This window comes from Anser anser, assembly GCF_964211835.1.
Source record: "Anser anser genome assembly, chromosome: 22".
Classification (NCBI taxonomy): domain Eukaryota; kingdom Metazoa; phylum Chordata; class Aves; order Anseriformes; family Anatidae; genus Anser; species Anser anser.
Window position 1 is genome coordinate 1,572,034 of NC_139743.1, and position 144,179 is coordinate 1,716,212.

The window sequence follows — 144,179 nt, forward strand, 5'->3', positions numbered from 1 at the left end:
CTTTATTCAAATTTTACTACATTTAAACCCATACAGGAGCCAAGTCTAAAACGGTCTTATATTTTTTCACTTTTGGGAAGAAAGCCATCACATAGTATACCTCTATGAACATAAGTGGTAATTATCTTTCAATCTTTTGCTGGGAAGTTAAAGTCTCCCATAATTCCCATTATTGTTTACGTGTCTGATAACTGTACAGAGATAATTCACTATTAGACTGGAGCTAAGAGCAAAGAGCAGGCTAGCAAGGCTGTCTATCTTTAGCAGTGATTTGCACAAAACCACTCTTTTGCTGACCCATAACATTTAATTTCTCTATCCTCTGCTTCTTGCTAACACAAAGCACCATCTTATTCCATCCATTTGCCTTGGTTTCCAGCCTTCCTGAGATTTATCAGTACTTGTATGACATTCATGCCTTTGTTTCACCCTTCCTGTGTTGACACTTGTCATAACAGTTTTAGATCCTGAACATGATCATCTCAAAGTTTGCCTGACAGTTAGGTCTTCCTCACATTGTCATAGAGTATCAGGTCTCTACCACTTGAAATAGATTGGATTGGATTAGATTATTGGCACCGTCTCTTGTGCTGGTAGTCCATTATCTTCACAGTCCGTACAACTGGCCATCAGTGAACATGAAGTGGCCTTATCCTGCCCATTTACCTTTCTGGAAATCAGCCACTCTCTCTGCCTAGAACAGGGAATGGATTTTCCTCACCTTTCTTCAAAAGCTCTGAAGTTTTCTGTGATCTTTCCAATTGTATGGTATGATAAGCTTTTGCTGCCACTGAAGGGTAGAAGTCATTATGAATAGTGCCAACAAAACAGAAACATAACAATGAAAACGATATTTTAATTCAGAATAGGTATTTGAAAAGTTCACCTTATCTAGCACAAATGGGGAAAAGAAAAAAAGGAAGGAAAAAAAAAAAAAAAAAGCAGTCCTAAAACATCAAAACTGTGGCCAAAGAATTAGAAGAAACACTATTTTTCCAAAGCTGCAATGTTTTCCATTCATCTGGCTGGGCCAGCAGAGCACTGGAGACCTGGATGCACTGCACTCATGGCTGGTTCCCCTAAATGACCTGCAGGGAGATCTTCTTATCTCTATCCCTCTGTTTCTCCTTTCAATCTCTGTTTTGTCTGTTTGTATCACTAGCTCTCAAATCGCCACTGATATATGCACGTGCAGCACCCAGCACAACCTTGTTTCAGGCTCCAGCGGGACCTTTAGGCATTACCATCCTGTAAACAAATAACAATGATAGTGAGTGTAATTACAATCGTCAAACTATTCCAGCTCCACATCATTAGCCATGCCCTGAGCTAAATAACATTTCAATCAGTTCGATATGTCATCTGTGGCTTTCTTCACTGTCACTTGCAATCCAGCAAACTCCTTCCTTCACGTTTCTAGATTAGACAGAGGGTTCTCAACTGCAGACATCCAATGCCCTGTTCAGGAAGCAGCGAGACCTTTCCTCTTCTCACAGATTTAAGATGATAGCCAAGCATCATGAGACACAGTGCGTATGTCTCCTAGGCCCATCCCATGAGAGCAGGACATTTACCACACATGAGAAGAAGACTTAATGCAGTGGCAAAGCAAAATACTCAGTGTCAAAGCCATGTCGAGATGATCATTAAAGACAGATCAAAATTACCCAATACAGGAGGAAAATCTATCGTTTGTAGAAGATTATGTTCTCTGATTATTAGTTTCAAAATTAGTTTTTCCTTTGGATTTCCTCTGAACTTAAACTTAGTTTGGAATGCCTTTGGTTTTGAATATTTCTGAAATCGTATTACTTCTCCTAAGTAAGTTGCTAGTCTGTTCTATTTACGTGAAATTCAAATAATATTGTGAAGTATCTGCCATCAGTTTTACTGTGTGCCAGGCTGAGTTCCCTGATGAATTTCAAATTTCAGATATGAAACAGTAAAGGTTAAAAAAAAAAAAAATGTTACAAAGGGTACTTCATGCAGTAGCATAAACTTCTGTTTTCTCAAAACTTGTATCAGTTCATCTCACCAGGACCAGCAGGGGAAGCACACTCTGCCTAGGCACTGGCAAAGGGACACAGTGAGACTGTGGGGTCTCTTGCTGGGGCCATTCAAAATTTGACTGTACAAGCCCCTGAGCAATATGACAGGGCTTTAAAAATGGCCCTGCTTGAAGTACGCGGGTGATCTGGAGACCTCTAAGGTGCTTTCCAACAAAAGCTTTTCTATAATTGTATGAAATCACCTGCAATAGATTAACCCTGGTCATTATTCCTATCACAGGAAATAACTGTGACACCTGGGTAACAGGTGAGCTTACTGCGACACCAGGGAGAGCCTTCCTGTACTTAAAGGCAACCTGTAGGAAAGCTGTGGAGGGAGTCTTTATCAGGGCCTGGAGTGACAGGACAAGGAGTAACCGCTTTAAACTGAAAAGTAGCACCCAGAAAGAACGGAGTCACGCAACAGGATTCATTTCCAAAACCACCTCATAGACACCTGGGCCAAAGAGCAGGGCCCTGAGCGGGTATATCACAATGACAGTGTTCATTTCCTTCCCAGTAGCTGGCACGTGCCGTTTTTTGGGATTTCGGGGCTACAGTGAGCTGCTAAGAGGGATGTCTTAGCTCTTGCAGGGCCGTGCTTCCACTAAGGCCAGGACTTTTCTGCATCTTCTACTGCCCTGCAAGCGAGGATGCTTGGGGCACACAGGAAGCTGGGAGCGGACACAGCTGCAGGGATTCCATAAGACACAAGCAAATGCAGCCTTGGCTTGGTGACACTTTCTCTTGATTACTGCTCAACACAAATTACCTCGAGCAAGTCTACTGTGAGGACTAAAGGAAAGAGACGTATGGATGCTGCTAAGCTCTTCTAGCTTGTACCAGGTGGGAAAGATACCTCTGTAGCAGGCGTGAAGAGGATAGCACTAATTAATTAGATGAGAAGTGAAGGAAAGGCACTTAGAGGTAGTGAAAAGCAGTTAATGTGATGATCCGGGGAAGCTTCAGTCTGCTTAAGGAGTAGCAAGAACAAGCCTAAAGTCATAGCCAAATACAAGAAAGAGAGGAGGACACGCAGCATGAGAAGCTCCCGAGAGAAAGGAGCTCTGTTTTGGGTAAAAATCAGTCCCTTTTTCTATCATGGAGACATCCAAGGGCGTAGGACACGTGCACTTCAGGGAACCAAGAGATGCTGTGCATTTCTCTCGTCCCCCTGACACAGCCACTAGGTGACGATGCTTCCAATTCTCTCTAAAGAAACCTTGCTTTCTCAGGCCCAGGTGTCCAGCTGCACACCAAGGACGTCCCTGGCTCCCAGGCACAGTTCCCAGGCCCAAGGCCGAGCTCCCCTCCGAACCCCCATTCCAGCAGACCTTGCTCCTGGCATTGTGGAGCAGCCATTTCATGTCAGCCTTTTCTCCTGGCAGTCAGCTTAGCGCCGTAACCTCTGCCATCGGGGCGCCCGAGAGCCGTGTGAGGTCAGCAGAGAGTCACTGTCAGCCTTTGACCTCACAAAGGTGGGTGGCCATAAGTGCCCTGAGCGTCCAGCTCGCATTGAGTACTGCTGGTGGCACTCGAGGCGTGGAGGTCTGCATGGTGCAGTGGGAGACGCCGATGTCCTGCTGCTGGAACAAGAGGCGCTGATGTGCTGCTGGTGCAGGAGGAGACGTGAAGGTGCTGCTGCTTAGAGGTGCTGAGGAGCGGGCAGCCTCAGCGGGCAGCTGAATCAGAGGGCAGGGAAGCCAAGCAGCTTCCTTCTCTGGGGAAGGGGGCACAGAGAAAGTGATTGGAAATGGGGTACAAGCCCTCAGCCTCTAAAAGCAATCCCTCAGATGTTTAGGCATAGTAAAGTTAGGTATATCTATTTGACTCTAGACCCCAACATGTTTGTTAGTGTTCTGGTTTGTCCACTGCTTTCTTGTGGGGGATTTGAGTTGGCCATTACTGTTTATGTGAATGCTGACTTCGTATCTATGGTGCACTTTATTCTTAAAATGGGAAGTTTCTACCAATTTCCCGTCCAAACTTGCTCATAAGCCAACTGCAGTCATCATTTCAGATGTGTCTCCCAACTTACACATTTCCTATTTCTCCTTGATATTTACTCAAGAAATTCATTTACGTAGAGACAACATATTCTTCTCTCAACTGGCATCTGGCTGGGCAGAATGATGTCCTTTCATTCCCTTCCAGGCAATAGGCAACTTGTTCCTTCTGTCTTGTGAACTCTTCCTCCTAAGTTCAATGTGAATACAAGTGGCAGAACTGTGCCTCATGTCCCAAATGAGTGTCAGGGCTGCCTTGTCCAGTGTATTCATACTGGAGGGAAAAAAAAATGAATAGCCATACACACTATATAACCACTTAACTTTTTCAGTCCTCCTTGTGCTAACAGTGCATGAACGTGAGGTTTTGTTGTCATTTTTGTTTGTTTGTTTGTTTGCTTGCTTTAAACTCCTGACTGCCATATAGCAAACATGACAAAAAAACACCCTTTTTTGAGAATCTCTGAGAATGGCTCTGCTTTGTATTATCACCTGTCACTTCACCTGAACCATTTCAATCACAAGCGATAGCCTTCTGTCAGGCTTGGTAGTACTTCCCAACCTTATGTCCCCTGCAAATCTCAAAGCTCATGTGAGCTCATGTATCCGTAGATAATGTATCAGAAGCTCACAGAAAGTGAAATAGATGTAATTCATCCCCTGTGTAGGGAAGAACTGGTCCTAGAAAGGAAAGCTATTAAATTATCTGGAAACAATTTAGCTCTGATAAATTATTTTGTAAATTACACATTACCCCCTCCTTCCCTGGTCTTAGCTGTTCTTGCTCCAAAACTTTGCATGGTGTTGATGTCAAACTAACAGGCCCACACTTGTCTGGATGACTCTTTACCCTCTTCTGGACAGAGGTGTATTTGTTACTCTCCCATTCTGGGGACTATCCCTGATTTGCACAATTGTTATGCATTTTTCCTACTTGACTTGTTGTTCTGTGTGCCAATGCTGTTAATAGGCTAGGTAGATATCAGCTTTTCATTTTTCACTTGAATCACTATAGATTGTTATTTCACCTCAGATGATGTTGCGCCTAGTGCCCTACCCTCCTTTTCAATGGGAGTCCTGTCACTGCCCTTAACATCACATTGTTGTTGCTGTTAGATGCAGGAAATCAGATTTGCAGCATTTGAGACATCAGTAACTTTTGATCTATATTTGCCTCAAGTGTGCAACTGTCCTAATTTGTTCTCTTTGTTCCCCCTGGTTTCTGTGGCTTAAGTACCACTTACTATTATTGTTTAATTTCCTATGTGAAGGAGGTTTTTGGTCATTCTTACTTTATTTCTGCAGTTTTTAACTTCTGAAACATGCCTTTTCTCATCGCTTTTTTCCTGTTTGAATTTTGAATTTTAACTATGCCTTCTCTGCACTCAAGTCCCAGAGCTGCTTAGTCAGACTCAATTATTCATTTCCTTAGATTTCAAAGTTTGCATTTCTAAGCCTCAAAACCTTCATTCTAAACCTGGTTTTGTCTGTCGTGAAATGTAAAATGAGAAAAGTCAGCTCATGATCACACTTTATTCAAATTTTACTACATTTAAACCCATACAGGAGCCAAGTCTAAAATGGTCTTATATTTTTTCACTTTTGGGAAGAAATCCATCACATAGTATACCTCTATGAACATAAGTGGTAATTATCTTTCAATCTTTTGCTGGGAAGTTAAAGTCTCCCATAATTCCCATTATTGTTTACGTGTCTGATAACTGTACAGAGATAATTCACTATTAGACTGGAGCTAAGAGCAAAGAGCAGGCTAGCAAGGCTGTCTATCTTTAGCAGTGATTTGCACAAAACCACTCTTTTGCTGACCCATAACATTTAATTTCTCTATCCTCTGCTTCTTGCTAACACAAAGCACCATCTTATTCCATCCATTTGCCTTGGTTTCCAGCCTTCCTGAGATTTATCAGTACTTGTATGACATTCATGCCTTTGTTTCACCCTTCCTGTGTTGACACTTGTCATAACAGTTTTAGATCCTGAACATGATCATCTCAAAGTTTGCCTGACAGTTAGGTCTTCCTCACATTGTCATAGAGTATCAGGTCTCTACCACTTGAAATAGATTGGATTGGATTAGATTATTGGCACCGTCTCTTGTGCTGGTAGTCCATTATCTTCACAGTCCGTACAACTGGCCATCAGTGAACATGAAGCGGCCTTATCCTGCCCATTTACCTTTCTGGAAATCAGCCACTCTCTCTGCCTAGAACAGGGAATGGATTTTCCTCACCTATCTTCAAAAGCTCTGAAGTTTTCTGTGATCTTTCCAATTGTATGGTATGATAAGCTTTTGCTGCCACTGAAGGGTAGAAGTCATTATGAATAGTGCCAACAAAACAGAAACATAACAATGAAAACGATATTTTAATTCAGAATAGGTATTTGAAAAGTTCACCTTTTCTAGCACAAATGGGGAAAAGAAAAAAAGGAAGGAAAAAAAAAAAAAAAAAGCAGTCCTAAAACATCAAAACTGTGGCCAAAGAATTAGAAGAAACACTATTTTTCCAAAGCTGCAATGTTTTCCATTCATCTGGCTGGGCCAGCAGAGCACTGGAGACCTGGATGCACTGCACTCATGGCTGGTTCCCCTAAATGACCTGCAGGGAGATCTTCTTATCTCTATCCCTCTGTTTCTCCTTTCAATCTCTGTTTTGTCTGTTTGTATCACTAGCTCTCAAATCGCCACTGATATATGCACGTGCAGCACCCAGCACAACCTTGTTTCAGGCTCCAGCGGGACCTTTAGGCATTACCATCCTGTAAACAAATAACAATGATAGTGAGTGTAATTACAATTGTCAAACTATTCCAGCTCCACATCATTAGCCATGCCCTGAGCTAAATAACATTTTAATCAGTTTGATATGTCATCTGTGGCTTTCTTCACTGTCACTTGCAATCCAGCAAACTCCTTCCTTCACGTTTCTAGATTAGACAGAGGGTTCTCAACTGCAGACATCCAATTCCCTGTTCAGGAAGCAGCGAGACCTTTCCTCTTCTCACAGATTTAAGATGATAGCCAAGCATCATGAGACACAGTGCGTATGTCTCCTAGGCCCATCCCATGAGAGCAGGACATTTACCACACATGAGAAGAAGACTTAATGCAGTGGCAAAGCAAAATACTCAGTGTCAAAGCCATGTCTAGATGATCATTAAAGACAGATCAAAATTACCCAATACAGGAGGAAAATCTATCGTTTGTAGAAGATTATGTTCTCTGATTATTAGTTTCAAAATTAGTTTTTCCTTTGGATTTCCTCTGAACTTAAACTTAGTTTGGAATGCCTTTGGTTTTGAATATTTCTGAAATCGTATTACTTCTCCTAAGTAAGTTGCTAGTCTGTTCTATTTACGTGAAATTCGAATAATATTGTGAAGTATCTGCCATCAGTTTTACTGTGTGCCAGGCTGAGTTCCCTGATGAATTTCAAATTTCAGATATGAAACAGTAAAGGTTAAAAAAAAAAATGTTACAAAGGGTACTTCATGCAGTAGCATAAACTTCTGTTTTCTCAAAACTTGTATCAGTTCATCTCACCAGGACCAGCAGGGGAAGCACACTCTGCCTAGGCACTGGCAAAGGGACACAGTGAGAGTGTAGGGTCTCTTGCTGGGGCCATTCAAAATTTGACTGTACCAGCCCCTGAGCAATATGACAGGGCTTTAAAGATGGCCCTGCTTGAAGTACGCGGGTGATCTGGAGACCTCTAAGGTGCTTTCCAACAAAAGCTTTTCTATAATTGTATGAAATCACCTGCAATAGATTAACCCTGGTCATTATTCCTATCACAGGAAATAACTGTGACACCTGGGTAACAGGTGAGCTTACTGCGACACCAGGGAGAGCCTTCCTGTACTTAAAGGCAACCTGTAGGAAAGCTGGGGAGGGAGTCTTTATCAGGGCCTGGAGCGACAGGACAAGGAGTAACCGCTTTAAACTGAAAAGTAGCACCCAGAAAGAACGGAGTCACGCAACAGGATTCATTTCCAAAACCACCTCATAGACACCTGGGCCAAAGAGCAGGGCCCTGAGCGGGTATATCACAATGACAGTGTTCATTTCCTTCCCAGTAGCTGGCACGTGCCGTTTTTTGGGATTTCGGGGCTACAGTGAGCTGCTAAGAGGGATGTCTTAGCTCTTGCAGGGCAGTGCTTCCACTAAGGCCAGGACTTTTCTGCATCTTCTACTGCCCTGCAAGCGAGGATGCTTGGGGCACACAGGAAGCTGGGAGGGGACACAGCTGCAGGGATTCCATAAGGCACAAGCAAATGCAGCCTTGGCTTGGTGACACTTTCTCTTGATTACTGCTCAACACAAATTACCTCGAGCAAGTCTACTGTGAGGACTAAAGGAAAGAGACGTATGGATGCTGCTAAGCTCTTCTAGCTTGTACCAGGTAGGAAAGATACCTCTGTAGCAGGCGTGAAGAGGATAGCACTAATTAATTAGATGAGAAGCGGAGGAAAGGCACTTAGAGGTAGTGAAAAGCAGTTAATGTGATGTTCCGGGGAAGCTTCAGTCTGCTTAAGGAGTAGCAAGAACAAGCCTAAAGTCATAGCCAAATACAAGAAAGAGAGGAGGACACGCAGCATGAGAAGCTCCCGAGAGAAAGGAGCTCTGTTTTGGGTAAAAATCAGTCCCTTTTTCTATCATGGAGACATCCAAGGGCGTAGGACACGTGCACTTCAGGGAACCAAGAGATGCTGTGCATTTCTCTCGTCCCCCTGACACAGCCACTAGGTGACGATGCTTCCAATTCTCTCTAAAGAAACCTTGCTTTCTCAGGCCCAGGTGTCCAGCTGCACACCAAGGACGTCCCTGGCTCCCAGGCACAGTTCCCAGGCCCAAGGCCGAGCTCCCCTCCGAACCCCCATTCCAGCAGACCTTGCTCCTGGCATTGTGGAGCAGCCATTTCATGTCAGCCTTTTCTCCTGGCAGTCAGCTTACCGCCGTAACCTCTGCCATCGGGGCGCCCGAGAGCCGTGTGAGGTCAGCAGAGAGTCACTGTCAGCCTTTGACCTCACAAAGGTGGGTGGCCATAAGTGCCCTGAGCGTCCAGCTCGCATTGAGTACTGCTGGTGGCACTCGAGGCGTGGAGGTCTGCATGGTGCAGTGGGAGACGCCGATGTCCTGCTGCTGGAACAAGAGGCGCTGATGTGCTGCTGGTGCAGGAGGAGACGTGAAGGTGCTGCTGCTTAGAGGTGCTGAGGAGCGGGCAGCCTCCGTGCCGGTGGCTGAGCATGCTGCTCTTAATTAGTGCTCTACCCTTCCTATCTTTTTACTAAGGTGGGTAGAGAGAAATGCCCATATCTGTTTATTTCCTGGTAAGAAATGTAAGAGCCTTGTATCTGCATATTCACCAGATTCATCCCAGCGCCCTTGGTACTGGCCAATTGTGTTGATCTGTAATAAAGAGCAATTGGTAGCACACCAAGTCTGCATGACCTTGCATCTAACAGAATCGTCCAAATCCCTGTTGTGATCTCTCTCTAGCTGTGGGCTGGCTAAGCTGTCTGTTGGATGGTGAAAATGGGAAATGATTGGGATGGGAAATGATGAGTGGGCCGAGAAATCATTGCTGGGATGGGAAGACTTCCTTGGGGTGGAAAGCCATTGGGCTAGGAACTCAAAGAGATGGGAAATCTTCCCTGGGTTTGAAATCCTTGGGAAGCAAAAGCGTTGGGATGGGAAATCACTCCGGGGATGGGGAAGTATTGTGATGGGAAGTCTTTAATGGGGTGGGTAACATTCACTGGGGAAGGAAGTACTTGGAAAAGTAATCAGAGAGATGGGAATTCTTTGGGATGAGATCTCTTTGGATTAAGAAACGCTTCGTGTCGATGGGAAATATCTCGTATGGCAATCTGTTATCATGTGAAATTGTAAGGATGGGAAATGACCGTTAGGATGCAAAGCTGGTACTGGGACGGGAAATGCTTGGGACGGGGAAGTGTTGGTGTGAAACCGTCCTGGGCATGGCAAATGATGCGTGGGAGGGAAAGCCTGATGGGGATGGAAAAGTCTTGCGATGGGAAGCCTGCTTGGGTCCAAAAGCTGCAGTCCTCACCAAGATGGCGGCGAGGGGCTGGTCAGCCGTTGGGACGGAACGGCCGTTGCCCGCGTTCCCCAACCGACCGCCCCACTCTCCAGCCACCATGGCAGGTAGAGCAGCCGGCTCCCGCTCCTCCCGGGGCTGCGGCCCTGCTGGCGAGCCCAGCGCCCCAGATCTCACCCCAGCGCCCTTTTTCCCACAGAGGGTTTCCCCAGACGGCTTCCGCGGCTTCCGCAGACGCAAAACGCCCCCTTCGTCGTCCCAGCCGTGCCGCCAACGGTGGCTGCCTGGCTGCTGCCCTCCCTCCCCGGAGCGATGGCGCTGCCCTTGCAGCCCCCCCAGGTACCCACCCTCCCCTACGCGCTGCCCCAGGCCACCGTCTGGCACGTGGTGCCGGGGGTCCAGGGGCAGGTGCTGCAGCTCCCCGCCGGGGTGCAGCTGGCACCTGGGGGGCACCTCCCACCCGAGGGGCACCACCTGCAGCTTGGGCAGCTCCCCGCCGTGGGGCAGCTCCCTGCTGTGGGGCAGCTCCCCCACACCGCTCCTCCCTGGGCCCCCGTCTACCAGTGGGGACAGCCCGTGGGGACGGGGACGGTGCTGCCCCAGGATCCCCTCTGGCTGGGGCCCGGGGCCGTGCTCCATGGGGAGCTCCTGCACCCCGCAGGCACCTGCCTGCTGCAGGCCCCTGCCCACCCCGGCCCCCCACCACTCCTCGTCCCGGGGCCTCCGCTGCGGGGGCAGGCGCTCCCCGCGCCCCGCACCCTGACCAGCAGCCGGGGGCAGCTGCCGGAGCCCTGCGACCACGCCGTGGGGCTCAGCGAGGACCAGGGGCCCCCGCTGCCCGGCCCCACTCCCCCCGAGCCTGCCCAGGCTCCAACGACCGCCAGCACCCAGACGGTGACGCCCGACGGTGAGTTTGGGGCTGGCACAGCCGGCCGCTGGGCGCCCCACACCCAGGAGCCATGGGAAAGCTGGCATCGCCCATCCTGGGGGATTTGCTTGCTTTTTCCTCAGCGGCGACAGTTGCAGAGGTGCCTGAGGAGCCCCTGGAGCTGCTTGAGCTGGGCCCCGATGCCTTCGCCGAGGCCTTTCCCCACCTGGCAGGGGACAGCCAGCAGCTGCAGCACCTGCAGGACCAGCTCCCGGCCGACCTGGACATCTCCGGCTTGGAGGAGCTGCTCAGCTGGCTCGATGCCGTGGAGCCCCAGGACGCCTTCCCCGGTGTCCCCAGCAGTCCTGTGCTCAGCCGCTTCCTGTCTGTGCTGCCCGACCTCTGCGAGGACATGGAGGAGCCGAGCACACAGGGACTGGCAGCCACCAGAGCGCTGGGTGAGGTACCCTCAACCCCTGGGGTGCACCCCGAGAAGGTGCAGGGTGGGCGGGCGGTGCAGCCCCCTGCTGTGCCGGCAGCAAGCTCCCCCCTCAAGCCTGCAGCCAGTCCCCAGCTCAGTGCCCTCAGGAGACCCCTGCCCAACCCTCCCTTCACTCTCCCCAAAAGGCCCCCCCACCCTGAATTCCTCACTGCCCTTAGCAGACCCCTGCCCAACCCTCCCTCGCGTCCCCTCAAGAGACCCCCCGACCCTGAATTCCTTAATTCCCTTAGGAGACCCCTGCCCAAGCCTCGCCTGAGTCCCCTCAAGAGCCCCCCCGACCCTGAATTTATTAGAGCCCTTAGGAGACCCCTGCCCAATCCCCCTCTGGGTCCCCTCAAGACCCCCCCGGCCCTGAATTTATTAGTGCCCTTAGGAGGCCCCTGCCCAATCCCCCTCTGAGTCCCCTCAAGAGCCCCCCGCCTGCCCCTGCGCCCACCGGCACCAAGTGGGGGGCCAAGCGCCCCGCGCCCACCAGCACCCCCAGCACAGCGCAGAGCTCCCAGCACAGGAGGCCGGCGACGGAGAAAACCCCCGGCAAGGAGAAGACGACGCTGCTGGGCCAGGGTGGCCAAGGCCCCAAGACGCTGTGCCAGGGGAAGACGGGTGGCCACAGCGCGGTGGCTGGCAGCAGCGGCCAAGCGGGCGGCGGCAGGCAGCAGCCGGCGAGCGACAGCACCAGGGCGCCCAGCAAGAGGGCCCGAAGCCCGGGGGCTGCTGGGGGGCAAGGAGCAGCGGCACCGCCTCCCCGGAGAGCGCTGCTGCTGCTGGAGCCCCCCCCCATTAAGCCCCGTGCCCGTGCCCGTGCCGTGCGGGCCCAGGACAGGCTCCGTCCCCAAGCCATCGGGGACACGACGCTGCAGCGCCAGCACCCGGGGACAAAGACCCCCAGCGAGACTTTGCAGCCGCTGGGGGCCAGGGCGAAGGCGCTGGGGCCAGTGCGCCAGCCGCCCTGTGTGCAGCCGCAGCCCACCTCCAGCGGCCCCAGCAGCATGCCCAGGGCCCCGCCGACGGTGCCAGGCTCCAGCGCTGTGCCCGCTGCCCCCCGGCCCCCAGCTGGCGACAAGGCCCAGGCGGTGCCGGCACCACCAGGCAGCACGGCGCGAGCGTGGAGAGCTCCCGTGCAGCAGGCGCCCAGAGCGCCGTGCCTGCCAGCCGCGGGGGGCCAAGCACAGCGGGAGCCTCTGCCCACGCAGCCGCGCACGCTGCAACGTCCGGCGCAGCCCCGCGTGGACTACGTGCCCTGCGTGGGGCCCTGGGCGGGCGGCGACGCGGCGCCCACGCCGCTGGAGGAGCAGGAGGCGTCGGTGCCCATCACGCCGCAGCAGTGTCCCGAGCGGGAGCGCCTGAAGAAGCTGGCCCAGGAGGAGCGGCAGCGGGCGGCCCACCAGATGAAGATCGGCCCCGTGCAATTCTTCGTGCAGCGGCAGAAGGACCACGCCATAGCCAAGTATTACGGCTACCCGTGACCCTGCGCTCCTCGACGGCCCCCGCAGCACCCGGGCCCGCTCAGCATGCAGGCACAGAGACCTCTGCAGGCGCCTGCTCCAGCTTCAGCCACGCTCCTCAGCCCTTGCCCCTCTCGCTTGCCCTCTCCCTTCTCCAGTGCTGGAGCTAGGCAGTGTTTGCCACTGTCAGGGATGGGCAACTGGGGCAATGGGAAATGCGCGCGTCACGAATGAACGTTGCAATGGGAAGCTGTTGGGATGTTGGCAATAGCTGGGGTGGGAAAGGTTGGGCGTGGGAACTGCTTGTTGGGACACCAAATGGCTGAGATCCCAAACTTCTTTCTTCTTTCGGGTCATTTCTCTTATTTAGTGCCTTCCTTATTAAATTCCTCTAGTGTAGGTGTTCACTCAGCAAGGCCTCTGCCTGCAGCTGTTCTGGCACTGAGATGCCGAGGGGATTTCATGCAGCCCGCTCCCGCTGCCCATGCTCAGTCCGTGCATGGATGTGGGCATGGCCAGCACGGACGGGAGAAAATGGGTGGACGGCTGGGTGGATGGGAGGGTGATGGGAGTTGGGAATTCAGCCTTGGGATCAGACACGGGAGGTTGTTGGGATAGGAATTGATCAGTGGGATGGGAAGTCACGATGGGGATAGGAATTCATTAGAATAGGACAAATTGGTTTCATTTTTATTTATTATTTTATTAATTTTATTTATTTATTTTATTTATTATATTTATTAATTTTATTTATTAAATTTACTTTATTGACTGTGTTGTACAGGATGGCATTTTTTTAGGTTCTCTTCCTTTTCTACCCTATTAAACTCTCTTTATCACAACGCACTGCTTTGTACTTCATTTTTCCTTCCGAGTCGTTCTGGATTCACTCAGGATGGGGGGGACATTAGTGAACGCCTGTGTGCTTCAGATCCAAGGTCACCTTTGCCCTCAACTCAAGATACATATTTGCATCTGTTGTCATGATACAAAATTAACAACAACAAAATAAAAGTTAACTACTTCCGAGCACCAGCTGTACGTTTGCTGGGTCTGCTCTATGCATTTTGAAGACCATTCAATACTATTCAGCACCTTCAGGAGGAAATGTGTGGTTCTAGGGAAATGCATCTTGATCTGATGCAAACCTGCGACGCACCCTGCAGCCCCTGCAACCCCTGTGATTTTACCTGCAGCCCCTCCAAGCCCTGTGATTTTACCTGCAGCCACTCCAACCCTGTGACAGGCCCTACAGCTGGCTCCGGGGACTACCCCGTTGCCGTATCAGTCGCCAATACACACACAAGATGAAGGAATGGATGCAGAAGTCATCTCGTTTAGGCAGGGAAGAAAGTCCTCCGAAGAAGGGGAAGGAGCAAGAGGAAGGCGAGGCAGGCGACCCCAATGTAGGGCCATCCCAGGGAAGAGGAGGCTGTTATAAAATAAAAAAGAGAGAAAAGCAGCAGTAAGCGGGTGATCCCCATCCCTGGGCGAGCTGCGAGACATGGGACAAGATTTCAGCTGTCATGCAGGCGAGCACATTGTCACCTGGCTGCTGCGATGCTGGGATAACAGCTCCGGGAGCCTGGAATCGGAGGGCAGGGAAGCCAAGCAGCTGGGATCCTTCTCTGGGGAAGGGGGCACTGAGAAAGCGATCGGAAACGGGGCACAAGCCTCTGGAGGCGGCGCCTGTCAGGCGTGAAGGAAAGGGATCCCTTCCAGGAAGATGCTGTGGGGTTGCTGAGGGTCGAAGAACAGCAGGTGTTGGCTGCTCCCACCGTGCTGCAGCAGCGGCAAGGGAGAGACGTGGTGGTTTTCCTCAGCTGGGCAGCTGAGCTCCACCTCAACCGCTCTCTCCCTGCCCCTCCTCAAAGGGAAAGGGGAGAAAATAGGATGGAAAGGGCTCAAGGGCTGAGAGAAGGACAGGGAGATCACTCCACAATGATCGTCACGGGCAAAAGAGGCTCAGCAGAGCCTGTTCCAGTCCAGGCCGGGCCTGCTCCTGCGGGGGCTCTCCACAGGCCACGGCCTCCTCCAGGCCACATCCACCTGCTCCACCGGGGGCTCCTCCACGGGCTGCAGCGTGGAGATCTGCTCCGTGTGGGACCCGTGGGCTGCAGGGGGACAGCCTGCTCCACCAGGGGCCTCTCCCCAGGCCGCAGGGGAACTGCTGCTGTGAGCCTGGAGCACCTCCTGCCTCCTGCTGCACTCACCTTGGGGGCTGCAGAGAGGTTTCTCACTCCTCCCTGACCCAGACGCTGCTGTGCAGCAGGTTTCTTTCCCTTTCTTAGGTGGGCTCTCACGCAGGCGCAAACATCATCCGTTTTGTCTCAGTTCTGGGCAGCAGCGGGTCCCTCTGGAGCCTCCTGGAACCGGCCCTTATCTAACATGGGGCAGCTGCTGCATTCTCCTCACAGAGGACACCCCTGCAGCCCCCCGCTACCAGAACCTGTCCTCGTAAACCCAACACAAGACACCGACCGAGCCTCCCTGATTCCCAGCAGGTGGGTCAGGCTGGGAACCCAGGCCAGTGCCCGGCAGACCCTCCTGGGCCTTGAAAAGCAAGCTTTATGGGGACGTAGCACCCAGAAAGAACGGAGTCACACAACAGGATTCATTTCCAAAACCGCCTCGTAGACACCTGGGCCAAAGTGCAGGGCCTTGAGCAGGTATATCACAATGACAGAGTTCATTTCCTTCCCAGTAGCTGGCATGTGCCGTTTTTTGGGATTTCGGGGCTACAGTGAGCTGCTAAGAGGGATGTCTTAGCTCTTGCAGGGCAGTGCTTCCACTAAGGCCAGGACTTTTCTGCATCTTCTACTGCCCTGCAAGCGAGGATGCTTGGGGCACACAGGAAGCTGGGAGCGGACACAGCTGCAGGGATTCCATAAGACACAAGCAAATGCAGCCTTGGCTTGGTGACACTTTCTCTTGATTACTGCTCAACACAAATTACCTCGAGCAAGTCTACTGTGAGGACTAAAGGAAAGAGACGTATGGATGCTGCTAAGCTCTTCTAGCTTGTACCAGGTGGGAAAGATACCTCTGTAGCAGGTGTGAAGAGGATAGCACTAATTAATTAGATGAGAAGTGAAGGAAAGGCACTTAGAGGTAGTGAAAAGCAGTTAATGTGATGTTCCGGGGAAGCTTCAGTCTGCTTAAGGAGTAGCAAGAACAAGCCTAAAGTCATAGCCAAATACAAGAAAGAGAGGAGGACACGCAGCATGAGAAGCTCCCGAGAGAAAGGAGCTCTGTTTTGGGTAAAAATCAGTCCCTTTTTCTATCATGGAGACATCCAAGGGCGTAGGACACGTGCACTTCAGGGAACCAAGAGATGCTGTGCATTTCTCTCGTCCCCCTGACACAGCCACTAGGTGACGATGCTTCCAATTCTCTCTAAAGAAACCTTGCTTTCTCAGGCCCAGGTGTCCAGCTGCACACCAAGGACGTCCCTGGCTCCCAGGCACAGTTCCCAGGCCCAAGGCCGAGCTCCCCTCCGAACCCCCATTCCAGCAGACCTTGCTCCTGGCATTGTGGAGCAGCCATTTCATGTCAGCCTTTTCTCCTGGCAGTCAGCTTAGCGCCGTAACCTCTGCCATCGGGGCGCCCGAGAGCCGTGTGAGGTCAGCAGAGAGTCACTGTCAGCCTTTGACCTCACAAAGGTGGGTGGCCATAAGTGCCCTGAGCGTCCAGCTCGCATTGAGTACTGCTGGTGGCACTTGAGGCGTGGAGGTCTGCATGGTGCAGTGGGAGACGCCGATGTCCTGCTGCTGGAACAAGAGGCGCTGATGTGCTGCTGGTGCAGGAGGAGACCTGAAGGTGCTGCTGCTTAGAGGTGCTGAGGAGCGGGCAGCCTCAGCGGGCAGCTGAATCAGAGGGCAGGGAAGCCAAGCAGCTTCCTTCTCTGGGGAAGGGGGCACAGAGAAAGTGATTGGAAATGGGGTACAAGCCCTCAGCCTCTAAAAGCAATCCCTCAGATGTTTAGGCATAGTAAAGTTAGGTATATCTATTTGACTCTAGACCCCAACATGTTTGTTAGTGTTCTGGTTTGTCCACTGCTTTCTTGTGGGGGATTTGAGTTGGCCATTACTGTTTATGTGAATGCTGACTTCGTATCTATGGTGCACTTTATTTTTAAAATGGGAAGTTTCTACCAATTTCCCGTCCAAACTTGCTCATAAGCCAACTGCAGTCATCATTTCAGATGTGTCTCCCAACTTACACATTTCCTATTTCTCCTTGATATTTACTCAAGAAATTCATTTACGTAGAGACAACATATTCTTCTCTCAACTTGCCTCTGGCTGGGCAGAATGATGTCCTTTCATTCCCTTCCAGGCAATAGGCAACTTGTTCCTTCTGTCTTGTGAACTCTTCCTCCTAAGTTCAATGTGAATACAAGTGGCAGAACTGTGCCTCATGTCCCAAATGACTGTCAGGGCTGCCTTGTCCAGTGTATTCATACTGGAGGGAAAAAAAAATGAATAGCCATACACACTATATAACCACTTAACTTTTTCAGTCCTCCTTGTGCTAACAGTGCATGAACGTGAGGTTTTGTTGTCATTTTTGTTTGTTTGTTTGTTTGCTTGCTTTAAACTCCTGACTACCATATAGCAAACATGACAAAAAAACACCCTTTTTTGAGAATCTCTGAGAATGGCTCTGCTTTGTATTATCACCTGTCACTTCACCTGAACCATTTCAATCACAAGCGATAGCCTTCTGTCAGGCTTGGTAGTACTTCCCAACCTTATGTCCCCTGCAAATCTCAAAGCTCATGTGAGCTCATGTATCCGTAGATAATGTATCAGAAGCTCACAGAAAGTGAAATAGATGGAGTTCATCCCCTGTGTAGGGAAGAACTGGTCCTACAAAGGAAAGCTACTAAATTGTCTGGAAACAATTTAGCTCTGATAAATTATCTTGTCAATTACACATTACCCCCTACTTCCCTGGTCTTATCTGTTCTTGCTACAAAACTTTGCACGGTGTTGATGTCAAACTAACAGGCCCACACTTGTCTGGATGACTCTTTACCCTCTTCTGGACAGAAGTATATTTATTACTCTCCCATTCTGGGGACTATCCCCGATTTGCACAATTGTTATGCATTTTTCCTACTTGACTTGTTGTTCTGCGTGCCAATGCTGTTAACAGGCTAGGTAGATATCAGCTTTTCATTTTTCACTTGAATCACTATAGATTTTTATTTCACCCCAGATGATGTTGCGCCTAGTGCCCTACCCTCCTTTTCAATGGGAGTCCTGTCACTGCCCTTAACATCACATTGTTGTTGCTGTTAGATGCAGGAAATCAGATTTGCAGCATTTGAGACATCAGTAACTTTTGACCTATTTTTGCCTCGAGTGTGCAACTGTCCTAATTTGTTCTCTTTCTTCCCCCTGGTTTCTGTGGCTTAAGTACCACTTACTATTATTGTTTAATTTCCTATGTGAAGGAGGTTTTTGGTCATTCTTACTTTATTTCTGCAGTTTTTAACCTCTGAAACATACCTTTTCTCATCGCTTTTTTCCTCTTTGAATTTTGAATTTTAACTATGCCTTCTCTGCACTCAAGTCCCAGAGCTGCTTAGTCAGACTCAATTATTCATTTCCTTAGATTTCAAGGTTTGCATTTCTAAGCCTCAGAACCTTCATTCTAAACCTGGTTTTGTCTGTCTTGAAATGTAAAATGAGAAAAGTCAGCTCATGATCACACTTTATTCAAATTTTACTACATTTAAACCCATACAGGAGCCAAGTCTAAAACGGTCTTGTATTTTTTCACTTTTGGGAAGAAAGCCATCACATAGTATACCTCTATGAACATAAGTGGTAATTATCTTTCAATCTTTTGCTGGGAAGTTAAGGTCTCCCATAATTCCCATTATTGTTTACGTGTCTGATAACTGTACAGAGATAATTCACTATTAGACTGGAGCTAAGAGCAAAGAGCGGGCTAGCAAGGCTGTCTATCTTTAGCAGTGATTTGCACAAAACCACTCTTTTGCTGACCCATAACATTTAATTTCTCTATCCTCTGCTTCTTGCTAACACAAAGCACCATCTTATTCCGTCCATTTGCCTTGGTTTCCAGCCTTCCTGAGATTTATCGGTCCTTGTATGACATTCATGCCTTTGTTTCACCCTTCCTGTGTTAACACTTGTCATAACAGTTTTAGATCCTGAACATGATCATCTTAAAGTTTGCCTGACAGTTAGGTCTTCCTCACATTGTCATAGAGTATCAGGTCTCCACCACTTGAAATAGATCGTATTGGATTAGATTATTGGCACCGTCTCTTGTGCTGGTAGTCCATTATCTTCACAGTCCATACAACCGGCCATCAGTGAACATGAAGCGGCCTTATCCTGCCCATTTACCTTTCTGGAAATCAGCCACTCTCTCTGCCTAGAGCAGGGAATGGATTTTCCTCACCTTTCTTCAAAAGCTCTGAAGTTTTCTGTGATCTTTCCAATTTTATGGTATGATAAGCTTTTGCTTCCACCGAAGGGTAGAAGTCATTATGAATAGTGCCAACAAAACAGAAACATAACAATGAAAACGATATTTTAATTCAGAATAGGTATTTGAAAAGTTCACCTTTTCTAGCACAAATGGGGAAAAGAAAAAAAAAAAAAAAAAAGCAGTCCTAAAACATCAAAACTGTGGCCAAAGTATTAGAAGAAACACTATTTTTCCAAAGCTGCAATGTTTTCCATTCATCTGGCTGGGCCAGCAGAGCACTGGAGACCTGGATGCACTGCACTCATGGCTGGTTCCCCTAAATGACCTGCAGGGAGATCTTCTTATCTCTATCCCTCTGTTTCTCCTTTCAATCTCTGTTTTGTCTGTTTGTATCACTAGCTCTCAAATCGCCACTGATATATGCACGTGCAGCACCCAGCACAACCTTGTTTCAGGCTCCAGCGGGACCTTTAGGCATTACCATCCTGTAAACAAATAACAATGATAGTGAGTGTAATTACAATCGTCAGACTATTCCAGCTCCACATCATTAGCCATGCCCTGAGCTAAATAACATTTTAATCAGTTCGATATGTCATCTGTGGCTTTCTTCACTGTCACTTGCAATCCAGCAAACTCCTTCCTTCACGTTTCTAGATTAGACAGAGGGTTCTCAACTGCAGACATCCAATTCCCTGTTCAGGAAGCAGCGAGACCTTTCCTCTTCTCACAGATTTAAGATGATAGCCAAGCATCATGAGACACAGTGCGTATGTCTCCTAGGCCCATCCCATGAGAGCAGGACATTTACCACACATGAGAAGAAGACTTAATGCAGTGGCAAAGCAAAATACTCAGTGTCAAAGCCATGTCGAGATGATCATTAAAGACAGATCAAAATTACCCAATGCAGGAGGAAAATCTATCGTTTGTAGAAGATTATGTTCTCTGATTATTAGTTTCAAAATTAGTTTTTCCTTTGGATTTCCTCTGAACTTAAACTTAGTTTGGAATGCCTTTGGTTTTGAATATTTCTAAAATTGTATTACTTCTCCTAAGTAAGTTGCTAGTCTGTTCTATTTACGTGAAATTCGAATAATATTGTGAAGTATCTGCCATCAGTTTTACTGTGTGCCAGGCTGAGTTCCCTGATGAATTTCAAATTTCAGATATGAAACGGTAAAGGTTAAAAAAAAAAAATGTTACAAAGGGTACTTCATGCGGTAGCATAAACTTCTGTTTTCTCAAAACTTGTATCAGTTCATCTCACCAGGACCAGCAGGGGAAGCACACTCTGCCTAGGCACTGGCAAAGGCACACAGTGAGACTGTGGGGTCTCTTGCTGGGGTCATTCAAAATTTGACTGTACAAGCCCCTGAGCAATATGACAGGGCTTTAAAAATGGCCCTGCTTGAAGTACGCGGGTGATCTGGAGACCTCTAAGGTGCTTTCCAACAAAAGCTTTTCTATACTTGTATGAAATCACCTGCAATAGATTAACCCTTGTCGTTATTCCTACCACAGGAAATAACTGTGACCCCTGGATAACAGGTGAGCTTACTGCGACACCAGGGAGAGCCTTCCTGTACTGAAAGGCAACCTGTAGGAAAGCTGTGGAGGGAGTCTTTATCAGGGCCTGGAGCGACAGGACAAGGAGTAACCGCTTTAAACTGAAAAGTTAGATTTAGAATATATATTAGGAACAAATTCTCTACTGATAGTACCTCACATCCTGTGCATCTGCCAACTTCTGCATTTTCATTCTTCCATTTTTTTCCAGCTGGAAGCATCCATAGTTGTCAACTGAATTGGTTTTGAGGAGTAGGAAAGACAGCATTGCTGGATTTCTGCTCTCTCCTAGATCCTATCATACCACATCATGACAGTTGTCTTTGTTTTATGTTCTTTTATGCCTGGATGTTTCTCATTTTTATGAGTGTGGGGTTTTCTTTTTCTTTCTTTCTTTCTTTCTTTCTTTCTTTCTTTCTTTCTTTCTTTCTTTCTTCTTTCTTTCTTTCTTTCTTTTTCTTTCTGTCTGTCTGTCTGTCTGTCTGTCTGTCTTGTCTCTTTCTGTCCAGCACTGATTTTATTGCTACTTGTGCATATCCAGACTGTACAGCTTTCTCCATTCCCTCTGTTTCTTCCCTGTGTCTTGCCCCTCTTCCCTGCAACTGAACAGCATTGCCTTGATCAATGAAGTGGCAACATGCGGCTTACACAGTAAACTGCTGAAATTACAGCTATAGCCATGGAGCACAGCTGCAGATCAACAGAAGACCACCAATAACTCACATTTCTAAACTGCTTGTCACAATTCTTCAGTATGCAGGCTGTGATGCTGCCAAGAGCGATCTCACCTCTTAAGCACCCATCCATTTCTTCTCTTCCCAGACTCTCAAGGTATCCTGGTCAAACCACACCCCTTGCCCCATCTGTCTGTCCCACATTCCTTTTCCCTCATCTTTTTTTTTTTTTTTTTTCAGCATAGTATCTCCATAGAAGCTGCTGCTCCCCAACTCCGAGTTGACTAGGGCTGAACTATTGAAAAAGAAAAGAAAAGCTATAAATTATAGTGAGAGATGGTGAATACCTAATGATCTCTTAAAAGCAGGAATTTAAGGGAATAAGTAATTGATAAATGGAGTTAAGATCAGTAGGAAAAAATCCGCTGTTGCAATCAGTAGAGTTAAGAAGTTTTTCAAGTACATTAGAAACAAAACTTAGAGTAATGACACAGATCCAATACGGGATGAGTATTGCTTCAGTGAGAAATGATGAAAAAAAAAAAAACCAACATCACGTACATGTGTATGTGTTGTTGTGTATTTGGAAAAAAAACAGGTTAATGAAAACTGCATGCTCAATTAGACGATTTTTTTTGTTGTCATTGGTAGGGAATTGTGTGCTTTATAACACAATATGTGTTATATGTTTTTTATATATGTTTTAATAAATAGACTTTATTAGATAACTCATTTTGAATGTATAGCCTAGATGTTAGAAGAATTAACAACATGCAATATTATTGTAAAAATTAACAACATGTGGTATCTAAATAATATTTAGAGATGTAAAGGTGTTTGGCATTTCAAAGTCTACTTCTCCAATGAAAAATGTGTTAGAGCTTCTCTTGGATGTAATGTAACCTGTTCATTTCCTGCCCACCTCAGCAGGACAGGGGATAAAATCGGGGGAAAAAAAAGGAACGAGAAAGCTCATGGGCTTTGATAAAGACAGGGATATTGCTTATCAATGATTGTTGTGGAAAAATCTCTCTTAACTTGAGGAAATTAATTTCATGCCAATTAATTTGTATAAATTTAATTACTAGTTCAGGTGTTGGGAAGCAAAAGGACAAACATCAAACCACATAGGGGTAACAAACACTTCTCCTCCTCTTCTGGGCTCAACTTCACTCCAAGCGCCTGTCTTCCACCTGCTGATCTCGCTCAGTCCATTCACTGGGGAAATGGGCAGCACAGGAGGAGGCTGTGGTTAATATGCAGCAGTTCTTCTCTGCCTATCCTTTCTTCTCGTTTCTACTTTGCTCCAGTGTGGGTCCTCCACAGGCTGCAGACCCTGTCAGGAATATTCATCTGTTCTGGCATGGATCCTCCACAGGTTTCAAAGAATATCTGCTCCACCATGGAGCATCTACTTCTCCTCCTCCTATGACTTTGATGTTCCCTCTGTTGTTCCTCATTCTTTTTGTTCTCTCCAGCTCTCTCCATCCAATATTTTCTGTGCATTCTTAGAGGCAACACACCTTGGCTTATTGTCTGAGTTTGGCCTATGGTGCATCTGTTGCTGTGTCCAGCACAGTGCAGCCCCTGACCTTGCTACCAAAACCTTGCCACAAATCTCAATACACCTGTTAAAAGAGACCCTCCTGTTTGTTGCCCTTCTTTGGACACTCTCGAACAGTTTTATATCTTTTTCTCATACTGTGGTGCCCAAAACTGCACACAGTACTCACAGTACGTGGAATAGCAACAGAGACTGCCTGTAATTCCCTGCAGAAGCTCTGTTGCTACCACTGTCCGGAAATCATCACTATCACAGACAGGAGTAGCATTCCCTCCTCCCACAGTTGGTTCTTTTTCCCCCAGACTTAGACACCATCCACAAAAGCAAAAACAAAACAAAACAAACAAACAAACAAACAAACAAACAAACAAAAAAGAGTCAAAAGCCCTCAGGAAGGCAGTGGTGCAGACTGTGGAGAGCCTGGGTTCAAATCCTTCTTCTGCGAGGCTCTGAACCTATACCCCACCACAAGCTGTCCGCTAACGTATGGCAGGGCAAGGAGGAAGAAAGAACATTTCTCCTGCACTTTCCATTTATTGTTGGCTGACAATTCTGTAGAGTTATAAAGCCTCAATCAGTGCGATACAGGGTTCTTCTCACATTGTCTCACTGTGCCCTAAGGGGAACAGCTCTAATTTAATAGATGCTTCACCAGAAAATCATGAGTCATCTGCAGTTTTGAAGTTTTCTGGGATCAAGTCCCTTCAGACAGTTGAGGAATTTGCTCTATCACCTATGAAAACTGGTGCTCTAATAAGCTAGTGAGTGAACAAGAGAGAAATCCTCTGCTAGATGACTTGACAAATTTGGTCTGAAAACAGTGTTGAGGCAGAACAATGCACGATTTTTGCCTTGGATGCACAGAGAGATTGGGGGTAGTAGAATTCTTTTATTCTTCATTGATATAAACATTTTCAAAACAGGTGTTTGCTCAACCTTGCTTCCACTGTGTGCATGGGAGGCAGATAACTGAAAGTGGGGAGTGTTGCTTGAAACCTGCAAGTGGCTGAGGTCCAGTGGGGTTGGAGGCTTTCTTACTCCTTTTGGAAATGCAAAGCAACCTTGCGCCTACCCTGCACTTGCAGAAGGATCACGACAGCCCAAAGCACAGAGGCTTTGTAATTACTGCATAGGGATTGGGAGCAGGGGGCTGCAGGCGTGGCCTCTGTGAGAACAGTGCGGAAGCTGCCCGTGTCAGATCAGAGCCAGCTCCAGCCAACTCCAGAAGGGCCACGACGCTTGCCAGAGCTGAGCCTATAAGCGATGTTGTTTGCACCTCCGGGAGAGCAGATTTAAGAAGGGGGAAATACTGCTGTGCAACAGAAGCTGGAAGAGCAAGGAGAGAGAACCAGCCCTGCAGCCCCCAAGGTGAGTGCAGCAGGAGGCAGGAGGTGCTCCAGGCTCACAGCAGCAGTTCCCCTGCGGCCTGGGGAGAGGCCCCTGGTGGAGCAGGCTGTCCCCCTGCAGCCCACGGGTCCCACACGGAGCAGATCTCCATGCTGCAGCCCTTGGAGGAGCCCCCGGTGGAGCAGGTGGATGTGGCCTGGAGGAGGCCGCGGCCTGTGGAGAGCCCCCGCAGGAGCAGGCCCCAGGCCAGAGCTGCAGCCATGGAGAGGAGCCCACGCAGGAGCAGGGGGTCTGGGGGGAGCTGCCACCCGTGGGGGACCCAGGTTGGAGCAGTTTGCTCCTGACGGACGGACCCTGTGGTACAGACCCATATCGGAACAGTTCCTCAAGAATGGTGGCCTGTAAGCAGCCCCCGCAGGCTCATTTCGGGAAGGACGGCATCCCGTGGGAGGGACCCCGCGTGGAACAGGGGCAGAGAGGGACCGTGGAGGAGCAGCAGGTGATGAAGTGTTAGGGATGTTGTGTTAGGTGATAGTGTTAGGGACTGACCACAGCCCACATCCCCCATTCCCCTGCAACACTCGGCAGGAGGAGGTAGAGCAGGGTGGATAGGAGGTAAAAGGGGTTTTAAGTTTGCTTTTAATTTTTCACTATTGTAGTCTGCTAGTGATAGGCAACAAATTATATTAATCTCCCTGTGCTGCGTGTGTTTTGTCCAGGACGATAATTGTTGAGTGATCTCCCTGTCCTTATCACAATTCCTTGAGCCCTTTTCATCATATTTTTTCCCCCTTTTCCTTTGAGGAGGGGGAGTGAGAGAGTGGCTATGGTGGAGTTCAGCTGCCCAGCACTTAAAACTACCAAGCAACAGTCCTACTATCCACCGACCAGCGTCCTTATTCAAGCCTGTTGCAGCTATGTATGCTGCTCTGCTCTGTCTGGGATGTGGACCTAGCCATGGTATCTGGGGCCAGCTCATATGGACTAGAGCCTTACAATCTGCAGGAATTCCCCTTCAGTGGGAACTTGCATCACATAAAGACGGTTCTCCATGGTGGAAGACAAAGCCTGTAGGAATTATTAGAAGTCGACATCCTCCATCGCTCTGACCCCCGAGATTTGGACATAATTTCCAAAATGAGCAAAAGGGATCTGTGTCTGCCCTGATACGAAGGAAATCACTGCCCCTGGAAATCTAGTCACTATGCTTTGGTGACTTCATCAGCGTTTTTGTTCTGCTTTGTATGCATCAAATGGAAAAGAGCTACCCCAGGAACACTGTGCTTTGGTGGCAGAGATCTGCTTGCAGCTGAGGACATTACTTATGTTTGTGTGTGAAAATCACACTTCCCTGCTAAAGTACATAATATTGGGCCACATGCTTTCTAGCATATCACCTGTCAGGGAAGCAAACCCAGGAAAAGCACTAATACAGCCCTATGTGTCCCTCATGGCTGTAAGCACAGCCACAAGCACAACCATGCTAACACACAGGAAATCTGTGCATGATCCCCAGAATTCACAGATGCAACGTGCATTTCTGTGCACGTGCCCTGACACCAGCTGGCAGCAGGAGGTCAGCTCCCAGCCTCAGCTCACTCTCTGTTCCTTGGGTTTGCTTTAATGCCTCCTTTGAGACACTGCCTCAGCGCAGTGAGTTTGTGAATGTGACATATCATTCAATATTATCCACCATGAGCCACTCTGTTCCTATAGCAACTGCCTCCTTAGCCCAGTTCCTGGGTCTCTTCAGGTCTGTTTGATATTCACCTTGACACCTTTGGTGGAGGCCTTGAAGGAACACACAAAGTGTGAAAACACCTTGTACTTATTAGGCCAAGGTAATTCCTCCCCACATGGATGGGCACATATCATCTCCAAGAAAGGGGCTCCCACCTCCATGACTCCCGTCCATCCTCCACCTCTCTATGTCCTTGCATGAATAACGACCTGCACAGCTTAACCTGGACAGGAGCCTGAAATCCACAACGAGAAACGCTCTGATCTGGGCTCCTTCCAAAAGGGCCACGCAGATATAACTAGAAGAATGCGTAAAACGTTGACCCTAGCTGACGTAATTTCTTTTGGTTGATCTGATGCAAACCTGTGATGCACCCTGCAGCCCCTGCAACACTTGTGATTTTAACTGCAGCCCCTGCAACTGCTGTAATTTTAACTGCAGCCCCTCCAACAACTGTGATTTTACCTGCAGCCCCTGCAACCCCTGTGATTTTACCTGCAGCCCCTCCAACAACTGTGATTTTACTTGCAGCCCCTCCAACCCTTGTGATGTTCCCTGCAGCCACTCCAACCCTGGGACAGGCCCTACAGCTGGCTCCGGGGACTACCCCGTTGCCGTATCAGTCGCCAATACACACAAGATGAAGGAATGGATGCAGAAGTCATCTCGTTTAGGCAGGGAAGAAAGTCCTCCGAAGAAGGGGAAGGAGCAATAGGAAGGCGAGGCAGGCGACCCCAATGTAGGGCCATCCCAGGGAAGAGGAGGCTGTTATAAAATAGAAAAGAGAGAAAAGCAGCAGTAGGCAGGTGATCCCCATCCCTGGGCGAGCTGCGAGACATGGGACAAGATTTCAGCTGTCATGCAGGCGAGCACATTGTCACCTGGCTGCTGCGATGCTGGGATAACAGCTCCGGGAGCCTGGAATCGGAGGGCAGGGAAGCCAAGCAGCTGGGATCCTTCTCTGGGGAAGGGGGCACTGAGAAAGCGATCGGAAACGGGGCACAAGCCTCTGGAGGCGGCGCCTGTCAGGCGTGAAGGAAAGGGATCCCTTCCAGGAAGATGCTGTGGGGTTGCTGAGGGTCGAAGAACAGCAGGTGTGGTGTTTTTCCTCAGCTGGGCAGCTGAGCTCCACCTCAACCGCTCTCTCCCTGCCCCTCCTCAAACGGAAAGGGGAGAAAATAGGATGGAAAGGGCTCAAGGGCTGAGAGAAGGACAGGGAGATCACTCCACAATGATCGTCACGGGCAAAAGAGGCTCAGCAGAGCCTGTTCCAGTCCAGGCCGGGCCTGCTCCTGCGGGGGCTCTCCACAGGCCGCGGCCTCCTCCAGGCCACATCCACCTGCTCCACCGGGGGCTCCTCCACGGGCTGCAGCGTGGAGATCTGCTCCGTGTGGGACCCGTGGGCTGCAGGGGGACAGCCTGCTCCACCAGGGGCCTCTCCCCAGGCCGCAGGGGAACTGCTGCTGTGAGCCTGGAGCACCTCCTGCCTCCTGCTGCACTCACCTTGGGGGCTGCAGAGAGGTTTCTCACTCCTCCCTGACCCAGACGCTGCTGTGCAGCAGGTTTCTTTCCCTTTCTTAGGTGGGCTCTCACACAGGCGCAAAACATCATCCTTTTTGTCTCAGTTCTGGGCAGCAGCGGGTCCCTCTGGAGCCTCCTGGAACCGGCCCTTATCTAACATGGGGCAGCTGCTGCATTCTCCTCACAGAGGACACCCCTGCAGCCCCCCGCTACCAGAACCTGTCCTCGTAAACCCAACACAAGACACCGACCGAGCCTCCCTGATTCCCAGCAGGTGGGTCAGGCTGGGAACCCAGGCCAGTGCCCGGCAGACCCTCCTGGGCCTTGAAAAGCAAGCTTTATGGGCACGTAGCACCCAGAAAGAACGGAGTCACACAACAGGATTCATTTCCAAAACCGCCTCGTAGACACCTGGGCCAAAGAGCAGGGCCTTGAGCGGGTATATCACAATGACAGAGTTCATTTCCTTCCCAGTAGCTGGCATGTGCCGTTTTTTGGGATTTCGGGGCTACAGTGTGCTGCTAAGAGGGATGTCTTAGCTCTTGCAGGGCAGTGCTTCCACTAAGGCCAGGACTTTTCTGCATCTTCTACTGCCCTGCAAGCGAGGATGCTTGGGGCACACAGAAAACTGGGAGGGGACACAGCTGCAGGGATTCCATAAGACGCAAGCAAATGCAGCCTTGGCTTGGTGACACTTCCTGTTGATTACTGCTCAGCACAAATTACCTCGAGCAAGTCTACTGTGAGGACTAAAGGAAAGAGACGTATGGATGCTGCTAAGCTCTTCTAGATTGTACCAGGTAGGAAAGATACCTCTGTAGCAGGCGTGAAGAGGATAGCACTAATTAATTAGATGAGAAGTGGAGGAAAGGCACGTAGAGGTAGTGAAAATCAGTTAACGTGATGATCCGGGGAAGCTTCAGTCTGCTTAAGGAGTAGCAAGAACAAGCCTAAAGTCATAGCCAAATACAAGAAAGAGAGGAGGACACGCAGCATGAGAAGCTCCCGAGAGAAAGGAGCTCTGTTTTGGGTAAAAATCAGTCCCTTTTTCTATCATGGAGACATCCAAGGGCGTAGGACACGTGCACTTCAGGGAACCAAGAGATGCTGTGCATTTCTCTCGTCCCCCTGACACAGCCACTAGGTGACGATGCTTCCAATTCTCTCTAAAGAAACCTTGCTTTCTCAGGCCCAGGTGTCCAGCTGCACACCAAGGACGTCCCTGGCTCCCAGGCACAGTTCCCAGGCCCAAGGCCGAGCTCCCCTCCGAACCCCCATTCCAGCAGACCTTGCTCCTGGCATGGTGGAGCAGCCACTTCATGTCAGCCTTTTCTCCTGGCAGTCAGCTTACCGCCGTAACCTCTGCCATCGGGGCGCCCGAGAGCCGTGTGAGGTCAGCAGAGAGTCACTGTCAGCCTTTGACCTCACAAAGGTGGGTGGCCATAAGTGCCCTGAGCGTCCAGCTCGCATTGAGTACTGCTGGTGGCACTCGAGGCGTGGAGGTCTGCATGGTGCAATGGGAGACGCCGATGTCCTGCTGCTGGAACAAGAGACGCTGATGTGCTGCTGGTGCAGGAGGAGACCTGAAGGTGCTGCTGCTTAGAGGTGCTGAGGAGCGGGCAGCCTCAGCGGGCAGCTGAGTCAGAGGGCAGTGAAGCCAAGCAGCTTCCTTCTCTGGGGAAGGGGGCACAGAGAAAGTGATTGGAAATGGGGTACAAGCCCTCAGCCTCTAAAAGCAATCCCTCAGATGCTGAGGTATAATAAAGTTAGGTATATCTGTTTGACTCTAGACCCCAACATGTTTGTTAGTGTTCTGGTTTGTCCACTGCTTTCTTGTGGGGGATTTGAGTTGGCCATTACTGCTTAGGTGAATGCTGACTTCATAGCTATGGTGCACTTCATTCTTAAAATGGGAAGTTTCTACCAATTTCCTGTCCAAACTTGCTCATAAGAGGTTTTCTTGTCATTTTGTTTGTTTGTTTGTTTTAAACTCCTGACTGCCATATAGCAAACATGACAAAAAATCACCCTTTTTTGAGAATCTCTGAGAATGGCTCTGCTTCGTATTATCACATATCACTTCACCTGAACCATTTCAATCACAAGCGATAGCCTTCAGTCAGGCTTGGTAGTACTTCCCAACCTTATGTCACCTGCAAATCTCAAAGCTCATGTTTAATTTTTAATCTTCAGCTACCGTGTCCATACCGAACATATCTAACTTTGAAGTCAGCTCTGCCCTGAATAGGAGGTTGGGTTTTCAGAGGTCCCTTCCAGCCTACATTTCTCCATGAGTCTTTGCCTCCTTAGCAGCTGCAGTTTCAGAACTGTCTCTGAGAATTACCATAGGTAACCACTCCTTTGCTGGTAATTCCCTCTTCAGTGTGAACAATTGCAAATTCCCTTTATTCTCTTGCAGCCCCAAAGCCGAAATCCGTAGATAATGTATCAGAAGCTCACAGAAAGTGAAATAGATGGAGTTCATCCCCTCTGTAGGGAAGAACTGGTCCTACAAAGGGAAGCTACTAAATTATCTGGAAACAATTTAGCTCTGATAAATTATCTTGTAAATTACACATTACCCCCTACTTCCCTGGTCTTATCTGTTCTTGCTACAAAACTTTGCACAATGTTGATGTCAAACTAACAGGCCCACACTTGTCTGGATGACTCTTTACCCTCTTCTGGACAGAAGTATATTTGTTACTCTCCCATTCTGGGGACTATCCCCGATTTGCACAATTGTTATGCATTTTTCCTACTTGACTTGTTGTTCTGCGTGCCAATGCTGTTAACAGGCTAGGTAGATATCAGCTTTTCATTTTTCACTTGAATCACTATAGATTTTTATTTCACCCCAGATGATGTTGCGCCTAGTGCCCTACCCTCCTTTTCAATGGGAGTCCTGTCACTGCCCTTAACATCACATTGTTGTTGCTGTTAGATGCAGGAAATCAGATTTGCAGCATTTGAGACATCAGTAACTTTTGATCTATTTTTGCCTCAAGTGTGCAACTGTCCTAATTTGTTCTCTTTGTTCCCCCTGGTTTCTGTGGCTTAAGTACCACTTACTATTATTGTTTAATTTCCTATGTGAAGGAGGTTTTTGGTCATTCTTACTTTATTTCTGCAGTTTTTAACCTCTGAAACATACCTTTTCTCATCGCTTTTTTCCTCTTTGAATTTTGAATTTTAACTATGCCTTCTCTGCACTCAAGTCCCAGAGCTGCTTAGTCAGACTCAATTATTCATTTCCTTAGATTTCAAGGTTTGCATTTCTAAGCCTCAGAACCTTCATTCTAAACCTGGTTTTGTCTGTCTTGAAATGTAAAATGAGAAAAGTCAGCTCATGATCACACTTTATTCAAATTTTACTACATTTAAACCCATACAGGAGCCAAGTCTAAAACGGTCTTGTATTTTTTCACTTTTGGGAAGAAAGCCATCACATAGTATACCTGTATGAACATAAGTGGTAATTATCTTTCAATCTTTTGCTGGGAAGTTAAAGTCTCCCATAATTCCCATTATTGTTTACGTGTCTGATAACTGTACAGAGATAATTCACTATTAGACTGGAGCTAAGAGCAAAGAGCGGGCTAGCAAGGCTGTCTATCTTTAGCAGTGATTTGCACAAAACCACTCTTTTGCTGACCCATAACATTTAATTTCTCCATCCTCTGCTTCTTGCTAACACAAAGCACCATCTTATTCCATCCATTTGCCTTGGTTTCCAGCCTTCCTGAGATTTATCGGTCCTTGTATGACATTCATGCCTTTGTTTCACCCTTCCAGTGTTGACACTTGTCATAACAGTTTTAGATCCTGAACATGATCATCTCAAAGTTTGCCTGACAGTTAGGTCTTCCTCACATTGTCATAGAGTATCAGGTCTCCACCACTTGAAATAGATCGTATTGGATTAGATTATTGGCACCGTCTCTTGTGCTGGTAGTCCATTATCTTCACAGTCCATACAACTGGTAATCAGTGAACATGAAGCGGCCTTATCCTGCCCGTTTACCTTTCTGGAAATCAGCCACTCTCTCTGCCTAGAGAAGGGAATGGATTTTCCTCACCTTTCTTCAAAAGCTCTGAAGTTTTCTGTGATCTTTCCAATTTTATGGTATGATAAGCTTTTGCTTCCACCGAAGGGTAGAAGTCATTATGAATAGTGCCAACAAAACAGAAACATAACAATGAAAACGATATTTTAATTCAGAATAGGTATTTGAAAAGTTCACCTTTTCTAGCACAAATGGGGAAAAAAAAAAAAAAAAAAAGCAGTCCTAAAACATCAAAGCTGTGGCCAAAGAATTAGAAGAAACACTATTTTTCCAAAGCTGCAATGTTTTCCATTCATCTGGCTGGGCCAGCAGAGCACTGGAGACCTGGATGCACTGCACTCATGGCTGGTTACCCTAAATGACCTGCAGGGAGATCTTCTTATCTCTATCCCTCTGTTTCTCCTTTCAATCTCTGTTTTGTCTGTTTGTATCACTAGCTCTCAAATCGCCACTGATATATGCACGTGCAGCACCCAGCACAACCTTGTTTCAGGCTCCAGCGGGACCTTTAGGCATTACCATCCTGTAAACAAATAACAATGATAGTGAGTGTAATTACAATCGTCAAACTATTCCAGCTCCACATCATTAGCCATGCCCTGAGCTAAATAACATTTCAATCAGTTCGATATGTCATCTGTGGCTTTCTTCACTGTCACTTGCAATCCAGCAAACTCCTTCCTTCACGTTTCTAGATTAGACAGAGGGTTCTCAACTGCAGACATCCAATGCCCTGTTCAGGAAGCAGCGAGACCTTTCCTCTTCTCACAGATTTAAGATGATAGCCAAGCATCATGAGACACAGTGCGTATGTCTCCTAGGCCCATCCCATGAGAGCAGGACATTTACCACACATGAGAAGAAGACTTAATGCAGTGGCAAAGCAAAATACTCAGTGTCAAAGCCATGTCGAGATGATCATTAAAGACAGATCAAAATTACCCAATGCAGGAGGAAAATCTATCGTTTGTAGAAGATTATGTTCTCTGATTATTAGTTTCAAAATTAGTTTTTCCTTTGGATTTCCTCTGAACTTAAACTTTTGGAATGCCTTTGGTTTTGAATATTTCTAAAATTGTATTACTTCTCCTAAGTAAGTTGCTAGTCTGTTCTATTTACATGAAATTCAAATAATATTGTGAAGTATCTGCCATCAGTTTTACTGTGTGCCAGGCTGAGTTCCCTGATGAATTTCAAATTTCAGATATGAAACGGTAAAGGTTAAAAAAAAAAAATGTTACAAAGGGTACTTCATGCGGTAGCATAAACTTCTGTTTTCTCAAAACTTGTATCAGTTCATCTCACCAGGACCAGCAGGGGAAGCACACTCTGCCTAGGCACTGGCAAAGGCACACAGTGAGACTGTAGGGTCTCTTGCTGGGGTCATTCAAAATTTGACTGTACAAGCCCCTGAGCAATATGACAGGGCTTTAAAAATGGCCCTGCTTGAAGTACGGGGGTGATCTGGAGACCTCTAAGGTGCTTTCCAACAAAAGCTTTTCTATAATTGTATGAAATCACCTGCAATAGATTAACCCTTGTCATTATTCCCATCACAGGAAATAACTGTGACCCCTGGGTAACAGGTGAGCTTACTGCGACACCAGGGAGAGCCTTCCTGTACTGAAAGGCAACCTGTAGGAAAGCTGTGGAGGGAGTCTTTATCAGGGCCTGGAGCGACAGGACAAGGAGTAACCGCTTTAAACTGAAAAGTTAGATTTAGAATATATATTAGGAACAAATTCTCTACTGAGAGTACCTCACATCCTGTGCATCTGCCAACTTCTGCATTTTATGGTTGCCTCCCCTACTTAAGAGAGGATATTGGAGTGCTGTGTGAAACACTCAGATCTTACAGGAACAAAACAATACCTTACCTTTAGCGTTCAAATACGTGCCCAGTACGTTCAGCTAAAACAACTTCTAACCTACAGCGTTTGGTCGAAAGTTCCAATTTCTGTCTCAGTTTCATGTACACCAAATTTTCAAGCAGGATTTCTGGGCCAGTGTCGTCTGTCTGTGATAGACTGCTTTGCTAGATCATCATTCACTGCTCCCTCTGCCAGGCACAGGCCTTTCTCTCTTAATCCCTTGTAAGAAAACTTGCAGAGGTATATGGGGTAGCAGTCAGCAGTGTAAAAGAATAAGAGACATACTGCCTTCGCACATATATATACAACACAATATCAAAGATCTCATCAAGGTCCACCAAGGAAAGGAAGCAATGCAGGAGAAAGAAGACAGGACAACAGGGGGAATGGAGAGCATAAGGGAGGAGGCAGCCAGTGGCCTTAAAAACAAAGCATAAAAATAACTTCCAGTAGTGGGACATAGTGAATTGGAGCTCTAAGGTCTGCATCTAGAGATGTCTTTTATCTTTATCATGCAGTTGTGGAGATGGGTCCTCTGGTTTTGGTCATGTTTTTTCACATTCTGCAATTATCTCCCAAGAACCACCCCCTGTTGGGCAGAAAGGTAGAGGTGCGCTCCAGAAACACAGCGATGGCAAGGAGTCCTCCACTTCATTCTTCCATTTTTTTCCAGCTGGAAGCATCCATAGTTGTCAACTGAATTGGTTTTGAGGAGTAGGAAAGACAGCATTGCTGGATTTCTGCTTTCTCCTAGATCCTATCATACCACAGCATGACAGTTGTCTTTGTTTTATGTCCTTTTATGCCTGGATGTTTCTCATTTTTATGAGTGCGGGGTTTTCTATTTTTCTTTCTTTCTCTTCTTTCTTTCTTTCTTTCTTTCTTTCTTTCTTTCTTTCTTTCTTTCTTTCTTTCTTTCTTTCTTTCTTTTTTTTTCTTTCTCTTTCTTTCTCTTTCTTTCTTCCTGTCTGTCTTTCTGTCTGTCTGTCTGTCTGTCTGTCTTGTCTCTTTCTGTCCAGCACTGATTTTATTGCTACTTGTGCTTATCCAGACTGTACAGCTTTCTCCATTCCCTCTGTTTCTTCCCTGTGTCTTGCCCCTCTTCCCTGCAACTGAACAGCATTGCCTTGATCAATGAAGTGGCAACATGCGGCTTACACAGTAAACTGCTGAAATTACAGCTATAGCCATGGAGCACAGCTGCAGATCAACAGAAGACCACCAATAACTCACATTTCTAAACTGCTTGTCACAATTCTTCAGTATGCAGGCTGTGATGCTGCCAAGAGCGATCTCACCTCTTAAGCACCCATCCATTTCTTCTCTTCCCAGACTCTCAAGGTATCCTGGTCAAACCACCCCCCTTGCCCCCTCTGTCTGTCCCACATTCCTTTTCCCTCATCTTTTTTTTTTTTTTTTTTCAGCATAGTATCTCCATAGAAGCTGCTGCTCCCCAACTCCGAGTTGACTAGGGCTGAACTATTGAAAAAGAAAAGAAAAGCTATAAATTATAGTGAGAGATGGTGAATACCTAACGATCTCTTAAAAGCAGGAATTTAAGGGAATAAGTAATTGATAAATGGAGTTAAGATCACTAGGAAAAAATCCACTGTTGCAATCAGTAGAGTTAAGAAGTTTTTCAAGTACATTAGAAACAAAACTTAGAGTAATGACACAGATCCAATACGGGATGGGTATTGCTTCAGTGAGAAATGATGAAAAAAAAAAAACCAACATCACGTACATGTGTATGTGTTGTTGTGTATTTGGAAAAAAAACAGGTTAATGAAAACTGCATGCTCAATTAGACGATTTTTTTTGTTGTCATTGGTAGGGAATTGTGTGCTTTATAACACAATATGTGTTATATGTTTTTTATATATGTTTTAATAAATAGACTTTATTAGATAACTCATTTTGAATGTATAGCCTAGATGTTAGAAGAATTAACAACATGCAATATTATTGTAAAAATTAACAACATGTGGTATCTAAATAATATTTAGAGATGTAAAGGTGTTTGGCATTTCAAAGTCTACTTCTCCAATGAAAAATGTGTTAGAGCTTCTGTTGGATGTAACGTAGCCTGCTCACTTCCTGCCCACCTCAGCAGGACAGGGGATAAAATCGGGGAAAAAAAAAGGAACAAGAAAGATCATGGGCTTTGATAAAGGCAGGGATATTGCTTATCAATGATTGTTGTGGGAAAATCTCTCTTAACTTGAGGAAATTAATTTAATGCCAATTAATTTGTATAAATTTACTAGTTCAGGTGTTGGGAAGCAAAAGGACAAACATCAAACCACATAGGGGTAACAAACACTTCTCCTCCTCTACTGGGCTCAACTTCACTCCAAGCGCCTGTTTTCCACCTGCTGATCTCGCTCAGTCCATTCACTGGGGAAATGGGCAGCACAGGAGGAGGCTGTGGTTAATGTGCAGCAGTTCTTCTCTGCCTATCCTTTCTTCTCGTTTCTACTTTGCTCCAGTGTGGGTCCTCCACAGGCTGCAGTCCCTGTCAGGAATATTCATCTGTTCTGGCATGGATCCTCCACAGGTTTCAAAGAATATCTGCTCCACCATGGAGCATCTACTTCTCCTCCTCCTATGACCTTGATGTTCCCTCTGTTGTTCCTCATTCTTTTTGTTCTCTCCAGCTCTCTCCATCCAATATTTTCTGTGCATTCTCAGAGGCAACACACCTTGGCTTGTTGTCTGAGTTTGGCCTATGGTGCATCTGTTGCTGTGTCCAGCACAGTGCAGCCCCTGACCTTGCTACCAAAACCTTGCCACAAATCTCAATACACCTGTTAAAAGAGACCCTCCTGTTTGTTGCCCTTCTTTGGACACTCTCTAACAGTTTTATATCTTTTTCTCATGCTGTGGTGCCCAAAACTGCACACAGTACTCACAGTACGTGGAATAGCAACAGAGACTGCCTGTAATTTTCTCTTCCCTGCAGAAGCTCTGTTGCTACCACTGTCCGGAAATCATCACTATCACAGACAGGAGTAGCATTCCCTCCTCCCACAGTTGGTTCTTTTTCCCCCAGTCTTAGACACCATCCACAAAAGCAAAAACAAAACAAAACAAACAAACAAACAAACAAAAAAGAGTCAAAAGCCCTCAGGAAGGCAGTGGTGCAGACTGTGGAGAGCCTGGGTTCAAATCCTTCTTCTGCGAGGCTCTGAACCTATACCCCACCACAAGCTGTCCGCTAACGTATGGCAGGGCAAGGAGGAAGAAAGAACATTCCTCCTGCACTTTCCATTTATTGTTGGCTGACAATTCTGTAGAGTTATAAAGCCTCAACCAGTGCGATACAGGGTTCTTCTCACATTGTCTCACTGTACCCTAAGGGGAACAGCTCTAATTTAATAGAAGCTTCACCAGAAAATCATGAGTCATCTGCAGTTTTGAAGTTTTCTGGGATCAAGTCCCTTCAGACAGTTGAGGAATTTGCTCTATCGCCTATGAAAACTGGTGCTCTAATAAGCTAGTGAGTGAACAAGAGAGAAATCCTCTGCTAGATGACTTGACAAATTTGGTCTGAAAACAGTGTTGAGGCAGAACAATCCACGATTTTTGCCTTGGATGCACAGAGAGATTGGGGGTAGTAGAATTCTTTTATTCTTCATTGATATAAACATTTTCAAACCAGGTGTTTGCTCAACCTTGCTTCCACTGTGTGCATGGGAGGCAGATAACTGAAAGTGGGGAGTGTTGCTTGAAACCTGCAAGTGGCTGAGGTCCAGTGGGGTTGGAGGCTTTCTTACTCCTTTTGGAAATGCAAAGCAACCTTGCGCCTACCCTGCACTTGCAGAAGGATCACGACAGCCCAAAGCACAGAGGCTTTGTAATTACTGCATAGGGATTGGGAGCAGGGGGCTGCAGGCGTGGCCTCTGTGAGAACAGTGCGGAAGCTGCCCCATGTTAGATCAGAGCCAGCTCCAGCCAACTCCAGAAGGGCCACGACGCTTGCCAGAGCTGAGCCTATAAGCGATGTTGTTTGCACCTCCGGGAGAGCAGATTTAAGAAGGGGGAAATACTGCTGTGCAACAGAAGCTGGAAGAGCAAGGAGAGAGAACCAGCCCTGCAGCCCCCAAGGTGAGTGCAGCAGGAGGCAGGAGGTGCTCCAGGCTCACAGCAGCAGTTCCCCTGCGGCCTGGGGAGAGGCCCCTGGTGGAGCAGGCTGTCCCCCTGCAGCCCACGGGTCCCACACGGAGCAGATCTCCACGCTGCAGCCCGTGGAGGAGCCCCCGGTGGAGCAGGTGGATGTGGCCTGGAGGAGGCCGCGGCCTGTGGAGAGCCCCCGCAGGAGCAGGCCCCAGGCCAGAGCTGCAGCCATGGAGAGGAGCCCACGCAGGAGCAGGGGGCCTGGGGGGAGCTGCCACCCGTGGGGGACCCAGGTTGGAGCAGTTTGCTCCTGACAGACGGACCCTGTGGTACAGACCCATATCGGAACAGTTCCTCAAGAATGGTGGCCTGTAAGCAGCCCCCGCAGGCTCATTTCGGGAAGGACGGCATCCCGTGGGAGGGACCCCGCGTGGAACAGGGGCAGAGAGGGACCGTGGAGGAGCAGCAGGTGATGAAGTGTTAGGGACTGACCACAGCCCACATCCCCCATTCCCCTGCAACACTCGGCAGGAGGAGGTAGAGCAGGGTGGATAGGAGGTAAAAGGGGTTTTAAGTTTGCTTTTAATTTTTCACTATTGTAGTCTGCTAGTGATAGGCAACAAATTATATTAATCTCCCTGTGCTGCATGTGTTTTGTCCAGGACGATAATTGTTGAGTGATCTCCCTGTCCTTATCACAATTCCTTGAGCCCTTTTCATCATATTTTTTTCCCCTTTTCCTTTGAGGAGGGGGAGTGAGAGAGTGGCTATGGTGGAGTTCAGCTGCCCAGCAGCTTAAAACTACCAAGCAACAGTCCTACTATCCACCGACCAGCGTCCTTATTCAAGCCTGTTGCAGCTGTGTATGCTGCTCTGCTCTGTCTGGGATGTGGACCTACCCATGGTATCTGGGGCCAGCTCATATGGACTAGAGCCTTACAATCTGCAGGAATTCCCCTTCAGTGGGAACTTGCATCACATAAAGACGGTTCTCCATGGTGGAAGACAAAGCCTGTAGGAATTATTAGAAGTCGACATCCTCCATCGCTCTGACCCCCGAGATTTGGACATAATTTCCAAAATGAGCAAAAGGGATCTGTGTCTGCCCTGATACGAAGGAAATCACTGCCCCTGGAAATCTAGTCACTATGCTTTGGTGACTTCATCAGCGTTTTTGTTCTGCTTTGTATGCATCAAATGGAAAAGAGCTACCCCAGGAACACTGTGCTTTGGTGGCAGAGATCTGGTTGCAGCTGAGGACATTACTTATGTTTGTGTGTGAAAATCACACTTCCCTGCTAAAGTACATAATATTGGGCCACATGCTTTCTAGCATATCACCTGTCAGGGAAGCAAAGCCAGGAAAAGCACTAATACAGCCCTATGTGTCCCTCATGGCTATAAGCACAGCCACAAGCACAAGCATGCTAACACACAGGAAATCTGTGCATGATCCCCAGAATTCACAGATGCAACGTGCATTTCTGTGCACGTGCCCTGACACCAGCTGGCAGCAGGAGGTCAGCTCCCAGCCTCAGCTCACTCTCTGTTCCTTGGGTTTGCTTTAATGCCTCCTTTGAGACACTGCCTCAGCGCAGTGAGTTTGTGAATGTGACATATCATTCAATATTATCCACCATGAGCCACTCTGTTCCCATAGCAACTGCCTCCTTAGCCCAGTTCCTGGGTCTCTTCTGGTCTGTTTGATATTCACCTTGACACCTTTGGTGGAGGCCTTGAAGGAACACACAAAGTGTGAAAACACGTTGTACTTATTAGGCCAAGGTAATTCCTCCCCACATGGATGGGCACATATCATCTCCAAGAAAGGGGCTCCCACCTCCACGACTCCTGTCCATCCTCCACCTCTCTATGTCCTTGCATGAATAACGACCTGCACAGCTTAACCTGGACAGGAGCCTGAAGTCCACAACGGGAAACGCTCTGATCTGGGCTCCTTCCAAAAGGGCCACGCAGATATAACTAGAAGAATGCGTAAAACTTTGACCCTAGCTGACGTAATTTCTTTTAGTTGATCTGATGCAAACCTGTGATGCACCCTGCAGCCCCTGCAACACTTGTGATTTTACCTGCAGCCCCTGCAACTGCTGTAATTTTAACTGCAGCCCCTCCAACCCCTGTGATTTTACCTGCAGCCCCTGCAACCCCTGTGATTTTACCTGCAGCCCCTCCAACAACTGTGATTTTACTTGCAGCCCCTCCAACCCTTGTGATGTTCCCTGCAGCCACTCCAACCCTGTGACAGGCCCTACAGCTGGCTCCGGGGACTACCCCGTTGCCGTATCAGTCGCCAATACACACAAGATGAAGGAATGGATGCAGAAGTCATCTCGTTTAGGCAGGGAAGAAAGTCCTCCGAAGAAGGGGAAGGAGCAATAGGAAGGCGAGGCAGGCGACCCCAATGTAGGGCCATCCCAGGGAAGAGGAGGCTGTTATAAAATAGAAAAGAGAGAAAAGCATCAGTAGGCAGGTGATCCCCATCCCTGGGCGAGCTGCGAGACATGGGACAAGATTTCAGCTGTCATGCAGGCGAGCACATTGTCACCTGGCTGCTGCGATGCTGGGATAACAGCTCCGGGAGCCTGGAATCGGAGGGCAGGGAAGCCAAGCAGCTGGGATCCTTCTCTGGGGAAGGGGGCACTGAGAAAGCGATCAGAAACGGGGCACAAGCCTCTGGAGGCGGCGCCTGTCAGGCGTGAAGGAAAGGGATCCCTTCCAGGAAGATGCTGTGGGGTTGCTGAGGGTCGAAGAACAGCAGGTGTGGTGTTTTTCCTCAGCTGGGCAGCTGAGCTCCACCTCAACCGCTCTCTCCCTGCCCCTCCTCAAACGGAAAGGGGAGAAAATAGGATGGAAAGGGCTCAAGGGCTGAGAGAAGGACAGGGAGATCACTCCACAATGATCGTCACGGGCAAAAGAGGCTCAGCAGAGCCTGTTCCAGTCCAGCCCAGGCCTGCTCCTGCGGGGGCTCTCCACAGGCCGCGGCCTCCTCCAGGCCACATCCACCTGCTCCAGCGGGGGCTCCTCCACGGGCTGCAGCGTGGAGATCTGCTCCATGTGGGACCCGTGGGCTGCAGGGGGACAGCCTGCTCCACCAGGGGCCTCTCCCCAGGCCGCAGGGGAACTGCTGCTGTGAGCCTGGAGCACCTCCTGCCTCCTGCTGCACTCACCTTGGGGGCTGCAGAGAGGTTTCTCACTCCTCCCTGACCCAGACGCTGCTGTGCAGCAGGTTTCTTTCCCTTTCTTAGGTGGGCTCTCACACAGGCGCAAACATCATCCGTTTTGTCTCAGTTCTGGGCAGCAGCGGGTCCCTCTGGAGCCTCCTGGAACCGGCCCTTATCTAACATGGGGCAGCTGCTGCATTCTCCTCACAGAGGACACCCCTGCAGCCCCCCGCTACCAGAACCTGTCCTCGTAAACGCAACACAAGACACCGACCGAGCCTCCCTGATTCCCAGCAGGTGGGTCAGGCTGGGAACCCAGGCCAGTGCCTGGCAGACCCTCCTGGGCCTTGAAAAGCAAGCTTTATGGGGACGTAGCACCCAGAAAGAACGGAGTCACACAACAGGATTCATTTCCAAAACCGTCTCACAGACACCTGGGCCAAAGTGCAGGGCCTTGAGCAGGTATATCACAATGACAGAGTTCATTTCCTTCCCAGTAGCTGGCATGTGCCGTTTTTTGGGATTTCGGGGCTACAGTGAGCTGCTAAGAGGGATGTCTTAGCTCTTGCAGGGCCGTGCTTCCACTAAGGCCAGGACTTTTCTGCATCTTCTACTGCCCTGCAAGCGAGGATGCTTGGGGCACACAGGAAGCTGGGAGCGGACACAGCTGCAGGGATTCCATAAGACACAAGCAAATGCAGCCTTGGCTTGGTGACACTTTCTCTTGATTACTGCTCAACACAAATTACCTCGAGCAAGTCTACTGTGAGGACTAAAGGAAAGAGACGTATGGATGCTGCTAAGCTCTTCTAGCTTGTACCAGGTAGGAAAGATACCTCCGTAGCAGGCGTGAAGAGGATAGCACTAATTAATTAGATGAGAAGCGGAGGAAAGGCACTTAGAGGTAGTGAAAAGCAGTTAATGTGATGTTCCGGGGAAGCTTCAGTCTGCTTAAGGAGTAGCAAGAACAAGCCTAAAGTCATAGCCAAATACAAGAAAGAGAGGAGGACACGCAGCATGAGAAGCTCCCGAGAGAAAGGAGCTCTGTTTTGGGTAAAAATCAGTCCCTTTTTCTATCATGGAGACATCCAAGGGCGTAGGACACGTGCACATTTCTCTCGTCCCCCTGACACAGCCACTAGGTGACGATGCTTCCAATTCTCTCTAAAGAAACCTTGCTTTCTCAGGCCCAGGTGTCCAGCTGCACACCAAGGACGTCCCTGGCTCCCAGGCACAGTTCCCAGGCCCAAGGCCGAGCTCCCCTCCGAACCCCCATTCCAGCAGACCTTGCTCCTGGCATTGTGGAGCAGCCATTTCATGTCAGCCTTTTCTCCTGGCAGTCAGCTTAGCGCCGTAACCTCTGCCATCGGGGCGCCCGAGAGCCGTGTGAGGTCAGCAGAGAGTCACTGTCAGCCTTTGACCTCACAGAGGTGGGTGGCCATAAGTGCCCTGAGCGTCCAGCTCACATTGAGTACTGCTGGTGGCACTCGAGGCGTGGAGGTCTGCATGGTGCAATGGGAGACGCCGATGTCCTGCTGCTGGAACAAGAGGCGCTGATGTGCTGCTGGTGCAGGAGGAGACCTGAAGGTGCTGCTGCTTAGAGGTGCTGAGGAGCGGGCAGCCTCCGTGCCGGTGGCTGAGCATGCTGCTCTTAATTAGTGCTCTACCCTTCCTATCTTTTTACTAAGGTGGGTAGAGAGAAATGCCCATATCTGTTTATTTCCTGGTAAGAAATGTAAGAGTCTTGTATCTGCATATTCACCAGATTCATCCCAGCGCCCTTGGTTCTGGCGATCTGTGTTGATCTGTAATAAAGAGCAATCGGTAGCACACCAAGTCTCCGTGACCTTGCATCTAACAGAATCGTCCAAATCCTTGTTGTGATCTCTCTACAGCTGTGGGCTGGCTAAGCTGTCTGTTGGATGGTGAAAATGGGAAATGATTGGGATGGGAAATGATGAGTGGGCCGAGAAATCATTGCTGGGATGGGAAGACTTCCTTGGGGTGGAAAGCCATTGGGCTAGGAACTCAAAGAGATGGGAAATCTTCCCTGGGTTTGAAATCATTGGGAAGCAAAAGCGTCGGGATGGGAAATCACTCCGGGGATGGGGAAGTATTGGGATGGGAAGTCTTTAATGGGGCGGGTAACATTCACTGGGGAAGGAAGTACTTGGAAAAGTAATCAGAGAGATGGGAATTCTTTGGGATGAGATCTCTTTGGATTAAGAAACGCTTCGTGTCGATGGGAAATATCTCGTATGGGAATCTGTTATCATGTGAAATTGTAAGGATGGGAAATGACCGTTAGGATGCAAAGCTGGTACTGGGACGGGAAATGCTTGGGACGGGGAAGTGTTGGTGTGAAACCGTCCTGGGCATGGCAAATGATGCGTGGGAGGGAAAGCCTGATGGGGATGGAAAAGTCTTGCGACGGGAAGCCTGCTTGGGTCCAAAACCTGCAGTCCTCACCAAGATGGCGGTGAGGGGCTGGTCAGCCGTTGGGACGGAACCGCCGTTGCCCGCGTTCCCCAACCGACCGCCCCACTCTCCAGCCACCATGGCAGGTACAGCAGCTGGCTCCCGCTCCTCCCGGGGCTGCGGCCCTGCTGGCGAGCCCAGCGCCCCAGATCTCACCCCAGCGCCCTTTTTCCCACAGAGGGTTTCCCCAGACGGCTTCCGCGGCTTCCGCAGACGCAAAACTCCCCCTTCGTCGTCCCAGCCGTGCCGCCAACGGTGGCTGCCTGGCTGCTGCCCTCCCTCCCCGGAGCGATGGCGCTGCCCTTGCAGCCCCCGCAGGTACCCACCCTCCCCTACGCGCTGCCCCAGGCCACCGTCTGGCACGTGGTGCCGGGGGTCCAGGGGCAGGTGCTGCAGCTCCCCGCCGGGGTGCAGCTGGCACCTGGGGGGCACCTCCCACCCAAGGGGCACCACCTGCAGCTTGGGCAGCTCCCCACCGTGGGGCAGCTCCCTGCTGTGGGGCAGCTCCCCCACACCGCTCCTCCCTGGGCCCCCGTCTACCAGTGGGGACAGCCCGTGGGGACGGGGACGGTGCTGCCCCAGGATCCCCTCTGGCTGGGGCCCGGGGCCGTGCTCCATGGGGAGCTCCTGCACCCCGCAGGCACCTGCCTGCTGCAGGCCCCTGCCCACCCCGGCCCCCCACCCCTCCTCGTCCCGGGGCCTCCGCTGCGGGGGCAGGCGCTCCCCGCGCCCCGCACCCTGACCAGCAGCCGGGGGCAGCTGCCGGAGCCCTGCGACCACGCCGTGGGGCTCAGCAAGGACCAGGGGCCCCCGCTGCCCGGCCCCACTCCCCCCGAGCCTGCCCAGGCTCCAACGACCGCCAGCACCCAGACGGTGACGCCCGACGGTGAGTTTGGGGCTGGCACAGCCGGCCGCTGGGCGCCCCACACCCAGGAGCCATGGGAAAGCTGGCATCGCCCATCCTGGGGGATTTGCTTGCTTTTTCCTCAGCGGCGACAGTTGCAGAAGTGCCTGAGGAGCCCCTGGAGCTGCTTGAGCTGGGCCCCGATGCCTTCGCCGAGGCCTTTCCCCACCTGGCAGGGGACAGCCAGCAGCTGCAGCACCTGCAGGACCAGCTCCCGGCCGACCTGGACATCTCCGGCTTGGAGGAGCTGCTCAGCTGGCTCGATGCCGTGGAGCCCCAGGACGCCTTCCCCGGTGTCCCCAGCAGTCCTGTGCTCAGCCGCTTCCTGTCTGAGCTGCCCGACCTCTGCGAGGACATGGAGGAGCCGAGCACACAGGGACTGGCAGCCACCAGAGCGCTGGGTGAGGTACCCTCAACCCCTGGGGTGCACCCCGAGAAGGTGCAGGGTGGGCGGGCGGTGCAGCCCCCTGCTGTGCCGGCAGCGAGCTCCCCCCTCAAGCCTGCAGCCAGTCCCCAGCTCAGTGCCCTCAGGAGACCCCTGCCCAACCCTCCCTTCACTCTCCCCAAAAGGCCCCCCCACCCTGAATTCCCCACTGCCCTTAGCAGACCCCTGCCCAACCCTCCCTCGCGTCCCCTCAAGAGACCCCCCGACCCTGAATTCCTTAATTCCCTTAGGAGACCCCTGCCCAAGCCTCGCCTGAGTCCCCTCAAGAGCCCCCCCGACCCTGAATTTATTAGTGCCCTTAGGAGACCCCTGCCCAATCCCCCTCTGGGTCCCCTCAAGAGCCCCCCCGGCCCTGAATTTATTAGTGCCCTTAGGAGGCCCCTGCCCAATCCCCCTCTGAGTCCCCTCAAGAGCCCCCCGCCTGCCCCTGCGCCCACCGGCACCAAGTGGGGGGCCAAGCGCCCCGCGCCCACCAGCACCCCCAGCACAGCGCAGAGCTCCCAGCACAGGAGGCCGGCGACGGAGAAAACCCCCGGCAAGGAGAAGACGACGCTGCTGGGCCAGGGTGGCCAAGGCCCCAAGACGCTGTGCCAGGGGAAGACGGGTGGCCACAGCGCGGTGGCTGGCAGCAGCGGCCAAGCGGGCGGCGGCAGGCAGCAGCCAGCGAGCGACAGCACCAGGGCGCCCAGCAAGAGGGCCTGAAGCCCGGGGGCTGCTGGGGGGCAAGGAGCAGCGGCACCGCCTCCCCGGAGAGCGCTGCTGCTGCTGGAGCCCCCCCCCATTAAGCCCCGTGCCCGTGCCCGTGCCGTGCGGGCCCAGGACAGGCTCCGTCCCCAAGCCATCGGGGACAAGACGCTGCAGCGCCAGCACCCGGGGACAAAGACCCCCAGCGAGACTTTGCAGCCGCTGGGGGCCAGGGCGAAGGCGCTGGGGCCAGTGCGCCAGCCGCCCTGTGTGCAGCCGCAGCCCACCTCCAGCGGCCCCAGCAGCATGCCCAGGGCCCCGCCGACGGTGCCAGGCTCCAGCGCTGTGCCCGCTGCCCCCCGGCCCCCAGCTGGCGACAAGGCCCAGGCGGTGCCGGCACCACCAGGCAGCACGGCGCGAGCGTGGAGAGCTCCCCTGCAGCAGGCGCCCAGAGCGCCGTGCCTGCCAGCCGCGGGGGGCCAAGCGCAGCGGGAGCCTCTGCCCACGCAGCCGCGCACGCTGCAGCGTCCGGCGCAGCCCCGCGTGGACTACGTGCCCTGCGTGGGGCCCTGGGCGGGCGGCGACGCGGCGCCCACGCCGCTGGAGGAGCAGGAGGCGTCGGTGCCCATCACGCCGCAGCAGCGTCCCGAGCGGGAGCGCCTGAAGAAGCTGGCCCAGGAGGAGCGGCAGCGGGCGGCCCACCAGATGAAGATCGGCCCCGTGCAATTCTTCGTGCAGCGGCAGAAGGACCACGCCATAGCCAAGTATTACGGCTACCCGTGACCCTGCGCTCCTCGACGGCCCCCGCAGCACCCGGGCCCGCTCAGCATGCAGGCACAGAGACCTCTGCAGGCGCCTGCTCCAGCTTCAGCCACGCTCCTCAGCCCTTGCCCCTCTCGCTTGCCCTCTCCCTTCTCCAGTGCTGGAGCTAGGCAGTGTTTGCCACTGTCAGGGATGGGCAACTGGGGCAATGGGAAATGCGCGCGTCACGAATGAACGTTGCAATGGGAAGCTGTTGGGATGTTGGCAATAGCTGGGGTGGGAAAGGTTGGGCGTGGGAACTGCTTGTTGGGACACCAAATGGCTGAGATCCCAAACTTCTTTCTTCTTTCGGGTCATTTCTCTTATTTAGTGCCTTCCTTATTAAATTCCTCTAGTGTAGGTGTTCACTCAGCAAGGCCTCTGCCTGCAGCTGTTCTGGCACTGGGATGCCGAGGGGATTTCATGCAGCCCGCTCCCGCTGCCCATGCTCAGTCCGTGCATGGATGTGGGCATGGCCAGCACGGACGGGAGAAAATGGGTGGACGGCTGGGTGGATTGGAGGGTGATGGGAGTTGGGAATTCAGCCTTGGGATCAGACACGGGAGGTTGTTGGGATAGGAAATGACCAGTGGGATGGGAAGTCACGATGGGGATAGGAATTCATTAGAATAGGAAAAATTGGTTTCATTTTTATTTATTATTTTATTAATTTTATTTATTTATTTTATTTATTATATTTATTAATTTTATTTATTAAATTTACTTTATTGACTGTGTCGTACAGGATGGCATTTTTTTAGGTCCTCTTCCTTTTCTACCCTATTAAACTCTCTTTATCACAACGCACTGCTTTGTACTTCATTTTTCCTTCCGAGTCGTTCTGGATTCACTCAGGATGGGGGGGACATTAGTGAACGCCTGTGTGCTTCAGATCCAAGGTCACCTTTGCCCTCAACTCAAGATACATATTTGCATCTGTTGTCATGATACAAAATTAACAACAACAAAATAAAAGTTAACTACTTCCGAGCACCAGCTGTACGTTTGCTGGGTCTGCTCTATGCATTTTGAAGACCATTCAATACTATTCAGCACCTTCAGGAGAAAATGTGTGGTTCTAGGGAAATGCATCTTGATATGATGCAAACCTGCGACGCACCCTGCAGCCCCTGCAACCCCTGTGATTTTACCTGCAGCCCCTGCAACCCCTGTGATTTTGCCTGCAGCCACTCCAACCCCTGTGATTTGTCTGCAGCCACTCCAAACCTGTGACAGGCCCTACAGCTGGCTCCGGGGACTACCCCGTTGCCGTATCAGTCGCCAATACACACAAGATGAAGGAATGGATGCAGAAGTCATCTCGTTTAGGCAGGGAAGAAAGTCCTCCGAAGAAGGGGAAGGAGCAATAGGAAGGCGAGGCAGGTGACCCCAATGTAGGGCCATCCCAGGGAAGAGGAGGCTGTTATAAAATAGAAAAGAGAGAAAAGCAGCAGTAAGCAGGTGATCCCCATCCCTGGGCGAGCTGCGAGACATGGGACAAGATTTCAGCTGTCATGCAGGCGAGCACATTGTCACCTGGCTGCTGCGATGCTGGGATAACAGCTCCGGGAGCCTGGAATCGGAGGGCAGGGAAGCCAAGCAGCTGGGATCCTTCTCTGGGGAAGGGGGCACTGAGAAAGCGATCGGAAACGGGGCACAAGCCTCTGGAGGCGGCGCCTGTCAGGCGTGAAGGAAAGGGATCCCTTCCAGGAAGATGCTGTGGGGTTGCTGAGGGTCGAAGAACAGCAGGTGTTGGCTGCTCCCACCGTGCTGCAGCAGCGGCAAGGGAGAGCTGTTTGATGTTTCTCATTTTTATGAGTGTGGGGTTTTCTCTTTCTTTCTTTTTCTTTCTTTCTTTCTTTCTTTCTTTCTTTTTCTTTCTTTCTTTCTTTCTTTCTTTCTTTCTTTCTTTCTTTCTTTCTTTCTAACTTTCTTTCTTTCTTTCTTTTTCTTTCTTTCTTTCTTTCTTTCCTTTCTTTCTTTCTTTCTTTCTCTTTCTTTCTGTTTCTTTCTCTTTCTTTCTTCCTGTCTGTCTTTCTCTCTTCTCTCTTTCTGTCCAGCACTGATTTTATTGCTACTTGTGCATATCCAGACTGTACAGTTTTCTCCATTCCCTCTTTTTCTTCCCTGTGTCTTGCCCCTCTTTCCTGCAACTGAACAGCATTGCCTTGATCAATGAAGTGGCAACATGCGGCTTACACAGTAAACTGCTGAAATTACAGCTATAGCCATGGAGCACAGCTGCAGATCAACAGAAGACCAATAACTCACATTTCTAAACTGCTTGTCACAATTCTTCAGTATGTAGGCTGTGATGCTGCCAAGAGCGATCTCACCTCTTAAGCACCCATCCATTTCTTCTCTTCCCAGACCCTCAAGGTATCCTGGTCAAACCACCCCCCTTGCCCCATCTGTCTGTCCCACATTCCTTTTCCCTCAGGGCCAATCTTTTTTTTTTTTTTTTTCAGCATACTATCTCCATAGAAGCTGCTGCTCCCCAACTCCAAGTTGACTAGGGCTGAACTATTGAAAAAGAAAAGAAAAGCTATAAATTATAGTGAGAGATGGTGAATACCTAACGATCTCTTAAAAGCAGGAATTTAAGGGAATAAGTAATTGATAAATGGAGTTAAGATCAGTAGGAAAAAATCCGCTGTTGCAATCAATAGATTTAAGAAGTTTTTCAAGTACATTAGAAACAAAACTTAGAGTAATGACACAGATGCAATACGGGATGGGTATTGCTTCAGTGAGAAACGATGAAAAAAAAAAACCACCAACATCACGTACATGTGTATGTGTTGTTGTGTATTTGGAAAAAAAACAGGTTAATGAAAACTGCATGCTCAATTAGATTATTTTTTTGTTGTCGTTGGTAGGGAATTGTGTGCTTTATAACACAATATGTGTTATATTTTTTTATATATGTTTTAATAAATAGACTTTATTAGATAACTGATTTTGAATGTATAGCCTAGATGTTAGAAAAATTAACAACATGCAATATTACTTGTAAAAATTAACAACATGTGGTATCTAAATAATATTTAGAGATGTAAAGGTGTTTGGCATTTCAAAGTCTACTTCTCCAATGAAAAATGTGTTAGAGCTTCTGTTGGATGTAATGTAGCCTGCTCGCTTCCTGCCCACCTCAGCAGGACAGGGGATAAAATCGGGGAAAAAAAAGGAACGAGAAAGCTCATGGGCTTTGATAAAGGCAGGGATATTGCTTATCAATGATTGTTGTGGAAAAATCTCTCTTAACTTGAGGAAATTAATTTCATGCCAATTAATTTGTATAAATTTAATTACTAGTTCAGGTGTTGGGAAGCAAAAGGACAAACATCAAACCACATAGGGGTAACACTTTTCCTCCTCTTCTGGGCTCAACTTCACTCCAAGCACCTGTCTTCCACCTGCTGATCTCGCTCAGTCCATTCACTGGGGAAATGGGCAGCACAGGAGGAGGCTGTGGTTAATGTGCAGCAGTTCTTCTCTGCCTATCCTTTCTTCTCGTTTCTACTTTGCTCCAGTGCGGGTCCTCCACAGGCTGCAGTCCCTGTCAGGAATATTCATCTGTTCTGGCATGGATCCTCCACAGGTTTCAAAGAATATCTGCTCCACCATGGAGCATCTACTTCTCCTCCTCCTATGACCTTGATGTTCCCTCTGTTGTTCCTCATTCTTTTTGTTCTCTCCAGCTCTCTCCATCCAATATTTTCTGTGCATTCTTAGAGGCAACACACCTTGGCTTATTGTCTGAGTTTGGCCTATGGTGCATCTGTTGCTGTGTCCAGCACAGTGCAGCCCCTGACCTTGCTACCAAAACCTTGCCACAAATCTCAATACACCTGTTAAAAGAGACCCTCCTGTTTGTTGCCCTTCTTTGGACACTCTCGAACAGTTTTATATCTTTTTCTCATACTGTGGTGCCCAAAACTGCACACAGTACTCACAGTACATGGAATAACAACAGAGACTGCCTCTAATTTTCTCTTCTCTGCAGAAGCTCTGTTGCTACCACATGTCAGAAATCACAGACACTAGTAGCATTCCCTCCTCCCACGGTTGGTTCTTTTTCCCCCAGACTTAGACACCATCCACAAAAGCAAAAACAAAACAAAACAAACAAACAAACAAACAAACAAACAAACAAACAAACAAAAAACAGTCAAAAGCCCTCAGGAAGGCAGTGGTGCAGACTGTGGAGAGCCTGGGTTCAAATCCTTCTTCTGCGAGGCTCTGAACCTATACCCCACCACAAGCTGTCCGCTAACGTATGGCAGGGCAAGGAGGAAGAAAGAACATTTCTCCTGCACTTTCCATTTATTGTTGGCTGACAATTCTGTAGAGTTACAAAGCCTCAATCAGTGCGATACAGGGTTCTTCTCACATTGTCTCACTGTGCCCTAAGGGGAACAGCTCTAATTTAATAGATGCTTCACCAGAAAATCATGAGTCATCTGCAGTTTTGAAGTTTTCTGGGATCAAGTCCCTTCAGACAGTTGAGGAATTTGCTCTATCGCCTATGAAAACTGGTGCTCTAATAAGCTAGTGAGTGAACAAGAGAGAAATCCTCTGCTAGATGACTTGACAAATTTGGTCTGAAAACAGTGTTGAGGCAGAACAATGCACGATTTTTGCCTTGGATGCACAGAGAGATTGGGGGTAGTAGAATTCTTTTATTCTTCATTAATATAAACATTTTCAAACCAGGTGTTTGCTCAACCTTGCTTCCACTGTGTGCATGGGAGGGAGATAATTGAAAGTGGGGAGTGTTGCTTGAAACCTGCAAGTGGCTGAGGTCCAGTGGGGTTGGAGGCTTTCTTACTCCTTTTGGAAATGCAAAGCAACCTTGCGCCTACCCTGCACTTGCAGAAGGATCACGACAGCCCAAAGCACAGAGGCTTTGTAATTACTGCATAGGGATTGGGAGCAGGGGGCTGCAGGCGTGGCCTCTGTGAGAACAGTGCGGAAGCTGCCCCATGTTAGATCAGAGCCAGCTCCAGCCAACTCCAGAAGGGCCACGACGCTTGCCAGAGCTGAGCCTATAAGCGATGTTGTTTGCACCTCCGGGAGAGCAGATTTAAGAAGGGGGAAATACTGCTGTGCAACAGAAGCTGGAAGAGCAAGGAGAGAGAACCAGCCCTGCAGCCCCCAAGGTGAGTGCAGCAGGAGGCAGGAGGTGCTCCAGGCTCACAGCAGCAGTTCCCCTGCGGCCTGGGGAGAGGCCCCTGGTGGAGCAGGCTGTCCCCCTGCAGCCCACGGGTCCCACACGGAGCAGATCTCCACGCTGCAGCCCGTGGAGGAGCCCCCGGTGGAGCAGGTGGATGTGGCCTGGAGGAGGCCGCGGCCTGTGGAGAGCCCCCGCAGGAGCAGGCCCCAGGCCAGAGCTGCAGCCATGGAGAGGAGCCCACGCAGGAGCAGGGGGTCTGGGGGGAGCTGCCACCCGTGGGGGACCCAGGTTGGAGCAGTTTGCTCCTGACGGACGGACCCTGTGGTACAGACCCATATCGGAACAGTTCCTCAAGAATGGTGGCCTGTAAGCAGCCCCCGCAGGCTCATTTCGGGAAGGACGGCATCCCGTGGGAGGGACCCCGCGTGGAACAGGGGCAGAGAGGGACCGTGGAGGAGCAGCAGGTGATGAAGTGTTAGGGATGTTGTGTTAGGTGATAGTGTTAGGGACTGACCACAGCCCACATTCCCCATTCCCCTGCAACACTCGGCAGGAGGAGGTAGAGCAGGGTGGATAGGAGGTAAAAGGGGCTTTAAGTTTGCTTTTAATTTTTCACTATTGTAGTCTGCTAGTGATAGGCAACAAATTATATTAATCTCCCTGTGCTGCATCTGTTTTGTCCAGGACGATAATTGTTGAGTGATCTCCCTGTCCTTATCACAATTCCTTGAGCCCTTTTCATCATATTTTTTTCCCCTTTTCCTTTGAGGAGGGGGAGTGAGAGAGTGGCTATGGTGGAGTTCAGCTGCCCAGCAGCTTAAAACTACCAAGCAACAGTCCTACTATCCACCGACCAGCATCCTTATTCAAGCCTGTTGCAGCTATGTATGCTGCTCTGCTCTGTCTGGGATGTGGACCTACCCGTGGTATCTGGGGCCAGCTCATATGGACTAGACCCTTACAATCTGCAGGAATTCCCCTTCAGTGGGAACTTGCATCACATAAAGACGGTTCTCCATGGTGGAAGACAAAGCCTGTAGGAATTATTAGAAGTCGACATCCTCCATCGCTCTGACCCCCGAGATTTGGACATAATTTCCAAAATGAGCAAAAGGGATCTGTGTCTGCCCTGATACGAAGGAAATCACTGCCCCTGGAAATCTAGTCACTATGCTTTGGTGACTTCATCGGAGTTTTTGTTCTGCTTTGTATGCATCAAATGGAAAAGAGCTACCCCAGGAACACTGTGCTTTGGTGGCAGAGAGCTGGTTGCAGCTGAGGACATTACTTATGTTTGTGTGTGAAAATCACACTTCCCTGCTAAAGTACATAATATTGGGCCACGTGCTTTCTAGCATATCACCTGTCAGGGAAGCAAAGCCAGGAAAAGCACTAATACGGCCCTGTGTGCCCCTCACAGCTGTAAGCACAGCCACAAGCACAACCATGCTAACACACAGGAAATCTGTGCATGATCCCCAGAATTCACAGATGCAACGTGCATTTCTGTGCACGTGCCCTGACACCAGCTGGCAGCAGGAGGTCAGCTCCCAGCCTCAGCTCACTCTCTGTTCCTTGGGTTTGCTTTAATGCCTCCTTTGAGACACTGCCTCAGCGCAGTGAGTTTGTGAATGTGACATATCATTCAATATTATCCACCATGAGCCACTCTGTTCCCATAGCAACTGCCTCCTTAGCCCAGTTCCTGGGTCTCTTCAGGTCTGTTTGATATTCACCTTGACACCTTTGGTGGAGGCCTTGAAGGAACACACAAAGTGTGAAAACACCTTGTACTTATTAGGCCAAGGTAATTCCTCCCCACATGGATGGGCACATATCATCTCCAAGAAAGGGGCTCCCACCTCCACGACTCCCGTCCATCCTCCAACTCTCTATATCCTTGCATGAATAACGACCTGCACAGCTTAACCTGGACAGGAGCCTGAAGTCCACAACGAGAAATGCTCTGATCTGGGCTCCTTCCAAAAGGGCCAGGCAGATATAACTGGAAGAATGTGTAAAACGTTGACCCTAGCTGACGTAATTTCTTTTGGTTGATCTGATGCAAACCTGTGATGCACCCTGCAGCCCCTGCAACACTTGTGATTTTACCTGCAGCCCCTGCAACTGCTGTAATTTTAACTGCAGCCCCTCCAACAACTGTGATTTTACCTGCAGCCCCTGCAAGCCCTGTGATTTTACCTGCAGCCCCTGCAACCCCTGTGATTTTACCTGCAGCCCCTCCAACAACTGTGATTTTACTTGCAGCCCCTCCAACCCTTGTGATGTTCCCTGCAGCCACTCCAACCCTGGGACAGGCCCTACAGCTGTCTCCGGGGACTACCCCGTTGCCGTATCAGTCGCCAATACACACAAGATGAAGGAATGGATGCAGAAGTCATCTCGTTTAGGCAGGGAAGAAAGTCCTCCGAAGAAGGGGAAGGAGCAATAGGAAGGCGAGGCAGGCGACCCCAATGTAGGGCCATCCCAGGGAAGAGGAGGCTGTTATAAAATAGAAAAGAGAGAAAAGCAGCAGTAGGCAGGTGATCCCCATCCCTGGGCGAGCTGCGAGACATGGGACAAGATTTCAGCTGTCATGCAGGCGAGCACATTGTCACCTGGCTGCTGCGATGCTGGGATAACAGCTCCGGGAGCCTGGAATCGGAGGGCAGGGAAGCCAAGCAGCTGGGATCCTTCTCTGGGGAAGGGGGCACTGAGAAAGCGATCGGAAACGGGGCACAAGCCTCTGGAGGCGGCGCCTGTCAGGCGTGAAGGAAAGGGATCCCTTCCAGGAAGATGCTGTGGGGTTGCTGAGGGTCGAAGAACAGCAGGTGTGGTGTTTTTCCTCAGCTGGGCAGCTGAGCTCCACCTCAACCGCTCTCTCCCTGCCCCTCCTCAAAGGGAAAGGGGAGAAAATAGGATGGAAAGGGCTCAAGGGCTGAGAGAAGGACAGGGAGATCACTCCACAATGATCGTCACGGGCAAAAGAGGCTCAGCAGAGCCTGTTCCAGTCCAGGCCGGGCCTGCTCCTGCGGGGGCTCTCCACAGGCCGCGGCCTCCTCCAGGCCACATCCACCTGCTCCAGCGGGGGCTCCTCCACGGGCTGCAGCGTGGAGATCTGCTCCGTGTGGGACCCGTGGGCTGCAGGGGGACAGCCTGCTCCACCAGGGGCCTCTCCCCAGGCCGCAGGGGAACTGCTGCTGTGAGCCTGGAGCACCTCCTGCCTCCTGCTGCACTCACCTTGGGGGCTGCAGAGAGGTTTCTCACTCCTCCCTGACCCAGACGCTGCTGTGCAGCAGGTTTCTTTCCCTTTCTTAGGTGGGCTCTCACACAGGCGCAAACATCATCCGTTTTGTCTCAGTTCTGGGCAGCAGCGGGTCCCTCTGGAGCCTCCTGGAACCGGCCCTAATCTAACATGGGGCAGCTGCTGCATTCTCCTCACAGAGGACACCCCTGCAGCCCCCCGCTACCAGAACCTGTCCTCGTAAACGCAACACAAGACACCGACCGAGCCTCCCTGATTCCCAGCAGGTGGGTCAGGCTGGGAACCCAGGCCAGTGCCCGGCAGACCCTCCTGGGCCTTGAAAAGCAAGCTTTATGGGCACGTAGCACCCAGAAAGAACGGAGTCACACAACAGGATTCATTTCCAAAACCGCCTCGTAGACACCTGGGCCAAAGAGCAGGGCCTTGAGCGGGTATATCACAATGACAGAGTTCATTTCCTTCCCAGTAGCTGGCATGTGCCGTTTTTTGGGATTTCGGGGCTACAGCGTGCTGCTAAGAGGGATGTCTTAGCTCTTGCAGGGCAGTGCTTCCACTAAGGCCAGGACTTTTCTGCATCTTCTACTGCCCTGCAAGCGAGGATGCTTGGGGCACACAGGAAGCTGGGAGGGGACACAGCTGCAGGGATTCCATAAGACACAAGCAAATGCAGCCTTGGCTTGGTGACACTTTCTCTTGATTACTGCTCAACACAAATTACCTCGAGCAAGTAACTGTGACGACTAAAGGAAAGAGACGTATGGATGCTGCTAAGCTCTTCTAGCTTGTACCAGGTAGGAAAGATACCTCTGTAGCAGGCGTGAAGAGGATAGCACTAATTAATTAGATGAGAAGTGGAGGAAAGGCACGTAGAGGTAGTGAAAATCAGTTAACGTGATGATCCGGGGAAGCTTCAGTCTGCTTAAGGAGTAGCAAGAACAAGCCTAAAGTCATAGCCAAATACAAGAAAGAGAGGAGGACACGCAGCATGAGAAGCTCCCGAGAGAAAGGAGCTCTGTTTTGGGTAAAAATCAGTCCCTTTTTCTATCATGGAGACATCCAAGGGCGTAGGACACGTGCACTTCAGGGAACCAAGAGATGCTGTGCATTTCTCTCGTCCCCCTGACACAGCCACTAGGTGACGATGCTTCCAATTCTCTCTAAAGAAACCTTGCTTTCTCAGGCCCAGGTGTCCAGCTGCACACCAAGGACGTCCCTGGCTCCCAGGCACAGTTCCCAGGCCCAAGGCCGAGCTCCCCTCCGAACCCCATTCCAGCAGACCTTGCTCCTGGCGTTGTGGAGCAGCCATTTCATGTCAGCCTTTTCTCCTGGCAGTCAGCTTAGCGCCGTAACCTCTGCCATCGGGGCGCCCGAGAGCCGTGTGAGGTCAGCAGAGAGTCACTGTCAGCCTTTGACCTCACAAAGGTGGGTGGCCATAAGTGCCCTGAGCGTCCAGCTCGCATTGAGTACTGCTGGTGGCACTCGAGGCGTGGAGGTCTGCATGGTGCAATGGGAGACGCCGATGTCCTGCTGCTGGAACAAGAGACGCTGATGTGCTGCTGGTGCAGGAGGAGACCTGAAGGTGCCGCTGCTTACAGGTGCTGAGGAGCGGGCAGCCTCAGCGGGCAGCTGAATCAGAGGGCAGTGAAGCCAAGCAGCTTCCTTCTCTGGGGAAGGGGGCACAGAGAAAGTGATTGGAAATGGGGTACAAGCCCTCAGCCTCTAAAAGCAATCCCTCAGATGCTGAGGTATAATAAAGTTAGGTATATCTATTTGACTCTAGACCCCAACATGTTTGTTAGTGTTCTGGTTTGTCCACTGCTTTCTTGTGGGGGATTTGAGTTGGCCATTACTGCTTAGGTGAATGCTGACTTCATAGCTATGGTGCACTTCATTCTTAAAATGGGAAGTTTCTACCAATTTCCTGTCCAAACTTGCTCATAAGCCAACTGCAGTCATCATTTCAGATGTGTCTCCCAACTTACACATTTCCTATTTCTCCTTGATATTTACTCAAGAAATTCATTTACGTAGAGACAACATATTCTTCTCTCAACTGGCCTCTGGCTGGGCAGAATGATGTCCTTTCATTCCCTTCCAGACAATAGGCAACTTGTTCCTTCTGTCTTGTGAACTCTTCCTCTGAAGTTCAATGTGAATACAAGTGGCAGAACTGTGCCTCATGTCTCAAATGAGTGTCAGGGCTGCCTTGTCCAGTGTATTCATACTGGAGGGGAAAAAAAATGAATAGCCATACACACTATATAACCACTTAACTTTTTCAGTCCTCCTTGTGCTAACAGTGCATGAACGTGAGGTTTTGTTGTCATTTTGTTTGTTTGTTTGTTTGTTTGTTTTAAACTCCTGACTACCATATAGCAAACATGACAAAAAATCACCCTTTTTTGAGAATCTCTGAGAATGGCTCTGCTTTGTATTATCACCTGTCACTTCACCTGAACCATTTCAATCACAAGCGATAGCCTTCTGTCAGGCTTGGTAGTACTTCCCAACCTTATGTCACCTGCAAATCTCAAAGCTCCTGTGTAATTTTTAATCTTCAGCCACCATGTCCATACCGAACATATCTAACTTTGAAGTCAGCTCTGCCCTGAATAGGAGGTTGGGTTTTCAGAGGTCCCTTCCAGCCTACATTTCTCCATGAGTCTTTGCCTCCTTAGCAGCTGCAGTTTCAGAACTGTCTCTGAGAATTACCATAGGTAACCACGCCTTTGCTGGTAATTCCCTCTTCAGTGTGAACAATTGCAAATTCCCTTTATTCACTTGCAGCCCCAAAGCCCAAATCCGTAGATAATGTATCAGAAGCTCACAGAAAGTGAAATAGATGGAGTTCATCCCCTGTGTAGGGAAGAACTGGTCCTACAAAGGAAAGCTACTAAATTGTCTGGAAACAATTTAGCTCTGATAAATTATCTTGTCAATTACACATTACCCCCTACTTCCCTGGTCTTATCTGTTCTTGCTACAAAACTTTGCACGGTGTTGATGTCAAACTAACAGGCCCACACTTGTCTGGATGACTATTTACCTTCTTCTGGACAGAAGTATATTTGTTACTCTCCCATTCTGGGGACTATCCCCGATTTGCACAATTGTTATGCATTTTTCCTACTTGACTTGTTGTTCTGCGTGCCAATGCTGTTAATAGGCTAGGTAGATATCAGCTTTTCATTTTTCACTTGAATCACTATAGATTTTTGTTTCACCCCAGATGATGTTGCGCCTAGTGCCCTACCCTCCTTTTCAATGGGAGTCCTGTCACTGCCCTTAACATCACATTGTTGTTGCTGTTAGATGCAGGAAATCAGATTTGCAGCATTTCAGACATCAGTAACTTTTGACCTATTTTTGCCTCGGTGTGCAACTGTCCTAATTTGTTCTCTTTCTTCCCCCTGGTTTCTGTGGCTTAAGTACCACTTACTATTATTGTTTAATTTCCTATGTGAAGGAGGTTTTTGGTCATTCTTACTTTATTTCTGCAGTTTTTAACCTCTGAAACATACCTTTTCTCATCGCTTTTTTCCTCTTTGAATTTTGAATTTTAACTATGCCTTCTCTGCACTCAAGTCCCAGAGCTGCTTAGTCAGACTCAATTATTCATTTCCTTAGATTTCAAGGTTTGCATTTCTAAGCCTCAAAACCTTCATTCTAAACCTGGTTTTGTCTGTCTTGAAATGTAAAATGAGAAAAGTCAGCTCATGATCACACTTTATTCAAATTTTACTACATTTAAACCCATACAGGAGCCAAGTCTAAAACGGTCTTGTATTTTTTCACTTTTGGGAAGAAAGCCATCACATAGTATACCTGTATGAACATAAGTGGTAATTATCTTTCAATCTTTTGCTGGGAAGTTAAAGTCTCCCATAATTCCCATTATTGTTTACGTGTCTGATAACTGTACAGAGATAATTCACTATTAGACTGGAGCTAAGAGCAAAGAGCGGGCTAGCAAGGCTGTCTATCTTTAGCAGTGATTTGCACAAAACCACTCTTTTGCTGACCCATAACATTTAATTTCTCTATCCTCTGCTTCTTGCTAACACAAAGCACCATCTTATTCCGTCCATTTGCCTTGGTTTCCAGCCTTCCTGAGATTTATCGGTCCTTGTATGACATTCATGCCTTTGTTTCACCCTTCCTGTGTTGACACTTGTCATAACAGTTTTAGATCCTGAACATGATCATCTCAAAGTTTGCCTGACAGTTAGGTCTTCCTCACATTGTCATAGAGTATCAGGTCTCCACCACTTGAAATAGATTGGATTGGATTAGATTATTGGCACCGTCTCTTGTGCTGGTAGTCCATTATCTTCACAGTCCATACAACCGGCCATCAGTGAACATGAAGCGGCCTTATCCTGCCCATTTACCTTTCTGGAAATCAGCCACTCTCTCTGCCTAGAGCAGGGAATGGATTTTCCTCACCTTTCTTCAAAAGCTCTGAAGTTTTCTGTGATCTTTCCAATTTTATGGTATGATAAGCTTTTGCTTCCACCGAAGGGTAGAAGTCATTATGAATAGTGCCAACAAAACAGAAACATAACAATGAAAACGATATTTTAATTCAGAATAGGTATTTGAAAAGTTCACCTTTTCTAGCACAAATGGGGAAAAGAAAAAAAAAAAAAAAAAGCAGTCCTAAAACATCAAAACTGTGGCCAAAGAATTAGAAGAAACACTATTTTTCCAAAGCTGCAATGTTTTCCATTCATCTGGCTGGGCCAGCAGAGCACTGGAGACCTGGATGCACTGCACTCATGGCTGGTTACCCTAAATGACCTGCAGGGAGATCTTCTTATCTCTATCCCTCTGTTTCTCCTTTCAATCTCTGTTTTGTCTGTTTGTATCACTAGCTCTCAAATCGCCACTGATATATGCACGTGCTGCACCCAGCACAACCTTGTTTCAGGCTCCAGCGGGACCTTTAGGCATTAGCATCCTGTAAACAAATAACAATGATAGTGAGTGTAATTACAATCGTCAAACTATTCCAGCTCCACATCATTAGCCATGCCCTGAGCTAAATAACATTTCAATCAGTTCGATATGTCATCTGTGGCTTTCTTCACTGTCACTTGCAATCCAGCAAACTCCTTCCTTCACGTTTCTAGATTAGACAGAGGGTTCTCAACTGCAGACATCCAATTCCCTGTTCAGGAAGCAGCGAGACCTTTCCTCTTCTCACAGATTTAAGATGATAGCCAAGCATCATGAGACACAGTGCGTATGTCTCCTAGGCCCATCCCATGAGAGCAGGACATTTACCACACATGAGAAGAAGACTTAATGCAGTGGCAAAGCAAAATACTCAGTGTCAAAGCCATGTCGAGATGATCATTAAAGACAGATCAAAATTACCCAATGCAGGAGGAAAATCTATCGTTTGTAGAAGATTATGTTCTCTGATTATTAGTTTCAAAATTAGTTTTTCCTTTGGATTTCCTCTGAACTTAAACTTAGTTTGGAATGCCTTTGGTTTTGAATATTTCTGAAATCGTATTACTTCTCCTAAGTAAGTTGCTAGTCTGTTCTATTTACGTGAAATTCGAATAATATTGTGAAGTATCTGCCATCAGTTTTACTGTGTGCCAGGCTGAGTTCCCTGATGAATTTCAAATTTCAGATATGAAACGGTAAAGGTTAAAAAAAAAAATGTTACAAAGGGTACTTCATGCGGTAGCATAAACTTCTGTTTTCTCAAAACTTGTATCAGTTCATCTCACCAGGACCAGCAGGGGAAGCACACTCTGCCTAGGCACTGGCAAAGGCACACAGTGAGACTGTGGGGTCTCTTGCTGGGGTCATTCAAAATTTGACTGTACAAGCCCCTGAGCAATATGACAGGGCTTTAAAAATGGCCCTGCTTGAAGTACGCGGGTGATCTGGAGACCTCTAAGGTGCTTTCCAACAAAAGCTTTTCTATACTTGTATGAAATCACCTGCAATAGATTAACCCTTGTCGTTATTCCTACCACAGGAAATAACTGTGACACCTGGGTAACAGGTGAGCTTACTGCGACACCAGGGAGAGCCTTCCTGTACTGAAAGGCAACCTGTAGGAAAGCTGTGGAGGGAGTCTTTATCAGGGCCTGGAGCGACAGGACAAGGAGTAACCGCTTTAAACTGAAAAGTTAGATTTAGAATATATATTAGGAACAAATTCTCTACTGATAGTACCTCACATCCTGTGCATCTGCCAACTTCTGCATTTTCATTCTTCCATTTTTTTCCAGCTGGAAGCATCCATAGTTGTCAACTGAATTGGTTTTGAGGAGTAGGAAAGACAGCATTGCTGGATTTCTGCTCTCTCCTAGATCCTATCATACCACATCATGACAGTTGTCTTTGTTTTATGTTCTTTTATGCCTGGATGTTTCTCATTTTTATGAGTGTGGGGTTTTCTTTTTCTTTCTTTCTTTCTTTCTTTCTTTCTTTCTTTCTTTCTTTCTTTCTTTCTTCTTTCTTTCTTTCTTTTTCTTTCTGTCTGTCTGTCTGTCTGTCTGTCTTGTCTCTTTCTGTCCAGCACTGATTTTATTGCTACTTGTGCATATCCAGACTGTACAGCTTTCTCCATTCCCTCTGTTTCTTCCCTGTGTCTTGCCCCTCTTCCCTGCAACTGAACAGCATTGCCTTGATCAATGAAGTGGCAACATGCGGCTTACACAGTAAACTGCTGAAATTACAGCTATAGCCATGGAGCACAGCTGCAGATCAACAGAAGACCACCAATAACTCACATTTCTAAACTGCTTGTCACAATTCTTCAGTATGCAGGCTGTGATGCTGCCAAGAGCGATCTCACCTCTTAAGCACCCATCCATTTCTTCTCTTCCCAGACTCTCAAGGTATCCTGGTCAAACCACACCCCTTGCCCCATCTGTCTGTCCCACATTCCTTTTCCCTCATCTTTTTTTTTTTTTTTTTTCAGCATAGTATCTCCATAGAAGCTGCTGCTCCCCAACTCCGAGTTGACTAGGGCTGAACTATTGAAAAAGAAAAGAAAAGCTATAAATTATAGTGAGAGATGGTGAATACCTAATGATCTCTTAAAAGCAGGAATTTAAGGGAATAAGTAATTGATAAATGGAGTTAAGATCAGTAGGAAAAAATCCGCTGTTGCAATCAGTAGAGTTAAGAAGTTTTTCAAGTACATTAGAAACAAAACTTAGAGTAATGACACAGATCCAATACGGGATGAGTATTGCTTCAGTGAGAAATGATGAAAAAAAAAAAAACCAACATCACGTACATGTGTATGTGTTGTTGTGTATTTGGAAAAAAAACAGGTTAATGAAAACTGCATGCTCAATTAGACGATTTTTTTTGTTGTCATTGGTAGGGAATTGTGTGCTTTATAACACAATATGTGTTATATGTTTTTTATATATGTTTTAATAAATAGACTTTATTAGATAACTCATTTTGAATGTATAGCCTAGATGTTAGAAGAATTAACAACATGCAATATTATTGTAAAAATTAACAACATGTGGTATCTAAATAATATTTAGAGATGTAAAGGTGTTTGGCATTTCAAAGTCTACTTCTCCAATGAAAAATGTGTTAGAGCTTCTGTTGGATGTAATGTAACCTGCTCGCTTCCTGCCCACCTCAGCAGGACAGGGGATAAAATCGGGGAAAAAAAAGGAACGAGAAAGCTCATGGGCTTTGATAAAGACAGGGATATTGCTTATCAATGATTGTTGTGGAAAAATCTCTCTTAACTTGAGGAAATTAATTTCATGCCAATTAATTTGTATAAATTTAATTACTAGTTCAGGTGTTGGGAAGCAAAAGGACAAACATCAAACCACATAGGGGTAACAAACACTTCTCCTCTTCTGGGCTCAACTTCACTCCAAGCACCTGTCTTCCACCTGCTGATCTCGCTCAGTCCATTCACTGGGGAAATGGGCAGCACAGGAGGAGGCTGTGGCTAATATGCAGCAGTTCTTCTCTGCCTATCCTTTCTTCTCGTTTCTACTTTGCTCCAGTGTGGGTCCTCCACAGGCTGCAGTCCCTGTCAGGAATATTCATCTGTTCTGGCATGGATCCTCCACAGGTTTCAAAGAATATCTGCTCCACCATGGAGCATCTACTTCTCCTCCTCCTATGACTTTGATGTTCCCTCTGTTGTTCCTCATTCTTTTTGTTCTCTCCAGCTCTCTCCATCCAATATTTTCTGTGCATTCTTAGAGGCAACACACCTTGGCTTATTGTCTGAGTTTGGCCTATGGTGCATCTGTTGCTGTGTCCAGCACAGTGCAGCCCCTGACCTTGCTACCAAAACCTTGCCACAAATCTCAATACACCTGTTAAAAGAGACCCTCCTGTTTGTTGCCCTTCTTTGGACACTCTCGAACAGTTTTATATCTTTTTCTCATACTGTGGTGCCCAAAACTGCACACAGTACTCACAGTACGTGGAATAGCAACAGAGACTGCCTGTAATTTTCTCTTCCCTGCAGAAGCTCTGTTGCTACCACTGTCCGGAAATCATCACTATCACAGACAGGAGTAGCATTCCCTCCTCCCACAGTTGGTTCTTTTTCCCCCAGACTTAGACACCATCCACAAAAGCAAAAACAAAACAAAACAAACAAACAAACAAACAAACAAACAAACAAACAAAAAAGAGTCAAAAGCCCTCAGGAAGGCAGTGGTGCAGACTGTGGAGAGCCTGGGTTCAAATCCTTCTTCTGCGAGGCTCTGAACCTATACCCCACCACAAGCTGTCCGCTAACGTATGGCAGGGCAAGGAGGAAGAAAGAACATTTCTCCTGCACTTTCCATTTATTGTTGGCTGACAATTCTGTAGAGTTATAAAGCCTCAATCAGTGCGATACAGGGTTCTTCTCACATTGTCTCACTGTGCCCTAAGGGGAACAGCTCTAATTTAATAGATGCTTCACCAGAAAATCATGAGTCATCTGCAGTTTTGAAGTTTTCTGGGATCAAGTCCCTTCAGACAGTTGAGGAATTTGCTCTATCACCTATGAAAACTGGTGCTCTAATAAGCTAGTGAGTGAACAAGAGAGAAATCCTCTGCTAGATGACTTGACAAATTTGGTCTGAAAACAGTGTTGAGGCAGAACAATGCACGATTTTTGCCTTGGATGCACAGAGAGATTGGGGGTAGTAGAATTCTTTTATTCTTCATTGATATAAACATTTTCAAAACAGGTGTTTGCTCAACCTTGCTTCCACTGTGTGCATGGGAGGCAGATAACTGAAAGTGGGGAGTGTTGCTTGAAACCTGCAAGTGGCTGAGGTCCAGTGGGGTTGGAGGCTTTCTTACTCCTTTTGGAAATGCAAAGCAACCTTGCGCCTACCCTGCACTTGCAGAAGGATCACGACAGCCCAAAGCACAGAGGCTTTGTAATTACTGCATAGGGATTGGGAGCAGGGGGCTGCAGGCGTGGCCTCTGTGAGAACAGTGCGGAAGCTGCCCGTGTCAGATCAGAGCCAGCTCCAGCCAACTCCAGAAGGGCCACGGCGCTTGCCAGAGCTGAGCCTATAAGCGATGCTGTTTGCACCTCCGGGAGAGCAGATTTAAGAAGGGGGAAATACTGCTGTGCAACAGAAGCTGGAAGAGCAAGGAGAGAGAACCAGCCCTGCAGCCCCCAAGGTGAGTGCAGCAGGAGGCAGGAGGTGCTCCAGGCTCACAGCAGCAGTTCCCCTGCGGCCTGGGGAGAGGCCCCTGGTGGAGCAGGCTGTCCCCCTGCAGCCCACGGGTCCCACACGGAGCAGATCTCCACGCTGCAGCCCGTGGAGGAGCCCCCGCTGGAGCAGGTGGATGTGGCCTGGAGGAGGCCGCGGCCTGTGGAGAGCCCCCGCAGGAGCAGGCCCCAGGCCAGAGCTGCAGCCATGGAGAGGAGCCCACGCAGGAGCAGGGGGCCTGGGGGGAGCTGCCACCCGTGGGGGACCCAGGTTGGAGCAGTTTGCTCCTGACGGACGGACCCTGTGGTACAGACCCATATCGGAACAGTTCCTCAAGAATGGTGGCCTGTAAGCAGCCCCCGCAGGCTCATATCGGGAAGGACGGCATCCCGTGGGAGGGACCCCGCGTGGAACAGGGGCAGAGAGGGACCGTGGAGGAGCAGCAGGTGATGAAGTGTTAGGGATGTTGTGTTAGGTGATAGTGTTAGGGACTGACCACAGCCCACATCCCCCATTCCCCTGCAACACTCGGCAGGAGGAGGTAGAGCAGGGTGGATAGGAGGTAAAAGGGGTTTTAAGTTTGCTTTTAATTTTTCACTATTGTAGTCTGCTAGTGATAGGCAACAAATTATATTGATCTCCCTGTGCTGCGTGTGTTTTGTCCAGGACGATAATTGTTGAGTGATCTCCCTGTCCTTATCACAATTCCTTGAGCCCTTTTCATCATATTTTTTCCCCCTTTTCCTTTGAGGAGGGGGAGTGAGAGAGTGGCTATGGTGGAGTTCAGCTGCCCAGCAGCTTAAAACTACCAAGCAACAGTCCTACTATCCACCGACCAGCGTCCTTATTCAAGCCTGTTGCAGCTATGTATGCTGCTCTGCTCTGTCTGGGATGTGGACCTAGCCATGGTATCTGGGGCCAGCTCATATGGACTAGAGCCTTACAATCTGCAGGAATTCCCCTTCAGTGGGAACTTGCATCACATAAAGACGGTTCTCCATGGTGGAAGACAAAGCCTGTAGGAATTATTAGAAGTCGACATCCTCCATCGCTCTGACTCCCGAGATTTGGACATAATTTCCAAAATGAGCAAAAGGGATCTGTGTCTGCCCTGATACGAAGGAAATCACTGCCCCTGGAAATCTAGTCACTATGCTTTGGTGACTTCATCAGCGTTTTTGTTCTGCTTTGTATGCATCAAATGGAAAAGAGCTACCCCAGGAACACTGTGCTTTGGTGGCAGAGATCTGGTTGCAGCTGAGGACATTACTTATGTTTGTGTGTGAAAATCACACTTTCCTGCTAAAGTACATAATATTGGGCCACATGCTTTCTAGCATATCACCTGTCAGGGAAGCAAACCCAGGAAAAGCACTAATACAGCCCTATGTGTCCCTCATGGCTGTAAGCACAGCCACAAGCACAACCATGCTAACACACAGGAAATCTGTGCATGATCCCCAGAATTCACAGATGCAACGTGCATTTCTGTGCACGTGCCCTGACACCAGCTGGCAGCAGGAGGTCAGCTCCCAGCCTCAGCTCACTCTCTGTTCCTTGGGTTTGCTTTAATGCCTCCTTTGAGACACTGCCTCAGCGCAGTGAGTTTGTGAATGTGACATATCATTCAATATTATCCACCATGAGCCACTCTGTTCCTATAGCAACTGCCTCCTTAGCCCAGTTCCTGGGTCTCTTCTGGTCTGTTTGATATTCACCTTGACACCTTTGGTGGAGGCCTTGAAGGAACACACAAAGTGTGAAAACACCTTGTACTTATTAGGCCAAGGTAATTCCTCCCCACATGGATGGGCACATATCATCTCCAAGAAAGGGGCTCCCACCTCCACGACTCCCGTCCATCCTCCACCTCTCTATGTCCTTGCATGAATAACGACCTGCACCGCTTAACCTGGACAGGAGCCTGAAGTCCACAACGGGAAACGCTCTGATCTGGGCTCCTTCCAAAAGGGCCACGCAGATATAACTAGAAGAATGCGTAAAACGTTGACCCTAGCTGACGTAATTTCTTTTGGTTGATCTGATGCAAACCTGTGATGCACCCAGCAGGCCCTGCAACCCCTGTGATTTTACCTGCAGCCCCTGCAACCCTTGTGATTTTACCTGCAGACCCTCCAACAACTGTGATTTTACCTGCAGCCCCTGCAACCCCTGTGATTTTACCTGCAGCCCCTGCAACCCCTGTGATTTTACCTGCAGCCCCTCCAACAACTGTGATTTTACTTGCAGCCCCTCCAACCCTTGTGATGTTCCCTGTAGCCACTCCAACCCTGTGACAGGCCCTACAGCTGGCTCCGGGGACTACCCCGTTGCCGTATCAGTCGCCAATACACACAAGATGAAGGAATGGATGCAGAAGTCATCTCGTTTAGGCAGGGAAGAAAGTCCTCCGAAGAAGGGGAAGGAGCAATAGGAAGGCGAGGCAGGCGACCCCAATGTAGGGCCATCCCAGGGAAGAGGAGGCTGTTATAAAATAGAAAAGAGAGAAAAGCAGCAGTAGGCAGGTGATCCCCATCCCTGGGCGAGCTGCGAGAGATGGGACAAGATTTCAGCTGTCATGCAGGCGAGCACATTGTCACCTGGCTGCTGCGATGCTGGGATAACAGCTCCGGGAGCCTGGAATCGGAGGGCAGGGAAGCCAAGCAGCTGGGATCCTTCTCTGGGGAAGGGGGCACTGAGAAAGCGATCAGAAACGGGGCACAAGCCTCTGGAGGCGGCGCCTGTCAGGCGTGAAGGAAAGGGATCCCTTCCAGGAAGATGCTGTGGGGTTGCTGAGGGTCGAAGAACAGCAGGTGTGGTGTTTTTCCTCAGCTGGGCAGCTGAGCTCCACCTCAGCCGCTCTCTCCCTGCCCCTCCTCAAAGGGAAAGGGGAGAAAATAGGATGGAAGGGGCTCAAGGGCTGAGAGAAGGACAGGGAGATCACTCCACAATGATCGTCACGGGCAAAAGAGGCTCAGCAGAGCCTGTTCCAGTCCAGGCCGGGCCTGCTCCTGCGGGGGCTCTCCATAGGCCGCGGCCTCCTCCAGGCCACATCCACCTGCTCCAGCGGGGGCTCCTCCACGGGCTGCAGCGTGGAGATCTGCTCCGTGTGGGACCCGTGGGCTGCAGGGGGACAGCCTGCTCCACCAGGGGCCTCTCCCCAGGCCGCAGGGGAACTGCTGCTGTGAGCCTGGAGCACCTCCTGCCTCCTGCTGCACTCACCTTGGGGGCTGCAGAGAGGTTTCTCACTCCTCCCTGACCCAGACGCTGCTGTGCAGCAGGTTTCTTTCCCTTTCTTAGGTGGGCTCTCACGCAGGCGCAAACATCATCCTTTTTGTCTCAGTTCTGGGCAGCAGCGGGTCCCTCTGGAGCCTCCTGGAACCGGCCCTTAACTAACATGGGGCAGCTGCTGCATTCTCCTCACAGAGGACACCCCTGCAGCCCCCCGCTACCAGAACCTGTCCTCGTAAACCCAACACAAGACACCGACCGAGCCTCCCTGATTCCCAGCAGGTGGGTCAGGCTGGGAACCCAGGCCAGTGCCCGGCAGACCCTCCTGGGCCTTGAAAAGCAAGCTTTATGGGGACGTAGCACCCAGAAAGAACGGAGTCACACAACAGGATTCATTTCCAAAACCGCCTCGTAGACACCTGGGCCAAAGAGCAGGGCCTTGAGCGGGTATATCACAATGACAGAGTTCATTTCCTTCCCAGTAGCTGGCATGTGCCGTTTTTTGGGATTTCGGGGCTACAGCGTGCTGCTAAGAGGGATGTCTTAGCTCTTGCAGGGCAGTGCTTCCACTAAGGCCAGGACTTTTCTGCATCTTCTACTGCCCTGCAAGCGAGGATGCTTGGGGCACACAGGAAGCTGGGAGGGGACACAGCTGCAGGGATTCCATAAGGCACAAGCAAATGCAGCCTTGGCTTGGTGACACTTCCTGTTGATTACTGCTCAACACAAATTACCTCGAGCAAGTCTACTGTGAGGACTAAAGGAAAGAGACGTATGGATGCTGCTAAGCTCTTCTAGCTTGTACCAGGTAGGAAAGATACCTCTGTAGCAGGCGTGAAGAGGATAGCACTAATTAATTAGATGAGAAGTGAAGGAAAGGCACGTAGAGGTAGTGAAAATCAGTTAACGTGATGATCCGGGGAAGCTTCAGTCTGCTTAAGGAGTAGCAAGAACAAGCCTAAAGTCATAGCCAAATACAAGAAAGAGAGGAGGACACGCAGCATGAGAAGCTCCCGAGAGAAAGGAGCTCTGTTTTGGGTAAAAATCAGTCCCTTTTTCTATCATGGAGACATCCAAGGGCGTAGGACACGTGCACTTCAGGGAACCAAGAGATGCTGTGCATTTCTCTCGTCCCCCTGACACAGCCACTAGGTGACGATGCTTCCAATTCTCTCTAAAGAAACCTTGCTTTCTCAGGCCCAGGTGTCCAGCTGCACACCAAGGACGTCCCTGGCTCCCAGGCACAGTTCCCAGGCCCAAGGCCGAGCTCCCCTCCGAACCCCCATTCCAGCAGACCTTGCTCCTGGCATGGTGGAGCAGCCATTTCATGTCAGCCTTTTCTCCTGGCAGTCAGCTTAGCGCCGTAACCTCTGCCATCGGGGCGCCCGAGAGCCGTGTGAGGTCAGCAGAGAGTCACTGTCAGCCTTTGACCTCACAAAAGTGGGTGGCCATAAGTGCCCTGAGCGTCCAGCTCGCATTGAGTACTGCTGGTGGCACTCGAGGCGTGGAGGTCTGCATGGTGCAATGGGAGACGCCGATGTCCTGCTGCTGGAACAAGAGGTGCTGATGTGCTGCTGGTGCAGGAGGAGACGTGAAGGTGCCGCTGCTTACAGGTGCTGAGGAGCGGGCAGCCTCAGCGGGCAGCTGAATCAGAGGGCAGTGAAGCCAAGCAGCTTCCTTCTCTGGGGAAGGGGGCACAGAGAAAGTGATTGGAAATGGGGTACAAGCCCTCAGCCTCTAAAAGCAATCCCTCAGATGCTGAGGTATAATAAAGTTAGGTATATCTGTTTGACTCTAGACCCCAACATGTTTGTTAGTGTTCTGGTTTGTCCACTGCTTTCTTGTGGGGGATTTGAGTTGGCCATTACTGCTTAGGTGAATGCTGACTTCATAGCTATGGTGCACTTCATTCTTAAAATGGGAAGTTTCTACCAATTTCCCGTCCAAACTTGCTCATAAGCCAACTGCAGTCATCATTTCAGATGTGTCTCCCAACTTACACATTTCCTATTTCTCCTTGATATTTACTCAAGAAATTCATTTACGTAGAGACAACATATTCTTCTCTCAACTGGCCTCTGGCTGGGCAGAATGATGTCCTTTCATTCCCTTCCAGACAATAGGCAACTTGTTCCTTCTGTCTTGTGAACTCTTCCTCTGAAGTTCAATGTGAATACAAGTGGCAGAACTGTGCCTCATGTCTCAAATGAGTGTCAGGGCTGCCTTGTCCAGTGTATTCATACTGGAGGGGAAAAAAAATGAATAGCCATACACACTATATAACCACTTAACTTTTTCAGTCCTCCTTGTGCTAACAGTGCATGAACGTGAGGTTTTGTTGTCATTTTGTTTGTTTGTTTGTTTGTTTGTTTTAAACTCCTGACTACCATATAGCAAACATGACAAAAAATCACCCTTTTTTGAGAATCTCTGAGAATGGCTCTGCTTTGTATTATCACCTGTCACTTCACCTGAACCATTTCAATCACAAGCGATAGCCTTCTGTCAGGCTTGGTAGTACTTCCCAACCTTATGTCACCTGCAAATCTCAAAGCTCCTGTGTAATTTTTAATGTTCAGCCACCATGTCCATACCGAACATATCTAACTTTGAAGTCAGCTCTGCCCTGAATAGGAGGTTGGGTTTTCAGAGGTCCCTTCCAGCCTACATTTCTCCATGAGTCTTTGCCTCCTTAGCAGCTGCAGTTTCAGAACTGTCTCTGAGAATTACCATAGGTAACCACGCCTTTGCTGGTAATTCCCTCTTCAGTGTGAACAATTGCAAATTCCCTTTATTCACTTGCAGCCCCAAAGCCCAAATTTGTAGATAATGTATCAGAAGCTCACAGAAAGTGAAATAGATGGAGTTCATCCCCTGTGTAGGGAAGAACTGGTCCTACAAAGGAAAGCTACTAAATTGTCTGGAAACAATTTAGCTCTGATAAATTATCTTGTAAATTACACATTACCCCCTACTTCCCTGGTCTTATCTGTTCTTGCTACAAACCTTTGCACGGTGTTGATGTCAAACTAACAGGCCCACACTTGTCTGGATGACTCTTTACCCTCTTCTGGACAGAAGTATATTTGTTACTCTCCCATTCTGGGGACTATCCCCGATTTGCACAATTGTTATGCATTTTTCCTACTTGACTTGTTGTTCTGCGTGCCAATGCTGTTAACAGGCTAGGTAGATATCAGCTTTTCATTTTTCACTTGAATCACTATAGATTTTTGTTTCACCCCAGATGATGTTGCGCCTAGTGCCCTACCCTCCTTTTCAATGGGAGTCCTGTCACTGCCCTTAACATCACATTGTTGTTGCTGTTAGATGCAGGAAATCAGATTTGCAGCATTTGAGACATCAGTAACTTTTGACCTATTTTTGCCTCGAGTGTGCAACTGTCCTAATTTGTTCTCTTTCTTCCCCCTGGTTTCTGTGGCTTAAGTACCACTTACTATTATTGTTTAATTTCCTATGTGAAGGAGGTTTTTGGTCATTCTTACTTTATTTCTGCAGTTTTTAACCTCTGAAACATACCTTTTCTCATCGCTTTTTTCCTCTTTGAATTTTGAATTTTAACTATGCCTTCTCTGCACTCAAGTCCCAGAGCTGCTTAGTCAGACTCAATTATTCATTTCCTTAGATTTCAAGGTTTGCATTTCTAAGCCTCAGAACCTTCATTCTAAACCTGGTTTTGTCTGTCTTGAAATGTAAAATGAGAAAAGTCAGCTCATGATCACACTTTATTCAAATTTTACTACATTTAAACCCATACAGGAGCCAAGTCTAAAACGGTCTTGTATTTTTTCACTTTTGGGAAGAAAGCCATCACATAGTATACCTGTATGAACATAAGTGGTAATTATCTTTCAATCTTTTGCTGGGAAGTTAAAGTCTCCCATAATTCCCATTATTGTTTACGTGTCTGATAACTGTACAGAGATAATTCACTATTAGACTGGAGCTAAGAGCAAAGAGCGGGCTAGCAAGGCTGTCTATCTTTAGCAGTGATTTGCACAAAACCACTCTTTTGCTGACCCATAACATTTAATTTCTCTATCCTCTGCTTCTTGCTAACACAAAGCACCATCTTATTCCGTCCATTTGCCTTGGTTTCCAGCCTTCCTGAGATTTATCGGTCCTTGTATGACATTCATGCCTTTGTTTCACCCTTCCTGTGTTGACACTTGTCATAACAGTTTTAGATCCTGAACATGATCATCTCAAAGTTTGCCTGACAGTTAGGTCTTCCTCACATTGTCATAGAGTATCAGGTCTCTACCACTTGAAATAGATTGGATTGGATTAGATTATTGGCACCGTCTCTTGTGCTGGTAGTCCATTATCTTCACAGTCCGTACAACTGGCCATCAGTGAACATGAAGTGGCCTTATCCTGCCCATTTACCTTTCTGGAAATCAGCCACTCTCTCTGCCTAGAACAGGGAATGGATTTTCCTCACCTATCTTCAAAAGCTCTGAAGTTTTCTGTGATCTTTCCAATTGTATGGTATGATAAGCTTTTGCTGCCACTGAAGGGTAGAAGTCATTATGAATAGTGCCAACAAAACAGAAACATAACAATGAAAACGATATTTTAATTCAGAATAGGTATTTGAAAAGTTCACCTTTTCTAGCACAAATGGGGAAAAGAAAAAAAGGAAGGAAAAAAAAAAAAAAAGCAGTCCTAAAACATCAAAACTGTGGCCAAAGTATTAGAAGAAACACTATTTTTCCAAAGCTGCAATGTTTTCCATTCATCTGGCTGGGCCAGCAGAGCACTGGAGACCTGGATGCACTGTACTCATGGCTGGTTCCCCTAAATGACCTGCAGGGAGATCTTCTTATCTCTATCCCTCTGTTTCTCCTTTCAATCTCTGTTTTGTCTGTTTCTATCACTAGCTCTCAAATCGCCACTGATATATGCACGTGCAGCACCCAGCACAACCTTGTTTCAGGCTCCAGCGGGACCTTTAGGCATTAGCATCCTGTAAACAAATAACAATGATAGTGAGTGTAATTACAATCGTCAAACTATTCCAGCTCCACATCATTAGCCATGCCCTGAGCTAAATAACATTTTAATCAGTTTGATATGTCATCTGTGGCTTTCTTCACTGTCACTTGCAATCCAGCAAACTCCTTCCTTCACGTTTCTAGATTAGACAGAGGGTTCTCAACTGCAGACATCCAATTCCCTGTTCAGGAAGCAGCGAGACCTTTCCTCTTCTCACAGATTTAAGATGATAGCCAAGCATCATGAGACACAGTGCGTATGTCTCCTAGGCCCATCCCATGAGAGCAGGACATTTACCACACATGAGAAGAAGACTTAATGCAGTGGCAAAGCAAAATACTCAGTGTCAAAGCCATGTCTAGATGATCATTAAAGACAGATCAAAATTACCCAATACAGGAGGAAAATCTATCGTTTGTAGAAGATTATGTTCTCTGATTATTAGTTTCTAAATTAGTTTTTCCTTTGGATTTGCTCTGAACTTAAACTTAGTTTGGAATGCCTTTGGTTTTGAATATTTCTGAAATCGTATTACTTCTCCTAAGTAAGTTGCTAGTCTGTTCTATTTACGTGAAATTCGAATAATATTGTGAAGTATCTGCCATCAGTTTTACTGTGTGCCAGGCTGAGTTCCCTGATGAATTTCAAATTTCAGATATGAAACAGTAAAGGTTAAAAAAAAAAATGTTACAAAGGGTACTTCATGCAGTAGCATAAACTTCTGTTTTCTCAAAACTTGTATCAGTTCATCTCACCAGGACCAGCAGGGGAAGCACACTCTGCCTAGGCACTGGCAAAGGGACACAGTGAGAGTGTAGGGTCTCTTGCTGGGGCCATTCAAAATTTGACTGTACAAGCCCCTGAGCAATATGACAGGGCTTTAAAAATGGCCCTGCTTGAAGTACGCGGGTGATCTGGAGACCTCTAAGGTGCTTTCCAACAAAAGCTTTTCTATAATTGTATGAAATCACCTGCAATAGATTAACCCTGGTCATTATTCCTATCACAGGAAATAACTGTGACACCTGGGTAACAGGTGAGCTTACTGCGACACCAGGGAGAGCCTTCCTGTACTTAAAGGCAACCTGTAGGAAAGCTGGGGAGGGAGTCTTTATCAGGGCCTGGAGCGACAGGACAAGGAGTAACCGCTTTAAACTGAAAAGTAGCACCCAGAAAGAACGGAGTCACGCAACAGGATTCATTTCCAAAACCACCTCATAGACACCTGGGCCAAAGAGCAGGGCCTTGAGCGGGTATATCACAATGACAGAGTTCATTTCCTTCCCAGTAGCTGGCACGTGCCGTTTTTTGGGATTTCGGGGCTACAGTGAGCTGCTAAGAGGGATGTCTTAGCTCTTGCAGGGCAGTGCTTCCACTAAGGCCAGGACTTTTCTGCATCTTCTACTGCCCTGCAAGCGAGGATGCTTGGGGCACACAGGAAGCTGGGAGGGGACACAGCTGCAGGGATTCCATAAGGCACAAGCAAATGCAGCCTTGGCTTGGTGACACTTTCTCTTGATTACTGCTCAACACAAATTACCTCGAGCAAGTCTACTGTGAGGACTAAAGGAAAGAGACGTATGGATGCTGCTAAGCTCTTCTAGCTTGTACCAGGTGGGAAAGATACCTCTGTAGCAGGCGTGAAGAGGATAGCACTAATTAATTAGATGAGAAGCGGAGGAAAGGCACTTAGAGGTAGTGAAAAGCAGTTAATGTGATGTTCCGGGGAAGCTTCAGTCTGCTTAAGGAGTAGCAAGAACAAGCCTAAAGTCATAGCCAAATACAAGAAAGAGAGGAGGACACGCAGCATGAGAAGCTCCCGAGAGAAAGGAGCTCTGTTTTGGGTAAAAATCAGTCCCTTTTTCTATCATGGAGACATCCAAGGGCGTAGGACACGTGCACTTCAGGGAACCAAGAGATGCTGTGCATTTCTCTCGTCCCCCTGACACAGCCACTAGGTGACGATGCTTCCAATTCTCTCTAAAGAAACCTTGCTTTCTCAGGCCCAGGTGTCCAGCTGCACACCAAGGACGTCCCTGGCTCCCAGGCACAGTTCCCAGGCCGAAGGCCGAGCTCCCCTCCGAACCCCCATTCCAGCAGACCTTGCTCCTGGCATGGTGGAGCAGCCATTTCATGTCAGCCTTTTCTCCTGGCAGTCAGCTTAGCGCCGTAACCTCTGCCATCGGGGCGCCCGAGAGCCGTGTGAGGTCAGCAGAGAGTCACTGTCAGCCTTTGACCTCACAAAAGTGGGTGGCCATAAGTGCCCTGAGCGTCCAGCTCGCATTGAGTACTGCTGGTGGCACTCGAGGCGTGGAGGTCTGCATGGTGCAATGGGAGACGCCGATGTCCTGCTGCTGGAACAAGAGACGCTGATGTGCTGCTGGTGCAGGAGGAGACCTGAAGGTGCCGCTGCTTACAGGTGCTGAGGAGCGGGCAGCCTCAGCGGGCAGCTGAATCAGAGGGCAGTGAAGCCAAGCAGCTTCCTTCTCTGGGGAAGGGGGCACAGAGAAAGTGATTGGAAATGGGGTACAAGCCCTCAGCCTCTAAAAGCAATCCCTCAGATGCTGAGGTATAATAAAGTTAGGTATATCTGTTTGACTCTAGACCCCAACATGTTTGTTAGTGTTCTGGTTTGTCCACTGCTTTCTTGTGGGGGATTTGAGTTGGCCATTACTGCTTAGGTGAATGCTGACTTCATAGCTATGGTGCACTTCATTCTTAAAATGGGAAGTTTCTACCAATTTCCTGTCCAAACTTGCTCATAAGCCAACTGCAGTCATCATTTCAGATGTGTCTCCCAACTTACACATTTCCTATTTCTCCTTGATATTTACTCAAGAAATTCATTTACGTAGAGACAACATATTCTTCTCTCAACTGGCCTCTGGCTGGGCAGAATGATGTCCTTTCATTCCCTTCCAGACAATAGGCAACTTGTTCCTTCTGTCTTGTGAACTCTTCCTCTGAAGTTCAATGTGAATACAAGTGGCAGAACTGTGCCTCATGTCTCAAATGAGTGTCAGGGCTGCCTTGTCCAGTGTATTCATACTGGAGGGGAAAAAAAATGAATAGCCATACACACTATATAACCACTTAACTTTTTCAGTCCTCCTTGTGCTAACAGTGCATGAACGTGAGGTTTTGTTGTCATTTTGTTTGTTTGTTTGTTTGTTTGTTTTAAACTCCTGACTACCATATAGCAAACATGACAAAAAATCACCCTTTTTTGAGAATCTCTGAGAATGGCTCTGCTTTGTATTATCACCTGTCACTTCACCTGAACCATTTCAATCACAAGCGATAGCCTTCTGTCAGGCTTGGTAGTACTTCCCAACCTTATGTCACCTGCAAATCTCAAAGCTCCTGTGTAATTTTTAATCTTCAGCCACCATGTCCATACCGAACATATCTAACTTTGAAGTCAGCTCTGCCCTGAATAGGAGGTTGGGTTTTCAGAGGTCCCTTCCAGCCTACATTTCTCCATGAGTCTTTGCCTCCTTAGCAGCTGCAGTTTCAGAACTGTCTCTGAGAATTACCATAGGTAACCACGCCTTTGCTGGTAATTCCCTCTTCAGTGTGAACAATTGCAAATTCCCTTTATTCACTTGCAGCCCCAAAGCCCAAATTTGTAGATAATGTATCAGAAGCTCACAGAAAGTGAAATAGATGGAGTTCATCCCCTGTGTAGGGAAGAACTGGTCCTACAAAGGAAAGCTACTAAATTGTCTGGAAACAATTTAGCTCTGATAAATTATCTTGTAAATTACACATTACCCCCTACTTCCCTGGTCTTATCTGTTCTTGCTACAAACCTTTGCACGGTGTTGATGTCAAACTAACAGGCCCACACTTGTCTGGATGACTCTTTACCCTCTTCTGGACAGAAGTATATTTGTTACTCTCCCATTCTGGGGACTATCCCCGATTTGCACAATTGTTATGCATTTTTCCTACTTGACTTGTTGTTCTGCGTGCCAATGCTGTTAACAGGCTAGGTAGATATCAGCTTTTCATTTTTCACTTGAATCACTATAGATTTTTGTTTCACCCCAGATGATGTTGCGCCTAGTGCCCTACCCTCCTTTTCAATGGGAGTCCTGTCACTGCCCTTAACATCACATTGTTGTTGCTGTTAGATGCAGGAAATCAGATTTGCAGCATTTGAGACATCAGTAACTTTTGACCTATTTTTGCCTCGAGTGTGCAACTGTCCTAATTTGTTCTCTTTCTTCCCCCTGGTTTCTGTGGCTTAAGTACCACTTACTATTATTGTTTAATTTCCTATGTGAAGGAGGTTTTTGGTCATTCTTACTTTATTTCTGCAGTTTTTAACCTCTGAAACATACCTTTTCTCATCGCTTTTTTCCTCTTTGAATTTTGAATTTTAACTATGCCTTCTCTGCACTCAAGTCCCAGAGCTGCTTAGTCAGACTCAATTATTCATTTCCTTAGATTTCAAGGTTTGCATTTCTAAGCCTCAGAACCTTCATTCTAAACCTGGTTTTGTCTGTCTTGAAATGTAAAATGAGAAAAGTCAGCTCATGATCACACTTTATTCAAATTTTACTACATTTAAACCCATACAGGAGCCAAGTCTAAAACGGTCTTGTATTTTTTCACTTTTGGGAAGAAAGCCATCACATAGTATACCTGTATGAACATAAGTGGTAATTATCTTTCAATCTTTTGCTGGGAAGTTAAAGTCTCCCATAATTCCCATTATTGTTTACGTGTCTGATAACTGTACAGAGATAATTCACTATTAGACTGGAGCTAAGAGCAAAGAGCGGGCTAGCAAGGCTGTCTATCTTTAGCAGTGATTTGCACAAAACCACTCTTTTGCTGACCCATAACATTTAATTTCTCTATCCTCTGCTTCTTGCTAACACAAAGCACCATCTTATTCCGTCCATTTGCCTTGGTTTCCAGCCTTCCTGAGATTTATCGGTCCTTGTATGACATTCATGCCTTTGTTTCACCCTTCCTGTGTTGACACTTGTCATAACAGTTTTAGATCCTGAACATGATCATCTCAAAGTTTGCCTGACAGTTAGGTCTTCCTCACATTGTCATAGAGTATCAGGTCTCTACCACTTGAAATAGATTGGATTGGATTAGATTATTGGCACCGTCTCTTGTGCTGGTAGTCCATTATCTTCACAGTCCGTACAACTGGCCATCAGTGAACATGAAGTGGCCTTATCCTGCCCATTTACCTTTCTGGAAATCAGCCACTCTCTCTGCCTAGAACAGGGAATGGATTTTCCTCACCTATCTTCAAAAGCTCTGAAGTTTTCTGTGATCTTTCCAATTGTATGGTATGATAAGCTTTTGCTGCCACTGAAGGGTAGAAGTCATTATGAATAGTGCCAACAAAACAGAAACATAACAATGAAAACGATATTTTAATTCAGAATAGGTATTTGAAAAGTTCACCTTTTCTAGCACAAATGGGGAAAAGAAAAAAAGGAAGGAAAAAAAAAAAAAAAGCAGTCCTAAAACATCAAAACTGTGGCCAAAGTATTAGAAGAAACACTATTTTTCCAAAGCTGCAATGTTTTCCATTCATCTGGCTGGGCCAGCAGAGCACTGGAGACCTGGATGCACTGTACTCATGGCTGGTTCCCCTAAATGACCTGCAGGGAGATCTTCTTATCTCTATCCCTCTGTTTCTCCTTTCAATCTCTGTTTTGTCTGTTTCTATCACTAGCTCTCAAATCGCCACTGATATATGCACGTGCAGCACCCAGCACAACCTTGTTTCAGGCTCCAGCGGGACCTTTAGGCATTAGCATCCTGTAAACAAATAACAATGATAGTGAGTGTAATTACAATCGTCAAACTATTCCAGCTCCACATCATTAGCCATGCCCTGAGCTAAATAACATTTTAATCAGTTTGATATGTCATCTGTGGCTTTCTTCACTGTCACTTGCAATCCAGCAAACTCCTTCCTTCACGTTTCTAGATTAGACAGAGGGTTCTCAACTGCAGACATCCAATTCCCTGTTCAGGAAGCAGCGAGACCTTTCCTCTTCTCACAGATTTAAGATGATAGCCAAGCATCATGAGACACAGTGCGTATGTCTCCTAGGCCCATCCCATGAGAGCAGGACATTTACCACACATGAGAAGAAGACTTAATGCAGTGGCAAAGCAAAATACTCAGTGTCAAAGCCATGTCTAGATGATCATTAAAGACAGATCAAAATTACCCAATACAGGAGGAAAATCTATCGTTTGTAGAAGATTATGTTCTCTGATTATTAGTTTCTAAATTAGTTTTTCCTTTGGATTTGCTCTGAACTTAAACTTAGTTTGGAATGCCTTTGGTTTTGAATATTTCTGAAATCGTATTACTTCTCCTAAGTAAGTTGCTAGTCTGTTCTATTTACGTGAAATTCGAATAATATTGTGAAGTATCTGCCATCAGTTTTACTGTGTGCCAGGCTGAGTTCCCTGATGAATTTCAAATTTCAGATATGAAACAGTAAAGGTTAAAAAAAAAAATGTTACAAAGGGTACTTCATGCAGTAGCATAAACTTCTGTTTTCTCAAAACTTGTATCAGTTCATCTCACCAGGACCAGCAGGGGAAGCACACTCTGCCTAGGCACTGGCAAAGGGACACAGTGAGAGTGTAGGGTCTCTTGCTGGGGCCATTCAAAATTTGACTGTACAAGCCCCTGAGCAATATGACAGGGCTTTAAAAATGGCCCTGCTTGAAGTACGCGGGTGATCTGGAGACCTCTAAGGTGCTTTCCAACAAAAGCTTTTCTATACTTGTATGAAATCACCTGCAATAGATTAACCCTGGTCATTATTCCTATCACAGGAAATAACTGTGACACCTGGGTAACAGGTGAGCTTACTGCGACACCAGGGAGAGCCTTCCTGTACTTAAAGGCAACCTGTAGGAAAGCTGGGGAGGGAGTCTTTATCAGGGCCTGGAGCGACAGGACAAGGAGTAACCGCTTTAAACTGAAAAGTAGCACCCAGAAAGAACGGAGTCACGCAACAGGATTCATTTCCAAAACCACCTCATAGACACCTGGGCCAAAGAGCAGGGCCTTGAGCGGGTATATCACAATGACAGAGTTCATTTCCTTCCCAGTAGCTGGCACGTGCCGTTTTTTGGGATTTCGGGGCTACAGTGAGCTGCTAAGAGGGATGTCTTAGCTCTTGCAGGGCAGTGCTTCCACTAAGGCCAGGACTTTTCTGCATCTTCTACTGCCCTGCAAGCGAGGATGCTTGGGGCACACAGGAAGCTGGGAGGGGACACAGCTGCAGGGATTCCATAAGGCACAAGCAAATGCAGCCTTGGCTTGGTGACACTTTCTCTTGATTACTGCTCAACACAAATTACCTCGAGCAAGTCTACTGTGAGGACTAAAGGAAAGAGACGTATGGATGCTGCTAAGCTCTTCTAGCTTGTACCAGGTAGGAAAGATACCTCTGTAGCAGGCGTGAAGAGGATAGCACTAATTAATTAGATGAGAAGCGGAGGAAAGGCACTTAGAGGTAGTGAAAAGCAGTTAATGTGATGTTCCGGGGAAGCTTCAGTCTGCTTAAGGAGTAGCAAGAACAAGCCTAAAGTCATAGCCAAATACAAGAAAGAGAGGAGGACACGCAGCATGAGAAGCTCCCGAGAGAAAGGAGCTCTGTTTTGGGTAAAAATCAGTCCCTTTTTCTATCATGGAGACATCCAAGGGCGTAGGACACGTGCACTTCAGGGAACCAAGAGATGCTGTGCATTTCTCTCGTCCCCCTGACACAGCCACTAGGTGACGATGCTTCCAATTCTCTCTAAAGAAACCTTGCTTTCTCAGGCCCAGGTGTCCAGCTGCACACCAAGGACGTCCCTGGCTCCCAGGCACAGTTCCCAGGCCCAAGGCCGAGCTCCCCTCCGAACCCCCATTCCAGCAGACCTTGCTCCTGGCATGGTGGAGCAGCCATTTCATGTCAGCCTTTTCTCCTGGCAGTCAGCTTAGCGCCGTAACCTCTGCCATCGGGGCGCCCGAGAGCCGTGTGAGGTCAGCAGAGAGTCACTGTCAGCCTTTGACCTCACAAAGGTGGGTGGCCATAAGTGCCCTGAGCGTCCAGCTCGCATTGAGTACTGCTGGTGGCACTCGAGGCGTGGAGGTCTGCATGGTGCAATGGGAGACGCCGATGTCCTGCTGCTGGAACAAGAGGCGCTGATGTGCTGCTGGTGCAGGAGGAGACCTGAAGGTGCTGCTTCTTAGAGGTGCTGAGGAGCGGGCAGCCTCAGCGGGCAGCTGAATCAGAGGGCAGGGAAGCCAAGCAGCTTCCTTCTCTGGGGAAGGGGGCACAGAGAAAGTGATTGGAAATGGGGTACAAGCCTTCAGCCTCTAAAAGCAATCCCTCAGATGTTTAGGCATAGTAAAGTTAGGTATATCTATTTGACTCTAGACCCCAACATGTTTGTTAGTGTTCTGGTTTGTCCACTGCTTTCTTGTGGGGGATTTGAGTTGGCCATTACTGTTTTGGTGATGCTGACTTCATATCTATGGTGCACTTTATTCTTAAAATGGGAAGTTTCTACCAATTTCCCGTCCAAACTTGCTCATAAGCCAACTGCAGTCATCATTTCAGATGTGTCTCCCAACTTACACATTTCCTATTTCTCCTTGATATTTACTCAAGAAATTCATTTACGTAGAGACAACATATTCTTCTCTCAACTGGCCTCTGGCTGGGAAGAATGATGTCCTTTCATTCCCTTCCAGGCAATAGGCAACTTGTTCCTTCTGTCTTGTGAACTCTTCCTCCTAAGTTCAATGTGAATACAAGTGGCAGAACTGTGCCTCATGTCCCAAATGAGTGTCAGGGCTGCCTTGTCCAGTGTATTCATACTGGAGGGAAAAAAAAATGAATAGCCATACACACTATATAACCACTTAACTTTTTCAGTCCTCCTTGTGCTAACAGTGCATGAACGTGAGGTTTTGTTGTCATTTTTGTTTGTTTGTTTGCTTGCTTGCTTTAAACTCCTGACTACCATATAGCAAACATGACAAAAAAACACCCTTTTTTGAGAATCTCTGAGAATGGCTCTGCTTTGTATTATCACCTGTCACTTCACCTGAACCATTTCAATCACAAGCGATATCCTTCTGTCAGGCTTGGTAGTACTTCCCAACCTTATGTCCCCTGCAAATCTCAAAGCTCATGTGAGCTCATGTATCCGTAGATAATGTATCAGAAGCTCACAGAAAGTGAAATAGATGTAATTCATCCCCTGTGTAGGGAAGAACTGGTCCTAGAAAGGAAAGCTATTAAATTATCTGGAAACAATTTAGCTCTGATAAATTATTTTGTAAATTACACATTACCCCCTCCTTCCCTGGTCTTAGCTGTTCTTGCTACAAAACTTTGCACGGTGTTGATGTCAAACTAACAGGCCCACACTTGTCTGGATGACTCTTTACCCTCTTCTGGACAGAGGTGTATTTGTTACTCTCCCATTCTGGGGACTATCCCTGATTTGCACAATTGTTATGCATTTTTCCTACTTGACTTGTTGTTCTGTGTGCCAATGCTGTTAATAGGCTAGGTAGATATCAGCTTTTCATTTTTCACTTGAATCACTATAGATTGTTATTTCACCCCAGATGATGTTGCGCCTAGTGCCCTACCCTCCTTTTCAATGGGAGTCCTGTCACTGCCCTTAATATCACATTGTTGTTGCTGTTAGATGCAGGAAATAAGATTTGCAGCATTTGAGACATCAGTAACTTTTGATCTATTTTTGCCTCAAGCGTGCAACTGTCCTAATTTGTTCTCTTTGTTCCCCCTGGTTTCTGTGGCTTAAGTACCACTTACTATTATTGTTTAATTTCCTATGTGAAGGAGGTTTTTGGTCATTCTTACTTTATTTCTGCAGTTTTTAACCTCTGAAACATGCCTTTTCTCATCGCTTTTTTCCTGTTTGAATTTTGAATTTTAACTATGCCTTCTCTGCACTCAAGTCCCAGAGCTGCTTAGTCAGACTCAATTATTCATTTCCTTAGATTTCAAAGTTTGCATTTCTAAGCCTCAAAACCTTCATTCTAAACCTGGTTTTGTCTGTCGTGAAATGTAAAATGAGAAAAGTCAGCACATGATCACACTTTATTCAAATTTTACTACATTTAAACCCATACAGGAGCCAAGCCAAAAACGGTCTTATATTTTTTCACTTTTGGGTAGAAATCCATCACATAGTATACCTCTATGAACATAAGTGGTAATTATCTTTCAATCTTTTGCTGGGAAGTTAAAGTCTCCCATAATTCCCATTATTGTTTACGTGTCTGATAACTGTACAGAGATAATTCACTATTAGACTGGAGCTAAGAGCAAAGAGCAGGCTAGCAAGGCTGTCTATCTTTAGCAGTGATTTGCACAAAACCACTCTTTTGCTGACCCATAACATTTAATTTCTCCATCCTCTGCTTCTTGCTAACACAAAGCACCATCTTATTCCATCCATTTGCCTTGGTTTCCAGCCTTCCTGAGATTTATCAGTACTTGTATGACATTCATGCCTTTGTTTCACCCTTCCTGTGTTGACACTTGTCATAACAGTTTTAGATCCTGAACATGATCATCTCAAAGTTTGCCTGACAGTTAGGTCTTCCTCACATTGTCATAGAGTATCAGGTCTCTACCACTTGAAATAGATTGGATTGGATTAGATTATTGGCACCGTCTCTTGTGCTGGTAGTCCATTATCTTCACAGTCCGTACAACCGGCCATCAGTGAACATGAAGCGGCCTTATCCTGCCCATTTACCTTTCTGGAAATCAGCCACTCTCTCTGCCTAGAGCAGGGAATGGATTTTCCTCACCTTTCTTCAAAAGCTCTGAAGTTTTCTGTGATCTTTCCAATTTTATGGTATGATAAGCTTTTGCTTCCACCGAAGGGTAGAAGTCATTATGAATAGTGCCAACAAAACAGAAACATAACAATGAAAACGACATTTTAATTCAGAATAGGTATTTGAAAAGTTCACCTTTTCTAGCACAAATGGGGAAAAAAAAAAAAAAAAGCAGTCCTAAAACATCAAAACTGTGGCCAAAGTATTAGAAGAAACACTATTTTTCCAAAGCTGCAATGTTTTCCATTCATCTGGCTGGGCCAGCAGAGCACTGGAGACCTGGATGCACTGCACTCATGGCTGGTTACCCTAAATGACCTGCAGGGAGATCTTCTTATCTCTATCCCTCTGTTTCTCCTTTCAATCTCTGTTTTGTCTGTTTGTATCACTAGCTCTCAAATCGCCACTGATATATGCACGTGCAGCACCCAGCACAACCTTGTTTCAGGCTCCAGCGGGACCTTTAGGCATTACCATCCTGTAAACAAATAACAATGATAGTGAGTGTAATTACAATCGTCAAACTATTCCAGCTCCACATCATTAGCCATGCCCTGAGCTAAATAACATTTTAATCAGTTCGATATGTCATCTGTGGCTTTCTTCACTGTCACTTGCAATCCAGCAAACTCCTTCCTTCACGTTTCTAGATTAGACAGAGGGTTCTCAACTGCAGACATCCAATGCCCTGTTCAGGAAGCAGCGAGACCTTTCCTCTTCTCACAGATTTAAGATGATAGCCAAGCATCATGAGACACAGTGCGTATGTCTCCTAGGCCCATCCCATGAGAGCAGGACATTTACCACACATGAGAAGAAGACTTAATGCAGTGGCAAAGCAAAATACTCAGTGTCAAAGCCATGTCGAGATGATCATTAAAGACAGATCAAAATTACCCAATGCAGGAGGAAAATCTATCGTTTGTAGAAGATTATGTTCTCTGATTATTAGTTTCAAAATTAGTTTTTCCTTTGGATTTCCTGTGAACTTAAACTTAGTTTGGAATGCCTTTGGTTTTGAATATTTCTAAAATTGTATTACTTCTCCTAAGTAAGTTGCTAGTCTGTTCTATTTACGTGAAATTCAAATAATATTGTGAAGTATCTGCCATCAGTTTTACTGTGTGCCAGGCTGAGTTCCCTGATGAATTTCAAATTTCAGATATGAAACGGTAAAGGTTAAAAAAAAAAATAATGTTACAAAGGGTACTTCATGCGGTAGCATAAACTTCTGTTTTCTCAAAACTTGTATCAGTTCATCTCACCAGGACCAGCAGGGGAAGCACACTCTGCCTAGGCACTGGCAAAGGCACACAGTGAGACTGTGGGGTCTCTTGCTGGGGTCATTCAAAATTTGACTGTACAAGCCCCTGAGCAATATGACAGGGCTTTAAAAATGGCCCTGCTTGAAGTACGCGGGTGATCTGGAGACCTCTAAGGTGCTTTCCAACAAAAGCTTTTCTATAATTGTATGAAATCACCTGCAATAGATTAACCCTTGTCATTATTCCCATCACAGGAAATAACTGTGACACCTGGGTAACAGGTGAGCTTACTGCGACACCAGGGAGAGCCTTCCTGTACTGAAAGGCAACCTGTAGGAAAGCTGGGGAGGGAGTCTTTATCAGGGCCTGGAGCGACAGGACAAGGAGTAACCGCTTTAAACTGAAAAGTTAGATTTAGAATATATATTAGGAACAAATTCTCTACTGATAGTACCTCACATCCTGTGCATCTGCCAACTTCCGCATTTTATGGTTGCCTCCCCTACTTAAGAGAGGATATTGGAGTGCTGTGTGAAACACTCAGATCTTACAGGAACAAAACAATACCTTACCTTTAGCGTTCAAATATGTGCCCAGTACGTTCAGCTAAAACAACTTCTAACCTACAGCGTTTGGTCGAAAGTTCCAATTTCTGTCTCAGTTTCATGTACACCAAATTTTCAAGCAGGATTTCTGGGCCAGTGTCGTCTGTCTGTGATAGACTGCTTTGCTAGATCATCATTCACTGCTCCCTCTGCCAGGCACAGGCCTTTCTCTCTTAATCCCTTGTAAGAAAACTTGCAGAGGTATATGGGGTAGCAGTCAGCAGTGTAAAAGAATAAGAGACATACTGCCTTCGCACATATATATACAACACAATATCAAAGATCTCATCAAGGTCCACCAAGGAAAGGAAGCAATGCAGGAGAAAGAAGACAGGACAACAGGGGGAATGGAGAGCATAAGGGAGGAGGCAGCCAGTGGCCTTAAAAACAAAGCATAAAAATAACTTCCAGTAGTGGGACATAGTGAATTGGAGCTCTAAGGTCTGCATCTAGAGATGTCTTTTATCTTTATCATGCAGTTGTGGAGATGGGTCCTCTGGTTTTGGTCATGTTTTTTCACATTCTGCAATTATCTCCCAAGAACCACCCCCTGTTGGGCAGAAAGGTAGAGGTGCGCTCCAGAAACACAGCGATGGCAAGGAGTCCTCCACTTCATTCTTCCATTTTTTTCCAGCTGGAAGCATCCATAGTTGTCAACTGAATTGGTTTTGAGGAGTAGGAAAGACAGCATTGCTGGATTTCTGCTTTCTCCTAGATCCTATCATACCACATCATGACAGTTGTCTTTGTTTTATGTCCTTTTATGCCTGGATGTTTCTCATTTTTATGAGTTGTGGGGTTTTCTATTTTTCTTTCTTTCTCTTCTTTCTTTCTTTCTTTCTTTCTTTCTTTCTTTCTTTCTTGCTTGCTTTCTTTCTTGCTTTCTCTTTCTTTCTTCCTGTCTGTCTTTCTGTCTGTCTGTCTGTCTTGTCTCTTTCTGTCCAGCACTGATTTTATTGCTACTTGTGCATATCCAGACTGTACAGCTTTCTCCATTCCCTCTGTTTCTCCCTGTGTCTTGCCCCTCTTCCCTGCAACTGAACAGCATTGCCTTGATCAATGAAGTGGCAACATGCGGCTTACACAGCAAACTGCTGAAATTACAGCTATAGCCATGGAGCACAGCTGCAGATCAACAGAAGACCACCAATAACTCACATTTCTAAACTGCTTGTCACAATTCTTCAGTATGCAGGCTGTGATGCTGCCAAGAGCGATCTCACCTCTTAAGCACCCATCCATTTCTTCTCTTCCCAGACCCTCAAGGTATCCTGGTCAAACCACCCCCCTTGCCCCATCTGTCTGTCCCACATTCCTTTTCCCTCATCTTTTTTTTTTTTTTTTCAGCATAGTATCTCCATAGAAGCTGCTGCTCCCCAATTCCGAGTTGACTAGGGCTGAACTGTTGAAAAAGAAAAGAAAAGCTATAAATTATAGTGAGAGATGGTGAATACCTAACGATCTCTTAAAAGCAGGAATTTAAGGGAATAAGTAATTGATAAATGGAGTTAAGATCAGTAGGAAAAAATCCACTGTTGCAATCAGTAGAGTTAAGAAGTTTTTCAAGTACATTAGAAACAAAACTTAGAGTAATGACACAGATCCAATACGGGATGGGTATTGCTTCAGTGAGAAATGATGAAAAAAAAAAAACCAACATCACGTACATGTGTATGTGTTGTTGTGTATTTGGAAAAAAAACAGGTTAATGAAAACTGCATGCTCAATTAGACGATTTTTTTTGTTGTCATTGGAAGGGAATTGTGTGCTTTATAACACAATATGTGTTATATGTTTTTTATATATGTTTTAATAAATAGACTTTATTAGATAACTCATTTTGAATGTATAGCCTAGATGTTAGAAGAATTAACAACATGCAATATTACTTGTAAAGATTAACAACATGTGGTATCTAAATAATATTTAGAGATGTAAAGGTGTTTGGCATTTCAAAGTCTACTTCTCCAATGAAAAATGTGTTAGAGCTTCTCTTGGATGTAATGTAACCTGCTCACTTCCTGCCCACCTCAGCAGGACAGGGGATAAAATCGGGGGAAAAAAAAGGAACGAGAAAGCTCATGGGCTTTGATAAAGACAGGGATATTGCTTATCAATGATTGTTGTGGAAAAATCTCTCTTAACTTGAGGAAATTAATTTAATGCCCATTAATTTGTATAAATTTAATTACTAGTTCAGGTGTTGGGAAGCAAAAGGACAAACATCAAACCACATAGGGGTAACAAATACTTCTCCTCCTCTTCTAGGCTCAACTTCACTCCAAGCACCTGTCTTCCACCTGCTGATCTCGCTCAGTCCATTCACTGGGGAAATGGGCAGCACAGGAGGAGGCTGTAGTTAATACGCAGCAGTTCTTCTCTGCCTATCCTTTCTTCTCGTTTCTACTTTGCTCCAGTGTGGGTCCTCCACAGGCTGCAGACCCTGTCAGGAATATTCATCTGTTCTGGCATGGATCCTCCACAGGTTTCAAAGAATATCTGCTCCACCATGGAGCATCTACTTCTCCTCCTCCTATGACCTTGATGTTCCCTCTGTTGTTCCTCATTCTTTTTGTTCTCTCCAGCTCTCTCCATCCAATATTTTCTGTGCATTCTTAGAGGCAACACACCTTGGCTTGTTGTCTGAGTTTGGCCTATGGTGCATCTGTTGCTGTGTCCAGCACAGTGCAGCCCCTGACCTTGCTACCAAAACCTTGCCACAAATCTCAATACACCTGTTAAAAGAGACCCTCCTGTTTGTTGCCCTTCTTTGGACACTCTCGAACAGTTTTATATCTTTTTCTCATACTGTGGTGCCCAAAACTGCACACAGTACTCACAGTACGTGGAATAGCAACAGAGACTGCCTGTAATTTTCTCTTCCCTGCAGAAGCTCTGTTGCTACCACTGTCCGGAAATCATCACTATCACAGACAGGAGTAGCATTCCCTCCTCCCACAGTTGGTTCTTTTTCCCCCAGACTTAGACACCATCCACAAAAGCAAAAACAAAACAAAACAAACAAACAAACAAACAAAAAAGAGTCAAAAGCCCTCAGGAAGGCAGTGGTGCAGACTGTGGAGAGCCTGGGTTCAAATCCTTCTTCTGCGAGGCTCTGAACCTATACCCCACCACAAGCTGTCCGCTAACGTATGGCAGGGCAAGGAGGAAGAAAGAACATTTCTCCTGCACTTTCCATTTATTGTTGGCTGACAATTCTGTAGAGTTATAAAGCCTCAATCAGTGCGATACAGGGTTCTTCTCACATTGTCTCACTGTGCCCTAAGGGGAACAGCTCTAATTTAATAGATGCTTCACCAGAAAATCATGAGTCATCTGCAGTTTTGAAGTTTTCTGGGATCAAGTCCCTTCAGACAGTTGAGGAATTTGCTCTATCACCTATGAAAACTGGTGCTCTAATAAGCTAGTGAGTGAACAAGAGAGAAATCCTCTGCTAGATGACTTGACAAATTTGGTCTGAAAACAGTGTTGAGGCAGAACAATGCACGATTTTTGCCTTGGATGCACAGAGAGATTGGGGGTAGTAGAATTCTTTTATTCTTCATTGATATAAACATTTTCAAAACAGGTGTTTGCTCAACCTTGCTTCCACTGTGTGCATGGGAGGGAGATAACTGAAAGTGGGGAGTGTTGCTTGAAACCTGCAAGTGGCTGAGGTCCAGTGGGGTTGGAGGCTTTCTTACTCCTTTTGGAAACGCAAAGCAACCTTGCGCCTACCCTGCACTTGCAGAAGGATCACGACAGCCCAAAGCACAGAGGCTTTGTAATTACTGCATAGGGATTGGGAGCAGGGGGCTGCAGGCGTGGCCTCTGTGAGAACAGTGCGGAAGCTGCCCGTGTCAGATCAGAGCCAGCTCCAGCCAACTCCAGAAGGGCCACGACGCTTGCCAGAGCTGAGCCTATAAGCGATGTTGTTTGCACCTCCGGGAGAGCAGATTTAAGAAGGGGGAAATACTGCTGTGCAACAGAAGCTGGAAGAGCAAGGAGAGAGAACCAGCCCTGCAGCCCCCAAGGTGAGTGCAGCAGGAGGCAGGAGGTGCTCCAGGCTCACAGCAGCAGTTCCCCTGCGGCCTGGGGAGAGGCCCCTGGTGGAGCAGGCTGTCCCCCTGCAGCCCACGGGTCCCACACGGAGCAGATCTCCACGCTGCAGCCCGTGGAGGAGCCCCCGCTGGAGCAGGTGGATGTGGCCTGGAGGAGGCCGCGGCCTGTGGAGAGCCCCCGCAGGAGCAGGCCCCAGGCCAGAGCTGCAGCCATGGAGAGGAGCCCACGCAGGAGCAGGGGGTCTGGGGGGAGCTGCCACCCGTGGGGGACCCAGGTTGGAGCAGTTTGCTCCTGACGGACGGACCCTGTGGTACAGACCCATATCGGAACAGTTCCTCAAGAATGGTGGCCTGTAAGCAGCCCCCGCAGGCTCATTTCGGGAAGGACGGCATCCCATGGGAGGGACCCCACGTGGAACAGGGGCAGAGAGGGACCGTGGAGGAGCAGCAGGTGATGAAGTGTTAGGGATGTTGTGTTAGGTGATAGTGTTAGGGACTGACCACAGCCCACATCCCCCATTCCCCTGCAACACTCGGCAGGAGGAGGTAGAGCAGGGTGGATAGGAGGTAAAAGGGGTTTTAAGTTTGCTTTTAATTTTTCACTATTGTAGTCTGCTAGTGATAGGCAACAAATTATATTAATCTCCCTGTGCTGCGTGTGTTTTGTCCAGGACGATAATTGTTGAGTGATCTCCCTGTCCTTATCACAATTCCTTGAGCCCTTTTCATCATATTTTTTCCCCCTTTTCCTTTGAGGAGGGGGAGTGAGAGAGTGGCTATGGTGGAGTTCAGCTGCCCAGCAGCTTAAAACTACCAAGCAACAGTCCTACTATCCACCGACCAGCGTCCTTATTCAAGCCTGTTGCAGCTATGTATGCTGCTCTGCTCTGTCTGGGATGTGGACCTAGCCATGGTATCTGGGGCCAGCTCATATGGACTAGAGCCTTACAATCTGCAGGAATTCCCCTTCAGTGGGAACTTGCATCACATAAAGACGGTTCTCCATGGTGGAAGACAAAGCCTGTAGGAATTATTAGAAGTCGACATCCTCCATCGCTCTGACCCCCGAGATTTGGACATAATTTCCAAAATGAGCAAAAGGGATCTGTGTCTGCCCTGATACGAAGGAAATCACTGCCCCTGGAAATCTAGTCACTATGCTTTGGTGACTTCATCAGCGTTTTTGTTCTGCTTTGTATGCATCAAATGGAAAAGAGCTACCCCAGGAACACTGTGCTTTGGTGGCAGAGATCTGCTTGCAGCTGAGGACATTACTTATGTTTGTGTGTGAAAATCACACTTTCCTGCTAAAGTACATAATATTGGGCCACATGCTTTCTAGCATATCACCTGTCAGGGAAGCAAACCCAGGAAAAGCACTAATACAGCCCTATGTGTCCCTCATGGCTGTAAGCACAGCCACAAGCACAACCATGCTAACACACAGGAAATCTGTGCATGATCCCCAGAATTCACAGATGCAACGTGCATTTCTGTGCACGTGCCCTGACACCAGCTGGCAGCAGGAGGTCAGCTCCCAGCCTCAGCTCACTCTCTGTTCCTTGGGTTTGCTTTAATGCCTCCTTTGAGACACTGCCTCAGCGCAGTGAGTTTGTGAATGTGACATATCATTCAATATTATCCACCATGAGCCACTCTGTTCCTATAGCAACTGCCTCCTTAGCCCAGTTCCTGGGTCTCTTCAGGTCTGTTTGATATTCACCTTGACACCTTTGGTGGAGGCCTTGAAGGAACACACAAAGTGTGAAAACACCTTGTACTTATTAGGCCAAGGTAATTCCTCCCCACATGGATGGGCACATATCATCTCCAAGAAAGGGGCTCCCACCTCCACGACTCCCGTCCATCCTCCACCTCTCTATGTCCTTGCATGAATAACGACCTGCACCGCTTAACCTGGACAGGAGCCTGAAGTCCACAACGGGAAACGCTCTGATCTGGGCTCCTTCCAAAAGGGCCACGCAGATATAACTAGAAGAATGCGTAAAACGTTGACCCTAGCTGACGTAATTTCTTTTGGTTGAACTGATGCAAACCTGTGATGCACCCTGCAGCCCCTGCAACACTTGTGATTTTACCTGCAGCCCCTGCAACTGCTGTAATTTTAACTGCAGCCCCTCCAACAACTGTGATTTTACCTGCAGCCCCTGCAACCCCTGTGATTTTACCTGCAGCCCCTGCAACCCCTGTGATTTTACCTGCAGCCCCTCCAACAACTGTGATTTTACTTGCAGCCCCTCCAACCCTTGTGATGTTCCCTGTAGCCACTCCAACCCTGTGACAGGCCCTACAGCTGGCTCCGGGGACTACCCCGTTGCCGTATCAGTCGCCAATACACACAAGATGAAGGAATGGATGCAGAAGTCATCTCATTTAGGCAGGGAAGAAAGTCCTCCTAAGACGGGGAAGGAGCAATAGGCAGGCGAGGCAGGCGACCCCAATGTAGGGCCATCGAAGGGAAGAGGAGGCTGTTATAAAATAGAAAAGAGAGAAAAGCATCAGCAGGCAGGTGATCCCCATCCCTGGGCGAGCTGCGAGACATGGGACAAGATTTCAGCTGTCATGCAGGCGAGCACATTGTCACCTGGCTGCTGCGATGCTGGGATAACAGCTCCGGGAGCCTGGAATCGGAGGGCAGGGAAGCCAAGCAGCTGGGATCCTTCTCTGGGGAAGGGGGCACTGAGAAAGCGATCAGAAACGGGGCACAAGCCTCTGGAGGCGGCGCCTGTCAGGCGTGAAGGAAAGGGATCCCTTCCAGGAAGATGCTGTGGGGTTGCTGAGGGTCGAAGAACAGCAGGTGTGGTGTTTTTCCTCAGCTGGGCAGCTGAGCTCCACCTCAACCGCTCTCTCCCTGCCCCTCCTCAAACGGAAAGGGGAGAAAATAGGATGGAAGGGGCTCAAGGGCTGAGAGAAGGACAGGGAGATCACTCCACAATGATCGTCACGGGCAAAAGAGGCTCAGCAGAGCCTGTTCCAGTCCAGCCCGGGCCTGCTCCTGCGGGGGCTCTCCACAGGCCGCGGCCTCCTCCAGGCCACATCCACCTGCTCCAGCGGGGGCTCCTCCACGGGCTGCAGCGTGGAGATCTGCTCCGTGTGGGACCCGTGGGCTGCAGGGGGACAGCCTGCTCCACCAGGGGCCTCTCCCCAGGCCGCAGGGGAACTGCTGCTGTGAGCCTGGAGCACCTCCTGCCTCCTGCTGCACTCACCTTGGGGGCTGCAGAGAGGTTTCTCACTCCTCCCTGACCCAGACGCAAGTAACTGTGATGACTAAAGGAAAGAGACGTATGGATGCTGCTAAGCTCTTCTAGATTGTACCAGGTAGGAAAGATACCTCTGTAGCAGGCATGAAGAGGATAGCACTAATTAATTAGATGAGAAGTGGAGGAAAGGCACGTAGAGGTAGTGAAAATCAGTTAACGTGATGTTCCCAGGAAGCTTCAGTCTGCTTAAGGAGTAGCAAGAACAAGCCTAAAGTCATAGCCAAATACAAGAAAGAGAGGAGGACACGCAGCATGAGAAGCTCCCGAGAGAAAGGAGCTCTGTTTTGGGTAAAAATCAGTCCCTTTTTCTATCATGGAGACATCCAAGGGCGTAGGACACGTGCACTTCAGGGAACCAAGAGATGCTGTGCATTTCTCTCGTCCCCCTGACACAGCCACTAGGTGACGATGCTTCCAATTCTCTCTAAAGAAACCTTGCTTTCTCAGGCCCAGGTGTCCAGCTGCACACCAAGGACGTCCCTGGCTCCCAGGCACAGTTCCCAGGCCCAAGGCCGAGCTCCCCTCCGAACCCCATTCCAGCAGACCTTGCTCCTGGCATGGTGGAGCAGCCACTTCATGTCAGCCTTTTCTCCTGGCAGTCAGCTTACCGCCGTAACCTCTGCCATCGGGGCGCCCGAGAGCCGTGTGAGGTCAGCAGAGAGTCACTGTCAGCCTTTGACCTCACAAAGGTGGGTGGCCATAAGTGCCCTGAGTGTCCAGCTCGCATTGAGTACTGCTGGTGGCACTCGAGGCGTGGAGGTCTGCATGGTGCAATGGGAGACGCCGATGTCCTGCTGCTGGAACAAGAGGCGCTGATGTGCTGCTGGTGCAGGAGGAGACCTGAAGGTGCTGCTGCTTACAGGTGCTGAGGAGCGGGCAGCCTCAGCGGGCAGCTGAATCAGAGGGCAGTGAAGCCAAGCAGCTTCCTTCTCTGGGGAAGGGGGCACAGAGAAAGTGATTGGAAATGGGGTACAAGCCCTCAGCCTCTAAAAGCAATCCCTCAGATGCTGAGGTATAATAAAGTTAGGTATATCTGTTTGACTCTAGACCCCAACATGTTTGTTAGTGTTCTGGTTTGTCCACTGCTTTCTTGTGGGGGATTTGAGTTGGCCATTACTGCTTAGGTGAATGCTGACTTCATAGCTATGGTGCACTTCATTCTTAAAATGGGAAGTTTCTACCAATTTCCTGTCCAAACTTGCTCATAAGCCAACTGCAGTCATCATTTCAGATGTCTCCCAACTTACACATTTCCTATTTCTCCTTGATATTTACTCAAGAAATTCATTTACGTAGAGACAACATATTCTTCTCTCAACTGGCCTCTGGCTGGGCAGAATGATGTCCTTTCATTCCCTTCCAGACAATAGGCAACTTGTTCCTTCTGTCTTGTGAACTCTTCCTCCTAAGTTCAATGTGAATACAAGTGGCAGAACTGTGCCTCATGTCTCAAATGAGTGTCAGGGCTGCCTTGTCCAGTGTATTCATACTGGAGGGGAAAAAAAATGAATAGCCATACACACTATATAACCACTTAACTTTTTCAGTCCTCCTTGTGCTAACAGCGCATGAACGTGAGGTTTTGTTGTCATTTTGTTTGTTTGTTTGTTTGTTTTAAACTCCTGACTACCATATAGCAAACATGACAAAAAATCACCCTTTTTTGAGAATCTCTGAGAATGGCTCTGCTTTGTATTATCACCTGTCACTTCACCTGAACCATTTCAATCACAAGCGATAGCCTTCTGTCAGGCTTGGTAGTACTTCCCAACCTTATGTCACCTGCAAATCTCAAAGCTCCTGTGTAATTTTTAATCTTCAGCCACCATGTCCATACCGAACATATCTAACTTTGAAGTCAGCTCTGCCCTGAATAGGAGGTTGGGTTTTCAGAGGTCCCTTCCAGCCTACATTTCTCCATGAGTCTTTGCCTCCTTAGCAGCTGCAGTTTCAGAACTGTCTCTGAGAATTACCATAGGTAACCACGCCTTTGCTGGTAATTCCCTCTTCAGTGTGAACAATTGCAAATTCCCTTTATTCACTTGCAGCCCCAAAGCCCAAATCCGTAGATAATGTATCAGAAGCTCACAGAAAGTGAAATAGATGGAGTTCATCCCCTGTGTAGGGAAGAACTGGTCCTACAAAGGAAAGCTACTAAATTGTCTGGAAACAATTTAGCTCTGATAAATTATCTTGTCAATTACACATTACCCCCTACTTCCCTGGTCTTATCTGTTCTTGCTACAAAACTTTGCACGGTGTTGATGTCAAACTAACAGGCCCACACTTGTCTGGATGACTCTTTACCCTCTTCTGGACAGAAGTATATTTGTTACTCTCCCATTCTGGGGACTATCCCCGATTTGCACAATTGTTATGCATTTTTCCTACTTGACTTGTTGTTCTGCGTGCCAATGCTGTTAACAGGCTAGGTAGATATCAGCTTTTCATTTTTCACTTGAATCACTATAGATTTTTGTTTCACCCCAGATGATGTTGCGCCTAGTGCCCTACCCTCCTTTTCAATGGGAGTCCTGTCACTGCCCTTAACATCACATTGTTGTTGCTGTTAGATGCAGGAAATCAGATTTGCAGCATTTGAGACATCAGTAACTTTTGACCTATTTTTGCCTCGAGTGTGCAACTGTCCTAATTTGTTCTCTTTCTTCCCCCTGGTTTCTGTGGCTTAAGTACCACTTACTATTATTGTTTAATTTCCTATGTGAAGGAGGTTTTTGGTCATTCTTACTTTATTTCTGCAGTTTTTAACCTCTGAAACATACCTTTTCTCATCGCTTTTTTCCTCTTTGAATTTTGAATTTTAACTATGCCTTCTCTGCACTCAAGTCCCAGAGCTGCTTAGTCAGACTCAATTATTCATTTCCTTAGATTTCAAGGTTTGCATTTCTAAGCCTCAGAACCTTCATTCTAAACCTGGTTTTGTCTGTCTTGAAATGTAAAATGAGAAAAGTCAGCTCATGATCACACTTTATTCAAATTTTACTACATTTAAACCCATACAGGAGCCAAGTCTAAAACGGTCTTGTATTTTTTCACTTTTGGGAAGAAAGCCATCACATAGTATACCTGTATGAACATAAGTGGTAATTATCTTTCAATCTTTTGCTGGGAAGTTAAAGTCTCCCATAATTCCCATTATTGTTTACGTGTCTGATAACTGTACAGAGATAATTCACTATTAGACTGGAGCTAAGAGCAAAGAGCGGGCTAGCAAGGCTGTCTATCTTTAGCAGTGATTTGCACAAAACCACTCTTTTGCTGACCCATAACATTTAATTTCTCTATCCTCTGCTTCTTGCTAACACAAAGCACCATCTTATTCCATCCATTTGCCTTGGTTTCCAGCCTTCCTGAGATTTATCAGTACTTGTATGACATTCATGCCTTTGTTTCACCCTTCCTGTGTTGACACTTGTCATAACAGTTTTAGATCCTGAACATGATCATCTCAAAGTTTGCCTGACAGTTAGGTCTTCCTCACATTGTCATAGAGTATCAGGTCTCCACCACTTGAAATAGATCGTATTGGATTAGATTATTGGCACCGTCTCTTGTGCTGGTAGTCCATTATCTTCACAGTCCATACAACCGGCCATCAGTGAACATGAAGCGGCCTTATCCTGCCCATTTACCTTTCTGGAAATCAGCCACTCTCTCTGCCTAGAGCAGGGAATGGATTTTCCTCACCTTTCTTCAAAAGCTCTGAAGTTTTCTGTGATCTTTCCAATTTTATGGTATGATAAGCTTTTGCTTCCACCGAAGGGTAGAAGTCATTATGAATAGTGCCAACAAAACAGAAACATAACAATGAAAACGATATTTTAATTCAGAATAGGTATTTGAAAAGTTCACCTTTTCTAGCACAAATGGGGAAAAGAAAAAAAGGAAGGAAAAAAAAAAAAAAAAGCAGTCCTAAAACATCAAAACTGTGGCCAAAGTATTAGAAGAAACACTATTTTTCCAAAGCTGCAATGTTTTCCATTCATCTGGCTGGGCCAGCAGAGCACTGGAGACCTGGATGCACTGTACTCATGGCTGGTTACCCTAAATGACCTGCAGGGAGATCTTCTTATCTCTATCCCTCTGTTTCTCCTTTCAATCTCTGTTTTGTCTGTTTGTATCACTAGCTCTCAAATCGCCACTGATATATGCACGTGCAGCACCCAGCACAACCTTGTTTCAGGCTCCAGCGGGACCTTTAGGCATTACCATCCTGTAAACAAATAACAATGATAGTGAGTGTAATTACAATCGTCAAACTATTCCAGCTCCACATCATTAGCCATGCCCTGAGCTAAATAACATTTTAATCAGTTTGATATGTCATCTGTGGCTTTCTTCACTGTCACTTGCAATCCAGCAAACTCCTTCCTTCACGTTTCTAGATTAGACAGAGGGTTCTCAACTGCAGACATCCAATTCCCTGTTCAGGAAGCAGCGAGACCTTTCCTCTTCTCACAGATTTAAGATGATAGCCAAGCATCATGAGACACAGTGCGTATGTCTCCTAGGCCCATCCCATGAGAGCAGGACATTTACCACACATGAGAAGAAGACTTAATGCAGTGGCAAAGCAAAATACTCAGTGTCAAAGCCATGTCGAGATGATCATTAAAGACAGATCAAAATTACCCAATGCAGGAGGAAAATCTATCGTTTGTAGAAGATTATGTTCTCTGATTATTAGTTTCAAAATTAGTTTTTCCTTTGGATTTCCTCTGAACTTAAACTTAGTTTGGAATGCCTTTGGTTTTGAATATTTCTAAAATTGTATTACTTCTCCTAAGTTGCTAGTCTGTTCTATTTACGTGAAATTCAAATAATATTGTGAAGTATCTGCCATCAGTTTTACTGTGTGCCAGGCTGAGTTCCCTGATGAATTTCAAATTTCAGATATGAAACGGTAAAGGTTAAAAAAAAAAAATGTTACAAAGGGTACTTCATGCGGTAGCATAAACTTCTGTTTTCTCAAAACTTGTATCAGTTCATCTCACCAGGACCAGCAGGGGAAGCACACTCTGCCTAGGCACTGGCAAAGGCACACAGTGAGACTGTGGGGTCTCTTGCTGGGGTCATTCAAAATTTGACTGTACAAGCCCCTGAGCAATATGACAGGGCTTTAAAAATGGCCCTGCTTGAAGTACGCGGGTGATCTGGAGACCTCTAAGGTGCTTTCCAACAAAAGCTTTTCTATACTTGTATGAAATCACCTGCAATAGATTAACCCTTGTCGTTATTCCTACCACAGGAAATAACTGTGACCCCTGGATAACAGGTGAGCTTACTGCGACACCAGGGAGAGCCTTCCTGTACTGAAAGGCAACCTGTAGGAAAGCTGTGGAGGGAGTCTTTATCAGGGCCTGGAGCGACAGGACAAGGAGTAACCGCTTTAAACTGAAAAGTTAGATTTAGAATATATATTAGGAACAAATTCTCTACTGATAGTACCTCACATCCTGTGCATCTGCCAACTTCTGCATTTTCATTCTTCCATTTTTTTCCAGCTGGAAGCATCCATAGTTGTCAACTGAATTGGTTTTGAGGAGTAGGAAAGACAGCATTGCTGGATTTCTGCTCTCTCCTAGATCCTATCATACCACATCATGACAGTTGTCTTTGTTTTATGTTCTTTTATGCCTGGATGTTTCTCATTTTTATGAGTGTGGGGTTTTCTTTTTCTTTCTTTCTTTCTTTCTTTCTTTCTTTCTTTCTTTCTTTCTTTCTTTCTTTCTTCTTTCTTTCTTTCTTTCTTTCTTTTTCTTTCTGTCTGTCTGTCTGTCTGTCTGTCTTGTCTCTTTCTGTCCAGCACTGATTTTATTGCTACTTGTGCATATCCAGACTGTACAGCTTTCTCCATTCCCTCTGTTTCTTCCCTGTGTCTTGCCCCTCTTCCCTGCAACTGAACAGCATTGCCTTGATCAATGAAGTGGCAACATGCGGCTTACACAGCAAACTGCTGAAATTACAGCTATAGCCATGGAGCACAGCTGCAGATCAACAGAAGACCACCAATAACTCACATTTCTAAACTGCTTGTCACAATTCTTCAGTATGCAGGCTGTGATGCTGCCAAGAGCGATCTCACCTCTTAAGCACCCATCCATTTCTTCTCTTCCCAGACTCTCAAGGTATCCTGGTCAAACCACACCCCTTGCCCCATCTGTCTGTCCCACATTCCTTTTCCCTCATCTTTTTTTTTTTTTTTTTTCAGCATAGTATCTCCATAGAAGCTGCTGCTCCCCAATTCCGAGTTGACTAGGGCTGAACTATTGAAAAAGAAAAGAAAAGCTATAAATTATAGTGAGAGATGGTGAATACCTAATGATCTCTTAAAAGCAGGAATTTAAGGGAATAAGTAATTGATAAATGGAGTTAAGATCAGTAGGAAAAAATCCGCTGTTGCAATCAGTAGAGTTAAGAAGTTTTTCAAGTACATTAGAAACAAAACTTAGAGTAATGACACAGATCCAATACGGGATGAGTATTGCTTCAGTGAGAAATGATGAAAAAAAAAAAACCAACATCACGTACATGTGTATGTGTTGTTGTGTATTTGGAAAAAAAACAGGTTAATGAAAACTGCATGCTCAATTAGACGATTTTTTTTGTTGTCATTGGTAGGGAATTGTGTGCTTTATAACACAATATGTGTTATATGTTTTTTATATATGTTTTAATAAATAGACTTTATTAGATAACTCATTTTGAATGTATAGCCTAGATGTTAGAAGAATTAACAACATGCAATATTATTGTAAAAATTAACAACATGTGGTATCTAAATAATATTTAGAGATGTAAAGGTGTTTGGCATTTCAAAGTCTACTTCTCCAATGAAAAATGTGTTAGAGCTTCTCTTGGATGTAATGTAACCTGCTCACTTCCTGCCCACCTCAGCAGGACAGGGGATAAAATCGGGGAAAAAAAAGGAACGAGAAAGCTCATGGGCTTTGATAAAGACAGGGATATTGCTTATCAATGATTGTTGTGGAAAAATCTCTCTTAACTTGAGGAAATTAATTTCATGCCAATTAATTTGTATAAATTTAATTACTAGTTCAGGTGTTGGGAAGCAAAAGGACAAACATCAAACCACATAGGGGTAACAAACACTTCTCCTCCTCTTCTGGGCTCAACTTCACTCCCAGCACCTGTCTTCCACCTGCTGATCTCGCTCAGTCCATTCACTGGGGAAATGGGCAGCACAGGAGGAGGCTGTGGTTAATATGCAGCAGTTCTTCTCTGCCTATCCTTTCTTCTCGTTTCTACTTTGCTCCAGTGTGGGTCCTCCACAGGCTGCAGACCCTGTCAGGAATATTCATCTGTTCTGGCATGGATCCTCCACAGGTTTCAAAGAATATCTGCTCCACCATGGAGCATCTACTTCTCCTCCTCCTATGACTTTGATGTTCCCTCTGTTGTTCCTCATTCTTTTTGTTCTCTCCAGCTCTCTCCATCCAATATTTTCTGTGCATTCTTAGAGGCAACACACCTTGGCTTATTGTCTGAGTTTGGCCTATGGTGCATCTGTTGCTGTGTCCAGCACAGTGCAGCCCCTGACCTTGCTACCAAAACCTTGCCACAAATCTCAATACACCTGTTAAAAGAGACCCTCCTGTTTGTTGCCCTTCTTTGGACACTCTCGAACAGTTTTATATCTTTTTCTCATACTGTGGTGCCCAAAACTGCACACAGTACTCACAGTACGTGGAATAGCAACAGAGACTGCCTGTAATTCCCTGCAGAAGCTCTGTTGCTACCACTGTCCGGAAATCATCACTATCACAGACAGGAGTAGCATTCCCTCCTCCCACAGTTGGTTCTTTTTCCCCCAGACTTAGACACCATCCACAAAAGCAAAAACAAAACAAAACAAACAAACAAACAAACAAAAAAGAGTCAAAAGCCCTCAGGAAGGCAGTGGTGCAGACTGTGGAGAGCCTGGGTTCAAATCCTTCTTCTGCGAGGCTCTGAACCTATACCCCACCACAAGCTGTCCGCTAACGTATGGCAGGGCAAGGAGGAAGAAAGAACATTTCTCCTGCACTTTCCATTTATTGTTGGCTGACAATTCTGTAGAGTTATAAAGCCTCAATCAGTGCGATACAGGGTTCTTCTCACATTGTCTCACTGTGCCCTAAGGGGAACAGCTCTAATTTAATAGATGCTTCACCAGAAAATCATGAGTCATCTGCAGTTTTGAAGTTTTCTGGGATCAAGTCCCTTCAGACAGTTGAGGAATTTGCTCTATCACCTATGAAAACTGGTGCTCTAATAAGCTAGTGAGTGAACAAGAGAGAAATCCTCTGCTAGATGACTTGACAAATTTGGTCTGAAAACAGTGTTGAGGCAGAACAATGCACGATTTTTGCCTTGGATGCACAGAGAGATTGGGGGTAGTAGAATTCTTTTATTCTTCATTGATATAAACATTTTCAAAACAGGTGTTTGCTCAACCTTGCTTCCACTGTGTGCATGGGAGGGAGATAACTGAAAGTGGGGAGTGTTGCTTGAAACCTGCAAGTGGCTGAGGTCCAGTGGGGTTGGAGGCTTTCTTACTCCTTTTGGAAACGCAAAGCAACCTTGCGCCTACCCTGCACTTGCAGAAGGATCACGACAGCCCAAAGCACAGAGGCTTTGTAATTACTGCATAGGGATTGGGAGCAGGGGGCTGCAGGCGTGGCCTCTGTGAGAACAGTGCGGAAGCTGCCCGTGTCAGATCAGAGCCAGCTCCAGCCAACTCCAGAAGGGCCACGACGCTTGCCAGAGCTGAGCCTATAAGCGATGTTGTTTGCACCTGCGGGAGAGCAGATTTAAGAAGGGGGAAATACTGCTGTGCAACAGAAGCTGGAAGAGCAAGGAGAGAGAACCAGCCCTGCAGCCCCCAAGGTGAGTGCAGCAGGAGGCAGGAGGTGCTCCAGGCTCACAGCAGCAGTTCCCCTGCGGCCTGGGGAGAGGCCCCTGGTGGAGCAGGCTGTCCCCCTGCAGCCCACGGGTCCCACACGGAGCAGATCTCCACGCTGCAGCCCGTGGAGGAGCCCCCGGTGGAGCAGGTGGATGTGGCCTGGAGGAGGCCGCGGCCTGTGGAGAGCCCCCGCAGGAGCAGGCCCCAGGCCAGAGCTGCAGCCATGGAGAGGAGCCCACGCAGGAGCAGGGGGCCTGGGGGGAGCTGCCACCCGTGGGGGACCCAGGTTGGAGCAGTTTGCTCCTGACGGACGGACCCTGTGGTACAGACCCATATCGGAACAGTTCCTCAAGAATGGTGGCCTGTAAGCAGCCCCCGCAGGCTCATATCGGGAAGGACGGCATCCCGTGGGAGGGACCCCGCGTGGAACAGGGGCAGAGAGGGACCGTGGAGGAGCAGCAGGTGATGAAGTGTTAGGGATGTTGTGTTAGGTGATAGTGTTAGGGACTGACCACAGCCCACATTCCCCATTCCCCTGCAACACTCGGCAGGAGGAGGTAGAGCAGGGTGGATAGGAGGTAAAAGGGGTTTTAAGTTTGCTTTTAATTCTTCACTATTGTAGTCTGCTAGTGATAGGCAACAAATTATATTAATCTCCCTGTGCTGCGTGTGTTTTGTCCAGGACGATAATTGTTGAGTGATCTCCCTGTCCTTATCACAATTCCTTGAGCCCTTTTCATCATATTTTTTCCCCCTTTTCCTTTGAGGAGGGGGAGTGAGAGAGTGGCTATGGTGGAGTTCAGCTGCCCAGCACTTAAAACTACCAAGCAACAGTCCTACTATCCACCGACCAGCGTCCTTATTCAAGCCTGTTGCAGCTATGTATGCTGCTCTGCTCTGTCTGGGATGTGGACCTAGCCATGGTATCTGGGGCCAGCTCATATGGACTAGAGCCTTACAATCTGCAGGAATTCCCCTTCAGTGGGAACTTGCATCACATAAAGACGGTTCTCCATGGTGGAAGACAAAGCCTATAGGAATTATTAGAAGTCGACATCCTCCATCGCTCTGACCCCCGAGATTTGGACATAATTTCCAAAATGAGCAAAAGGGATCTGTGTCTGCCCTGATACGAAGGAAGTCACTGCCCCTGGAAATCTAGTCACTATGCTTTGGTGACTTCATCAGCGTTTTTGTTCTGCTTTGTATGCATCAAATGGAAAAGAGCTACCCCAGGAACACTGTGCTTTGGTGGCAGAGATCTGCTTGCAGCTGAGGACATTACTTATGTTTGTGTGTGAAAATCACACTTTCCTGCTAAAGTACATAATATTGGGCCACATGCTTTCTAGCATATCACCTGTCAGGGAAGCAAACCCAGGAAAAGCACTAATACAGCCCTATGTGTCCCTCATGGCTATAAGCACAGCCACAAGCACAAGCATGCTAACACACAGGAAATCTGTGCATGATCCCCAGAATTCACAGATGCAACGTGCGTTTCTGTGCACGTGCCCTGACACCAGCTGGCAGCAGGAGGTCAGCTCCCAGCCTCAGCTCACTCTCTGTTCCTTGGGTTTGCTTTAATGCCTCCTTTGAGACACTGCCTCAGCGCAGTGAGTTTGTGAATGTGACATATCATTCAATATTATCCACCATGAGCCACTCTGTTCCTATAGCAACTGCCTCCTTAGCCCAGTTCCTGGGTCTCTTCAGGTCTGTTTGATATTCACCTTGACACCTTTGGTGGAGGCCTTGAAGGAACACACAAAGTGTGAAAACACCTTGTACTTATTAGGCCAAGGTAATTCCTCCCCACATGGATGGGCACATATCATCTCCAAGAAAGGGGCTCCCACCTCCACGACTCCCGTCCATCCTCCACCTCTCTATGTCCTTGCATGTATAACGACCTGCACAGCTTAACCTGGACAGGAGCCTGAAGTCCACAACGGGAAACGCTCTGATCTGGGCTCCTTCCAAAAGGGCCACGCAGATATAACTAGAAGAATGCGTAAAACGTTGACCCTAGCTGACGTAATTTCTTTTGGTTGATCTGATGCAAATCTGTGATGCACCCTGCAGCCCCTGCAACACTTGTGATTTTACCTGCAGCCCCTGCAACTGCTGTAATTTTAACTGCAGCCCCTCCAACAACTGTGATTTTACCTGCAGCCCCTGCAACCCCTGTGATTTTACCTGCAGCCCCTGCAACCCCTGTGATTTTACCTGCAGCCCCTGCAACCCCTGTGATTTTACCTGCAGCCCCTCCAACAACTGTGATTTTACTTGCAGCCCCTCCAACCCTTGTGATGTTCCCTGCAGCCACTCCAACCCTGTGACAGGCCCTACAGCTGGCTCCGGGGACTACCCCGTTGCCGTATCAGTCGCCAATACACACAAGATGAAGGAATGGATGCAGAAGTCATCTCGTTTAGGCAGGGAAGAAAGTCCTCCTAAGACGGGGAAGGAGCAATAGGCAGGCGAGGCAGGTGACCCCAATGTAGGGCCATCGAAGGGAAGAGGAGGCTGTTATAAAATAGAAAAGAGAGAAAAGCATCAGCAGGCAGGTGATCCCCATCCCTGGGCGAGCTGCGAGACATGGGACAAGATTTCAGCTGTCATGCAGGCGAGCACATTGTCACCTGGCTGCTGCGATGCTGGGATAACAGCTCCGGGAGCCTGGAATCGGAGGGCAGGGAAGCCAAGCAGCTGGGATCCTTCTCTGGGGAAGGGGGCACTGAGAAAGCGATCGGAAACGGGGCACAAGCCTCTGGAGGCGGCGCCTGTCAGGCGTGAAGGAAAGGGATCCCTTCCAGGAAGATGCTGTGGGGTTGCTGAGGGTCGAAGAACAGCAGGTGTGGTGTTTTTCCTCAGCTGGGCAGCTGAGCTCCACCTCAACCGCTCTCTCCCTGCCCCTCCTCAAACGGAAAGGGGAGAAAATAGGATGGAAGGGGCTCAAGGGCTGAGAGAAGGACAGGGAGATCACTCCACAATGATCGTCACGGGCAAAAGAGGCTCAGCAGAGCCTGTTCCAGTCCAGGCCGGGCCTGCTCCTGCGGGGGCTCTCCACAGGCCGCGGCCTCCTCCAGGCCACATCCACCTGCTCCAGCGGGGGCTCCTCCACGGGCTGCAGCATGGAGATCTGCTCCGTGTGGGACCCGTGGGCTGCAGGGGGACAGCCTGCTCCACCAGGGGCCTCTCCCCAGGCCGCAGGGGAACTGCTGCTGTGAGCCTGGAGCACCTCCTGCCTCCTGCTGCACTCACCTTGGGGGCTGCAGGGAGGTTTCTCACTCCTCCCTGACCCAGACGCTGCTGTGCAGCAGCTTTCTTTCCCTTTCTTATGTGGGCTCTCACGCCGGCGCAAACATCATCCTTTTTGTCTCAGTTCTGGGCAGCAGCGGGTCCCTCTGGAGCCTCCTGGAACCGGCCCTTATCTAACATGGGGCAGCTGCTGCATTCTCGTCACAGAGGACACCCCTGCAGCCCCCCGCTACCAGAACCTGTCCTCGTAAACCCAACACAAGACACCGACCGAGCCTCCCTGATTCCCAGCAGGTGGGTCAGGCTGGGAACCCAGGCCAGTGCCCGGCAGACCCTCCTGGGCCTTGAAAAGCAAGCTTTATGGGGACGTAGCACCCAGAAAGAACGGAGTCACACAACAGGATTCATTTCCAAAACCGCCTCGTAGACTCCTGGGCCAAAGAGCAGGGCCTTGAGCAGGTATATCACAATGACAGAGTTCATTTCCTTCCCAGTAGCTGGCACGTGCCGTTTTTTGGGATTTCGGGGCTACAGTGAGCTGCTAAGAGGGATGTCTTAGCTCTTGCAGGGCAGTGCTTCCACTAAGGCCAGGACTTTTCTGCATCTTCTACTGCCCTGCAAGCGAGGATGCTTGGGGCACACAGGAAGCTGGGAGGGGACACAGCTGCAGGGATTCCATAAGACACAAGCAAATGCAGCCTTGGCTTGGTGACACTTCCTGTTGATTACTGCTCAACACAAATTACCTCGAGCAAGTAACTGTGATGACTAAAGGAAAGAGACGTATGGATGCTGCTAAGCTCTTCTACATTGTACCAGGTAGGAAAGATACCTCTGTAGCAGGCGTGAAGAGGATAGCACTAATTAATTAGATGAGAAGCGGAGGAAAGGCACGTAGAGGTAGTGAAAATCAGTTAACGTGATGATCCGGGGAAGCTTCAGTCTGCTTAAGGAGTAGCAAGAACAAGCCTAAAGTCATAGCCAAATACAAGAAAGAGAGGAGGACACGCAGCATGAGAAGCTCCCGAGAGAAAGGAGCTCTGTTTTGGGTAAAAATCAGTCCCTTTTTCTATCATGGAGACATCCAAGGGCGTAGGACACGTGCACTTCAGGGAACCAAGAGATGCTGTGCATTTCTCTCGTCCCCCTGACACAGCCACTAGGTGACGATGCTTCCAATTCTCTCTAAAGAAACCTTGCTTTCTCAGGCCCAGGTGTCCAGCTGCACACCAAGGACGTCCCTGGCTCCCAGGCACAGTTCCCAGGCCCAAGGCCGAGCTCCCCTCCGAACCCCATTCCAGCAGACCTTGCTCCTGGCATTGTGGAGCAGCCATTTCATGTCAGCCTTTTCTCCTGGCAGTCAGCTTAGCGCCGTAACCTCTGCCATCGGGGCGCCCGAGAGCCGTGTGAGGTCAGCAGAGAGTCACTGTCAGCCTTTGACCTCACAAAGGTGGGTGGCCATAAGTGCCCTGAGCGTCCAGCTCGCATTGAGTACTGCTGGTGGCACTCGAGGCGTGGAGGTCTGCATGGTGCAATGGGAGACGCCGATGTCCTGCTGCTGGAACAAGAGACGCTGATGTGCTGCTGGTGCAGGAGGAGACGTGAAGGTGCTGCTGCTTAGAGGTGCTGAGGAGCGGGCAGCCTCCGTGCCGGTGGCTGAGCATGCTGCTCTTAATTAGTGCTCTACCCTTCCTATCTTTTTACTAAGGTGGGTAGAGAGAAATGCCCATATCTGTTTATTTCCTGGTAAGAAATGTAAGAGCCTTGTATCTGCATATTCACCAGATTCATCCCAGCGCCCTTGGTACTGGCGATCTGTGTTGATCTGTAATAAAGAGCAATCGGTAGCACACCAAGTCTCCGTGACCTTGCATCTAACAGAATCGTCCAAATCCCTGTTGTGATCTCTCTACAGCTGTGGGCTGGCTAAGCTGTCTGTTGGATGGTGAAAATGGGAAATGATTGGGATGGGAAATGATGAGTGGGCCGAGAAATCATTGCTGGGATGGGAAGACTTCCTTGGGGTGGAAAGCCATTGGGCTAGGAAATCAAAGAGATGGGAAATCTTCCCTGGGTTTGAAATCCTTGGGAAGCAAAAGCGTCGGGATGGGAAATCACTCCGGGGATGGGGAAGTATTGGGATGGGAAGTCTTTAATGGGGCGGGTAACATTCACTGGGGAAGGAAGTACTTGGAAAAGTAATCAGAGAGATGGGAATTCTTTGGGATGAGATCTCTTTGGATTAAGAAACGCTTCGTGTCGATGGGAAATATCTTGTATGGGAATCTGTTATCATGTGAAATTGTAAGGATGGGAAATGACCGTTAGGATGAAAAGCTGGTACTGGGACGGGAAATGCTTGGGACGGGGAAGTGTTGGTGTGAAACCGTCCTGGGCATGGCAAATGATGCGTGGGAGGGAAAGCCTGATGGGGATGGAAAAGTCTTGCGACGGGAAGCCTGCTTGGGTCCAAAACCTGCAGTCCTCACCAAGATGGCGGTGAGGGGCTGGTCAGCCGTTGGGACGGAACCGCCGTTGCCCGCGTTCCCCAACCGACCGCCCCACTCTCCAACCACCATGGCAGGTACAGCAGCCGGCTCCCGCTCCTCCCGGGGCTGCGGCCCTGCTGGCGAGCCCAGCGCCCCAGATCTCACCCCAGCGCCCTTTTTCCCACAGAGGGTTTCCCCAGACGGCTTCCGCGGCTTCCGCAGACGCAAAACTCCCCCTTCGTCGTCCCAGCCGTGCCGCCAACGGTGGCTGCGTGGCTGCTGCCCTCCCTCCCCGGAGCGATGGCGCTGCCCTTGCAGCCCCTGCAGGTACCCACCCTCCCCTACGCGCTGCCCCAGGCCACCGTCTGGCACGTGGTGCCGGGGGTCCAGGGGCAGGTGCTGCAGCTCCCCGCTGGGGTGCAGCTGGCACCTGGGGGGCACCTCCCACCCGAGGGGCACCACCTGCAGCTTGGGCAGCTCCCCGCCGTGGGGCAGCTCCCTGCTGTGGGGCAGCTCCCCCACACCGCTCCTCCCTGGGCCCCCGTCTACCAGTGGGGACAGCCCGTGGGGACGGGGACGGTGCTGCCCCAGGATCCCCTCTGGCTGGGGCCTGGGGCCATGCTCCATGGGGAGCTCCTGCACCCCGCAGGCACCTGCCTGCTGCAGGCCCCTGCCCACCCCGGCCCCCCACCCCTCCTCGTCCCGGGGCCTCCGCTGCGGGGGCAGGCGCTCCCCGCGCCCCGCACCGTGACCAGCACGGTGGGAAAAAAAAAAAAAAAAAAAAAAAAAGCAGTCCTAAAACATCAAAACTGTGGCCAAAGAATTAGAAGAAACACTATTTTTCCAAAGCTGCAGTGTTTTCCATTCATCTGGCTGGGCCAGCAGAGCACTGGAGACCTGGATGCACTGCACTCATGGCTGGTTCCCCTAAATGACCTGCAGGGAGATCTTCTTATCTCTATCCCTCTGTTTCTCCTTTCAATCTCTGTTTTGTCTGTTTGTATCACTAGCTCTCAAATCGCCACTGATATATGCACGTGCAGCACCCAGCACAACCTTGTTTCAGGCTCCAGCGGGACCTTTAGGCATTACCATCCTGTAAACAAATAACAATGATAGTGAGTGTAATTACAATCGTCAAACTATTCCAGCTCCACATCATTAGCCATGCCCTGAGCTAAATAACATTTTAATCAGTTTGATATGTCATCTGTGGCTTTCTTCACTGTCACTTGCAATCCAGCAAACTCCTTCCTTCACGTTTCTAGATTAGACAGAGGGTTCTCAACTGCAGACATCCAATTCCCTGTTCAGGAAGCAGCGAGACCTTTCCTCTTCTCACAGATTTAAGATGATAGCCAAGCATCATGAGACACAGTGCGTATATCTCCTAGGCCCATCCCATGAGAGCAGGACATTTACCACACATGAGAAGAAGACTTAATGCAGTGGCAAAGCAAAATACTCAGTGTCAAAGCCATGTCTAGATGATCATTAAAGACAGATCAAAATTACCCAATACAGGAGGAAAATCTATCGTTTGTAGAAGATTATGTTCTCTGATTATTAGTTTCTAAATTAGTTTTTCCTTTGGATTTCCTCTGAACTTAGAATGCCTTTGGTTTTGAATATTTCTGAAATCGTATTACTTCTCCTAAGTAAGTTGCTAGTCTGTTCTATTTACGTGAAATTCGAATAATATTGTGAAGTATCTGCCATCAGTTTTACTGTGTGCCAGGCTGAGTTCCCTGATGAATTTCAAATTTCAGATATGAAACAGTAAAGGTTAAAAAAAAAAATGTTACAGAGGGTACTTCATGCAGTAGCATAAACTTCTGTTTTCTCAAAACTTGTATAAGTTCATCTCACCAGGACCAGCAGGGGAAGCACACTCTGCCTAGGCACTGGCAAAGGGACACAGTGAGAGTGTAGGGTCTCTTGCTGGGGCCATTCAAAATTTGACTGTACAAGCCCCTGAGCAATATGACAGGGCTTTAAAAATGGCCCTGCTTGAAGTACGCGGGTGATCTGGAGACCTCTAAGGTGCTTTCCAACAAAAGCTTTTCTATAATTGTATGAAATCACCTGCAATAGATTAACCCTGGTCATTATTCCTATCACAGGAAATAACTGTGACACCTGGGTAACAGGTGAGCTTACTGCGACACCAGGGAGAGCCTTCCTGTACTTAAAGGCAACCTGTAGGAAAGCTGGGGAGGGAGTCTTTATCAGGGCCTGGAGTGACAGGACAAGGAGTAACCGCTTTAAACTGAAAAGTAGCACCCAGAAAGAACGGAGTCACGCAACAGGATTCATTTCCAAAACCACCTCATAGACACCTGGGCCAAAGAGCAGGGCCTTGAGCGGGTATATCACAATGACAGAGTTCATTTCCTTCCCAGTAGCTGGCACGTGCCGTTTTTTGGGATTTCGGGGCTACAGCGAGCTGCTAAGAGGGATGTCTTAGCTCTTGCAGGGCAGTGCTTCCACTAAGGCCAGGACTTTTCTGCATCTTCTACTGCCCTGCAAGCGAGGATGCTTGGGGCACACAGGAAGCTGGGAGGGGACACAGCTGCAGGGATTCCATAAGGCACAAGCAAATGCAGCCTTGGCTTGGTGACACTTTCTCTTGATTACTGCTCAACACAAATTACCTCGAGCAAGTCTACTGTGAGGACTAAAGGAAAGAGACGTATGGATGCTGCTAAGCTCTTCTAGCTTGTACCAGGTAGGAAAGATACCTCTGTAGCAGGCGTGAAGAGGATAGCACTAATTAATTAGATGAGAAGCGGAGGAAAGGCACTTAGAGGTAGTGAAAAGCAGTTAATGTGATGTTCCGGGGAAGCTTCAGTCTGCTTAAGGAGTAGCAAGAACAAGCCTAAAGTCATAGCCAAATACAAGAAAGAGAGGAGGACACGCAGCATGAGAAGCTCCCGAGAGAAAGGAGCTCTGTTTTGCGTAAAAATCAGTCCCTTTTTCTATCATGGAGACATCCAAGGGCGTAGGACACGTGCACTTCAGGGAACCAAGAGATGCTGTGCATTTCTCTCGTCCCCCTGACACAGCCACTAGGTGACGATGCTTCCAATTCTCTCTAAAGAAACCTTGCTTTCTCAGGCCCAGGTGTCCAGCTGCACACCAAGGACGTCCCTGGCTCCCAGGCACAGTTCCCAGGCCCAAGGCCGAGCTCCCCTCCGAACCCCATTCCAGCAGACCTTGCTCCTGGCGTTGTGGAGCAGCCATTTCATGTCAGCCTTTTCTCCTGGCAGTCAGCTTAGCGCCGTAACCTCTGCCATCGGGGCGCCCGAGAGCCGTGTGAGGTCAGCAGAGAGTCACTGTCAGCCTTTGACCTCACAAAGGTGGGTGGCCATAAGTGCCCTGAGCGTCCAGCTCGCATTGAGTACTGCTGGTGGCACTCGAGGCGTGGAGGTCTGCATGGTGCAATGGGAGACGCCGATGTCCTGCTGCTGGAACAAGAGACGCTGATGTGCTGCTGGTGCAGGAGGAGACGTGAAGGTGCTGCTGCTTAGAGGTGCTGAGGAGCGGGCAGCCTCCGTGCCGGTGGCTGAGCATGCTACTCTTAATTAGTGCTCTACCCTTCCTATCTTTTTACTAAGGTGGGTAGAGAGAAATGCCCATATCTGTTTATTTCCTGGTAAGAAATGTAAGAGCCTTGTATCTGCATATTCACCAGATTCATCCCAGCGCCCTTGGTACTGGCCAATTGTGTTGATCTGTAATAAAGAGCAATTGGTAGCACACCAAGTCTGCGTGACCTTGCATCTAACAGAATCGTCCAAATCCCTGTTGTGAGCTCTCTCTAGCTGTGGGCTGGCTAAGCTGTCTGTTGGATGGTGAAAATGGGAAATGATTGGGATGGGAAATGATGAGTGGGCCGAGAAATCATTGCTGGGATGGGAAGACTTCCTTGGGGTGGAAAGCCATTGGGCTAGGAAATCAAAGAGATGGGAAATCTTCCCTGGGTTTGAAATCCTTGGGAAGCAAAAGCGTCGGGATGGGAAATCACTCCGGGGATGGGGAAGTATTGTGATGGGAAGTCTTTAATGGGGTGGGTAACATTCACTGGGGAAGGAAGTACTTGGAAAAGTAATCAGAGAGATGGGAATTCTTTGGGATGAGATCTCTTTGGATTAAGAAACGCTTCGTGTCGATGGGAAATATCTCGTATGGGAATCTGTTATCATGTGAAATTGTAAGGATGGGAAATGACCGTTAGGATGCAAAGCTGGTACTGGGACGGGAAATGCTTGGGACGGGGAAGTGTTGGTGTGAAACCGTCCTGGGCATGGCAAATGATGCGTGGGAGGGAAAGCCTGATGGGGATGGAAAAGTCTTGCGATGGGAAGCCTGCTTGGGTCCAAAAGCTGCAGTCCTCACCAAGATGGCGGCGAGGGGCTGGTCAGCCGTTGGGACGGAACGGCCGTTGCCCGCGTTCCCCAACCGACCGCCCCACTCTCCAGCCACCATGGCAGGTACAGCAGCCGGCTCCCGCTCCTCCCGGGGCTGCGGCCCTGCTGGCGAGCCCAGCGCCCCAGATCTCACCCCAGCGCCCTTTTTCCCACAGAGGGTTTCCCCAGACGGCTTCCGCGGCTTCCGCAGACGCAAAACTCCCCCTTCGTCGTCCCAGCCGTGCCGCCAACGGTGGCTGCCTGGCTGCTGCCCTCCCTCCCCGGAGCGATGGCGCTGCCCTTGCAGCCCCCCCAGGTACCCACCCTCCCCTACGCGCTGCCCCAGGCCACCGTCTGGCACGTGGTGCCGGGGGTCCAGGGGCAGGTGCTGCAGCTCCCCGCCGGGGTGCAGCTGGCACCTGGGGGGCACCTCCCACCCGAGGGGCACCACCTGCAGCTTGGGCAGCTCCCCGCCGTGGGGCAGCTCCCTGCTGTGGGGCAGCTCCCCCACACCGCTCCTCCCTGGGCCCCCGTCTACCAGTGGGGACAGCCCGTGGGGACGGGGACGGTGCTGCCCCAGGATCCCCTCTGGCTGGGGCCCGGGGCCGTGCTCCATGGGGAGCTCCTGCACCCCGCAGGCACCTGCCTGCTGCAGGCCCCTGCCCACCCCGGCCCCCCACCCCTCCTCGTCCCGGGGCCTCCGCTGCGGGGGCAGGCGCTCCCCGCGCCCCGCACCCTGACCAGCAGCCGGGGGCAGCTGCCGGAGCCCTGCGACCACGCCGTGGGGCTCAGCGAGGACCAGGGGCCCCCGCTGCCCGGCCCCACTCCCCCCGAGCCTGCCCAGGCTCCAACGACCGCCAGCACCCAGACGGTGACGCCCGACGGTGAGTTTGGGGCTGGCACAGCCGGCCGCTGGGCGCCCCACACCCAGGAGCCATGGGAAAGCTGGCATCGCCCATCCTGGGGGATTTGCTTGCTTTTTCCTCAGCGGCGACAGTTGCAGAGGTGCCTGAGGAGCCCCTGGAGCTGCTTGAGCTGGGCCCCGATGCCTTCGCCGAGGCCTTTCCCCAGCTGGCAGGGGACAGCCAGCAGCTGCAGCACCTGCAGGACCAGCTCCCGGCCGACCTGGACATCTCCGGCTTGGAGGAGCTGCTCAGCTGGCTCGATGCCGTGGAGCCCCAGGACGCCTTCCCCGGTGTCCCCAGCAGTCCTGTGCTCAGCCGCTTCCTGTCTGAGCTGCCCGACCTCTGCGAGGACATGGAGGAGCCGAGCACACAGGGACTGGCAGCCACCAGAGCGCTGGGTGAGGTACCCTCAACCCCTGGGGTGCACCCCGAGAAGGTGCAGGGTGGGCGGGCGGTGCAGCCCCCTGCTGTGCCGGCAGCGAGCTCCCCCCTCAAGCCTGCAGCCAGTCCCCAGCTCAGTGCCCTCAGGAGACCCCTGCCCAACCCTCCCTTCACTCTCCCCAAAAGGCCCCCCCACCCTGAATTCCCCACTGCCCTTAGCAGACCCCTGCCCAACCCTCCCTCGCGTCCCCTCAAGAGACCCCCCGACCCTGAATTCCTTAATTCCCTTAGGAGACCCCTGCCCAAGCCTCGCCTGAGTCCCCTCAAGAGCCCCCCCGACCCTGAATTTATTAGTGCCCTTAGGAGACCCCTGCCCAATCCCCCTCTGGGTCTCCTCAAGAGCCCCCCCGACCCTGAATTTATTAGTGCCCTTAGGAGGCCCCTGCCCAATCCCCCTCTGAGTCCCCTCAAGAGCCCCCCGCCTGCCCCTGCGCCCACCGGCACCAAGTGGGGGGCCAAGCGCCCCGCGCCCACCAGCACCCCCAGCACAGCACAGAGCTCCCAGCACAGGAGGCCGGCGACGGAGAAAACCCCCGGCAAGGAGAAGACGACGCTGCTGGGCCAGGGTGGCCAAGGCCCCAAGACGCTGTGCCAGGGGAAGACGGGTGGCCACAGCGCGGTGGCTGGCAGCAGCGGCCAAGCGGGCGGCGGCAGGCAGCAGCCGGCGAGCGACAGCACCAGGGCGCCCAGCAAGAGGGCCCGAAGCCCGGGGGCTGCTGGGGGGCAAGGAGCAGCGGCACCGCCTCCCCGGAGAGCGCTGCTGCTGCTGGAGCCCCCCCCCATTAAGCCCCGTGCCCGTGCCCGTGCCGTGCGGGCCCAGGACAGGCTCCGTCCCCAAGCCATCGGGGACACGACGCTGCAGCGCCAGCACCCGGGGACAAAGACCCCCAGCGAGACTTTGCAGCCGCTGGGGGCCAGGGCGAAGGCGCTGGGGCCAGTGCGCCAGCCGCCCTGTGTGCAGCCGCAGCCCACCTCCAGCGGCCCCAGCAGCATGCCCAGGGCCCCGCCGACGGTGCCAGGCTCCAGCGCTGTGCCCGCTGCCCCCCGGCCCCCAGCTGGCGACAAGGCCCAGGCGGTGCCGGCACCACCAGGCAGCACGGCGCGAGCGTGGAGAGCTCCCCTGCAGCAGGCGCCCAGAGCGCCGTGCCTGCCAGCCGCGGGGGGCCAAGCGCAGCGGGAGCCTCTGCCCACGCAGCCGCGCACGCTGCAACGTCCGGCGCAGCCCCGCGTGGACTACGTGCCCTGCGTGGGGCCCTGGGCGGGCGGCGACGCGGCGCCCACGCCGCTGGAGGAGCAGGAGGCGTCGGTGCCCATCACGCCGCAGCAGTGTCCCGAGCGGGAGCGCCTGAAGAAGCTGGCCCAGGAGGAGCGGCAGCGGGCGGCCCACCAGATGAAGATCGGCCCCGTGCAATTCTTCGTGCAGCGGCAGAAGGACCACGCCATAGCCAAGTATTACGGCTACCCGTGACCCTGCGCTCCTCGACGGCCCCCGCAGCACCCGGGCCCGCTCAGCATGCAGGCACAGAGACCTCTGCAGGCGCCTGCTCCAGCTTCAGCCACGCTCCTCAGCCCTTGCCCCTCTCGCTTGCCCTCTCCCTTCTCCAGTGCTGGAGCTAGGCAGTGTTTGCCACTGTCAGGGATGGGCAACTGGGGCAATGGGAAATGCGCGCGTCACGAATGAACGTTGCAATGGGAAGCTGTTGGGATGTTGGCAATAGCTGGGGTGGGAAAGGTTGGGCGTGGGAACTGCTTGTTGGGACACCAAATGGCTGAGATCCCAAACTTCTTTCTTCTTTCGGGTCATTTCTCTTATTTAGTGCCTTCCTTATTAAATTCCTCTAGTGTAGGTGTTCACTCAGCAAGGCCTCTGCCTGCAGCTGTTCTGGCACTGGGATGCCGAGGGGATTTCATGCAGCCCGCTCCCGCTGCCCATGCTCAGTCCGTGCATGGATGTGGGCATGGCCAGCACGGACGGGAGAAAATGGGTGGACGGCTGGGTGGATGGGAGGGTGATGGGAGTTGGGAATTCAGCCTTGGGATCAGACACGGGAGGTTGTTGGGATAGGAATTGATCAGTGGGATGGGAAGTCACGATGGGGATAGGAATTCATTAGAATAGGACAAATTGGTTTCATTTTTATTTATTATTTTATTAATTTTATTTATTTATTTCATTTATTATATTTATTAATTTTATTTATTAAATTTACTTTATTGACTGTGTTGTACAGGATGGCATTTTTTTAGGTTCGCTTCCTTTTCTACCCTATTAAACTCTCTTTATCACAATGCACTCCTTTGTACTTCATTTTTCCTTCCGAGTCGTTCTGGATTCACTCAGGATGGGGGGACATTAGTGAATGCCTGTGTGCTTCAGATCCAAGGTCACCTTTGCCCTCAACTCAAGATACATATTTGCATCTGTTGTCATGATACAAAATTAACAACAACAAAATAAAAGTTAACTACTTCCGAGCACCAGCTGTACGTTTGCTGGGTCTGCTCTATGCATTTTGAAGACCATTCAATACTATTCAGCACCTTCAGGAGGAAATGTGTGGTTCTAGGGAAATGCATCTTGATCTGATGCAAACCTGCGACGCACCCTGCAGCCCCTGCAACCCCTGTGATTTTACCTGCAGCCCCTCCAAGCCCTGTGATTTTACCTGCAGCCACTCCAACCCTGTGACAGGCCCTACAGCTGGCTCCGGGGACTACCCCGTTGCCGTATCAGTCGCCAATACACACACAAGATGAAGGAATGGATGCAGAAGTCATCTCGTTTAGGCAGGGAAGAAAGTCCTCCGAAGAAGGGGAAGGAGCAAGAGGAAGGCGAGGCAGGCGACCCCAATGTAGGGCCATCCCAGGGAAGAGGAGGCTGTTATAAAATAAAAAAGAGAGAAAAGCAGCAGTAAGCGGGTGATCCCCATCCCTGGGCGAGCTGCGAGACATGGGACAAGATTTCAGCTGTCATGCAGGCGAGCACATTGTCACCTGGCTGCTGCGATGCTGGGATAACAGCTCCGGGAGCCTGGAATCGGAGGGCAGGGAAGCCAAGCAGCTGGGATCCTTCTCTGGGGAAGGGGGCACTGAGAAAGCGATCGGAAACGGGGCACAAGCCTCTGGAGGCGGCGCCTGTCAGGCGTGAAGGAAAGGGATCCCTTCCAGGAAGATGCTGTGGGGTTGCTGAGGGTCGAAGAACAGCAGGTGTTGGCTGCTCCCACCGTGCTGCAGCAGCGGCAAGGGAGAGACGTGGTGGTTTTCCTCAGCTGGGCAGCTGAGCTCCACCTCAACCGCTCTCTCCCTGCCCCTCCTCAAAGGGAAAGGGGAGAAAATAGGATGGAAAGGGCTCAAGGGCTGAGAGAAGGACAGGGAGATCACTCCACAATGATCGTCACGGGCAAAAGAGGCTCAGCAGAGCCTGTTCCAGTCCAGGCCGGGCCTGCTCCTGCGGGGGCTCTCCACAGGCCGCGGCCTCCTCCAGGCCACATCCACCTGCTCCACCGGGGGCTCCTCCACGGGCTGCAGCGTGGAGATCTGCTCCGTGTGGGACCCGTGGGCTGCAGGGGGACAGCCTGCTCCACCAGGGGCCTCTCCCCAGGCCGCAGGGGAACTGCTGCTGTGAGCCTGGAGCACCTCCTGCCTCCTGCTGCACTCACCTTGGGGGCTGCAGAGAGGTTTCTCACTCCTCCCTGACCCAGACGCTGCTGTGCAGCAGGTTTCTTTCCCTTTCTTAGGTGGGCTCTCACGCAGGCGCAAACATCATCCTTTTTGTCTCAGTTCTGGGCAGCAGCGGGTCCCTCTGGAGCCTCCTGGAACCGGCCCTTATCTAACATGGGGCAGCTGCTGCATTCTCCTCACAGAGGACACCCCTGCAGCCCCCCGCTACCAGAACCTGTCCTCGTAAACCCAACACAAGACACCGACCGAGCCTCCCTGATTCCCAGCAGGTGGGTCAGGCTGGGAACCCAGGCCAGTGCCCGGCAGACCGTCCTGGGCCTTGAAAAGCAAGCTTTATGGGGACGTAGCACCCAGAAAGAACGGAGTCACACAACAGGATTCATTTCCAAAACCGTCTCACAGACACCTGGGCCAAAGTGCAGGGCCTTGAGCGGGTATATCACAATGACAGAGTTCATTTCCTTCCCAGTAGCTGGCACGTGCCGTTTTTTGGGATTTCGGGGCTACAGTGAGCTGCTAAGAGGGATGTCTTAGCTCTTGCAGGGCAGTGCTTCCACTAAGGCCAGGACTTTTCTGCATCTTCTACTGCCCTGCAAGCGAGGATGCTTGGGGAACACAGGAAGCTGGGAGGGGACACAGCTGCAGGGATTCCATAAGACACAAGCAAATGCAGCCTTGGCTTGGTGACACTTTCTCTTGATTACTGCTCAACACAAATTACCTCGAGCAAGTCTACTGTGAGGACTAAAGGAAAGAGACGTATGGATGCTGCTAAGCTCTTCTAGCTTGTACCAGGTGGGAAAGATACCTCTGTAGCAGGCGTGAAGAGGATAGCACTAATTAATTAGATGAGAAGTGAAGGAAAGGCACTTAGAGGTAGTGAAAAGCAGTTAATGTGATGTTCCGGGGAAGCTTCAGTCTGCTTAAGGAGTAGCAAGAACAAGCCTAAAGTCATAGCCAAATACAAGAAAGAGAGGAGGACACGCAGCATGAGAAGCTCCCGAGAGAAAGGAGCTCTGTTTTGGGTAAAAATCAGTCCCTTTTTCTATCATGGAGACATCCAAGGGCGTAGGACACGTGCACTTCAGGGAACCAAGAGATGCTGTGCATTTCTCTCGTCCCCCTGACACAGCCACTAGGTGACGATGCTTCCAATTCTCTCTAAAGAAACCTTGCTTTCTCAGGCCCAGGTGTCCAGCTGCACACCAAGGACGTCCCTGGCTCCCAGGCACAGTTCCCAGGCCCAAGGCCGAGCTCCCCTCCGAACCCCCATTCCAGCAGACCTTGCTCCTGGCATTGTGGAGCAGCCATTTCATGTCAGCCTTTTCTCCTGGCAGTCAGCTTAGCGCCGTAACCTCTGCCATCGGGGCGCCCGAGAGCCGTGTGAGGTCAGCAGAGAGTCACTGTCAGCCTTTGACCTCACAAAGGTGGGTGGCCATAAGTGCCCTGAGCGTCCAGCTCGCATTGAGTACTGCTGGTGGCACTCGAGGCGTGGAGGTCTGCATGGTGCAGTGGGAGACGCCGATGTCCTGCTGCTGGAACAAGAGGCGCTGATGTGCTGCTGGTGCAGGAGGAGACGTGAAGGTGCTGCTGCTTAGAGGTGCTGAGGAGCGGGCAGCCTCAGCGGGCAGCTGAATCAGAGGGCAGGGAAGCCAAGCAGCTTCCTTCTCTGGGGAATGGGGCACAGAGAAAGTGATTGGAAATGGGGTACAAGCCCTCAGCCTCTAAAAGCAATCCCTCAGATGTTTAGGCATAGTAAAGTTAGGTATATCTATTTGACTCTAGACCCCAACATGTTTGTTAGTGTTCTGGTTTGTCCACTGCTTTCTTGTGGGGGATTTGAGTTGGCCATTACTGTTTATGTGAATGCTGACTTCGTATCTATGGTGCACTTTATTCTTAAAATGGGAAGTTTCTACCAATTTCCCGTCCAAACTTGCTCATAAGCCAACTGCAGTCATCATTTCAGATGTGTCTCCCAACTTACACATTTCCTATTTCTCCTTGATATTTACTCAAGAAATTCATTTACGTAGAGACAACATATTCTTCTCTCAACTGGCATCTGGCTGGGCAGAATGATGTCCTTTCATTCCCTTCCAGGCAATAGGCAACTTGTTCCTTCTGTCTTGTGAACTCTTCCTCCTAAGTTCAATGTGAATACAAGTGGCAGAACTGTGCCTCATGTCCCAAATGAGTGTCAGGGCTGCCTTGTCCAGTGTATTCATACTGGAGGGAAAAAAAAATGAATAGCCATACACACTATATAACCACTAAACTTTTTCAGTCCTCCTTGTGCTAACAGTGCATGAACGTGAGGTTTTGTTGTCATTTTTGTTTGTTTGTTTGTTTGCTTGCTTTAAACTCCTGACTACCATATAGCAAACATGACAAAAAAACACCCTTTTTTGAGAATCTCTGAGAATGGCTCTGCTTTGTATTATCACCTGTCACTTCACCTGAACCATTTCAATCACAAGCGATAGCCTTCTGTCAGGCTTGGTAGTACTTCCCAACCTTATGTCCCCTGCAAATCTCAAAGCTCATGTGAGCTCATGTATCCGTAGATAATGTATCAGAAGCTCACAGAAAGTGAAATAGATGTAATTCATCCCCTGTGTAGGGAAGAACTGGTCCTAGAAAGGAAAGCTATTAAATTATCTGGAAACAATTTAGCTCTGATAAATTATTTTGTAAATTACACATTACCCCCTCCTTCCCTGGTCTTAGCTGTTCTTGCTCCAAAACTTTGCATGGTGTTGATGTCAAACTAACAGGCCCACACTTGTCTGGATGACTCTTTACCCTCTTCTGGACAGAGGTGTATTTGTTACTCTCCCATTCTGGGGACTATCCCTGATTTGCACAATTGTTATGCATTTTTCCTACTTGACTTGTTGTTCTGTGTGCCAATGCTGTTAATAGGCTAGGTAGATATCAGCTTTTCATTTTTCACTTGAATCACTATAGATTGTTATTTCACCTCAGATGATGTTGCGCCTAGTGCCCTACCCTCCTTTTCAATGGGAGTCCTGTCACTGCCCTTAACATCACATTGTTGTTGCTGTTAGATGCAGGAAATCAGATTTGCAGCATTTGAGACATCAGTAACTTTTGATCTATTTTTGCCTCAAGTGTGCAACTGTCCTAATTTGTTCTCTTTGTTCCCCCTGGTTTCTGTGGCTTAAGTACCACTTACTATTATTGTTTAATTTCCTATGTGAAGGAGGTTTTTGGTCATTCTTACTTTATTTCTGCAGTTTTTAACCTCTGAAACATGCCTTTTCTCATCGCTTTTTTCCTCTTTGAATTTTGAATTTTAACTATGCCTTCTCTGCACTCAAGTCCCAGAGCTGCTTAGTCAGACTCAATTATTCATTTCCTTAGATTTCAAAGTTTGCATTTCTAAGCCTCAAAACCTTCATTCTAAACCTGGTTTTGTCTGTCGTGAAATGTAAAATGAGAAAAGTCAGCTCATGATCACACTTTATTCAAATTTTACTACATTTAAACCCATACAGGAGCCAAGTCTAAAATGGTCTTATATTTTTTCACTTTTGGGAAGAAATCCATCACATAGTATACCTCTATGAACATAAGTGGTAATTATCTTTCAATCTTTTGCTGGGAAGTTAAAGTCTCCCATAATTCCCATTATTGTTTACGTGTCTGATAACTGTACAGAGATAATTCACTATTAGACTGGAGCTAAGAGCAAAGAGCAGGCTAGCAAGGCTGTCTATCTTTAGCAGTGATTTGCACAAAACCACTCTTTTGCTGACCCATAACATTTAATTTCTCTATCCTCTGCTTCTTGCTAACACAAAGCACCATCTTATTCCATCCATTTGCCTTGGTTTCCAGCCTTCCTGAGATTTATCAGTACTTGTATGACATTCATGCCTTTGTTTCACCCTTCCTGTGTTGACACTTGTCATAACAGTTTTAGATCCTGAACATGATCATCTCAAAGTTTGCCTGACAGTTAGGTCTTCCTCACATTGTCATAGAGTATCAGGTCTCTACCACTTGAAATAGATTGGATTGGATTAGATTATTGGCACCGTCTCTTGTGCTGGTAGTCCATTATCTTCACAGTCCGTACAACTGGCCATCAGTGAACATGAAGTGGCCTTATCCTGCCCATTTACCTTTCTGGAAATCAGCCACTCTCTCTGCCTAGAACAGGGAATGGATTTTCCTCACCTTTCTTCAAAAGCTCTGAAGTTTTCTGTGATCTTTCCAATTGTATGGTATGATAAGCTTTTGCTGCCACTGAAGGGTAGAAGTCATTATGAATAGTGCCAACAAAACAGAAACATAACAATGAAAACGATATTTTAATTCAGAATAGGTATTTGAAAAGTTCACCTTATCTAGCACAAATGGGGAAAAGAAAAAAAGGAAGGAAAAAAAAAAAAAAAAAAGCAGTCCTAAAACATCAAAACTGTGGCCAAAGAATTAGAAGAAACACTATTTTTCCAAAGCTGCAATGTTTTCCATTCATCTGGCTGGGCCAGCAGAGCACTGGAGACCTGGATGCACTGCACTCATGGCTGGTTCCCCTAAATGACCTGCAGGGAGATCTTCTTATCTCTATCCCTCTGTTTCTCCTTTCAATCTCTGTTTTGTCTGTTTGTATCACTAGCTCTCAAATCGCCACTGATATATGCACGTGCAGCACCCAGCACAACCTTGTTTCAGGCTCCAGCGGGACCTTTAGGCATTACCATCCTGTAAACAAATAACAATGATAGTGAGTGTAATTACAATTGTCAAACTATTCCAGCTCCACATCATTAGCCATGCCCTGAGCTAAATAACATTTTAATCAGTTTGATATGTCATCTGTGGCTTTCTTCACTGTCACTTGCAATCCAGCAAACTCCTTCCTTCACGTTTCTAGATTAGACAGAGGGTTCTCAACTGCAGACATCCAATTCCCTGTTCAGGAAGCAGCGAGACCTTTCCTCTTCTCACAGATTTAAGATGATAGCCAAGCATCATGAGACACAGTGCGTATGTCTCCTAGGCCCATCCCATGAGAGCAGGACATTTACCACACATGAGAAGAAGACTTAATGCAGTGGCAAAGCAAAATACTCAGTGTCAAAGCCATGTCTAGATGATCATTAAAGACAGATCAAAATTACCCAATACAGGAGGAAAATCTATCGTTTGTAGAAGATTATGTTCTCTGATTATTAGTTTCTAAATTAGTTTTTCCTTTGGATTTCCTCTGAACTTAGAATGCCTTTGGTTTTGAATATTTCTGAAATCGTATTACTTCTCCTAAGTAAGTTGCTAGTCTGTTCTATTTACGTGAAATTCGAATAATATTGTGAAGTATCTGCCATCAGTTTTACTGTGTGCCAGGCTGAGTTCCCTGATGAATTTCAAATTTCAGATATGAAACAGTAAAGGTTAAAAAAAAAAAATGTTACAAAGGGTACTTCATGCAGTAGCATAAACTTCTGTTTTCTCAAAACTTGTATCAGTTCATCTCACCAGGACCAGCAGGGGAAGCACACTCTGCCTAGGCACTGGCAAAGGCACACAGTGAGACTGTGGGGTCTCTTGCTGGGGTCATTCAAAATTTGACTGTACAAGCCCCTGAGCAATATGACAGGGCTTTAAAAATGGCCCTGCTTGAAGTACGCGGGTGATCTGGAGACCTCTAAGGTGCTTTCCAACAAAAGCTTTTCTATAATTGTATGAAATCACCTGCAATAGATTAACCCTGGTCATTATTCCTATCACAGGAAATAACTGTGACACCTGGGTAACAGGTGAGCTTACTGCGACACCAGGGAGAGCCTTCCTGTACTTAAAGGCAACCTGTAGGAAAGCTGTGGAGGGAGTCTTTATCAGGGCCTGGAGTGACAGGACAAGGAGTAACCGCTTTAAACTGAAAAGTAGCACCCAGAAAGAACGGAGTCACGCAACAGGATTCATTTCCAAAACCGTCTCACAGACACCTGGGCCAAAGTGCAGGGCCTTGAGCGGGTATATCACAATGACAGAGTTCATTTCCTTCCCAGTAGCTGGCACGTGCCGTTTTTTGGGATTTCGGGGCTGCAGTGAGCTGCTAAGAGGGATGTCTTAGCTCTTGCAGGGCCGTGCTTCCACTAAGGCCAGGACTTTTCTGCATCTTCTACTGCCCTGCAAGCGAGGATGCTTGGGGCACACAGGAAGCTGGGAGCGGACACAGCTGCAGGGATTCCATAAGACACAAGCAAATGCAGCCTTGGCTTGGTGACACTTTCTCTTGATTACTGCTCAACACAAATTACCTCGAGCAAGTCTACTGTGAGGACTAAAGGAAAGAGACGTATGGATGCTGCTAAGCTCTTCTAGCTTGTACCAGGTAGGAAAGATACCTCTGTAGCAGGCGTGAAGAGGATAGCACTAATTAATTAGATGAGAAGTGGAGGAAAGGCACGTAGAGGTAGTGAAAATCAGTTAACGTGATGTTCCCAGGAAGCTTCAGTCTGCTTAAGGAGTAGCAAGAACAAGCCTAAAGTCATAGCCAAATACAAGAAAGAGAGGAGGACACGCAGCATGAGAAGCTCCCGAGAGAAAGGAGCTCTGTTTTGGGTAAAAATCAGTCCCTTTTTCTATCATGGAGACATCCAAGGGCGTAGGACACGTGCACTTCAGGGAACCAAGAGATGCTGTGCATTTCTCTCGTCCCCCTGACACAGCCACTAGGTGACGATGCTTCCAATTCTCTCTAAAGAAACCTTGCTTTCTCAGGCCCAGGTGTCCAGCTGCACACCAAGGACGTCCCTGGCTCCCAGGCACAGTTCCCAGGCCCAAGGCCGAGCTCCCCTCCGAACCCCCATTCCAGCAGACCTTGCTCCTGGCATTGTGGAGCAGCCATTTCATGTCAGCCTTTTCTCCTGGCAGTCAGCTTAGCGCCGTAACCTCTGCCATCGGGGCGCCCGAGAGCCGTGTGAGGTCAGCAGAGAGTCACTGTCAGCCTTTGACCTCACAAAGGTGGGTGGCCATAAGTGCCCTGAGCGTCCAGCTCGCATTGAGTACTGCTGGTGGCACTCGAGGCGTGGAGGTCTGCATGGTGCAGTGGGAGACGCCGATGTCCTGCTGCTGGAACAAGAGGCGCTGATGTGCTGCTGGTGCAGGAGGAGACGTGAAGGTGCTGCTGCTTAGAGGTGCTGAGGAGCGGGCAGCCTCAGCGGGCAGCTGAATCAGAGGGCAGGGAAGCCAAGCAGCTTCCTTCTCTGGGGAAGGGGGCACAGAGAAAGTGATTGGAAATGGGGTACAAGCCCTCAGCCTCTAAAAGCAATCCCTCAGATGTTTAGGCATAGTAAAGTTAGGTATATCTATTTGACTCTAGACCCCAACATGTTTGTTAGTGTTCTGGTTTGTCCACTGCTTTCTTGTGGGGGATTTGAGTTGGCCATTACTGTTTATGTGAATGCTGACTTCGTATCTATGGTGCACTTTATTCTTAAAATGGGAAGTTTCTACCAATTTCCCGTCCAAACTTGCTCATAAGCCAACTGCAGTCATCATTTCAGATGTGTCTCCCAACTTACACATTTCCTATTTCTCCTTGATATTTACTCAAGAAATTCATTTACGTAGAGACAACATATTCTTCTCTCAACTGGCATCTGGCTGGGCAGAATGATGTCCTTTCATTCCCTTCCAGGCAATAGGCAACTTGTTCCTTCTGTCTTGTGAACTCTTCCTCCTAAGTTCAATGTGAATACAAGTGGCAGAACTGTGCCTCATGTCCCAAATGAGTGTCAGGGCTGCCTTGTCCAGTGTATTCATACTGGAGGGAAAAAAAAATGAATAGCCATACACACTATATAACCACTAAACTTTTTCAGTCCTCCTTGTGCTAACAGTGCATGAACGTGAGGTTTTGTTGTCATTTTTGTTTGTTTGTTTGTTTGCTTGCTTTAAACTCCTGACTACCATATAGCAAACATGACAAAAAAACACCCTTTTTTGAGAATCTCTGAGAATGGCTCTGCTTTGTATTATCACCTGTCACTTCACCTGAACCATTTCAATCACAAGCGATAGCCTTCTGTCAGGCTTGGTAGTACTTCCCAACCTTATGTCCCCTGCAAATCTCAAAGCTCATGTGAGCTCATGTATCCGTAGATAATGTATCAGAAGCTCACAGAAAGTGAAATAGATGTAATTCATCCCCTGTGTAGGGAAGAACTGGTCCTAGAAAGGAAAGCTATTAAATTATCTGGAAACAATTTAGCTCTGATAAATTATTTTGTAAATTACACATTACCCCCTCCTTCCCTGGTCTTAGCTGTTCTTGCTCCAAAACTTTGCATGGTGTTGATGTCAAACTAACAGGCCCACACTTGTCTGGATGACTCTTTACCCTCTTCTGGACAGAGGTGTATTTGTTACTCTCCCATTCTGGGGACTATCCCTGATTTGCACAATTGTTATGCGTTTTTCCTACTTGACTTGTTGTTCTGTGTGCCAATGCTGTTAATAGGCTAGGTAGATATCAGCTTTTCATTTTTCACTTGAATCACTATAGATTGTTATTTCACCTCAGATGATGTTGCGCCTAGTGCCCTACCCTCCTTTTCAATGGGAGTCCTGTCACTGCCCTTAACATCACATTGTTGTTGCTGTTAGATGCAGGAAATCAGATTTGCAGCATTTGAGACATCAGTAACTTTTGATCTATTTTTGCCTCAAGTGTGCAACTGTCCTAATTTGTTCTCTTTGTTCCCCCTGGTTTCTGTGGCTTAAGTACCACTTACTATTATTGTTTAATTTCCTATGTGAAGGAGGTTTTTGGTCATTCTTACTTTATTTCTGCAGTTTTTAACCTCTGAAACATGCCTTTTCTCATCGCTTTTTTCCTCTTTGAATTTTGAATTTTAACTATGCCTTCTCTGCACTCAAGTCCCAGAGCTGCTTAGTCAGACTCAATTATTCATTTCCTTAGATTTCAAAGTTTGCATTTCTAAGCCTCAAAACCTTCATTCTAAACCTGGTTTTGTCTGTCGTGAAATGTAAAATGAGAAAAGTCAGCTCATGATCACACTTTATTCAAATTTTACTACATTTAAACCCATACAGGAGCCAAGTCTAAAATGGTCTTATATTTTTTCACTTTTGGGAAGAAAGCCATCACATAGTATACCTCTATGAACATAAGTGGTAATTATCTTTCAATCTTTTGCTGGGAAGTTAAAGTCTCCCATAATTCCCATTATTGTTTACGTGTCTGATAACTGTACAGAGATAATTCACTATTAGACTGGAGCTAAGAGCAAAGAGCGGGCTAGCAAGGCTGTCTATCTTTAGCAGTGATTTGCACAAAACCACTCTTTTGCTGACCCATAACATTTAATTTCTCTATCCTCTGCTTCTTGCTAACAAAAAGCACCATCTTATTCCATCCATTTGCCTTGGTTTCCAGCCTTCCTGAGATTTATCAGTACTTGTATGACATTCATGCCTTTGTTTCACCCTTCCTGTGTTGACACTTGTCATAACAGTTTTAGATCCTGAACATGATCATCTCAAAGTTTGCCTGACAGTTAGGTCTTCCTCACATTGTCATAGAGTATCAGGTCTCCACCACTTGAAATAGATTGGATTGGATTAGATTATTGGCACCGTCTCTTGTGCTGGTAGTCCATTATCTTCACAGTCCGTACAACTGGCCATCAGTGAACATGAAGCGGCCTTATCCTGCCCATTTACCTTTCTGGAAATCAGCCACTCTCTCTGCCTAGAACAGGGAATGGATTTTCCTCACCTTTCTTCAAAAGCTCTGAAGTTTTCTGTGATCTTTCCAATTGTATGGTATGATAAGCTTTTGCTGCCACTGAAGGGTAGAAGTCATTATGAATAGTGCCAACAAAACAGAAACATAACAATGAAAACGATATTTTAATTCAGAATAGGTATTTGAAAAGTTCACCTTATCTAGCACAAATGGGGAAAAGAAAAAAAGGAAGGAAAAAAAAAAAAAAAAAAAGCAGTCCTAAAACATCAAAACTGTGGCCAAAGAATTAGAAGAAACACTATTTTTCCAAAGCTGCAATGTTTTCCATTCATCTGGCTGGGCCAGCAGAGCACTGGAGACCTGGATGCACTGCACTCATGGCTGGTTACCCTAAATGACCTGCAGGGAGATCTTCTTATCTCTATCCCTCTGTTTCTCCTTTCAATCTCTGTTTTGTCTGTTTGTATCACTAGCTCTCAAATCGCCACTGATATATGCACGTGCAGCACCCAGCACAACCTTGTTTCAGGCTCCAGCGGGACCTTTAGGCATTACCATCCTGTAAACAAATAACAATGATAGTGAGTGTAATTACAATTGTCAAACTATTCCAGCTCCACATCATTAGCCATGCCCTGAGCTAAATAACATTTTAATCAGTTTGATATGTCATCTGTGGCTTTCTTCACTGTCACTTGCAATCCAGCAAACTCCTTCCTTCACGTTTCTAGATTAGATAGAGGGTTCTCAACTGCAGACATCCAATTCCCTGTTCAGGAAGCAGCGAGACCTTTCCTCTTCTCACAGATTTAAGATGATAGCCAAGCATCATGAGACACAGTGCGTATGTCTCCTAGGCCCATCCCATGAGAGCAGGACATTTACCACACATGAGAAGAAGACTTAATGCAGTGGCAAAGCAAAATACTCAGTGTCAAAGCCATGTCTAGATGATCATTAAAGACAGATCAAAATTACCCAATACAGGAGGAAAATCTATCGTTTGTAGAAGATTATGTTCTCTGATTATTAGTTTCTAAATTAGTTTTTCCTTTGGATTTCCTCTGAACTTAGAATGCCTTTGGTTTTGAATATTTCTGAAATCGTATTACTTCTCCTAAGTAAGTTGCTAGTCTGTTCTATTTACGTGAAATTCGAATAATATTGTGAAGTATCTGCCATCAGTTTTACTGTGTGCCAGGCTGAGTTCCCTGATGAATTTCAAATTTCAGATATGAAACAGTAAAGGTTAAAAAAAAAAAATGTTACAAAGGGTACTTCATGCAGTAGCATAAACTTCTGTTTTCTCAAAACTTGTATCAGTTCATCTCACCAGGACCAGCAGGGGAAGCACACTCTGCCTAGGCACTGGCAAAGGCACACAGTGAGACTGTGGGGTCTCTTGCTGGGGTCATTCAAAATTTGACTGTACAAGCCCCTGAGCAATATGACAGGGCTTTAAAAATGGCCCTGCTTGAAGTACGCGGGTGATCTGGAGACCTCTAAGGTGCTTTCCAACAAAAGCTTTTCTATAATTGTATGAAATCACCTGCAATAGATTAACCCTGGTCATTATTCCTATCACAGGAAATAACTGTGACACCTGGGTAACAGGTGAGCTTACTGCGACACCAGGGAGAGCCTTCCTGTACTTAAAGGCAACCTGTAGGAAAGCTGTGGAGGGAGTCTTTATCAGGGCCTGGAGCGACAGGACAAGGAGTAACCGCTTTAAACTGAAAAGTAGCACCCAGAAAGAACGGAGTCACGCAACAGGATTCATTTCCAAAACCACCTCATAGACACCTGGGCCAAAGAGCAGGGCCTTGAGCGGGTATATCACAATGACAGAGTTCATTTCCTTCCCAGTAGCTGGCACGTGCCGTTTTTTGGGATTTCGGGGCTACAGTGAGCTGCTAAGAGGGATGTCTTAGCTCTTGCAGGGCAGTGCTTCCACTAAGGCCAGGACTTTTCTGCATCTTCTACTGCCCTGCAAGCGAGGATGCTTGGGGCACACAGGAAGCTGGGAGGGGACACAGCTGCAGGGATTCCATAAGGCACAAGCAAATGCAGCCTTGGCTTGGTGACACTTTCTCTTGATTACTGCTCAACACAAATTACCTCGAGCAAGTCTACTGTGAGGACTAAAGGAAAGAGACGTATGGATGCTGCTAAGCTCTTCTAGCTTGTACCAGGTAGGAAAGATACCTCTGTAGCAGGCGTGAAGAGGATAGCACTAATTAATTAGATGAGAAGCGGAGGAAAGGCACTTAGAGGTAGTGAAAAGCAGTTAATGTGATGTTCCGGGGAAGCTTCAGTCTGCTTAAGGAGTAGCAAGAACAAGCCTAAAGTCATAGCCAAAAACAAGAAAGAGAGGAGGACACGCAGCATGAGAAGCTCCCGAGAGAAAGGAGCTCTGTTTTGGGTAAAAATCAGTCCCTTTTTCTATCATGGAGACATCCAAGGGCGTAGGACACGTGCACTTCAGGGAACCAAGAGATGCTGTGCATTTCTCTCGTCCCCCTGACACAGCCACTAGGAGACGATGCTTCCAATTCTCTCTAAAGAAACCTTGCTTTCTCAGGCCCAGGTGTCCAGCTGCACACCAAGGACGTCCCTGGCTCCCAGGCACAGTTCCCAGGCCCAAGGCCGAGCTCCCCTCCGAACCCCATTCCAGCAGACCTTGCTCCTGGCGTTGTGGAGCAGCCATTTCATGTCAGCCTTTTCTCCTGGCAGTCAGCTTAGCGCCGTAACCTCTGCCATCGGGGCGCCCGAGAGCCGTGTGAGGTCAGCAGAGAGTCACTGTCAGCCTTTGACCTCACAAAGGTGGGTGGCCATAAGTGCCCGGAGCGTCCAGCTCGCATTGAGTACTGCTGGTGGCACTCGAGGCGTGGAGGTCTGCATGGTGCAGTGGGAGACGCCGATGTCCTGCTGCTGGAACAAGAGACGCTGATGTGCTGCTGGTGCAGGAGGAGACCTGAAGGTGCTGCTGCTTACAGGTGCTGAGGAGCGGGCAGCCTCCGTGCCGGTGGCTGAGCATGCTCCTCTTAATTACTGCTCTACCCTTCCTATCTTTTTACTAAGGTGGGTAGAGAGAAATGCCCATATCTGTTTATTTCCTGGTAAGAAATGTAAGAGCCTTGTATCTGCATATTCAGCAGATTCATCCCAGCGCCCTTGGTACTGGCCAATTGTGTTGATCTGTAATAAAGAGCAATTGGTAGCACACCAAGTCTGCGTGACCTTGCATCTAACAGAATCGTCCAAATCCCTGTTGTGAGCTCTCTCTAGCTGTGGGCTGGCTAAGCTGTCTGTTGGATGGTGAAAATGGGAAATGATTGGGATGGGAAATGATGAGTGGGCCGAGAAATCATTGCTGGGATGGGAAGACTTCCTTGGGGTGGAAAGCCATTGGGCTAGGAACTCAAAGAGATGGGAAATCTTCCCTGGGTTTGAAATCCTTGGGAAGCAAAAGCGTTGGGATGGGAAATCACTCCGGGGATGGGGAAGTATTGTGATGGGAAGTCTTTAATGGGGTGGGTAACATTCACTGGGGAAGGAAGTACTTGGAAAAGTAATCAGAGAGATGGGAATTCTTTGGGATGAGATCTCTTTGGATTAAGAAACGCTTCGTGTCGATGGGAAATATCTCGTATGGGAATCTGTTATCATGTGAAATTGTAAGGATGGGAAATGACCGTTAGGATGCAAAGCTGGTACTGGGACGGGAAATGCTTGGGACGGGGAAGTGTTGGTGTGAAACCGTCCTGGGCATGGCAAATGATGCGTGGGAGGGAAAGCCTGATGGGGATGGAAAAGTCTTGCGATGGGAAGCCTGCTTGGGTCCAAAAGCTGCAGTCCTCACCAAGATGGCGGCGAGGGGCTGGTCAGCCGTTGGGACGGAACGGCCGTTGCCCGCGTTCCCCAACCGACCGCCCCACTCTCCAGCCACCATGGCAGGTACAGCAGCCGGCTCCCGCTCCTCCCGGGGCTGCGGCCCTGCTGGCGAGCCCAGCGCCCCAGATCTCACCCCAGCGCCCTTTTTCCCACAGAGGGTTTCCCCAGACGGCTTCCGCGGCTTCCGCAGACGCAAAACTCCCCCTTCGTCGTCCCAGCCGTGCCGCCAACGGTGGCTGCCTGGCTGCTGCCCTCCCTCCCCGGAGCGATGGCGCTGCCCTTGCAGCCCCCCCAGGTACCCACCCTCCCCTACGTGCTGCCCCAGGCCACCGTCTGGCACGTGGTGCCGGGGGTCCAGGGGCAGGTGCTGCAGCTCCCCGCCGGGGTGCAGCTGGCACCTGGGGGGCACCTCCCACCCGAGGGGCACCACCTGCAGCTTGGGCAGCTCCCCGCCGTGGGGCAGCTCCCTGCTGTGGGGCAGCTCCCCCACACCGCTCCTCCCTGGGCCCCCGTCTACCAGTGGGGACAGCCCGTGGGGACGGGGACGGTGCTGCCCCAGGATCCCCTCTGGCTGGGGCCCGGGGCCGTGCTCCATGGGGAGCTCCTGCACCCCGCAGGCACCTGCCTGCTGCAGGCCCCTGCCCACCCCGGCCCCCCACCCCTCCTCGTCCCGGGGCCTCCGCTGCGGGGGCAGGCGCTCCCCGCGCCCCGCACCCTGACCAGCAGCCGGGGGCAGCTGCCGGAGCCCTGCGACCACGCCGTGGGGCTCAGCGAGGACCAGGGGCCCCCGCTGCCCGGCCCCACTCCCCCCGAGCCTGCCCAGGCTCCAACGACCGCCAGCACCCAGACGGTGACGCCCGACGGTGAGTTTGGGGCTGGCACAGCCGGCCGCTGGGCGCCCCACACCCAGGAGCCATGGGAAAGCTGGCATCGCCCATCCTGGGGGATTTGCTTGCTTTTTCCTCAGCGGCGACAGTTGCAGAGGTGCCTGAGGAGCCCCTGGAGCTGCTTGAGCTGGGCCCCGATGCCTTCGCCGAGGCCTTTCCCCAGCTGGCAGGGGACAGCCAGCAGCTGCAGCACCTGCAGGACCAGCTCCCGGCCGACCTGGACATCTCCGGCTTGGAGGAGCTGCTCAGCTGGCTCGATGCCGTGGAGCCCCAGGACGCCTTCCCCGGTGTCCCCAGCAGTCCTGTGCTCAGCCGCTTCCTGTCTGAGCTGCCCGACCTCTGCGAGGACATGGAGGAGCCGAGCACACAGGGACTGGCAGCCACCAGAGCGCTGGGTGAGGTACCCTCAACCCCTGGGGTGCACCCCGAGAAGGTGCAGGGTGGGCGGGCGGTGCAGCCCCCTGCTGTGCCGGCAGCGAGCTCCCCCCTCAAGCCTGCAGCCAGTCCCCAGCTCAGTGCCCTCAGGAGACCCCTGCCCAACCCTCCCTTCACTCTCCCCAAAAGGCCCCCCCACCCTGAATTCCTCACTGCCCTTAGCAGACCCCTGCCCAACCCTCCCTCGCGTCCCCTCAAGAGACCCCCCGACCCTGAATTCCTTAATTCCCTTAGGAGACCCCTGCCCAAGCCTCGCCTGAGTCCCCTCAAGAGCCCCCCCGACCCTGAATTTATTAGTGCCCTTAGGAGACCCCTGCCCAATCCCCCTCTGGGTCCCCTCAAGAGCCCGCCGCCTCCCCCTGCGCCCACCGGCACCAAGTGGGGGGCCAAGCGCCCCGCGCCCACCAGCACCCCCAGCACAGCGCAGAGCTCCCAGCACAGGAGGCCGGCGACGGAGAAAACCCCCGGCAAGGAGAAGACGACGCTGCTGGGCCAGGGTGGCCAAGGCCCCAAGACGCTGTGCCAGGGGAAGACGGGTGGCCACAGCGCGGTGGCTGGCAGCAGCGGCCAAGCGGGCGGCGGCAGGCAGCAGCCAGCAAGCGACAGCACCAGGGCGCCCAGCAAGAGGGCCCGAAGCCCGGGGGCTGCTGGGGGGCAAGGAGCAGCGGCACCGCCTCCCCGGAGAGCGCTGCTGCTGCTGGAGCCCCCCCCCATTAAGCCCCGTGCCCGTGCCCGTGCCGTGCGGGCCCAGGACAGGCTCCGTCCCCAAGCCATCGGGGACAAGACGCTGCAGCGCCAGCACCCGGGGACAAAGACCCCCAGCGAGACTTTGCAGCCGCTGGGGGCCAGGGCGAAGGCGCTGGGGCCAGTGCGCCAGCCGCCCTGTGTGCAGCCGCAGCCCACCTCCAGCGGCCCCAGCAGCATGCCCAGGGCCCCGCCGACGGTGCCAGGCTCCAGCGCTGTGCCCGCTGCCCCCTGGCCCCCAGCTGGCGACAAGGCCCAGGCGGTGCCGGCACCACCAGGCAGCATGGCGCGAGCGTGGAGAGCTCCCCTGCAGCAGGCGCCAAGAGCGCCGTGCCTGCCAGCCGCGGGGGGCCAAGTGCAGCGGGAGCCTCTGCCCACGCAGCCGCGCACGCTGCAGCGTCCGGCGCAGCCCCGCGTGGACTACGTGCCCTATGTGGGGCCCTGGGCGGGCGGCGACGCGGCGCCCACGCCGCTGGAAGAGCAGGAGGCGTCGGTGCCCATCACGCCGCAGCAGCGTCCCGAGCGGGAGCGCCTGAAGAAGCTGGCCCAGGAGGAGCGGCAGCGGGCGGCCCACCAGATGAAGATCGGCCCCGTGCAATTCTTCGTGCAGCGGCAGAAGGACCACGCCATAGCCAAGTATTACGGCTACCCGTGACCCTGCGCTCCTCGACGGCCCCCGCAGCACCCGGGCCCGCTCAGCATGCAGGCACAGAGACCTCTGCAGGCGCCTGCTCCAGCTTCAGCCACGCTCCTCAGCCCTTGCCCCTCTCGCTTGCCCTCTCCCTTCTCCAGTGCTGGAGCTAGGCAGTGTTTGCCACTGTCAGGGATGGGCAACTGGGGCAATGGGAAATGCGCGCGTCACGAATGAACGTTGCAATGGGAAGCTGTTGGGATGTTGGCAATAGCTGGGGTGGGAAAGGTTGGGCGTGGGAACTGCTTGTTGGGACACCAAATGGCTGAGATCCCAAACTTCTTTCTTCTTTCGGGTCATTTCTCTTATTTAGTGCCTTCCTTATTAAATTCCTCTAGTGTAGGTGTTCACTCAGCAAGGCCTCTGCCTGCAGCTGTTCTGGCACTGGGATGCCGAGGGGATTTCATGCAGCCCGCTCCCGCTGCCCATGCTCAGTCTGTGCATGGATGTGGGCATGGCCAGCACGGACGGGAGAAAATGGGTGGACGGCTGGGTGGATGGGAGGGTGATGGGAGTTGGGAATTCAGCCTTGGGATCAGACACGGGAGGTTGTTGGGATAGGAAATGACCAGTGGGATGGGAAGTCACGATGGGGATAGGAATTCATTAGAATAGGACAAATTGGTTTCATTTTTATTTATTATTTTATTAATTTTATTTATTTATTTTATTTATTAATTTTATTTATTAAATTTACTTTATTGACTGTGTTGTACAGGATGGCATTTTTTTAGGTTCTCTTCCTTTTCTACACTATTAAACTCTCTTTATCACAACGCACTGCTTTGTACTTCATTTTTCCTTCCGAGTCGTTCTGGATTCACTCAGGGTGGGGGGGACATTAGTGAACGCCTGTGTGCTTCAGATCCAAGGTCACCTTTGCCCTCAACTCAAGATACATATTTGCATCTGTTGTCATGATACAAAATTAACAACAACAAAATAAAAGTTAACTACTTCCGAGCACCAGCTGTACGTTTGCTGGGTCTGCCCTATGCATTTGAAGACCATTCAATACTATTCAGCACCTTCAGGAGGAAATGTGTGGTTCTAGGGAAATGCGTCTTGATCTGATGCAAACCTGCGACGCACCCTGCAGCCCCTGCAACCCCTGTGATTTTACCTGCAGCCCCTGCAACCCCTGTGATTTTACCTGCAGCCACTCCAACCCTGTGACAGGCCCTACAGCTGGCTCCGGGGACTACCCCGTTGCCGTATCAGTCGCCAATACACACACAAGATGAAGGAATGGATGCAGAAGTCATCTCGTTTAGGCAGGGAAGAAAGTCCTCCGAAGAAGGGGAAGGAGCAAGAGGAAGGCGAGGCAGGCGACCCCAATGTAGGGCCATCCCAGGGAAGAGGAGGCTGTTATAAAATAGAAAAGAGAGAAAAGCAGCAGTAAGCAGGTGATCCCCATCCCTGGGCGAGCTGCGAGACATGGGACAAGATTTCAGCTGTCATGCAGGCGAGCACATTGTCACCTGGCTGCTGCGATGCTGGGATAACAGCTCCGGGAGCCTGGAATCGGAGGGCAGGGAAGCCAAGCAGCTGGGATCCTTCTCTGGGGAAGGGGGCACTGAGAAAGCGATCGGAAACGGGGCACAAGCCTCTGGAGGCGGCGCCTGTCAGGCGTGAAGGAAAGGGATCCCTTCCAGGAAGATGCTGTGGGGTTGCTGAGGGTCGAAGAACAGCAGGTGTGGTGTTTTTCCTCAGCTGGGCAGCTGAGCTCCACCTCAACCGCTCTCTCCCTGCCCCTCCTCAAAGGGAAAGGGGAGAAAATAGGATGGAAAGGGCTCAAGGGCTGAGAGAAGGACAGGGAGATCACTCCACAATGATCGTCACGGGCAAAAGAGGCTCAGCAGAGCCTGTTCCAGTCCAGCCCGGGCCTGCTCCTGCGGGGGCTCTCCACAGGCCGCGGCCTCCTCCAGGCCACATCCACCTGCTCCACCGGGGGCTCCTCCACGGGCTGCAGCGTGGAGATCTGCTCCGTGTGGGACCCGTGGGCTGCAGGGGGACAGCCTGCTCCACCAGGGGCCTCTCCCCAGGCCGCAGGGGAACTGCTGCTGTGAGCCTGGAGCACCTCCTGCCTCCTGCTGCACTCACCTTGGGGGCTGCAGAGAGGTTTCTCACTCCTCCCTGACCCAGACGCTGCTGTGCAGCAGGTTTCTTTCCCTTTCTTAGGTGGGCTCTCACGCAGGCGCAAACATCATCCTTTTTGTCTCAGTTCTGGGCAGCAGCGGGTCCCTCTGGAGCCTCCTGGAACCGGCCCTTATCTAACATGGGGCAGCTGCTGCATTCTCCTCACAGAGGACACCCCTGCAGCCCCCCGCTACCAGAACCTGTCCTCGTAAACCCAACACAAGACACCGACCGAGCCTCCCTGATTCCCAGCAGGTGGGTCAGGCTGGGAACCCAGGCCAGTGCCCGGCAGACCCTCCTGGGCCTTGAAAAGCAAGCTTTATGGGGACGTAGCACCCAGAAAGAACGGAGTCACACAACAGGATTCATTTCCAAAACCGTCTCACAGACACCTGGGCCAAAGTGCAGGGCCTTGAGCGGGTATATCACAATGACAGAGTTCATTTCCTTCCCAGTAGCTGGCACGTGCCGTTTTTTGGGATTTCGGGGCTACAGTGAGCTGCTAAGAGGGATGTCTTAGCTCTTGCAGGGCCGTGCTTCCACTAAGGCCAGGACTTTTCTGCATCTTCTACTGCCCTGCAAGCGAGGATGCTTGGGGCACACAGGAAGCTGGGAGCGGACACAGCTGCAGGGATTCCATAAGACACAAGCAAATGCAGCCTTGGCTTGGTGACACTTTCTCTTGATTACTGCTCAACACAAATTACCTCGAGCAAGTCTACTGTGAGGACTAAAGGAAAGAGACGTATGGATGCTGCTAAGCTCTTCTAGCTTGTACCAGGTAGGAAAGATACCTCTGTAGCAGGCGTGAAGAGGATAGCACTAATTAATTAGATGAGAGGTGGAGGAAAGGCACTTAGAGGTAGTGAAAAGCAGTTAATGTGATGTTCCCGGGAAGCTTCAGTCTGCTTAAGGAGTAGCAAGAACAAGCCTAAAGTCATAGCCAAATACAAGAAAGAGAGGAGGACACGCAGCATGAGAAGCTCCCGAGAGAAAGGAGCTCTGTTTTGGGTAAAAATCAGTCCCTTTTTCTATCATGGAGACATCCAAGGGCGTAGGACACGTGCACTTCAGGGAACCAAGAGATGCTGTGCATTTCTCTCGTCCCCCTGACACAGCCACTAGGTGACGATGCTTCCAATTCTCTCTAAAGAAACCTTGCTTTCTCAGGCCCAGGTGTCCAGCTGCACACCAAGGACGTCCCTGGCTCCCAGGCACAGTTCCCAGGCCCAAGGCCGAGCTCGCCTCCGAACCCCCATTCCAGCAGACCTTGCTCCTGGCATTGTGGAGCAGTCACTTCATGTCAGCCTTTTCTCCTGGCAGTCAGCTTAGCGCCGTAACCTCTGCCATCGGGGCGCCCGAGAGCTGTGTGAGGTCAGCAGAGAGTCACTGTCAGCCTTTGACCTCACAAAGGTGGGTAGCCATAAGTGCCCTGAGCGTCCAGCTCGCATTGAGTACTGCTGGTGGCACTCGAGGCGTGGAGGTCTGCATGGTGCAATGGGAGACGCCGATGTCCTGCTGCTGGAACAAGAGACGGTGATGTGCTGCTGGTGCAGGAGGAGACCTGAAGGTGCTGCTGCTTACAGGTGCTGAGGAGCGGGCAGCCTCAGCGGGCAGCTGAATCAGAGGGCAGTGAAGCCAAGCAGCTTCCTTCTCTGGGGAAGGGGGCACAGAGAAAGTGATTGGAAATGGGGTACAAGCCCTCAGCCTCTAAAAGCAATCCCTCAGATGCTGAGGTATAATAAAGTTAGGTATATCTGTTTGACTCTAGACCCCAACATGTTTGTTAGTGTTCTGGTTTGTCCACTGCTTTCTTGTGGGGGATTTGAGTTGGCCATTACTGCTTAGGTGAATGCTGACTTCATATCAATGGTGCACTTCATTCTTCAAATGGGAAGTTTCTACCAATTTCCTGTCCAAACTTGCTCATAAGCCAACTGCAGTCATCATTTCAGATGTGTCTCCCAACTTACACATTTCCTATTTCTCCTTGATATTTACTCAAGAAATTCATTTACGTAGAGACAACATATTCTTCTCTCAACTTGCCTCTGGCTGGGCAGAATGATGTCCTTTCATTCCCTTCCAGGCAATAGGCAACTTGTTCCTTCTGTCTTGTGAACTCTTCCTCCTAAGTTCAATGTGAATACAAGTGGCAGAACTGTGCCTCATGTCTCAAATGAGTGTCAGGGCTGCCTTGTCCAGTGTATTCATACTGGAGGGGAAAAAAAATGAATAGCCATACACACTATATAACCACTTAACTTTTTCAGTCCTCCTTGTGCTAACAGTGCATGAACGTGAGGTTTTGTTGTTATTTTGTTTGTTTGTTTGTTTGTTTTAAACTCCTGACTACCATATAGCAAACATGACAAAAAATCACCCTTTTTTGAGAATCTCTGAGAATGGCTCTGCTTTGTATTATCACATGTCACTTCACCTGAACCATTTCAATCACAAGCGATAGCCTTCTGTCAGGCTTGGTAGTACTTCCCAACCTTATGTCACCTGCAAATCTCAAAGCTCCTGTGTAATTTTTAATCTTCAGCCACCATGTCCATACCGAACATATCTAACTTTGAAGTCAGCTCTGCCCTGAATAGGAGGTTGGGTTTTCAGAGGTCCCTTCCAGCCTACATTTCTCCATGAGTCTTTGCCTCCTTAGCAGCTGCAGTTTCAGAACTGTCTCTGAGAATTACCATAGGTAACGACTCCTTTGCTGGTAATTCCCTCTTCAGTGTGAACAATTGCAAATTCCCTTTATTCACTTGCAGCCCCAAAGCCCAAATCCGTAGATAATGTATCAGAAGCTCACAGAAAGTGAAATAGATGGAGTTCATCCCCTGTGTAGGGAAGAACTGGTCCTACAAAGGAAAGCTACTAAATTGTCTGGAAACAATTTAGCTCTGATAAATTATCTTGTCAATTACACATTACCCCCTACTTCCCTGGTCTTATCTGTTCTTGCTACAAAACTTTGCACGGTGTTGATGTCAAACTAACAGGCCCACACTTGTCTGGATGACTCTTTACCCTCTTCTGGACAGAAGTATATTTATTACTCTCCCATTCTGGGGACTATCCCCGATTTGCACAATTGTTATGCATTTTTCCTACTTGACTTGTTGTTCTGCGTGCCAATGCTGTTAACAGGCTAGGTAGATATCAGCTTTTCATTTTTCACTTGAATCACTATAGATTTTTATTTCACCCCAGATGATGTTGCGCCTAGTGCCCTACCCTCCTTTTCAATGGGAGTCCTGTCACTGCCCTTAACATCACATTGTTGTTGCTGTTAGATGCAGGAAATCAGATTTGCAGCATTTGAGACATCAGTAACTTTTGACCTATTTTTGCCTCGAGTGTGCAACTGTCCTAATTTGTTCTCTTTCTTCCCCCTGGTTTCTGTGGCTTAAGTACCACTTACTATTATTGTTTAATTTCCTATGTGAAGGAGGTTTTTGGTCATTCTTACTTTATTTCTGCAGTTTTTAACCTCTGAAACATACCTTTTCTCATCGCTTTTTTCCTCTTTGAATTTTGAATTTTAACTATGCCTTCTCTGCACTCAAGTCCCAGAGCTGCTTAGTCAGACTCAATTATTCATTTCCTTAGATTTCAAGGTTTGCATTTCTAAGCCTCAGAACCTTCATTCTAAACCTGGTTTTGTCTGTCGTGAAATGTAAAATGAGAAAAGTCAGCTCATGATCACACTTTATTCAAATTTTACTACATTTAAACCCATACAGGAGCCAAGTCTAAAACGGTCTTGTATTTTTTCACTTTTGGGAAGAAAGCCATCACATAGTATACCTCTATGAACATAAGTGGTAATTATCTTTCAATCTTTTGCTGGGAAGTTAAAGTCTCCCATAATTCCCATTATTGTTTACGTGTCTGATAACTGTACAGAGATAATTCACTATTAGACTGGAGCTAAGAGCAAAGAGCGGGCTAGCAAGGCTGTCTATCTTTAGCAGTGATTTGCACAAAACCACTCTTTTGCTGACCCATAACATTTAATTTCTCTATCCTCTGCTTCTTGCTAACACAAAGCACCATCTTATTCCGTCCATTTGCCTTGGTTTCCAGCCTTCCTGAGATTTATCGGTCCTTGTATGACATTCATGCCTTTGTTTCACCCTTCCTGTGTTAACACTTGTCATAACAGTTTTAGATCCTGAACATGATCATCTTAAAGTTTGCCTGACAGTTAGGTCTTCCTCACATTGTCATAGAGTATCAGGTCTCCACCACTTGAAATAGATCGTATTGGATTAGATTATTGGCACCGTCTCTTGTGCTGGTAGTCCATTATCTTCACAGTCCATACAACCGGCCATCAGTGAACATGAAGCGGCCTTATCCTGCCCATTTACCTTTCTGGAAATCAGCCACTCTCTCTGCCTAGAACAGGGAATGGATTTTCCTCACCTTTCTTCAAAAGCTCTGAAGTTTTCTGTGATCTTTCCAATTTTATGGTATGATAAGCTTTTGCTTCCACCGAAGGGTAGAAGTCATTACGAATAGTGCCAACAAAACAGAAACATAACAATGAAAACGATATTTTAATTCAGAATAGGTATTTGAAAAGTTCACCTTTTCTAGCACAAATGGGGAAAAGAAAAAAAAAAAAAAAAAAAAAAGCAGTCCTAAAACATCAAAACTGTGGCCAAAGTATTAGAAGAAACACTATTTTTCCAAAGCTGCAATGTTTTCCATTCATCTGGCTGGGCCAGCAGAGCACTGGAGACCTGGATGCACTGCACTCATGGCTGGTTCCCCTAAATGACCTGCAGGGAGATCTTCTTATCTCTATCCCTCTGTTTCTCCTTTCAATCTCTGTTTTGTCTGTTTGTATCACTAGCTCTCAAATCGCCACTGATATATGCACGTGCAGCACCCAGCACAACCTTGTTTCAGGCTCCAGCGGGACCTTTAGGCATTACCATCCTGTAAACAAATAACAATGATAGTGAGTGTAATTACAATCGTCAAACTATTCCAGCTCCACATCATTAGCCATGCCCTGAGCTAAATAACATTTTAATCAGTTCGATATGTCATCTGTGGCTTTCTTCACTGTCACTTGCAATCCAGCAAACTCCTTCCTTCACGTTTCTAGATTAGACAGAGGGTTCTCAACTGCAGACATCCAATTCCCTGTTCAGGAAGCAGTGAGACCTTTCCTCTTCTCACAGATTTAAGATGACAGCCAAGCATCATGAGACACAGTGCGTATGTCTCCTAGGCCCATCCCATGAGAGCAGGACATTTACCACACATGAGAAGAAGACTTAATGCAGTGGCAAAGCAAAATACTCAGTGTCAAAGCCATGTCGAGATGATCATTAAAGACAGATCAAAATTACCCAATGCAGGAGGAAAATCTATCGTTTGTAGAAGATTATGTTCTCTGATTATTAGTTTCTAAATTAGTTTTTCCTTTGGATTTCCTCTGAACTTAAACTTAGTTTGGAATGCCTTTGGTTTTGAATATTTCTGAAATCGTATTACTTCTCCTAAGTAAGTTGCTAGTCTGTTCTATTTACGTGAAATTCGAATAATATTGTGAAGTATCTGCCATCAGTTTTACTGTGTGCCAGGCTGAGTTCCCTGATGAATTTCAAATTTCAGATATGAAACGGTAAAGGTTAAAAAAAAAAAATGTTACAAAGGGTACTTCATGCGGTAGCATAAACTTCTGTTTTCTCAAAACTTGTATCAGTTCATCTCACCAGGACCAGCAGGGGAAGCACACTCTGCCTAGGCACTGGCAAAGGCACACAGTGAGACTGTGGGGTCTCTTGCTGGGGTCATTCAAAATTTGACTGTACAAGCCCCTGAGCAATATGACAGGGCTTTAAAAATGGCCCTGCTTGAAGTACGCGGGTGATCTGGAGACCTCTAAGGTGCTTTCCAACAAAAGCTTTTCTATACTTGTATGAAATCACCTGCAATAGATTAACCCTTGTCGTTATTCCTACCACAGGAAATAACTGTGACCCCTGGATAACAGGTGAGCTTACTGCGACACCAGGGAGAGCCTTCCTGTACTGAAAGGCAACCTGTAGGAAAGCTGGGGAGGGAGTCTTTATCAGGGCCTGGAGCGACAGGACAAGGAGTAACCGCTTTAAACTGAAAAGTTAGATTTAGAATATATATTAGGAACAAATTCTCTACTGATAGTACCTCACATCCTGTGCATCTGCCAACTTCTGCATTTTCATTCTTCCATTTTTTTCCAGCTGGAAGCATCCATAGTTGTCAACTGAATTGGTTTTGAGGAGTAGGAAAGACAGCATTGCTGGATTTCTGCTCTCTCCTAGATCCTATCATACCACATCATGACAGTTGTCTTTGTTTTATGTTCTTTTATGCCTGGATGTTTCTCATTTTTATGAGTGTGGGGTTTTCTTTTTCTTTCTTTCTTTCTTTCTTTCTTTCTTTCTTTCTTTCTTTCTTTCTTTCTTTCTTTCTTTCTTTTTCTTTCTGTCTGTCTGTCTGTCTGTCTGTCTGTCTTGTCTCTTTCTGTCCAGCACTGATTTTATTGCTACTTGTGCATATCCAGACTGTACAGCTTTCTCCATTCCCTCTGTTTCTTCCCTGTGTCTTGCCCCTCTTCCCTGCAACTGAACAGCATTGCCTTGATCAATGAAGTGGCAACATGCGGCTTACACAGTAAACTGCTGAAATTACAGCTATAGCCATGGAGCACAGCTGCAGATCAACAGAAGACCACCAATAACTCACATTTCTAAACTGCTTGTCACAATTCTTCAGTATGCAGGCTGTGATGCTGCCAAGAGCGATCTCACCTCTTAAGCACCCATCCATTTCTTCTCTTCCCAGACTCTCAAGGTATCCTGGTCAAACCACACCCCTTGCCCCATCTGTCTGTCCCACATTCCTTTTCCCTCATCTTTTTTTTTTTTTTTTTTCAGCATAGTATCTCCATAGAAGCTGCTGCTCCCCAACTCCGAGTTGACTAGGGCTGAACTATTGAAAAAGAAAAGAAAAGCTATAAATTATAGTGAGAGATGGTGAATACCTAATGATCTCTTAAAAGCAGGAATTTAAGGGAATAAGTAATTGATAAATGGAGTTAAGATCAGTAGGAAAAAATCCGCTGTTGCAATCAGTAGAGTTAAGAAGTTTTTCAAGTACATTAGAAACAAAACTTAGAGTAATGACACAGATCCAATACGGGATGAGTATTGCTTCAGTGAGAAATGATGAAAAAAAAAAAAACCAACATCACGTACATGTGTATGTGTTGTTGTGTATTTGGAAAAAAAACAGGTTAATGAAAACTGCATGCTCAATTAGACGATTTTTTTTGTTGTCATTGGTAGGGAATTGTGTGCTTTATAACACAATATGTGTTATATGTTTTTTATATATGTTTTAATAAATAGACTTTATTAGATAACTCATTTTGAATGTATAGCCTAGATGTTAGAAGAATTAACAACATGCAATATTATTGTAAAAATTAACAACATGTGGTATCTAAATAATATTTAGAGATGTAAAGGTGTTTGGCATTTCAAAGTCTACTTCTCCAATGAAAAATGTGTTAGAGCTTCTGTTGGATGTAATGTAACCTGCTCACTTCCTGCCCACCTCAGCAGGACAGGGGATAAAATCGGGGGAAAAAAAAGGAACGAGAAAGCTCATGGGCTTTGATAAAGACAGGGATATTGCTTATCAATGATTGTTGTGGAAAAATCTCTCTTAACTTGAGGAAATTAATTTAATGCCAATTAATTTGTATAAATTTAATTACTAGTTCAGGTGTTGGGAAGCAAAAGGACAAACATCAAACCACATAGGGGTAACAAACACTTCTCCTCCTCTTCTGGGCTCAACTTCACTCCAAGCGCCTGTCTTCCACCTGCTGATCTCGCTCAGTCCATTCACTGGGGAAATGGGCAGCACAGGAGGAGGCTGTGGTTAATATGCAGCAGTTCTTCTCTGCCTATCCTTTCTTCTCGTTTCTACTTTGCTCCAGTGTGGGTCCTCCACAGGCTGCAGACCCTGTCAGGAATATTCATCTGTTCTGGCATGGATCCTCCACAGGTTTCAAAGAATATCTGCTCCACCATGGAGCATCTACTTCTCCTCCTCCTATGACTTTGATGTTCCCTCTGTTGTTCCTCATTCTTTTTGTTCTCTCCAGCTCTCTCCATCCAATATTTTCTGTGCATTCTTAGAGGCAACACACCTTGGCTTATTGTCTGAGTTTGGCCTATGGTGCATCTGTTGCTGTGTCCAGCACAGTGCAGCCCCTGACCTTGCTACCAAAACCTTGCCACAAATCTCAATACACCTGTTAAAAGAGACCCTCCTGTTTGTTGCCCTTCTTTGGACACTCTCGAACAGTTTTATATCTTTTTCTCATACTGTGGTGCCCAAAACTGCACACAGTACTCACAGTACGTGGAATAGCAACAGAGACTGCCTGTAATTCCCTGCAGAAGCTCTGTTGCTACCACTGTCCGGAAATCATCACTATCACAGACAGGAGTAGCATTCCCTCCTCCCACAGTTGGTTCTTTTTCCCCCAGACTTAGACACCATCCACAAAAGCAAAAACAAAACAAAACAAACAAACAAACAAACAAACAAACAAACAAACAAAAAAGAGTCAAAAGCCCTCAGGAAGGCAGTGGTGCAG